The sequence below is a fragment of the Scomber japonicus genome, chromosome 5 (genome assembly GCF_027409825.1).
Source record: "Scomber japonicus isolate fScoJap1 chromosome 5, fScoJap1.pri, whole genome shotgun sequence".
NCBI classification, from domain to species: Eukaryota; Metazoa; Chordata; class Actinopteri; order Scombriformes; family Scombridae; genus Scomber; species Scomber japonicus.
In genome coordinates this window covers 26,879,326-26,985,248 of record NC_070582.1, presented here as the reverse complement: position 1 = coordinate 26,985,248, position 105,923 = coordinate 26,879,326, and the positions used below count along the sequence as shown (strand labels likewise).

General features: G+C 38.5%; 1 protein-coding gene across 1 annotated transcript; it reads left to right on the top strand.

Moving 5' to 3' along the window:
- Positions 1 to 10,699: 10,699 nt before the first annotated feature.
- Positions 10,700 to 81,808, top strand: trhr2 (thyrotropin releasing hormone receptor 2). The gene is made up of 8 exons (XM_053319965.1): positions 10,700 to 11,082; positions 13,494 to 13,626; positions 14,202 to 14,353; positions 15,552 to 15,675; positions 26,565 to 27,151; positions 74,122 to 74,265; positions 74,810 to 74,929; positions 81,532 to 81,808. The coding sequence occupies exons 1-8, from the start codon at positions 10,700 to 10,702 to the stop codon at positions 81,806 to 81,808; spliced, it is 1,920 nt and encodes a 639-aa protein (XP_053175940.1).
- Positions 81,809 to 105,923: the final 24,115 nt, after the last annotated feature.

Below are 105,923 nucleotides of genomic sequence, written 5' to 3'. Positions count from 1 at the left end.
TAACCTTTTCTGCTCCACCATAAATTCTGCTTGACTCCACATCTACCTGAAACATCACTTAAGACATCAATGAAGAGTCATGTGTCCTGAAGCTCCTGTCTCTCATGTGGAAACAGTACCTTGAGTTTTGCAAGTATACCATTTTATTCAGATGGAGGGTTTTCACTTCAGTTCTGCTGCTGAGGTCATTCTTTCTTTTTCCTCAGTGTCTGCAAGTTCCTGTTTGGTGACTGCCTGTTCTACCATATTGCCTGCTTGTTCATTTCTGCAGCAGCTTAGTATTTCATGGCCTCCAGCCTGCATCCCATTTAACCATTTATCCTGTTCCATAGGTTTCTTCTTCTTTTCTTGTCAACTTTTGTTTGTTTATCTAAATTGGAAGTCTCAAGATTGATTTCCTTATGTTGCACTGCTTATAAATCCCTTTGAGGGACATTTGTTATCCATAAATAACATTGACTTGACCAGCCTCCAGCTTGTCTTCAACCTGAGTACTGTCTCATCATCCTTCCCAGCTGTTTTCAGCCGCTTATCCATTCTTCTGTTCCTCTTCAGGACTGTTTCTGCCCATAAAACTACTTTGTTGTCCTCCCGACTGTTTTTGCCCACTTGACAAGCCTTCTGATTGTCATTGCAACTGTCAATGCTCATCTCCTCTGTTCTCTGACAGCTCTCTTCAGCAAGCCTCATATTATACTCCTGCAGTGCTCAGGCTCTTAAAGAACTTATCTTCTGCCACTGATTTGTGCTTTTGAATCCACACCACACCTTCCTGGGACATCATCAGTTAGACATATAAAAAAATAATTTCATAAAACATATTAACTGTGAAGTCTAATGCAATCCAACAGCTCTGCCATAAGTACTACTTTTCTATATATTTTAAGTTTTTAACAGTTTCAAAAAGATGATGTAATTGAAGTGAACTGAACTGGAGTGCAGTATATTGAAAAGTGTTTCTAGTATTTTGCCCTCCTCGTGCATCTTGCACAAATGAAAGGGAACTTGTGTTGTATGTATGTTGTATATTTAGAGCTGAAACTGAACATAAATGTTGATATATGCGGTGCAATATACTTTTAAATAACCTTAACATATAAAGTAGGCATAGTAATTTATTTTAAAGCAAGGTAAAGCAAGATAATTAGCTTTTCTTTTTCTTTTTTATACAAGATGTTGGATTATGTGACGTGTTATATCTGTCAGTATTCAGTATCCAGACCTCTTCAATTTTTATACATTATAGATTAGGCCAACACCATCATACAAACAGAAAATACAGGAACCATGTACACAACATTTAACATTAATTATTCAATATTATTAAAAATTAAGGTTCCATTCCATGTAGATTTAAGAGAGCCAGGTTCCTGCTATTGCTAAAGTGTAAGGGGAGGTCACACTAAATACTTGCCACTTTAGCCAATAGAAGCTGTTTTCTTTTCTATTTCCCCTCCTGTTTTTTTAATACTGCACACACATTTCCTGTATTTTCTGGTTGTATTCTATTAAATAGACTGAGAAATAATTATATGTGGTCATTAAAGCATTGCTAAAACAACAAGTCTAATGGTGGCCTAACTCCTAACAACTGAAATCGAAGCTAAGCCTATTATGCCTTTATGCTATACAGGATGTCTTATCAGAAATTAGTAGACTGTATGTGAAATTTTAGCAAAAAGAACAGTCTAATATACCTCACCTTTCTTCAGCTTCATTGAACTTTCTTCAATTCAAGTTCCTCTCCTCTCAGTTGTTTCAGACAGATTGTCCATCTTGAGGAGAAATCAATATATATAGCAAAGAGTTATTATTTGCATTTCTAACTCAGTTACATGCATATGGCACAAAAGTTAGATAATTATAGTCATGGCTGGATCTATTATATTGGCAATCTGGCCATGTGCTCAGGGGCCAGTAAGCAGAAAGGGGCCCTCAATGATGGGAGAGCTCTACAGAAATATGACATAAGTCCTGACCCTAACAAAATATGGAGTCACAAGGTTTGCACCTTACAGCAGCGTTTCCGATCAGAATAAAATAAAAGTACCCCTGGCCCTGGGAGTAGTAATGCAGCCTTGATAGTAAAGTTGCTTCCTTCTGCTTCAACACTGAACTATGGCAGCTTTTAGCCGCTAGATGGCAGCATTACACTGCTACAGACGTGTCAAGAGATTTAAGCGCATTGCTCCCCTGTATAAATGAAGTAATCTATACAAAAATATATCTAATTTAAATGTAGTGTTGATTGTCATGTGAAATTACATTGGACCAGGTTTACACAAAATCTACTCCTGTGATAAATCACATAGCGGAAGTATTATGATGGCAGTGAATGAACATGGATGTTTAATAGTGATGTTTGAGTGATAGTTTGCAATTTGAACAAAATTACACATACCTTCACAGATTCATGTCTCACTTTCATTTACTCATATTTATATCTTTAAAAAAATCCAGTCTGTTATATTGTTTTATCTTTGGAGAATGAAGGTTTATTCTGCAGGTAAGCCTGTGTTACTGACAGGAAAATGACTGGAGAAAAGTGGTAACTGAAGACTTTAAAGGTTGTTCAGAGGAGGATATGTAAACTGCAGTGCCAGTCAGTGTGTAATAGCAGTGGAACATCAAGAACAATGTTGGAGCCCAGCTTTACTGATGTGTAGGACGCAGTTTGGATAATGCTGGTTGTGTTCATTACTAGTGTGTGACGAGACACTGTAAAGGATTTAAGGCTGTATTTAATTATTAACACATAACATCATGTGTAACTAAACAGTCAATGAAACTTTATCTCGTCACCTGAACCACGGATTCCTCTTGTAGTGCAGCTGGCCAGTATGTGTGTGTGTGTGTGTGTGTGTGTGTGTGTGTGTGTGTGTGTGTGTGTTGAACATATGAATCCTAATGTGAACGAGGAACCGTAGCGCACTAGAGGCTGCAACTGTCAGAAGGACCAAACATCAGGCTGGATTTATTGAGGATGAGCAATTTCCTGTGTCAAGTTTCAAAATAAAATCATCATGTAAAATTGAATTACTAAAATCTGAATTGCACCTCGATGTTTTTAACTGGAGATGATGCAATTTGCAATTTGTTAGATAATGTCAAATCACCTGTAGTAGGCTAATCATTTTATATTTATTATCACACATTATTTTCATTTACCAGACTATAGATAGATTTTGCTGCCAACTCTGTTAACAAAATGATGACCGAGTGATCAATATGAGCTAGCATCCAAACACACACACACACACACACACACACACACACACACACACACACACACACACACACACACACACTGAATAATATATAAACGGAAGGAAAAACAATTAATGTATTATTTGTTTTGTCAAAGAACATGAAAATCAGCACAAGTCAGCATCACTACAGTGCAGCTCAGTAGATAACTTATTTTATGATTTCATATTATATTATTACACATCCCCTTGAGCTGTACAATATAAAATACAAGCCACCACACAACTATAAGAACACAATGTACTTTTATTTTGAAGGCACGGGCGCTGATTCCCACTTCAAGTCTGTGTAAAAGTGACGGAGCTTAGAAAGAAGTAGCAGGGCACTGTGTTGTACATTAGGTAGACAACTGTTAAAGCATGGCTATGCTGCAGACCGAGCTCTGATCTGCGACACACACACGCACACACACACATACAGAGGAAACTAATCAAGAATTGTATTTTGTGAAGAGAGACACAGACTTGTGAAGAAGATTCTGGAGGAAGGTGATGATGCAAAGCTGCACAAGGTAAATCATTTTCTTCTATTTTTTTTAAACCTCAGATTATTTAAAAGATAATTAAGTTTAGAATGAGTTATGCCAGTCTCTTTTACCTGTTGCTACCTTTATTCTGCCATGTTAAACTAATGCTATCCATCATTTACTGTGAAACAAAGGGAAGACAGAAAGAAAAAGAACAAATGAATGAAATGAATTACTGTGTACTTTGTCTGTACACACACACACACACACACACACACACACACACACACACACACACACCTTTTCTTTTTTTATTTAAAAAAAAAAAATGGTAGTAGGAAACTCCACGTAGCTCCATGCAGTTTTATTCTCAAAGTTTTGGTGACACTTATTTCACCACAACTACATCAGGTCAGCAGTTGGGGTTTCCATACCTTCCTCAGTGGCAGCTTGATGCCAGCTGCTGAGACACAGAATTTCCCCTGCGTGTCTAGTGACCTCAAGCCTGTTTCTTTTCAACTGTTTAATTAGATTCCAGATATCTGTTATCATTGTAACCTTGGGAGGAAAGACTGGACCTAAATTCTCAGGCAGGAAACTGTGGAGCCTATAAATGACAGGTGTGCTTATTTTTAATGTTAAGGGGCAGTGAATTAAAGAAATGCAAGGGGAGGGAGGAAGCGAGACCATCAGCTGCATGATCACCTTCAACATAGACAGCAAAGGAGAGGGGTCACGGATTGGGTGTCAGTTAGGTTTAGTGGTTCATCACTCAGCCAAAATGAACCCAAATTTAATTCTGTGGGCTTTAAGAACTATAGGATTTACAAAAATGTACTCAGAAGTGACTTCTGACAAGTGTTCCCTCTATGCTGAGGAATTTGCTGACCCTAAAGTATTGATTAAAGGTAAAGTGTCAAGCTGTGGTCAGCTCCAGGTGTAGTCTTACACAACAACAAGTGGGTTCAGATATCCCTGTTGCATTAGAACCAGCTCAGTCCACAGTTCAATGGCAGCACATCAAAACAGGAAAAAAACTGTAATTTGTAAAGCAATCGTTCAGCATTATGAGAAACATCCTCATTAGCTTGAAAGTATGAAAATGACAGTGACAGTTGTGGAAACCTTGCGGTGATGACAAGACTTTGAGATAGTCACTGTGCAACATAAGGTCACGTCAAACCACAAATTGTATTTTATTTGTGGCATTTTTGCGTTTGTTGGACAGTGGACAACAAAGAGAAAGACAGGAGACAAGGGGGAACACAGATGGGTTTGACATGCAGGAAAGGTCCCTAGCTGAAATCAGGTCAGGGACATTATAGCTATGTGGCATGTGCAGTAATGATTTGGCTTCCAGGGTGCTCTACAAATCAGTTTTACTCACTGGTTTTTGTATGTGTGAAAAAAGTATTAGAGCATTAGAGGTGTGGGTAGGAGGATTTTGTTAACCTAGGACAGAACAAGACAAGCTGCTTTCCCCTTGTTTCCCATCTTTATCCTTAATTAAATTGTCTCCTGGCTGTATTTTCATATTTAATGGACAAAATGAGAATGGTATCAATCTTCTTGTCTAACTCTGGGCAAGAAAGTAAATGAGCCCATTTTCCAAATGTAGAACGATCCCTTTAAGACAAAACTTTAAAAAATGTTTGTTGTGTGTTTGTTTCTCATGTTGAAAAGGCAGCTGTGTATGTAATCCACTGTAAAACATGAGTGCCTAAGACTGAACAGGCGTACTGCTGCACCTCACTCAGTCTAGTATGATAGATAGTCAGAAATGTGCAGAAGATCAGCTCCACTGACTTGTGGATGTATGTGTAATGGAATGGAGAGTGGATGCAGTCTGACTGATGGCAGAATGGTGGAACTAAATTACTTTTCATTTCATGTCCACCTCAATTTATTAGAGGCAGCCCCCAGGAGAGGAGGCCCAATATGTGTGTGTGTGTGCCCAGGCTGGGAAATGAGTGAAAAGAGCAACAGATGCCTCGTAAAGTTTCACAGTGTTGCACACTGGTTAATTAGCTTTCAGCACGATGTGAAACCTCAAAACAATCCCCAGAATTCTGGTTCACACTGTGTCCTCTAACAACCTCTGAAACTTTTCAGCAGAAACAGTTTAGTCAGGAATCCTGTATGATTGTAACTTTACCAGAAGCGCACTGGGAGGCATCATACTGCAAATGCATTATGAGATCAAGAATAATTGAAGTTTGTGTGTTTTGTCTTTCATGGAATATTATGTTGAAATGAACTTAATACACCCACAGAGTGTGTTTATGCCTTGAGTGTAGCATTAGGGGCTATTTGTTACGCTCATTTGAATATTGCCTATTAATGCCTAACCACACTGGGTGTCATTAAAGCTTCATTGGGCACACTTTTTTTTGTCTTTCTGAGGTCTGCCTACCTTCAGATGAACATTAGAATACTTCTTGAGGTTTTTTATGTCCAACATGTCAGTTCAGAGCAAGAAATCATACATTTCATTACCGTTTTATTACATTTTATGGGTGGATATTTATTATTTTTAAAGGATCAGTCTTTTTTCAGAGTTTTTCATGACCCCCACTCACCATTCTTAGCACCACCAACAGCTCAGAAATGTACCCTTGATCATGTCTTTGTTCAACAACAAAGGATACAACATAGTTTCATTACTTTCATCCTTGTACCTTACTCCGTCTTTCTGAAGATGAAAACAAAAGATGTGAGGGAATAATCAAGGAAGCATGTTTTTAAATATAATATTTTTAAATTAAATGAGATGTCTGCTAAAATGCACTTACATAAAATGACATGTCCAAATAAAGCCGGATCCCTGACTTTTCATCGAGGGGCATCAATAGGTCAAAAAATAGTATTGTCTAATATTTTAGTTTGAAATGCCTGCAAATCTAATGATATTCTCATTAACCTCAGCTGTACTGTGTGTTTAGTGCTAATTAGCAAATGTTACCAAGCGAACATGCTAAACTAAGATAATGATCATGATAGTGTTTATCATGATCATTATCTTAGTTTAGCATGTTCGCTTAACAGCAGCTTGTTAGCATTGTCATTTTTTAACATATCTACATATCTACACTTTTCCAGGTCTTAATCTGGGGCTCTCCAGTTAAAAACTTCTTATCAGTCTTATACTGCCCCTTTATGTATTCCCCCAGTTGTGCCTCTGTCTGAAACAGGCTTTTTTTTTTTTTTTTTTACAAACCATGATGCTGCATCACACATGTCCTCCCTTCAGTGCAGCCTATGAAGCAGCTACACTTCGGGTTGAGTGGGCTTGTATCCCTGTAGAAACCCCTGTTCTGCCTAAGCATAAGAAATGAGACCAACACTGCTTAAAAGGCGGTAACCCCAGTTTTGCCTTTCCATAACAGACAAAAAACTGAGAATGAGATGATAAAATGATGATAAAAACTTGTTTAGTTGTTTCTTTGGCTCTAATTTGTGCCAATAGGGAATTTAAATATTGTTTGTTTTTTATTGTCATAGAGGCTTTGTAGAGTTCATACAGTGCAATATGTAACACTAATAAACATGACATGTTTCTGAATTCACATGTCAAAAGTAACATATTGGTTCTCTAGTCTTTCATAAATCTATTTGAAGGCAAGCAATGCCACATTTATAGTAATAACTTATTTTCAATTCAAAATGTAAAATGATTGTCTACGTTAAACAAGGAACTATCAGATTGTATTAAAGCCCATCAAACTGAACCGTACTGTATCGTATCGAAATCCTACTGAATCGAATTGAACCAAATCGTTCCATTTTAAAATGTATCGTTCTTGTATTGTATCGTACCCCATGTATCGAGATACATATCGAATCATCATATATTGTAAAAATGCACACCCCTAATAAATAGTCATCACTTACAGAGAAAGCACACAGCTCTCTCACACAATCTTGAAAGACAGAGCTTTCAAGTGTGTGTCAGCAAATGGCTCAGATGCCTTACTAAGAGATTTCAACACAAGAGGCAAGTCCCAGCCTGGTGCCTGCAAGGTATGGCTTGGAAACAAGCTACAGGTACCCTTCAGAAACTAAAACACTAAAAGATGCCCACTCAATAGTTGAAAGGCTGAAATGTCTGAGCCATGAACCTTCATTGTACTGGCTGCTTCTCTTTAGTCCAACTGAGACTGCATGAAGTGAAAGACAAGTGAAAGAACAGGCTACTGGGTCAACTTGCCCAAACACCAGTCTGAAAAGATTCTTCACCTTAAGGAGAGTAGCTCAAGTGGGCGATACTCTAGCATTTCTCAATGTCTTGTCGACTGTCTCATCTCCACAGAGACCAGACCTACAAGCAGCAGTTGGTTTTGGGTGCCAAATCTGCCTGACCATCTGCAACAGAAGGTCTGCTCTTGGCAGTTGCCCAGCTGAGTCAGTTCTGGAAACCATGGCCTTCCTGGCCAACATGGAACAACCAGCAGAACTCTGTAATGACCCTGACCCTTCAGAAGACTTGGGAAGTCAGTGGGAGAAGGGGAAAGCATATAACAAGCCTGTCAGCCATTCTTGTGACAGCAGAGCACCTAGGCATATTCTGCCCCCCTGACCCATGAGGGAGTACCATTCCAGGTAATGGGTCATTTCCCTGGATACAAAAAGATCAACCTGTGCCACACCCAGATTTGGGCCACTACATGCAGGTGTAACCTTCACTCTCCCAGGAGCCTCTTTCCAATTACCCTGTTTGCTACATCCTGAATGTGGACTGTTGAGGCCACACCCGTGTCAGTAGCTCCCTTGCGACAGCATAGTGACTTTGTTCCATCCTGGTGATTGGTTGAGTTTGCTGCATAGGAAAATGAATGTTCCTCGGTTTGAGCACATTTATATGTTATGATGACCAGTGTCCTGCACTCCCAGGTGGCTCCCCAGCCTGTTAGCAATGCATCTGTTGAGAATATTGACCCTCTGTGAGACAGGTTCCCCAGCGGAGTTCTCTGAGAAATAAGCTCCTGTCCCTCCAGGAGAGCAGGGCCCACAAGCAAAACTGTGTTGCAAGCAGTATATTCTTCCATTTCTTTTTTGGATGGAGATGAAAGGAGTTGAACCATCATTGTACAGAATACACCCTCAGCAGGCTCAAGGGAATCACCACCGATGCTGCTGCCATCGAGCAGCAGTTTCTGAGCCCTGTGAGCAGTCACAAGCTTCCCTAGTTGAAAGTGACTAGCTTTCCCCAAACTGTCTACACTCTGGGGAGTCAGACAAGTGTTCATTGTCACAGAATCGAAGGAGAGACCAAGAAAGTTTATCTGTTTCCAAGGCCACAGATTACTCCTCTTATAGTTCACTGTGAATCTCAGGGACTGAACATGAGCCAGCAACATGTCTGTGTCCCAGATTGTTTGATTACTTTAGAAAGCGGCCACAGATCCACCAGTTGTCCAGATATAGCAGGATTTTGACCACCTGAGTAATGATCGTCGCTGCATGTGACAGACTGAATGGTAGAACCTGAAACTTGAAAACTTGGCCTTAGAAAGCAAATCAGAGAAACGATCTGTGTTCTGGACCAATTGTGACATGAAAATATGCATCCTTTAAATCGAGGGATGTAAATCACTCTCCTGCACTGATGGACTACATTAATATTTTTGTATTATTTTTGTTATCATTTGAATGGGATATCTTTTTCGGAACTGTGAAATAGGTGGAGTAAAATCCAGTCTGCTGTGCGCTGGGAGGTACCTTTGAACTGGCTCGTTTTTGCAGTACACCCTGCACTACAGGCTCTAGCAGTGGGACCATAGTTGTTTTGTCCCCAAAGAAGGATGGGGGGTTAAGGGAGTCCATTTCTTATGTCACCTTATGGCACAAAAGTCTATGCCAGCCATACTTGCCAATGACATCAGAGAACTGAAGACATAGCCTCCCCCACACCCTTATGTGTCAGTTGTGAGTGAGCTAGCAAAGCAGAATAAACAAGAGCCTTGGAATCCTGGTCCTCTACACTCATTGTTTCCAGCAGAATAGCCAAGGTACTAGAATGTGGCCAAAAACTCTCTTCACAGTTTAAAAGTGATAAGTCTTTCAGATGAATAATGAAAATTGTTTTATGTTTCTTTTTTTAATCAGAACTTAAAGAAAATTACCCTCACAAATTCACATTGCGGTGAAAGAAATTGAAGTATTGTGTTGATGCACTTAAAAGTTCCCAATCAGCTGTAATCATCAGTCATTAATGGATTAGGCTGGGCTCATGTATCCTTGCTCAAGTCTCGTCAGGAATGAGTTCTAGCTCAATGTCAATATTGAACGAGCGATTTCTCATCATCTAAAAAAAATACTCCATCCAGAGAACAATAAGCGGGTCTTTTCCTCCAAGATTTCTGCAAAGCACTTCATTTTCAAACAGCATCTAATTAACAATCTAATTGTTCTTTGACCCACCCACCCCACCCGCATCCTTCCATCCCTTTGTTTTGACCACCTCACACTTTATCTGATTGCATGAGCACTTTTGCTTCCAAGTAGTATTCATTTGAAGGCTACACAATGACACAAAACCAAACCAAAGGGTCTATTCCCCGCTTGTCCAATTAATTAAATTCATTTTCTATCTCTAGGTGACTCATTAAGGGACTGAGTGGTGTTTGGAAGTCCTGGAAGAATTACCTTTGACGTCTTATTCTTTGTCACTCTTCCACATTAGTTTAAAGGAAGACAGTGAGGTGGACAGAGAGGGTGAAGGACGGAAGGAAATATCAAAGACAAGACAACTGAGACAGTGCTTCTTTCTTTTTCCTCAATTCTTAAAGACTCAAAAACAAATTTACATCTGATTCATTGTCTTAACACAATCAAACCCAAATTATGTTAAAGCTTCACAAGTTTCATTTATCAAGCATATCAGCTGTACACAGTACACTTAGCTTTAATCAATGAATGTAGCCTTTGATTAACAAAAAAGCAAAAAAGGGCCAGCTGCTAGCAGACATGGCCGACAACGTGAGCTCCAGAATTGATACCCCAACCAACATCTCCCTGACCCCCACCGTCGCTGTCTCCGAGTCCCTGGAGTACAAGACGGTGTCTGTGTTCCTGGTCCTGCTTGTGTGCGGCGTGGGCATCGTGGGTAACATCATGGTGGTCCTCGTGGTGCTCACCGCACGCCACATGAGGACACCCACCAACTGTTACCTGGTGAGCCTGGCCATAGCTGACCTGACTGTGCTGGTGGCGGCAGGGCTGCCCAACGTTTCGGACAGTCTAACAGGAACCTGGGTGTTTGGGCACGCCGGCTGTCTGGGAATCACCTACCTGCAGTACCTGGGCATCAACGTGTCATCCTGCTCCATCACTGCCTTCACTGTGGAGAGGTGAGGGTGGTCTACATGTGAACAAGGACACAATATGAAAGACAGTCAGTGGTAGCCGGGACCCTTAAGTTGGCCGGGACTCTACTTAAATAAAGGATCTAGATACTGACAGTTGGTGTGTGAAATAACCTGTATTTTTAAATGCACATAACAATGACAGTCTTGAAGTATTGCAGAGCTGCAAATATTCTTGCTCAACTGTCTTGCACATTAAATCCTAGAAAATATGATGTTTCGATCATGATTTAATCTTACAGAAGACCAGGAGGGGACATGGAAAAAAAAAAGTGCCCTTGATTTATTAATTTGTGTGCACTGATTATTTAATTAGTGTTCTTGATTTATCTACTTTGCCTATTCCCCCCTTTTTAAAGGGCAACAAACACATGGAAATTTGAAGAAAGTGACATTTCCCCTGTAGTATGAGTTACTTCATGTGCCGATATGTGGAAAATGAGTGGGTAAAACAACCAGATATGTTTAAGGGGTCTTACATATAACACAGTATTGAGCCTACATGTCAAAACCTGAAGTATATTGACATATCTTAATCCATAGTGAAGGTGTACATAGGACGAAAGAATGGCATGAGGGTGACTTAATTGAATCAAGAGCACAAATTAGTGGTTTTTCTCTCCATGGCTCCTCCTGGGCTCTGTATAATCTTGCTGTATTCTGCATGAAAAAATTAATAATTGAACCACCTGGCTTTGATGGAGAAACAAATACAGCAATGGTCTTAACAAAACAATTACTAATGCATCTATAAATTAATGTTAAATGGCCATACCAACATTTTGGATGCTTTGGCATTAATCCCAGTCTCAGAATAATGAAAGGTAAATAACTCTGTCCCCAACCATAATGGCGGCCTGTGCTTTTGCTGAAGCATAGCGCCCACTCTCAAATCCTCCCCCATGCCCCCTTGCATTATTATGCTATTATATTATCATTATATCAGTGGTATAAAATTATCTTTAAATGACAATAATATTGTTTATCTCAATAATTTCTGAGACAATATATTGTCCAACAAAAGTAGTTATCGTGATAGACCTAGTTCCAAACCTTATTGGTAAGTATATTTATGATCCCATACAGTAGATGCCTACACTCTGCACGGAAGCCTGCAAAAACAAAGCTTGAATCTACTATTTGCACAGACTGTGCACCAGCTCAGCAGACTTATGTTCCAGTGAAGATGTGAAGAAAGCACACATATATTGAGGATAGACAGTACTCTGGTAGATGCAATGCACAACCCACAAAAAAAAAATCATTTTTACCTAAGGTTGGAGTATGAAACATTCTGTGTCCAAATTTAAATTGGGATAGGCTGTAACAATCATTGTTTCAAAAGTATTTCAGTTGCTGTATTTCAACAGTTAGAACCTGTTAGGACCCACGAGTTACAAACAAAGAATATTTTCCTCACTGCTTTTCTGTATTAGATTCATATTCAGAAACTTTATTGTCTGTTGTGACAGAAAATGGTCTTAGACTTGGCTCACCATTCAAAACTCAAACATAGAATACATCCTCCCCAAAGCAGAATAAAAACATAGAGCGTAAATAATTTAAGCAGAATATAATACATGATATGGGTGCGGACAAGGTGGCTATGTAATAGTACACTGTTGTTTCATTTTTTGTTTAAAATGCTTATGGCAGTCAGAATGAAGGCGTTATGTGGGGTGTTTTTGGCCAAGGGGGCTTTATAGCAGCTGCCTATTGGTAGTAACTGGAAGGCATGGCTACACTAGTACCCCCAGTGGCCCTTCGGCACTGAAGCTCATACCCCCCAAACAACCTTTAGAATGAGTTAAGCCGTGTGTCATATTTCTGTAGACCCTGAAAAAAAAAGAAAAAAGAAAAAAAAAGCACACACATTTTTTTCCTCTCCCATCATTGAGGCCGCCTTTCTGCTCAAGGGCCCCTAGACACTTGCCCGTATGGTAGATCCAGCCATGCTGGAAGGACAGTGTCACGGTTACAGTGTTGTGTGGTAATGCAGCAGAAAATGAGATTGGCTAGATAAGTCTGTAATAGATTAGAACAAAACAAACAATCTCAGTGAGTTTTAAGAATCTACAACCTTCCATGCTGTTGTAGAATAAACAGAAACTGATGGACCTTGGAAAATGGTTGACAGTTATGTAAAGTGTGCAAAAACCCTCATATGGTCCTTCACATTCAAGAATATAATCTGCTTTTTTTTTAAACTTCTGGAAGGATATATATATTCAGCTATAGAGGAGGGCTGAAGTGTGAAAATCTGACACCTGAGCTGCCGTTACTCACGATCACAACATGGGAAACACATTGTATAAAGATCTCAGAGGTACCTACTTACCAACAGATTGGTGGGACAAAAAAAAAAAAAGAAAAAATTGTTTTCTCACTATGTGCAGGTACATAGCAATCTGCCATCCAATGAAGGCTCAGACGGTGTGTACAGTTTCACGGGCGAAGCGGATCATTGCCGGAGTTTGGATCTTCACCTGCGTCTACTGCATGCTGTGGTTTTTCCTGGTGGACATTCAGGTCAAGAAACACATTTTATATTCTGCATTTTCTTATTAACTGCCTGAGGGAAACAACAGATTCATTACTGACTGACTAATTTTTATGCATCAGTTTTTTTTCAGAGGACAGATGTTAGTGTCTGTGGCCACAATGACCAACTAGAAAACACACACACACACACACACACACACACACACACACACACACACACAGAGAATAGAAGTGAAGAGCACATAATGTTTGGTAAAATATACATTTTCTACAAACTAAATTGCTATGTAAAAACACTTGCAGGCAGTCCTTGAAAATGCAGACAACAGTAGCCTTTGCATAGTGTTTCAGTAAGTATATGAATCATGAAAAGGGAAATACGAAAACAACTGTGATTTGAAAGATAAATGCTGGTTCAACAGCAGGGAAATGTGAAAAGCTTTTGAAGAGTTCGGTGCCATTTCTAAGAGCAGTTTTATTATGTGTGTGCAGATGTAAGCGATTGCATCTATGACAGTATTACATGCATCTCAAAGTGAGACTCTCTGAGCCACCCCAATGTTTTCTTGCAGTGTCTATATCTATATCTGTGTGACATGCAGGTGAGCCAGGACGGACATGTGCAGTGCGGGTACAAGGTGAAGCGGGAGCTCTACCTGCCCATCTACCTCATTGACTTTGCCATTTTTTACGTCATCCCGTTGCTCCTGGCCATCGTGTTGTATGGATTGATAGCACGCGTCCTCTACCTCAGGTAAAATCATGAACAAGGATGGTATCAGTGAAACCCACTGTTACCATGAGATAAAAACTAAATGGGTGACCTAGTACTTTTTGGTCGTAAATATCAGTTTACTTGTCATCACTCTCATGGAACTTTGTCAATAAACCTCAGTTGAGATCATCCTGAAATGTTGTGGTCAGCTTTAGTCAGAAAACATAACGTCTGCATTACAGTGGGGAATGTTTCACACACATGGGCATTAACCTGGCAGGAAGAATCAAATTAATGGCCAAATTCACAGTTTTTCAAGTCCATCTTAAAATAACACATTGACACATTTTGAATACTGTAAAAATTCCTCCTGTTCATATTTCCCTATAAATATCAATGTCTAATGTCTTTCAATGTAAGTGATGGGAGACAAAAATCCAGACAAAATGCACAGTCCTTGTTTTGTGCAAAAGGTTTACTCGAAGCTAATGTGAGCTGTCTGACTTAGTCAAGTCAGCCATTTTTGATGCTTTTTAATGGACATCAGTGAGAGAATATCCTTGGGTCATTGTTTCTTTGACACTGGCGGTATAGTATAAGTGTAGAACATAAATGCTGTATAAATTACAGCAACCTTAAGGAACAAAATATAACACAAAAATGTAACTCTCTAGTGGAAGGTTTTTACTGTTTAACTGCTTAACTGCAGTTATGTGATGGAGAAAAACTGTGAATGATCTCACTTAAACAACTGACATCATTTTGATTGTTTTGGGGGTTAAAGCTGTATTGTCGTCATTATGTAATGCAGTTGTGTGTATGGACTCCTCTGTAGTGAATGTTCCAACATATCAAATAGAGAAGAAAAAAGGTTCCCATTCTAGGGACCCCTCGCATTATAAAAAATGCTTGATTAGCTGCAACTCTCATTTTGTTATGCTAAAAAAAAAATGGTAAAAGAAATTTCTGATTGCGTCACATCTCTATTTATGGCCCTCCTATTATTAAAAATAGGTGCTTGGGCAGAAATCCAAGTAACAGATTCATGTTTTTTGACTAGAGAAGTGGTTTTAACATGCTGTTTCTGTCCTGATAAGAAAATCCTGATAGTTTTAATGAGTATTTTTGCAGGATTTTCTAAGTACTATATAAACCCAACCTCTTCCTAACATGTTGACCAAACAATTCATCCAACATCTGGGATAAGTGCTCTAACACGCTGCTGCTGTCTCTCCAGCCCTCTGCCCAACCATCCTGAAACCAGTGCCACCACGCTGCGTCGAAGCTGCCGGGAAACCTCTGAAGCGGGTAAGGGTGGTCGCCAGAGCCGTCTAAAGAGCGCGCTCTCCTCAAGGAAACAGGTCTGTACCTCATCCTGCATTTACCCCCTTCTCATTAACCCTTTCTGCTCTCTCCTCTCTTGTTGTTATATCGTATCTTATCGGTCAAGTAATTGCTGTGCGATAGCTGTAGTCACATTTGACCCCGGTCTCTTCGTTGGCTGTGTGTGTGTGATCTGCTGAGAATATAGAGGCCATGATTCCCTCTTAACAGCATGGTGATGATGTCTCTGCTATCCATTGCCTCAGAAAAGTGCCCTCATGTCAGCTCTCTGTCCTGGCTGTTATGAGGCCCTGAAGGCAATCTGAGTGGTAATGGCTTCTTTTCCTCTGGCTGAGCAGTCAAAGAGCCTTCTTTCCGAGAAAGCCAGTTTGCAGGGTATTGCTCTGCAGCGCTGCTTTGTCTCTATGCTATTGGATGTGGAATACTTTCTCTCAGGCTTTTCAGCCTTGAAAGCCTCAACGACAGGGTTACGACCAAGCCTGTTTTATTCCAGAGGGGAGTGGTTTTATGTCCACATTTAGTCCTGACATCTGAAAGGACATAGTAGAGATTATTGCTTCTCAGAGGTTTCTGTACATGTTTCCATAAAAGTGTTCACATATCTGTGTTATAAAGGAAGGAATCTCTGTCTGTGTGAATGTCTGTATGTCCTTCATCTCTTGAACAGTTCATCTGATCGACCTACACTTGGCGGGTGCATTACTGGGGAGCAAATAGAGCGTAGTGTCGAATTTGGTACAATTTGAACACGCAATATGAATAAACTTTGAATAAATCAGTGAGCCACTGCACTCTGTACGGAGACAGGGTGGAACTTCAGGGCACTCTGACCCCATGTTTAGACAGAAAGCATAGCGTTAGCAGCACGTTTAGCAGATCAGCAGCAAGTGACTTCACAGGAGGCGTTCAGGTACATTCAGGTCAACAGGTTGTTAAGCGCATAAAACAAAGGAAATACTTCCATGGGCAATTCAAAACCAGTTTGTCTCATGTGCTGTGAAGTACATCTTTAGAGAAAACATAACCACTCAAATCCGCACTGAAGGAACAGAATAGGAATGATCTAGACCCCAATATTATCAGTCCACTTTATTTCACGATGCACATCATTTTATTTTTGCAGCCCTTATTTAACTTTAAATGAGAAAAGAACATGTATTTACTATTAGAATACTTAGCGTATTATTCATAACATCTGTGTGTGACTGAATGTTAGTTTCTTTCATGCTGTTGGTGTATATACTCATTCACACCTCACATCAACTGTATTCACTGAAGTAGCAGTCATAGGCCAAGCTGGCCTGTTCAGAAAAGGCACCTGTTGATCGGGCTCTGTTCTAGTATGGTATAAATGAAGAAAGAGAAAGATGAGCCTGTCATTTTAATGTATTTCATTTCACCTGAGGATGGTATAAAGAGCCACCCAGCCATGAATAATGACAGCTGTTGTGGCTGTTTGAGAACCTCGTCGGTGCAACACAGTCAGTGAAATTGCATTTCTTCTTTCCTGTTTGTTTCATTGACAGATTGAAGTCCGGTGGATTAGGCAGTGTATTGATATGAAAGTGGCTGGTTAAGGGCATCCTCATCTATTTATAGCTAAATGAGGCTAGTGCACGTGCCCGGTTCTACAATGACTGAGATTAGTCTAGTCTTAGTCTTGTTCACACTGTACATAAAGGATTTATAAAAAGTGTGATATACAGTATAATTGGAGATATCAGTCTGTCACTGATGAAAATAGCTTGGTGTTCCCATCAGGAACCCATCAGATACAATTACATTAAAATCAATTAATTTGTGTCCAGATTTCATGATGGATGTGATATTATTTTCATCGTCTTTCTGCTTGAAAATCAGATTTTTCACTAGTTAGTATGATTTTCATTGTTTCAAAGTACAAAATGACCATGGCTAACTTAGAGAATACCAATGATATCAATGGTTTGGCTTTTTTGTACACAAAAGCCAACCATTACTTACACCAGACAGTGAAATTTCAACCTTGCATCACTATAAGAACAGAAATATCACTGTGTTCCTGTCCTGCAGAAATATGTGATATTCATAAGGAACATTAGAAAGGTCACATTAACAGTCAAAAAAGGCCAAATTACACTTTGAAGGGCAAAAACAAATGCATAACAGTCACACACTTCACCTCTAGCAATGGCTTCTGATACAAAGTCTTGCTCCAGCCTTTCTGCCTGCTGAGTGACTGAGGTGTCCACATGGATGCTAGACTAATAATGTTTCAGAGCTGAACCATTACATTAACCCAAACTGATGTGGCAGCTAAACTGATGAGAGTCATGAAGAACCCTGAAGGCCTTGCGTTTTTCCATTCATGACCTTCAAGTGGCAACCACCGCAACCTTGAAGCCAATTTGTTACTTCTTATTGATAGATAAGACAGCGGCACATGGTCAGCCTAAATCCTTGCCTTAAACCTGTGGCTGCATCTATGTTTATTTTTTCTGAATGAACTGATGAACTAGCCTGGGTAAACCCATGCTCTCTTTACAGCGACATTCCAGTTCGCTCAGAAAGTTAGCATGGCCACCAAGACAAAATTTTTGCCTGAGATAGGGAACCAATCACAGAACGGGGAGGCGGGCTCAAGATGATGACGACCGTAGAGCAACTCTGTTTACATCCAGCATGGAGGCCACAGAGGTGCAGCAACCGTTCAAAGCAGCAGTAGATTGTGTGCCAAATGAATCGGAAGGCAAGTTCACTTTGAAAAAAGAACTAAAACTTGCGCTACATGATTTTCCCTTCATAAACAGGAAGTGTTCACGCTGCTCCCTACAGGCTCTGAATACATCATTGTGTATCGTTGATATGATTGGCTGTAAGTTTGTCCAGTAGCGTACAGAAGCATTTGATCGACATTCATTGATCCCGCCTCAAATACGAGGAAATGAACGGCTCCTCGCCAGACCTTACCTCACTTGTGGTAGGGTCTAGCGTTAGCTAGACTACTGATGAACCAGAAAGGATAAAATGTGTAATTTGATGTGTTCTTTGCTCACAAGACTACCCATATTTACCCAGTGTCTATATCCATTACCAGAGTTCAATCTCATTGTGGAACAGTTTCCAATAATAGAGGTTAGACACAGAGGGGAAGTTTGTTCTGACCCCACTGGTGGTTCCTCCGCTTTGATGTTGAACGGCAATGTGCTCCTTGGCATCAACTTTTTGATATCCAATCACATACTTTTGATTTCCTCTCCAAGCTGGAAGCGTTCATTGACATGCCGCCATGTAACCAATTTTAGCAGTGGGACCAATTTTAGCAGTGGGACCATGCAACCATGACCTTCAGTGAGGAAAAATGTGTGTAGGTGAGCAGCAGAACATGTGAGCAGTAATCTTCTGTGAATCACCTCTGGCCTCAAAACACATGATGACAATGTTTACGCATGTTTAAAGAAAAGAAAATAATAACATAAGAGAACAAATAAAAATAAAACAACAAATAAAAAGCTAGGTCTTGTGAGAGAGAGTGTGGGAGCCACCTATATAGACCCAGCTCATATCTTTACACAGTTGACTTGTATGGGTACAAGATTAAGATGACAAACATAGTTGTGTCATCCTAAAGTGCGTGTGAAAGGGCATTGGCCAAAACATTGTCACAACCAGTTTTGGTCATTGGTTACATAAGGTTTAGGAACAGAGGAGGTTTGTGGACTGTACAAACTATCACCGGCTATGGAGTCGAGAAAAAGTAAGCCTTGAAATGCTGGAGGGCATAGACCATTGTTAGAATGTCCTTTTCAATTCTGCTTATGCTGGGTTGCAGAGAACTTCTTAGAGAAGTATTAAGTTGGATGATCAATGCTGAAGGAATCTTTCTGTAGCCCCAGCTCTAGTACCACTTGTGTCAACCTCAAACTTGAGTAGTACTGCAAAGTATGGAGCCAACAGCACCAGAGAACTATTAAGAAGGGTTTTTACAGTCTGAAAAGTCTGCTTACACTTTACTTCCCAAACCAAACTCTTACAGGAGGTAAGTCTGTCAAAAGGGACACAATGGAAGCAAAGTTAAGGCAAAACTGTTGGTAGTAACCAGCTAAGCTAAGAAAACAACACAGTTCTTGCTTAGTAGTAGAAACAGGGCACTTAAAGATAGCAGTTACCTTAGTATCTACAGGACACAGCTGACCCTGATCAATGTGCTTGCATAGATGGATTATGGTAGCTTTCACAAACTCACATTTTGTGAGGCTCAAGGTGAACGAGGCCTTTTGCAAACACTGACACACAGTAGATTGAGGTTCCACATGAGATCAGCCAAGTAGACAATCACATAATCATGCCTCACAATTTGCTACTCCAGACAACACCCTCAGCATTAGATGTTAGTAGCAACAACGACCATGTACTGCAGGTAATTGTCTGGTGTGATAAATGCAGAAATCTCAGAAGTACAGAATGTCAAGGGCACCTGCCAGTAATAGCTTTGAGCAAGCCTTACTTTGTGACCCTATCTATGTAATATTACATACGGGGAAGAGGAAATCAATCTGGCTTGGTAACACTGTTTACTTTCCTGAGATCAGTACAAAAGTGTGGGGTCCCATCAGACTTTGCCACTAACAAACAGGGAGAGCTCAAGGAGTTTGAACTAGGGACAGCAAGGCCATGCTTCAGTAAATACTCAACCTCTTTTTGCATTTGAACTCTTTTTGTGGGGTTCACATGGTAAGCATGCTGCTAATAGCAGGACAATCACAAACAATGTCATGTTGCAAGACAGCAGTTTAGGTACATCTGAAAATAATGCATGATGATTTTCAATTAACCTGATGAATTGTGCAATCGAGCACACAGAACAGAGTATTTTGCATCGTTTTCCCAGGGAGAGTAAGAAGGCAACACTGAGGCTAAAGCTACAGGCAACACCTTGACTGAAATTGACACATCTGTTTCACTAGATAACTGGCACATGACACAAGTTTTATGTCTCCTATCTGGGGTGCGAATAACATAATCTGTTTCACTCATGGGCTAGAACCAGTGATACAAAGGAAAGACGGCACAGAGTCTCCGGATTAAAAACTTTGTTCGACTCTCGTTTGATTCTTATCAAAGTGACCTTTCATTTTAGATTGGGAGATTGTCATTGCCTCTTTAGTTACCTCAGAGGCATGGTGAAGATGCTCTCTTAAAGAACTGATGTGGTCCAGCATGTTTTGGCAACGGCTTTATCAACGGCTCATGCAACAATTTCAATGGGCCTTGAACTGCGTGGCCAAACACCAGTTCTGCAGGACTGAGAGCAGAAGAGATTCCTTAATAGTTTCAACACATGTAAACAACATGGTTTTATGAATTTGGTGGAAGTGCTGTGGTGCCCCTGGCTGTCTGGATGATAGGTACTAGCTATTTGATGCTTCACAGCCAACACTTGTAACACCACTTGGACATAAATTAGTACCATGGTTTGTTTGGATAACCTTTGGCAAGCCAAAAGTGGTATAGAATTTCACAAATTCCTTTATTGCCACTTTAGCTATGAAGGAATAAAGTGGAGCCACCACAGGGTATCAAGTTGCAGCACAAATTAAAGTCACAAAGTTGATAATCACATCACAGGAATCACTTAGTTTCGTTTCCCAACCAACTGACATGTATGTTAAGAGTAGCACTATTTTGAAACTGAATCACTTTTCAGACCAGGCCAGAGGAAATGCTTAAAGATTTGATAATTGGGTATTGGTTATCTCTGGGTGATGGAATGTTTTCATGAGCTAAGGTCAGTATCTGCGTACAGTAATCAAAAGAGACAATACTCTGGTAGCTAGTATTTCACCCAATGTCATCATCAGCTGAAGGAGCCCACTTTCACATGAGGAAAGGGTTAGGGTTAGGGTTAGGGTTTTTTCTCACTCCTGGATAATAACAATAGTAAAGTTTTGTTATGCCATCAGGTTTAATTAATTAAATTCCCTCCTGAGAAATCATGTTTTTCTCTCAGTTTGGCATGGCAGATGGCTTTAAATACTAAGATACCCATGAGTCTCAGCCACTATGGAGAAGATGCTAGTCAGATACCCAATACAGAACTGTAGCAAATTCAAAAGGACTTTGTCACGACAGCTATTAATAAAACCTCCCACTGTAATTGCAAAATTTACCCTTTTCATGGCATTTTGACTTGTCAGAATCAGAAAAGCACAGGTGGAATTTGTAACAATAATGACATTTTGTTTAGGTGAGCCAGCTGTAGTGCTCTGGTGTTTTGTATGCTCACTCACTGACATGATTCATGAGGACAATTAGCAATGGCAATAGCAATAGCAATTACTATTTACACCTTGCTTTTACTTTATTTACTTAAAATGTGTGAAAATGGTCTATAAATCCAAAATTTAAAGAATCTTTAATAAAAAAAAAGTGTATTACAACTTGGGTTTTATATTTTGAAGCTCTGGCCAGTTCTATCAGTTATGATAACACTTTACTCACCAACTACTGAAAGCTAATATGCTAACCAGTGGAGAACGTGACATTTCAAGTGCCTTCGCATTTTCTCTGTACTGGGTCAGCTTTTGTTATGATTTCATCCAATAAAGTTGAAATGTGTTTTCAAAAGGCTCTCTGAAATTGTGAGCGTTCTCATTATTAGTTAAAAAACCTGCTAAGTCTAATTAACCAAAATAATTAAAACCACCTGTGTGGGTTTAACATGGGTATGACCTTTTTCATTCTCATTATATTGAACTCCATTTTTGTTTCTATTTATGTCTGACACTTTCTCAGCAGTCACCAATCATTTACCTTTATAATTCCATGTGTTAATTGTTTTTATTTTTACTGGGTGACTTTGCTCTCTCTGTACAGGATTTAAAATTTCATACACACTCCCTGAACACTGGTAGCTATTCTCAAGCATCTGTAATCATTATAGCTAATATAAAGTGAGCATTTCTTTCATAAAAGCATTCACAAGCATTCATTTGGTGTTTTTTTTATTGTGAAACATCTAAATGGATCCATTATATATTATATATAATATATTATATATTATATATGAATATTTATCACTGAGGTTAGTGATACTTTGTTAGATACAGTTTTAAATATTGCAGGAATAATACAAGAAACAAGTTAAGAAATACATTTCTGTGTTAAAGTACTGTTTTTGCTACTGTTAAAGTACTGTTTTTGCTACTACTAATGGCATAGTTTTTGCTACTATGCCATTTCAAGTGGAACACTATCAGGACCCAAATTGTAAAGAACATAACTTTATGAGATGGAACCAAACAGTAAAGATATGGGCTGGAAAACCAAAACAATGACCAGAAAAGCATTAAAACTCTCTGTAGAGTTGAGGGAAATATTCTATTTCTTCATTTTTCATGTACAGTTATTGCTTTGTGCCATTTTAGACTCTTGATTGTTTTAATAACCATATTTTTAGTTACCTATATTTTGTACTGATGAATTAACTGGGAGGTTCAATTTCCATTAAAGCTTCAACTGCCTGTCACTTATCATTGTCTATGCTGAAGACAGGAATTTTACTTCTGGATGGCTGAATACTCCTTCCATGTTTCAACTCTAAAGAGATTGTTCAGTGAGCACTGCAGTTTATAGGGGCCATAGATTCCTCAATAACCCTTTAGTTTCTTAGGTCTTGAATGATTTACCTTACATGCAGATCTCCAAACTTTATCATTGGTTGACTCTCCGTCACATCTCTCCATGAACAGAGGCCTCGGTGAGACTGAACTCTCATGCGAGACCAGAGAGACGATCCTAATCTCATGTGTTCAAGAGGCTCCATATAAGAGCAGAAGATTTGCATAATTTGATTTGGGATTTACATTGAAGTGTACTTAATACTGCAGATGATTTTACCCACTCAGTTCTTCAATAGGCACTTCATGCTCTTTCATTCATCGTTTGATAGACCAACTCAATCTGATAGGAGTTTGATAAACTTGTGCATGCCAAAGAATGGCACTTTTATGCTTGGAGATTAATACAGTGTGGTGTGAGATTACTGTGTAGTTTTAATCTCTGAGAGTTTCTTCATGTCTGTGATCTCCTCAAGTGCATGTTGAGAAAGAGAGATGGGGAAGCCTGGCCATTGTTGCCCAGGGCTGGTCGATAGCATCAGAAGCTAAATGTGAATTCTTTGGCTCAGTGGGCAGAACTGTGCATCCAAGACTGGACCCAGTCTGGGAGGATGCAAAAAAATGTTTCTAATGCCAGAGTCAAGTATCCTGCCGTCACACAATTACAGTCATAATATGCATATTCAAAATGTCACCCGATGCTTTTCTGTCTCATTATCACGGCACGGAGATAATTAGAAAGCTCTCCTCTCAGCCTCCTTCGTGTTCAATTAAACGCTGCGTTGTGCAGATATTCTTGCTCTTTATCTACCTACTGAGGTGGCTGCCATTGGCGCTTATGGCATGGACACAGACCCTTATCTCAAAAAGCATTTTGCTGAGAGGGGGCATGTGCATGATACTTGCTATCAACCTGCCACACTTTGTTTTCTTCCTTTTTTCTTTTTTTTTTTTGCTGTGGTTTGGAAAACATGGACAGCCACGCTTCACCAGAATTATAACAGCACAGAGAAGGCTGGGTGTGAGAGCTTTCCTTAGATGGAGGGGTTAGGCTAGGAGGGGATGAGGGTGAGGGTGAAGGTGTGCAGCATTATTGTTGGCTGATAAGACTAATCACTGGAGTCTTACAGGCTGTCTTGGCTCTATTCACCACCTCTGTCTAGCAGGGGTTCAGAAATGTCTGAGCCGTTACCATGGTCACCAGCTGGTGGTGGGGCAGGGTGGGGAGGAGGGTCAAGGCATGCTGAGGGATGTTGTACACACAAAGGAGCACAAACACACACACAAACACAACTACTAAGACACAACAGCACTTTGTCATTTGAGGTTGAATGTCCTTGCTGTCCATTTAGTTTTTCGACTTTTCTGCCTGAGCTTATTCTCTCTAGTAAATAAGGTGTAATTGCCAAAAAGGACGTCATAAATAACCACATTAGTTTGTGGGGTTTGGTATAACAAGATCAAGGGTCTAGAGCCATGCTAATTGTGATGCTATAGTACAGCAGTGCTAAGATGATCACAATGACAATTAGTGACGTGCTCATATTTGAGAGGGTATAATCAAGAGGATTAGTGCGAGGGACACCCCCCCACCTCCTCCCCATAATTAATTTCTGTTCCAACCTCCTCTTTTTCATGTTTAGCCTTTTTGAAAAAGGGCATTTAAAAAAACATTGTGGCTGCTTTCTCTTCTTTTTCATTTTGTTTTTTCTTTCTTTTGGCAGCCCTACTGGGCTTTTTTTTGTTTACCTCTGGCGCTGTCCATTTTCTGCTAATTGATCATTTTTCAATTAAACCTAAAAACGTACAGCGTAACCACAGTGCCTTGTGGCCTACTAACCAATCATCACTTGTCCAGCTGTCAAATTGACACATTGTAACCTTGTAACTCCATAGTTCCTTTTGGACACTAGGTTTCCAACAGCGACCATAATCATTGACATCAAGAGAGCGGGTCAAGCCTATTTTTATGGAGCCTGACAAACAACAACAACAACAACAGAAACTTTTTTTCCCCCCTCCCATCATTTATGGCCTCTTTCTAATCAATGGCCCCAGGGCACTTGCTCATATTTCCTGTATGGTAGAGGCAGCCATGGGTATAATGTTTACTATGCTCAACATCTTATTTTAGCTTGTTTCTAATTAGCAATCAACACAAAGTACAGCCGAGGCTAATGGGAGTTATGGGATTAGTTTTGCAAGTATTTGGTTATAAAGCAAAGTACTGGACAATTTTTTAAAAATTACCTAATAGTGGCACTGGAGGAAATACTAATGGTTTACCAAAGTTAAAGAGACATTAATAGGTTCCAAATTCCCTGTCAATCTATCTAACAGTTGTTTAGACTGTTTCAATGATGTCAACCTTCTGGTAGTTCTAGAGGAGAGGTCAGAGGATTGCCAAAGTCACTGAGCTTCATTGTCTGGGAAGTTTTGTGTCAAACTCATTGAGTAGATATCATATTTCACTGAATAATTAACACCTTTGTCCTGCTGGTGGTACTAAAGGAAAAGTCAAGGCAACACAAAAGTCAGTAAGATTCATCCTTTTGGGACCATACATGTCTAAATAAAATGTGATGGCAATCCATCACATATTTGATCATGGATGTTAAAAAGGTTTAGGTCGATGTATGCAGCTTTGTCCTTCTCTTTTGGGAGGTTTATACCTCGGACAACCTATGTTTGGATAGTCCTCATGCTAAATGTTTTTTATTGTTATGTTAGAGGAGTACACTCTTTCTCTTTTTTATGAGTGTCAACTCATTAAAAAGTCAACCACAAAAAGTGCTTTGAGCCAAAGGTTACTTTCATTAGATAGATAGCTAGAGCTGAACAAATCTACTAGCGACAGTTGCTGGTTATAAATTATTTTTGTGTGTGTCTTCTTCTTAAATCAAACTACTACACACATGCAACTAAACCGTCTCTCTCACACATGCACATATAAACTTTATTTGGTAACAGTTTATGCATCATCTGACATGTTGATGGTGACTTATATAATCATGAAGCAATCAGAGCTAATCAGAGAAATTAGAGCGATGCATCAGCCCATATTGCACTGGGCCTTGGAGCCTTGGCACAAACGTTTAGCTGCTTGGTGATTGTTGTGGCTGAATAGTAATTTGATTTTCAAAACTATTTCTGAACCTCTGGGTCTAATAAATCTGTTTTCACCAATTAATGTGTTATAAACCACCGTGTCACTCATTGCTTAATATTGTGGCTTCGGTAAATCACATTATCTACATACAGTGGCTTCAATGGTGTTTTAATGTACAGTGTTTGCTATTTCTCTACAGGTGACCAAGATGCTTGCAGTAGTGGTGATCCTCTTCGCTCTGCTGTGGATGCCCTACCGGACTCTAGTTTTGATCAACTCTTTTGTGTCCACACCCTATCTGGATGCCTGGTTCCTGTTGTTTTGTCGGACATGTATCTATGCCAACAGTGCTATCAACCCTGTGATATACAATGCCATGTCTCAGAAGTTCCGCTCTGCATTTCGCGGGCTGTACCGTTGCCAGCAGCCAAACGGACATCAGAGGACGCTGTCAGTGATTCAGACCGGCTTCGGCACCATCCGAGACTCACAAACCTCTCAGGCCAACAGCAATGGAACCAATGAAAAGGCCAGAGGAGCCATCATGAGTCCTGCCACTGGTACGACCGTGAAGCAGAACGGAAGCAGTCATCAGGAGACACCAGCAGTCAATGGCATGGAGGCAGACCATCCCAATGACACCAGAGATGGTACCACTTACAGTTTTGGTGTTGTTCCAGTTGAGACGTCTCCACCTGGTGATGGAAAGGTGGATTGGCCATCATCAAATGAAAACACGCTTAATGTTGCAGACACACACCCAGCAGATGATCAGCAGGAAATCATGTAAATATTTCCATATTACCACAATGTAGGATTTCCATGAACTCGTAAGACAAGTTGTGGGTTACTAAAGCACAGAATCTGCTTTAGGTAATGACAAAAGAGACAAGACGTTGGTATATGAGACCGGACATAAGGAGATGGAAGATGATAAGAAAATGGCACAATTCATACTGTGGTCTGGAAACATTATTTCTTCGGCCAAAAACTCTTGCCAAAACATTAGCTCATAAGCTACTTACCGCTGTGTGGCTGTATCCGTTTTTACCCAACAGACTGAAAGGTGTAATGAAGTTCAATTATGATTGAAGGAAAAGTAAGTAATCATGCCCTTTATGGTTGGTGAACAACTTTATATGATGGGTTAGGGTTAGGGTTAGGGTTAGCCTGTTTTCTTAATTTAATATCTCCAATGACTCCCACAGAAAAAAAAACATGTGACATACACATTAAAACATAATGATCTTTTAAACATTACTATCACAGAATAGCACTATTTTTGTGAATGTGTCAACGTTTGTGAATTTTGAATTCAAAATTTGAATTTTAAATGAGATCTGTTGTGTACCATGTAATTCAGTACAGAGGTGTGGTCATTGAAAAAGGTTGGATAACATCAGTAAATTAAACCTTGAAACAGACATTATTTTTATTTTTATCTAGTACAGAGGAAAGCACAGACTCAAACTTGAGCGAACAAAACAAAGCCTAACCCTAACCCAGTACAATTCAATTCAGTTTTAAAGGATTTTGTAGGTCACCAAGCTGTGTTAATGAACAGGCTCAATTGATCCACTGTATAACCTGTATATTTTTCTGGTTTATTAAGTTTCCCACACATAGTGTGATCTAACAAAAAGAAAAAATATAATATATTTTATAATAATAACGTTGATGCAGCACTTAGAATTAATATGTTAAAGGCAGAATGTGCAGGGTTTTCCTGAAAAACAATATATAGACTCACAAAAATATTCCCTCTAAGCATTACTTACGGCCCAATAGAAGTGTGTGGGAGTGTATGCATCTGCATGACCCTGCCCTCTGCTGGTATTTACTTATTTTTATGTGTTTGTGGATGTTAGTGGGTGTGTGTAGCCCCTAGCCAATAACAGTGTGCAAGAAGTATGAAGTGAGGATTCTATAAAGAGCCAAAGTCCCTCCCCTAATTTCAGGAAAAATATGTATAGTAGTCAACCATCCTATTTGAATTTTGCAACTCCTGGTCCAGATCGTAAGCAAGCTTCCAAGGGGAGGCTACGAAAACGGCACAATGCTAATGTTCTGCTTATTTAACAATTTGATAAATGGTACATAGTGTCTCCCTTCTGCCAGAATTTTTTGTACTCGTCTTGAGTAAAGTATAAGCTAAAATCCATTTTCATTCATTCATTTGAATAAAGGCACAGACAGAGAGCAGAGGTGAGCCAGGGAGGAGGGGCCAACTAAATGTTGTGTTTACAAACTGCCACCAACAAATTCTGCACATTCTGCCTTTAAATATGATGCTACACTGGACATAAGTACTTTTGCTGCTAACCTGGGACTACTCATTTTTGTAATCCTGTCAATAGTCGCTCATTATCTTTTGATTATAAGATATGCTTTTTGGCTGAACTAAATACCTTGTTACGTTAGTGAGACAAATCTAAAGCTAAAACTTTTATTTATTTATTTATTATTTATTTATTTTAAACAGAAGACAGTGACAGATAAATCAGTAAAACAAGCATTAATTGGAATGGGATCAGTTGAATAAAATGTGTTGATAAAAGTATATAAAATTAGTAAGGTATAAACACAGAAACAATGATGATGATCATCACCAGAACCGTTATCAGTGTTATCGTTACCATTATTAATATAAAAACAGTAGCAATGAGAGTTATCATTAAACACTACACACTGATCATTTTCTGTATTTTTGTACATAGTCTCATGAACAGTTCAGTGCTTGTCTGCTCATTTAACTTGACAACCTCCTGCTGGCTGAAAAACACAAAGAGGGTGTTCGATGTTGATACACAGCTAACCAGCCTTAATCGGTGTGAAAAACATGCTGAAACTGATTATAAGTGTCTTGCTGATTGTTTCCTTCTTTATATGGATACATTAGGGATCTGTAATCTAGAGATTCATATCTTTAGACCACAGAACGATTTGGAAATGTCAGTTGTCTCCTAGAATTTGATTGCTGTCAGAATTATATGGCAGTATTTAGAACATGTGGCCAACACTGATCAGATTTGTTTCCATACTATGAGTGATCCATCAGTTTACAAACAAACCAAAGACATGAATGTGCAATTAAAAACTGTCTGGTCATTTTGTCCATTATTATGTTCAATATAATTCCTCCTCACCCTATTCAACCTCACTGATGAAAACAACATGAGGAGTGTTCAGAAAAATACTGTATAGCACAAGTTAGAATGAGTAATTCAGACATTGTAAATTAATACACACTCCTTGGCTAGCTGCTGGAGCGCTCAGCCTTTTGGTAAAGATACGAAAGACATTATTTGAATGCCTGTTTAACATGTCTGTCATGCTAAGCTAGCCATAACTGACACTGATAGTAGTTAGCTTGCTTTTCAAATGTATAGTTCTAGCTTAATAAAAAGGGATAAAGCCTATAAAAGGGGCAATTTTTGAGTGAAGATCTATTTCCTTTCTGCCTGTGCTAAGCTAGGCCAAACATGCACTGGACACATAAAATTGTTTTTAATTCTCCCACCAACTTAAAATGTCTATCGGTCATATTTTCTAAAATGTTTACTGTTTCTTGAATCGTTTTTGTGTTTCTGCATATGTATTGTTGGTTGTAATACATAGAAGCACAGTTATTCTTTTTTTGTTTGTTTATTTTATCAGTGTTTTGTTGAGGAATACACCAGGTTTTGGTGAACTGGTACAGGAGTGAATAATGTCCATAAAATGTTTAATCTTATAAGCAACTGAGTACCTAACTGTGGAATTGAATCATTTCTGAACACTTAAATATTATCATTGAAAACATTGAAAATATCTGAATTCATGTGGTCATAATTTCCCTCGTAGAAATTTCAAGTTGATCAATTTCAAAAACATGATCTCCTGTGTATAACTGTATTTTAGTGGTTTGCTATTGAAATTCCTTTACAATGATGCAGGATGCAGGATTCAGGATTCAGGATTCAGAGGTGAATAAATTTAATAGTGAGGTATTAAGTTGCATAGTAGATATTTATGGCCATTATTTGCTTCCTTAAACTTGTCCCATAAGTCAGCTTACCCTTTAACTAATGAGAACATTGACACCAGTCGTCACGTGTCCCAGCAGATTCCTAGCTCTATCATATTAGCACCTTAGCATACACCTAGAACATTGTGCGCTGTGTTGACTGATATTAGCTGATATTATCCTAACTGTAAGAATGTGAGTGTGAGTAACTTTTCCCATGACACTCAAGCAGTGTAAAATGAATTTCTTTCTTGGCAGCATTACAGTTAACATGCAACTAAAAACATTTGAAAAGTCAAACTTTACAAATGAAACTCTTGAAGAGCACACTGCATGTAATTATGGCCCACACTGTCTTGTACTTGTTCCTTTCTCTTTCATTGTAGTTACTGTAAATGATGGTGTACAGTGCTGTGAGTGACATGTGGATTATTGTTTTTATTCTACTTTTTTTCTGGGATTTTTCTGAAATGCACTGCATGCCTGCACTGATCCTGCAGGATCTTGTTGGCTTTTTTAATGTAATTATTACACTATATTGATTTGTGTTTTTATGCTTGCAAACGTTTGCTTTATTACTGTCTAAAAGGCCTATAATTTCTTCTTCTATTTAAGGAATATTTTTTTAGCTTTTTCATAATGTGCTATATAGATACGTACATGCATCTACTAGTGCTGTTGAATGAAAATAGCCGGAAAAATGTACAAACGTATTAAAACTTAAAGCTGCTTTGAATGATTTTTGGGCCACTTTGTAAACACATCACAGTTTTTCATTTTCTGGTGTGTTCTTTTTTCTGCTTTATTATGGTGAAGTAAACCATTTAATGATGAAATACCCGTTTCAAGTTAAAAACACCTTTTTTTGTAAGCTGAATGTGTATATTGGCTGGCAGTTTAATTGATGTAATTTTAAAATCCTTATTTCAGTGTGTTGATATATGTGTGTGTATGTATGGGTATGTGCAGGCAGTGCTTGCAGGGAGTTAGTCATCAGAGGGGACAATACAGGAAATGCTATTCAAGGGCAGCCAAGCAAAAATCCCTTTATGGTTTATAAAGTCCCTGATGGCTACCAGTGGGACAACAGTGGAATTAACTCATTTAATTCTTCTAAAATCTTAGCACAGAATGCCATGACTCACCCACTTATTGCAAATTCACTTGGAAACAAGTATTACTTTTGGATGATTACACTGTGTGGATTGGCTGATAGTAGGATAACAGAACTCCCTTGGACATGCTAGTGTGTGTGTATGTGTGAGTGTGTCTATGTGTGTAATTGTCATTATTTAGCCCTGAAGAGCTGCTGGTTTGTTGTATTCTCAATGTGTTGTTATCACAGATTTCCAAGTGTATTGATTTGTGTGGCTTCAGATGTAAATTACTGTAACATGATGTTTGATTGTTGTTCTGGTCTGTGGTGTCATAATATGCATGCTCAGTACTGTGGCTTTATTTTAGTATTTGAACAAAAGTCAATAAAAAACATTTGCAAAACATGTCTCTGTCACAACTCTTTTCTAAGGACAGCAAACATTGAGACGTCACGTCACGGTCAAAACATATCAGAATGAATGCTGTGTTGATTTGTGGGACGTTACGTGGCCATCAGCTGCCTTTTGCTCACAAGAATACACGTAGTTCATCACAAGAGTTTAGAGCTGAGAGTTTGTAAAACAACATTAACAAGAAATAAAGTTCCTCATGAAGTGTACTGACATGTTCTTTTATGTTCTATGCTCATGTTGGTTAGGAGTTCAGTGATCATCTGAACTCTGTTCATGGGCACCAGAAGTAGGGGTTTCAGCGGGCCACTGACAACCCTCTAGGACAGAAATGTCCAAACTATTCCATAAAGGGCAAGGGTGTGTCTGCAGGTTTTTGTTCCAACCAAAGATTCAAACAATCAACTGTCTGAAGACTGAGATCAGTTGGTTAAATGAGTCAGGCCTGGTGTGCTCCTGCTTGGTTGGAATGAAAACCTGCAACCACACGAACCCTTTATGGAATAGTTTGGAGATGCCTGCTCTAGGACAATCTGCTCTCAACTAATTAATAAATAAAAGTAAAAGGTTCTGTATGAAACATACAAAACTAAACAGCAATAGATGAGTTGCACAGTGAAAATTTGATACATTTGAAGGTTTTCTGAAGTCAGGTCCAGGTGGACCTTTATAAAAAGGATGACACCCTATGATGTCTACTCATGATAGCTTTTAAACTAAAACTGATTTAGACCTAATATCCAATCCAAACATTATTCATATGGTGACAAATCACAACAAAAGTTATCTCAAGACACTTTTCACACATAGCAGGTCTAGACTGTACTCTTTAATTTAAAGAGACCCAATATTCCCTCATGAGCAGCACTTGGTGACAGTGGCAAGGAAAAACTCCCTTTTAACAGGAAGAAACATCAAGCAGAGTATTTATTACAAAGAGTGATTGACAGCATATCTGTTTTCCTAAAAAAATTCCACTAAAAAGTGATTTGACTCAAGTTTTGTGATTTACAATTCACATGCATGTTGCTGTTTTTGGTGTCCAACTGGAACCACTTTTGGTCTGGGACAACTGAACAACGTTTGCAGGGTCTGAATTCTGGAACCTGCAGTATTAAACTACACTTGTAAACTTGTAAAGTACACTTGTAACCACAGGATTTACCAAATCCACCAAGACAGATTACAACTTCAAGGAATCTTACCAACATACTGTACATGCTAATCTACCTTCAATGTGTATGTTTTTTGCATTGATTGGGAAACTAGTGGAGGGATCATGCCCTTTCATTTGAATATTGGTTAGAGCTCCTGTGTTGAATGGATGGTGATATGGAGGTGATATGAACTTCTGGTAAGTGGTAACATAGACAAACCCCCGCCATAAAGACGAAGCAACAAAAAGGTTATTTGAAAGCCCAAATCAGGAGATGGGTACAAGAATGTTTTCAAGTTCAAATCAATCATTACGAAATGGAAAGAATATGGCACAGCTGTAAATCTGTCTAGAGCTGGCTGTCCTTAAAAACAGAGTAAGCATCTAAGGTGAGGGAGGACACCTTTGAAGAAGTTTAAAGCTTCAGAGGCTGAGACTGGAGAAACTGTCCATACGACAACAGCTACAGTTTTCCAGAAGGCATTTTGAAGTCAGCTGGAAGAAGATTCTATAAACTTCAACCACAGCATCCCAAGCATGAAGCATGATGACAGCATCATGCTATGGGGGAGAAGAAAGCCCTGTAGGGTTGTCAGAGTCAAACCTGTTGCCAGATCACACTAATTGGATCAGCATCTGATTTCTCCCAGGCAGTCCCGTTTTGTTTGTTTGTTTGTTTGTTTATTTGTTTGTTTGTTTGTTTGAAATTAGGGCTTAAAAGCATTCTCTATCCATTTTATTTCAACAGTAATTCAGATGAATGATTAATTAATATAAATATTTTGAAGGGGTGTTGCACCTGCTGTATCATTCTAATGCATTTCCATTTTTCTTTATGATGTGATTTTCTTGCTAAAACAATTCTAATATTCCCAACAACTGCTGCTGAAGAGCACAGCATGAAAAACACAAACCTACACCCCCAACTCTAAATATCTGCAGCTTAATGAAATTCCTGCAGTTTGGCAAAAACACACTTGCAGATATTGCAACCCACTGAGGTTATATTAGTTATACAGTTAAACAAAAAAGTCTTGTTAGTTTCATAAAGGTGGGCACAGCACTCAGGCTTGGCCCCCTAAGGCCCCCCATTAGGACTGGTAGAGGACAAAATGAATGCAGCAAATCACAGGAAAATCCCAGAGGACAACCTAATGCAGTCTGCAAGAAACATGCAATATGGAGAAGATTTGTTTTGCAGCCAGACAATAGACCTCATGCAGCAACATTCTCATAAATATTTCTTAAGAGAAGAAATAAGAGAAGTCAACTCCAGATGCACCAAATGTTCTTAACCATAATCTGCTCTCACTCAGGTGTGCTGAAAGATGAATCCCACTTATTAAATTGGAGGCGTGTGGCCGGTTGTTTGTTATTAACATGGGTAACGCCCCCTAAACACTAAATCAGATGCCACCAAAAAAAGGCAGCAAGAAGATGAACGTTAGCAGTAACGTTAGCAGTAACGTTAGCAGTTGACGTTAGCAGTTGACGTACTTAAACTTAAACTTATTATAGTCTTGATTGACCAACTGTATTTTTTAGCCCTCAATTTTAATAATCAAATTATTATAATTACTCTGAAACCTAATCTAACTTTGATTACATGATATTCATGTGTTTTTTTATTTTCCTCAAATTAAAAACCTATGTTTCTTTGCATTGGATAAACAATTTGTGAACTGTGAAAACATTTTTTCTTATCTTAGTACGGGTGCACTTGACTACTCGTGAAATCTTCTCTTACCTAAGAGAGGAGCAACAGTAAGAAAACACTGGAGAATCCCAGAAATCAATGGGTACTAACAAAAGAAGAACAAATTGTCAATTCGAATGAAAATAAGAGGGAATTTCTTTGTATGTGACTTCTTGCATGAAGACCAGTGATTCCAAGCATACAGCCAAATGCTGAATGGCTTCAAAACAACAATGGCTTCAGAGTCTAAATGTCAATCCAACTGAGACTCTGTGGATCAGGGCGGTTTTGCAAAGAAGAGTAGGGACAAGATGATAGAGATGTATCTGAAGGATGCTTCTAAATAGTCAATACTTATGCAAAGATCTACTTTGTATTTTATATTTGTAATTAAATGAGTTCACTTCACTGACATGAAAGGGTATTTTACAGTTGATCAGTGTAAAAAAAACAACATAAAAACTTTGAATACATATACAATTTCATTGGTAATGTACATCATATTCCATGATGGCAACAGTGGAAAGTAGAGGGAGGGACAGGTTGCTATAGTTTCCATGACAGGTGATGGACAGTTCACCTGTTTCTTTCATCACGTCTGTCAGACCTCTGCACACCATAAACTGTAGGCCTATGTCCATTCTGTTAAGATAAGATAAGATAATCCTTTATTAGTCCAACAGTGGGAATATTTACAGTATTACAGCAAAAAAATGGATAGTAAACAGAGAAAGAGCATCAATAAAAAATAAAGAACAATACATAATAAGTAAGTACACAAGCAATATGAACAATAGGAAATAAAAAAAATTGTACTAGTATGTTGAGAGGAATATGATATATGTTCCCGCTGTGACTGCTCCTCCTTCTTTGTTATTACAGTTTGTATCTTTCCTCCAATGCATGTCATCATTTACCCCAGTAAATAATGATAATTGTTACTACTGTACCCAGAATGTGCTTCTCAGAGGGTCCACTCTGCTGGGTGATGTACATATTTGTCACCAAATGGTCCACAGGAGGACTGTCCAATCCAGGTTTGCAGTTGTCTGTTTTTTCTTCAGTCCTAAAATGAGTCAGCACAGATGAGTTGAACGCATCTCTGAACACACAGCATCTATTTAATATGACCACACATTAAGAGCAAACATTGTTATTGCTCTAATGGTTGCACCACAAAGAAGAGAAAAGAAAAATTAACAAGTGTGTGATGAATGTAAAATTATTCCACGTGTTAATTATTAAAGCTACACTGGCTCATTAAAATATGTTTTAAGTCAATTCTGAGCAAACTTTTTGTTTTGTCTTGTCTAACATTTACAGGGGGAAAGGTGGGATTTACAATTTAGATTTACTTGTTTGTATAAACGATGAGGACAAATTAGCATATGAAAATGTAGCCAGGTGAAGAGGGCGCTCATGTGCTTGTGCTATGGTTTCAATGCACGCTTTGTACTTGTGACAGTGCAATGCAATGTTCTATACAGGTTTGGAGCTGACATTCATATGTACATGTATATTTGAAGTGCTTTGCAGCAGAAGCCTGGTGGAGCAGTAGTGAGTCTTAACCTCATTAGGGATATAGTAAAGTGCAAACCCTCTTCTGCTCTAATTAGCCAGCCAGCCAGATTCCTCTTTTCTTTTGGAAATATGACCTTACTGAATATCTCATTTACAGGCCAGTTAGGTTAAAAGGACCTGAGTGAGATTCAGGCCAGCTGTACCACAGAAAACAGATGTTGAAACTCACCAATAAAGTCACACACTATGTCCAAATTGACCCTTACCCACTCAGTTTGTATGAATGGGGAAGATATTAATAAACAGCTAAACCGCAGGATATAAAGTATTTGCCACTCTCCACTGCAAGCTGGAAACATCCGTTACCATAGATACAGATAGACGTCTTACTGTTCAGTCAGTTTACTGTAATTTATGTTATGCTTAACTTTAAGTGTATAACATCCCCAAAACAGTCAGCATACTGTATAAGCTGGATGGTACCCCTCACTAACTGATTCATTATATCACTATAAGCAACAATGAATGACTAATAGAGGGTTAATGAAGTAGAAGAACTCAACTTTTTTATATCTCAGCTCAGTTTACATCTCTCATTGATGCACACTATCATGTCTTTTATATAATTATGTTTTAATGAAAAGCATATATAAGTGTGTATTGTTGACAGCTGTCCTTCATGGAGCAAACATCTGGCATCACAGACAGCACATCATATCACAACTTTTAACTTTATATCTTCTTTTAAGCCGCTTGCGGAGTTATAGAGCACTACTAGTTTTTTTGTTTGTTTCACACTCACACATGAGGATGCACATACACACGAGTATTGTGATACACAGCACAGTTCTGCCAATGCTTTCACACTGTTCTACTGCTCTACATGTGGCAGTGATGCAGAAATGCAGCAATGTGCTGACAAAGGCAGAGAAGGAGACTAGAAGGCAATAAATATGAATATAAACAATGGAGGACTTGATACTCATAAACAGCTATGTGAACAAATAAATTGCATGAGTCACGAAATAATTGACAGCCAGCAGTTTTAATTAATTATACTAGTCCAGTTCCCATGCTTTATTGCATAGAAAAATTAACAGCCTACACACACACACATACACACACACACACACACACACACACACACACACACACACACACACACACACACACACACACACACACACACACACACACACACACACACACACACACACACACGTTTATGTATTTATTTATATATTTATTGTGTGTTTTATTGTTTTGACCCTCTGTTTTTCCTGCTCAGTCTGTGAGTCTAAACTTTGTGTGTGTGCTTCTTGTCTCCTTTGTTTTCATTAAATATGTTGTGTTACTTGGTAAAAGCTTTTTCATTGGTTTCAACATTTTCTTGACTTATTTTGTAACCATCTTTTTTTCTGCGCAATAAAAAAGTGAGATGTGAATGAGTTTATAAACCAACAACATGAAAGACACTAACATTATATTATACACAGATGAGATGAAATTTTTTATAAAAAAAAACATTTGAGTGACTATGTTTGCTCCAAAGATGTGTGCTTTGTCTGTAAAGGCACTTCACAATCACCACAGCCCGTTGAAGCATTTCCTTTGTTTTGCTCGTGTAACTAAGTCATTGTGTATTGGGCTCTGAACTACGGTGGCCGGGAGGTGCAAACCAAGATTACAACATGTGAAACACTTTTACAAAGCTTGAGACAAATTTACATTTTGGAAAACATTTTTACATATCATAAAACAAAATTACATTACCATAACACATTTACAAGTCCCGAAACAAATTTACATTTCAGAAAACAAATTAACAAGACACAAAACACTTTTACAAACGGCAAAACACTTTTACAAATATCAACCATCAACCAGAAAGGGAATGTACCAACTCCGGGGGTTGAACCAGAAGTGATAACGGGGAGCAGCCAATACGAGCTGTTGTTGTCGGTAGAGTTCATGGTGAGCCAAGATGGACAGCCATCGAGTGATGTTTTGCCCATTTTGTGGACAACGTATGAGCCGCTTAATACGGTTTTGTTTTTTGTGTGGTCGGTCTTTAGAGTTTTGAAATGACATGGACCAGACGGACAGACCAGATGTGCTGCAGCAGTGCAAAGAATATTTTAATGAGGGACATTTGTTCTCTCTCTCTCTCTCTCTCTCTCTCTCTCTCTCTCTCTCTCTCTCTCTCTCTCTCTCTCTCTCTCTCTCACACCCAACTGGTCGAGGCAGATGGCCACTCACTTAGAGCTCAGTCCTGCTTGAGGTTTCTTCCTGTTAAAGGAGATTTTCCTGCCACTGTCGCTAAGTGCTGCTCATGTGAGAATGTTGGGTCTCTTTCATTTAACCTTGTAGTAGTACCTTTGTAGTCACTTGCTGCTAATCTGCTAAACGTGCTGCTAACACTACATTGTCTGTCTGGACGTGGAGTCAGAGTGTCCATTCTTGATTAAAAGCTGTGTTTTCGCTGTCTACTTTTTTCTCTTTAGAGCACTTTCCTCTGACTCATGTCATGCCTCGTCTCTGGTCTCTCCCTGACATGCTGGAGTCAGTCGGCAGAGCCTTGAAGCTCTACCCTGTCCCTGTATAGAGTATAGCAATTCACTGATCCGCTGTCCAAATTACACCAAATTTGACACTACATTTCCTTGGGTTACCAGCCATACACCTACCAAGTATGGAGTTGATTGAATGAAAGGTTCAATAGATAAATGAAGGGCATACATACATACATACAGAGATTCCTTACGTTGCTATAGAGACCTGTGCTGCGCCAGTTCTGAACAGGCCAATTTCTACAGATGTAAAAATAGAAATGATGTGTTGATTTTGTCCTCCATCACTTGCATTGTAAGTGCATTATAAAGGCATTTTCTTATTTTTATTTTATTTTAAAATTCTCTTTATTTAAATTTTCCAATGATTACACAAAAACAAAAACACAATACATTGTGTGGACAGTATACACACACACACACACACACACACACACACACACACACACACACACACACACACACATCACAACGGGAGCAGCCCAATTCTGTGAGATGAACTTTGAGCCCCCATAAGGCTGTGCAACCAGATCTGGGGCTCGAAACCCAGCCCACCGGAACCCGGCACAACACAGAGAGTGCAGAACTGGCTTTGTCACAGTCAAAACATGTTTACACAAAATAAGGATAAAGGCATTTTCTAATGGTCAGTATGAACAGGAGGAATGATTACAGCAAAACTTTTCAGTGCTCAACTGGGGTCCTAACTGATATTTTAAGACAAACTTGTGAATCTGTCCTTTAAAACAAAGTTTACTGTGCTCAAAGAGCAGAACAGAGTTTATAATAGGGAGATCTGTCCAAACAGACCAACCAGCTAAGACAGAACGACACATTGGGAACTGGTAGTCATGACAGGTCTTGTTATCTGTTGTGTTAAAGGGAAGGAGAGAGGGTCATCAAAGTCATCAAGATTCATCATTTGGGTGATGGGGGGACGTGGATCTTTAAAAAAATAAAAAAATAAAAACAAAATGTAAAATATAACTTTCTGTGATAATTTTTCTTAAATGAAATATAAGGGTGTAAAAATAATCCCTTGCAATCATCCTTTGGGGATCATTGCCTTTAATAAAGGACCCTGGTTTGGCTTTGATGCATCAAACATATCAATCGAGCTCCATCATCACTCCACGAAGAACTCAGTGTTACAAATGATTTTCTTGGTTTCATTTTCTTTGACAAATATCTCTCCTTCTCCCTCAGTGACCTCATCTGACTTTGTAGTGATGGCTGTTTCATTCGAGGAGTTTCACTCCCCTGGACAGAGATAGGCCATGCGAAGCAGCATTTCATCACCGCAGAAAAGCACAGAGAGAAACACAGTTATAAATAAAATGCTGCGGGGTGACGGGCTAGATTGTGATAAGGAATAGATGAATTCTGTGTTTGTGTGTCGAGTGTGTGTGTGTGTGTGTGTGTGTGTGTGTGTGTGTGTGTGTGAGTGTTTGTGGTCGTTAGTTCTACTCTAAGGAACTCATCTGTCGCTATCTGCCCATCTCCTTGTCACAGCCCAAAATCTCGCCTCTCCAGACTGCAATCAACACTGTGACTGAGAGCGGGAAAAACACACACACACACACACACACACACACACACACACACACACACACACACACACACACACAGTTTGACTATTGGATATTTGTATTCACTAAATCATCCCCAGGGAAAATTAAATGACTTCAGGTGCACATTCATGCATTTGCAAGCTCATATGTGTATGCTCGTGCATGTGTGTGTGTGGCTGTAACACAAAAGGTTTCATGATAATTATGATGACAATAGTCAGTTTATAATTTATTCCTATGTCCAGAAACATATACAGAAATACAAACAGAAATGTCGAGCTCCAACATTATGCAGCTGCTGATTGAAGCTGTGACTAGAAGCTGTTTATCAGAGCTCTACTGCAGTTGTAACTGTGTCTACTGCTGCTACTCTTCACAGCTCCTCATGTATTCACATTAGCTGAAAGCATCATAGAGCCAGATACTCACATATCAGATATGACAGAGATGTTGCTAATTTACACCACACACATTTAACCCTGTAATGCCAAGTAAATCATATGATACATGAGTTTTATAGAGCTCTGCATCATCAGTGTGATCATTTTTTCCCCCTGAAAAACCTGATGTACACCATCAGATACATGTAGTGCACAGATAAACCATCAGGGGACAGAACACATGCACCAGAGCAGAATCACGGGTTCATATACCCGTGGGTACCTGACGGGTGACCCACAAATTTTGATGAAATGGGTGAAAAATACCCCACTGTCTAATTTGTGAGTACAGGTCAGGTCAGACACATGCTGTTTTTTGCAAATGGAAAAACATATATTTTTAGTTACACATCCACAACAATATGCCTGCAATTCAAGTCGATAAAAGTTTTAAAATCATGTAGTTTATTTGTGCATGGGTCCGCCCAGAACTCTCTACTTTCATTTAATAAATCACACCCGCTTACACAGCAGGTCAGTCAGAAGCACTCTGGTCATTATTATCTGGATATTATTATTGCAACAAATGGAATGGGCCGAAAGAAAGACATGGCTCATGATGGGATTCTGAACCAGAAAGGTGGAGGCTGGGGTGGTGGAGGCAAGTTTTACCAGCAGCAGTGTGAACAATGGTGAAAGGATATTAGTGTAGGTGGGAGTCATATTTAAATGGACCGCCTCGAGGTGTGAGTGGCTGTGATTGGTGTGTGACTGATAAGGTGTGCTGATTCAATCAGTGCCTATCAGCTGGGGCTTATGACTTCCATGTCCTGCATGAACTAACGCGTTGCTTCACTTATTGAAATAGATCCTGAGGAGTTGAGAAAAAGAATAGTGGAGATTTTAAAGTTATCAACAATACCTCATCTAAAATCTAAAATCAAATCCAATGTCTGGACTCTGAGACAATTAACCTTAGCTGAAATTGGACTCACAGTGTTAATGCTGTTTGATTACCCTGTGTGACATGTGAGATAAAAAGCATTTTTTTTGTATCTGACTGATTTTAAATAGAGTGGGGGTCGGGTTTCAGTTCTATGTAAAGCGGGACGGGTCGGGTAGAGAATTTAATTAGTGATGCTGTTGGATAACTGGTTGAGTGAGGTTTTAAACACAACCGATATGGGTGAGTGTGGGTTTACAAAATGGGACATTTGCAGGACTCTGCACCAGGGGACCTTTTAACTAAGGCATCCAAGATGGACTTTGTCAATCATTAACCCACAATTTTGAGGCATGGATATATTTGAATTTTGAATTTTGAAAAAGTGAAGATAAGAAAAACATGCTATGAAAAAAAAATTGCAAAAATTCTGGATGGGTTAGGGTTAAGTGAAAATGTTTTTGTCAAAAGGTCCAATAATAACTCCAGTTTCAGTGTTACACCCAATAAAAATGATGTGCCACAGCCAAAGCTATCACAGTGAGCCTGTCACAGAACACAACACTGAGACATTAGTTAAAAAACTTGTGATACTTACAATATTTTGACATTAGATGGAGGTTAATGGTACAGATTTGCACCCACTCATGCTGTGGTCATAGCCAGCAGCTGTAACTAATACATCATATTATATTCATAATGCATCCCACACTGTCTGCTGCAGCTGTAGCTTGGCCCTCCTCTATGGGTCAGAGTGAAAGCAAAGAATTATTGCAAAGGATTGCAAAACTTACAGTTGTTCATGTATTGAAAAAATTACAAATTAAATGTGTACCGAATAATAGAAGAAAAAAAGTGTTTGGGGCATTATTCATGTGGTATTTCATAAATCTATTACAGTCTTTTATCTATTACAGTTTTTATTAATATTTTACATAGATGTAGCATACTGAAGACATAATCATCTTTGTGCCTTCCATAAGCCAAAAACAAAAACAGTAGCAGCGTAGATTTGTTTTGGGCTGTGGATTGTTGTGTGATAGATAATTCTATATTTACATCTCTGATCATAATTAAATAAATGAAGAAAAGACAAAAACTAATAAAACTGTAAAAAGGCTCAAATAATTTTAGTCATGAAAAACCATTGACTCTCAGGAACCACATTCGATACCTGTGCTTTGATTTATTATTAATGGCAGTGTCTTTTTATTATAATAAAAATATTAATTTGGAGCAAAAGTGACAATATATAATTTATAAATCTCAGAGAGAAACACATTTGGGCTTAATGACTGGTTGCCCTGACAACAGTTACAGATTAATTTTAAACCAGCAGCTTCAGATTACATGTCTAAACAACACTGTTATCTGAATAACCCAGTTCTACATCTATAAAGAACAGGGCTTCTTAGATCAATTGTTTTATACATAATTGTTCATATTCTATCATCTTGAATTTCCACAGCTCAGTTTACTCCATGGCTTCTTTTAACATACAAATATTGCTCTTTTCACTTCAAGAAAATATCTTGCCAAAACCTTATCTGTGAAGCAACATGCCATCGTCATTGACTTTCTACAACATCCCCTTTTAGCCAGCCTGCTCTCTTCCACATTCAACCACTTCAATAAACTGAGCTACACATCTTCTGACCAACAACATGTGACTCTGATTACACATCATCACTATTTCCCATGCTGATGTGTATTTGCGTATCATCGTGGGTAAGTAACCAACCACAAAAAGTCGATGAGACACAAGTCATGTGGAACACCAGAGCTGAGAGCTTGGTATTAAAGATAAGACATGCACTGTGGGGAGGAATGATTAACACTTAGTATTTTCTTAGATGGCTCTCCGACATTATAGGTGGTGGCATTACTCATGCATAATTTATATGTATTATATATGGTACAAGCGTATGCATATTGCATGTGGATTTGTGTGATAATCCAGTTTCCTCTCTCTAGGAAGAGCGGAAGTGAGATTTTCACTTACTTTTTCTCAGAACACTTAGTTATATATACTATATTTGTATGTGTGTAATGTATAAAGTCTTATCTTGACTTTCAAATCCCTGCTTATTTACTGGAGTTTGGCTTCAGTATTTGAGCAGATAAGTCTGTCTCTCCTTTTATGTTGTTTCTTACAGACAGTCAAACCTGTCTGGAATCCTGTCAAAATGTATTTGTCTTGTAGTCAAAATACACAACATGTGAAAATGAACATAGTCACAACACACTATTGTCTTTTTGGTTGAAGGAGGGAGAATGAAACATGTTTTGATATAGGAGAACTGAAATGACTGTGCTACTGTACATGCATGAGAACATTTTGTTAATTGAATGTTGATATTGAATGTATGAATGAATGTTGTATTCACTGGTAGAAACTAGAGTGTTTTGAAAATTTTTCATGTTTCTGTTTCAGTATATTTCTCAGTAAAGGTTAGGCAAATTTTTCAGTATTAAACAAAGACGACTGTCTTTGTTTAATACTGAAAAATAGTCTGCAGTGACTTGAAGCAACACATGCATTAACAATGAACTGAAATCATGATCTTTCACTTTCAATTAACTATGTCTTTTTGAGCATATTAGAACCAGTCCTGACATCATCACGAAGCATAAAGCTCATTTGTTTTCTCAGGAGGTGAAAGCATGAAAGCAGCATCTTAGCCCAGCTGGAGAAAAAAATGCAACATCCGGTGATACTCAAAGTGCACTTTAAAACTCCTTGACGGGGATGAATCACAGTCGTAAACAAACGTGGCATCTGTTGAGGACTGTACTGCTGTACTTACTACATGAATTAAAGAAAAAGAAAACATAAAATGTGATGTGCAACCTTTAAATCATGCACAGAGAATTCCTGCCTGAATGAAGAGGCGACAAAGTTCAGCTGGAGCTTCTCAAACTGCTCAGTGTGGTTGTTTGGAGCAGAAGTGAACTCAAATGAAAGAGGTCACCTTTCTCTTTGTTGTTTTGTGCTGTAGTAACCCAAGCTGAGCCTGCACACACTCCAGAATGCAATCACATGTGAAATGGATTGTATTTTCTATCTTTGATCTGTGTATTTGCACGGAGTGTGTTTGGGGCATAACTAAAGTGCATTTCCACAGTTAAAGGAATTTCCCTTAGTTAAATTACTGCATTCACAGCATCCTGCAATGTCACGAATGCAGGTGTGTTGCCTTGGTAACAAAACACCTTGAATACTTGTTGCTACTAGTGTTGAAATTTTACTCTACTAAAATCAAATATTATTATTATATCTATTGAAACAAAAACTTATAATTTATTTAAATTCTGGGTTGGGAAGATTACTTTGGAAATGTAGTAGGTTACAGATTACTATTTAAAATATAATAAGTAATTTAACTATTTCAATTACTTAATCAAAGTAATGTAATATATTACATTTGATTACTATTACTTTTACTATTTTTCATGGATACTGACATGACGTATAAGGGAGATAATTTCTTATAAAGAAGATTTATCTCTCATTTGAAAACGGATTCATTAGTTTATTTAGATTTTGAAATATAAAATAAAGATATTTGATGAAAAAGGTCTGGCATGAGCTTAATTGGTACTGTGACACCATTTAAACCCATGTGTGTTCCAAATAAGCCCGAGTCATGATTTATTTACAAAATATTAAAAAAATATTGATTTCAAAGAATTAAAAACAACAATATATGTATTTAGTAACATGTTAAATATTAAAAAAGTAGGAAAAAAACCCTCCTGACAAAATCTGAAACGTCTGACTTCAGATGTAACCTCCTTTGTGATCATCAACATTTACAGTTACATCACAGTTACATTTATTTTGTAATTAAATTACATAACACCATTACATGTGAAGTAGTTACTCTCCAACACTGATTATATTTGAGCATTGTTGTTTTTAGCTAATTTAACATATCAGACATATGAAAACTGCTTTCTAGGATCCAATATTTGCTTTTGCCGCTTGTTTTGGTCAGTTCTTCCCTACACAGGTCAGCCTTTTTCTTTTTAAACTGACAAATTAGAGAGTTTGACCCGAGGCAAAATAACTTCTTAAGAATGAATGAAGAATGAATCTGGCCCCCGGCACATTTCATTTCAACTAAACTCAATGTGCTTTGTGTTAAAATGTGAAAACACCCAACCACCTGAAAACATGATCCCTAACCTGAATCTTATTGTTCAGTTGTGTAAACCAGGAATCAATAATCAATAATGATAATACAAAATCTTATGTGAAAAGAGTTCACCTCTGGACCAGGGATGAATGTAGTACAGACAGCCCAGACACAGGACTTGCACCCCAACCCCCCTAACTGAGTTCTTCAGCTCCTACAACACCAATTGTAAAATCATTTTTCATTTTCAGTCACCACTATGTTTCTAAGCTGTCTAAAGCAGTGTCATAAACAAGACAGAGCAACTTAGAGCTACTACTGAATCTGCAGGTGAATTTAGTGCTTCTCTGTTGAAGTTGAACTCATATCAAATGAGGAGTGGATGTAATTCCTGTATAACAAACTAGATTCAGTAATCACATCATGTTCCAATGTTAGTGTGCTGCTTGCTACAAGGGAGGTACTGTGTTTTTCCATCTATGTTCCCCCCGAGCATTCTGTTCATCACTTGAATTGTACTGAAACAACATGTGCAGTTAACTGAGCTCTGATCTAAAGTAATAAGGTATGTCACTGCAGTTAAATAAATCAGTAACATTTACAGAATGTGAAGCTTTCAGTTCATTCATGGGATTCAGTGGATCTGGTGAGGCCTTAAAACTACAGTGCCACATGATCAATTATTTGATTATCTATTATATATATAAATATATTTGAAACTTCCCTTCCTCTAACACCCATGTGTCTGCAGCCTTCACTGTCACATTAAAGATATATTTCAGCCACGATCCAAATATCACTTACTGTTTATGATTACTTTGTTTTATTTGTTTATAGTTTACTGTATTAACCACATGCTCATGTTTACTGTGGGTCAGTGGAGGCAGATTGGCCTTCTGATGAGAGAGCAGAGTGAGGCAGAGGAGGGAGAGACTCACAAATGGAAGATATCAGGAAATGAGAGAAAGAGAAAAAGTGATGTAGAGAAGAACTGGCTGTGAGGGAGACTGAGAGATACATGGCTGTGTTTCTATGACAGCTTCAGCTGGACCCTGTGGTATTTTTTTCTCTATTTATATACATTCTAATACAATACACAGCATACTTATTGGCTATTTGCTGTTGCCCTTTACCTACAGAAGTAGTACTTATACTCATTCTCTACACCACCCTGCCAAAACTGCTTGCTACCATGTTGACACCCCATGCAAAGTTTTGTTGATCTGCTGCTGCTCTGCACTGATGGATCCATCTCTGTGTGGACATCATGCTTCTCTGTGCAGTGCAATTACCTGACAAAACCCACGGCTCCACAGTGTGTAACTTCCATAAGACATTCTCCATCAAGGAGTATTTCACACTGTGGCGCCCACCTGTCACTCAACCCCTGCTGTGAAGGTCTCCGGAGTCAAAGCCAGCAGGTGGAAGGTTTCATCTCACTTTTGTGAATATATTTTCACTCTCCTGTCGCCTTCACAAAGAGGAAAGAGTCTCACACTGGTTATACTTGCCAATTCCTGAGACCACTTCTATACAGACTTTGAAAATGATCACCTTGCACAATAGCTGCATATATGGCTGGGTTTTTAACAGGTGGGTTTTATAAGATGAGCAGCTATTAATGTATATTTGCAAATCTGTCCAAGGTGAAAGTTAGATACAAATTTTGATATAGGATAAATGTACCGTTCATTTAGGATTGGGACTTGATTATGTTAGACTTCGTTAGATTTCCTTTCCTACTGAGCCCATACACTGCTCCCTTCTCTTCCCATCCCTTCCCTTCCCTTCCCTTCCCCCAGGAGGCAATATCAAGACCATGATGGTAATGAGCTGTTTCTCTGACAATGTTTATCTGACAGTGATGTAACCGGAGGACTGCTGGCAAAAAAACCTGCCACGAACCTGGAGGGCTAACAAGGAACTGGAAGTGCTCCATGAACTGAACAAAAGGAAGGAAAAGGATGAACCCAAAGTTGGACTTTAACATGGCAGAACGCTGTTCATTTCCTGTTTCTAACCTACATAGCTTTTAAAAGCCATGACCACAAAAGTGGCTATTATTGTAAGCATGATGACATGATTGTGGATTTGTTTTTGGTGTTTTTTTTTGTCCGGGTTGTCTTTCAGAGGCTGGGCGTGGCTTTCATGATTGAGTGGAGCTGCTGCCTGTTGCACACCTACTTCACATCTACCTAATCAGCCACAACATAAGAACACTGGTCTTTTCTGCATTCATTGCCAGATTGTTTCTGCTCTTCCATGTGATAAACTGTTGGCTAAAAATATTTCTAGTGAAACATCTAGTGATCATTTAACTCTAGGGTGAGTCTTTTGTATCATTTATTCACCAGTCCCTTCTCTTTGTCTTCATTGGATCGTGTGCAACCTTCAGCTCTGCCACCATTGCCACTTCACCAGCCAGCCTCTCCGCGTCAGCCTAAAGCTTCAGCCTCAGCCTAAAGCTTCAGCCTCAGCCAGCCTTCATCTATTGGACTGAACCCTTTTCTAAGTTATTTCCTTTATTTCAACCACCCACTGTCTCAATGTCTGCTCTTGGGCCTTGGATAAAACTGTATAGTCCTTATTTTAACACACACCTTACTGAAAAAAAACCCTTAACCATAGTATAAAACATACTGATATTCCACAGTGATTTTGGAAGGAACACACAAATGATTAATGTTGCCCAAGTAAAGGAGTTCAAGTATCTGATGATGCATGGTACAACTGTCAGACACATGTGCATGTGTCCAGAATCCTGGAAACCAAAAATAACTCCTTCCAATTGGCAAAACTAATGTGATGTGCATTTAAATGTCTTCTAGATGAAAACTGTGTCCCAAAAGGAGAACTCAGAACTCACCATATATCAAATCATTTCTGTAACTCTGCCAACTAAAGCCACATAAATTGCTCACTTTCAATATGAGATGATCTAGGCAGGTGGGAACAGGGGGCCCAGTTTTATAATGAGGATCAAAATTGCACTGCAGTCTGTTCTGCAAACACAACCTCAGCTGGACCATTCCAATCACATCGGGTGGAAAAAGCAGAACAACAAAAATGTTTCATGTAGCACTGTTAATGTAGATAGTTTAACATTTTGGTCCACAGATCAAATTCTTTATGTTTTGATGTTTGCTTATTATTTTCATCATAAAGCCATTCATCTCAGTACCAAGCACAACACCTAACTTCAACTTACCCCACCTACATGCAGGAGTTCTTTGAAACACACTCACAATGGTTGAATTCTCAGCAGGGTCTCAGCCTTTGTGAATGTTGGGTGCTATTAAGGTGGAGCAACTGATCACAGTGGGGGCATTTTTCATTGGTCTTAAAATACCCTTTCACCAGGATCAAACCCAAAGAAAGAGACAAATCACTGCTCTCTCACCTTCTTTTTCTGTTCCTATCAGAAAACCGTGATGGTGGTGATTGTTGGCAGTCCTCCTCAGTAAAATCCTTGCTTTCTGGACTTACACAAATCTCCAGACAAAGCCAGCCCAGCGATCCCCTCCTGTAGATTACCAAGCAAGCAACTGGCCAACTACTGAGTAGATGAGAGGCGCCCAATCTTAACATCAGGACAGTGGCAATCTTAACATCAGGAGAGCAGCTGTAGCAGGGGAAGCTGAAAAAAAGGGGGGAAATGAGAAGTATCCCTAGTTTCTGCTCTCTCTGTGCTATCACTGGTTTGCAGACAGGGTTTAGGGGATAAAGCCATAGAGCAGCAGAGATAAATACTGACACTATTAATATGTAGCACTGAAGTTAGATGGCTTTCCTGCTGCTCACATGATTATTTTGGTTAAAGTAATGAACCAGAAAGCCATCATGATATTTCAGAATAAAACGTTAGCAAATGATTTCACAGAAGACCTTATATGAGTCATACTGTGGTCATATAATTGAAGTGGAATAACTGTCTTTAGGAGGATTTTATCCCTAAAGTGAGAACTGAAGATGAACAGCTAAAAATCACAAAGAAATGCACACATCCAGATGGTCAGTGCATATGTTCTGCATGCTCTACAGTTTCACAATAAAAGCATCTAAATGGTAAACCTCTGGAAGACTTTCACTGTAAAACAACAACAGTGAGTGTTCATTTTCTAACAGTGTTTTATTGCAGCGGATGTTATTACAGCTCCTATAGGTAAAAAATAGAAAATCATAGATTTAATATGAGTGTAAACAGATATCAATCCATTATTCAGATATGCACAGATATGCACAAATAAAGCGCTCTAAACAGATAGGAAAAATATATGAATTTCTGTCCCAAGTCCACACACACACACACACACACACACACACCCACCCACACACACCCACACACACCAACCCACCCACCCACACACACACACACACACAGATATCATACACATGTTAATAAGTCATATAAATAGGTGCTCCTTATGGTTCATAATCATCAGATACAGACTTCAGTGTGAAAATAATGCAAGTGGTTACATAATTTAAACATGAATTGCTAGAAGCAAGAGCAGCATGATGCAGAATGAACACATAGAGGTGAAGGTAGGTATAAAGGTTTAAATTTAATACTTAGACATTAATTGAGGTTCAGTCACAGATATTACCTTTTTGTTACATCATTTAGTTAATACTATGGCTGAGCAAAGCATGTCTTCAGTTAATAGAATGCAATGCAAATACAGATTTGTTGAGCATGGCACTAAACAGAGTGCAATACTAGGCCAATACTGTAAGTAACACTTCAACTGTAATAATTTTTCTATGTGTTGATGTAGCAGTTGGAGACCAGAATCTCGCTCGACTACTGCTCTCTCTCTCTCTCTCTCTCTCTCTCTCTCTCTCTCTCTCTCTCTCTCTCTCTCTCTCTCTCTCTCTCTCTCTCTCTCTCTCTCTCTCTCTCTCTCTCTCTCTCTCTCTCTCTCTCTCTCTCTCTCTCTCTCTCTCTCTCTCTCTCTCTCTCTCATATGCTCTCAGTTTGCTCATTTTTCTCGTATTTTTAAAATGAGTCAAGAAGCCAACAACACTTTACTTTTAATGTTATCAAATGCAGAGAAATGTCTATCCTGCCTTCTAGTAGCATCTTTATATTCCCTCGTGCTACATGTGATGTAAACACACGCTCTTGCTGGAAATAGCTAATCTTTTTGCTGATGATCTTGTTTGCTTATGTCGGTCACATAGAAAACATTGGAGGCTCAGGAGATTGTTTCATAACCAGTTAACATTCTTTTTGTAACTTAGTGAAGGCCAAAGAGTAGAGAAACAGATTGGCCAGGTAGTTGTCATATAGTCATTAATCATCTTGTTGGACCCATGTGTACTCTCATAACTAATAACTGTTACTATTTGTCTTCCTGTACTGCATGATGTCATTTAGTGAAAGCAACTCCATGCTGGATACACCTGTATGCGCTGTCCTGTGATCCCTGGCATGCTTGTTTGTGCGTGTGTGTCTGTGTGTGTCTGTGTGTGTGTGTGTGTGTGTGTGTGTGAGAGAGAGAGAGACTGTGAATCCAACAGAACAGGTGGTTAGAGGGAAATGTGAGAGAAAATTGCAGCAAGCTAGACAAAGTGTGTGGGAGAAATGTCTGAACAGCAGGTAGAAAGATAGCTGGAGAGTGGCTGGGAAAGACAAAGTGAGAGTGACTGACAGTGATATAAATGCCACAATTAGTTTGGCATTTACAGTCTCCACAGGGCTTAAGTCACACAGCTACTTAATTCTTCCATGACTCCAGACTAATTGCAGTTAGGAAGGAGCTTGTCTGTGTCAAACGTGAATGCTTGTTTGTGTGGTTTTCTTGATATTATTACACTGTTACTCCTCTGTACCTCTCTCTATGTGGCATTAACACACAGCGTGTTTCTCAGTTTGTACTACAAATGATTTAGCTGGTTTACACTTACAGCTGACTTTAAAACGTGTCTGAAGCTCACCCTGAAATTTCTCTAGTCTACACCATAGCGAAAATGCAGTTCCATGACAAAATAGTACCTACCTTTAAGGGAGGATGAATACACACTGTGTTCTTGACATACATTTATTAATTATCTACAATAAGACCTAGGACTTCAATAGCCTTTTGTGGTGAGCATGTACATGGGAAAACCTCCATATGATATATCCTGTTCTGATCACTCTGATAGACATAGCTTGTGACATACACTGATCTTTTTTAGAAGGTGGAGCACTAGTTTTGTCATCCTTGGCATATAGTAAAACCAAAGACAACCGTAATTTTTTATTATAACAGCATTACAATATCCACCTTTCAAATCTTTCAAATCAACAATCACAACAAGTCTTACAGGTTGGTCGGTTCATCACTTTGGTCCAGTATTGATTAGTGTTGAATTGAAAAACCAAATTCAGGTAAGGACGTGTTCTGAGAAACCTAAACAATCCTTAATGATCCTCTCCAGACTAAATATAAATACTTGTAGGAACAATAATTGGGTTGATATGATTTCTCCACAAAAAAAAAGTATGATCATCATGTCAAAATCCTTAGAATAGATGGATAGAATCTATGAATATGTATGTTTCAGTATTTTAATGGCTGGACACAAGATGTCTCCTACTTCACCATTAAGTCCATTCTCAGTGTTTGATTTTGGAGGCTTCAGGTTTCCACATCACACTTGTGTAAATTACATACTGGACCATGACTGGCTCCAAACTAGTTGTGATGTCACAAATCACCATTGTAGGCACACATGTTAACCTGAGATTAAAGGTGAGCTCAGAGACACTTTCCCCCTTCAGCAGATGCATGTGATTTTGTGCTTAAAATAAATTCCTAGAGCAATACTGTCGCCACATGAATCTTGATTTTGTGGGCCAATGATTGGTTTGGTGTGTCAGTTACTGATTAAAGTCTACACTACAACAGAAGTGATGTCTGTAGTCATGGTAACAGACTCTCAAGGATGTAAACAGTACAGGTCACCTGACTGGTTGAACAAATGAATCTTCCAGTACTGATATTGTATCTTTTCCCAACCATGTTAGTCCTCCCATCCTTTAGGGTGTCATATCCTTACCTGGAGAAATCAAAGTTGGCTGCTGAGAGCTCAGACTGCAAACTACCTCCACTAAATCTTACACACTAGTCCTTTAAATATTCAACACCATATGCCAAGAAACAACAGTTCCATAACTGAGGTGATCTCCCCATATTTGGTTTAACCTGTGGCCACTCCCTTTGATATATAGTGATAATTGTAAGAAACCTCACATTGAACTGATTGAATTACAGTAATAACAAAACAAAAAAACATAACCATGAGTATGCAGTAGCAATGGCCCAGATAAAGATGTAACACCAGCTAAACAGGCAACAGACAAGGATGGTAAATGACTGCATATCTCTTTAAACAAGAAATCCCAGACGCTGCTTGGGAAATACTCCTCACGGTGCAAAAATACTCAACTGAGCAATAACATCTGTCAGTTTCACATTTTTCTTGACTTTGGCATTCAAGTCCCACAGGCTTATGAATGAACTTGTCAATCATACGTGAAAGGCAACGTCAGGGGAAGAGCAATAGTCCACTTTTGATACATGTTATTAAAAACAGCATAGCTCTGTCTTGGGCTTCAGGGTCCCCAGAGCAAGAGAGGGATAAAAGACTTTTTTTTTTCTTTGATGTGTTGTTGAGGTGAGATGATGCAGCAAAGGACCTCCGGCAGGGATTCAAACCTGGGTCAGCTGCGTACGTGGCATGCGCTCTAACCACTCAACCACCTGCGTGCCCGAAATTGGTCCAGTTCTGAGCGAGAGCTTCAGTCAGCAACTGCAAAATCAGCCTGCACCATGAATGTTCATCCACTAAAAGTGCTTGTTTTAGCCACTGACATTCAGATTGTTAATATATGTGTCTGACAACATTATGGAAAAGACCATATATAGCCGAATATTTAGCTTACATTACATATGTGCATTTATGGTACATTATTGTCCCTTTAGATTACATTGCAGCCCATATTGTTGCTGCTGGCTGAAGCACTCTCACTCAGTTTCAAAAATTGTTGTCCCCATTTGTAACTTAGAAACAAAAAAGATGGGAAAATAAAAAAGAAGAAATTTCCCTTTAAGGCTGTAACGTGGACTTGGTACAGACAAGGGCTCATAATATGCATGAAAAAACCTTGTTGAGGATGATGATGGCCAAAGTGGAGCCAGAGGGGTCGAAGCACAATGCACCCACACCAAAGCTCTCCGGCGTACTTGAGCCTCTCGTGTTTTCATCTCATCTCAACACTTATGTGACATCTCTAGCATGTGTATTGACATGGAAATTGCAGTAAAACCACTGCTGTCCCCTCCTGTACTCAGTGCAGAGGACATGGTTAGATAGATAAAGCTGTTGGCCTTGGTAATAAAAATAAACAGTGAGGCAGGGGAACAAAAAGATGCTTGAGGTCTCTTCTGCCTTACTGTCCAACACTGAAGTGCAGTATGCTGAGATCATGGCTCTCAACACACTGACTGCAGTACACATACACACAATGCCTCTCTGATCAGACATGAGACTCACATTTGATAGAGAACAAACAGCATCTCAAATGCATATCAAAGCCTGGTTTCATGAATCTGCAAACTTGTTACTACCAAGAACATGTTGATAGTCAATTACCTCATCACCATCCACCATCAGTCAGATGGATGCTACATCTTGAATGATTGTTTGATTGCTGATAGCAGTCACACTTTGTTCTTCTCAGTCTTTATGTTTCCATTACTTCTTCTTCCGTACATTTGCTGGATGTTTTCCACTACAGCTAGACAAATGTCAAGCTTTGCAGCTCATTCAGCAGATTGCTTTTCTTTTTTCAATTATCTTTATATTCATTGTTGAACTTTTGTCACTTTGAGACTCAACTATCCTACAGACCGCATTCATCTTTAAAAAGTCCACAAAATTTAGAATTTTCAATGTTGCATATTGTATTGTGATACATTTTATATGTTTAGAGCAATGTAAGTCCTGAGTGAGGGCTTTTATAACAGTTTTCACATCTCACAACTGTGTCGTGATCAGACCAGAGAATTTGTTCTCTGAGTTTCAGTGATCCTCTGCTGGCTCTGTGGTAATGGTTATTAGCTTTCACTGTTATGAGGTTCTGGGTGTGATACCTGCTCAGGGCAGTGTTCTTCATGATATTGCTCTTATGAACAAAGTTGCTATATAAGTTTTTGCATACCATCATTCATTGCAACTGAGGTGCAAACAAGCAAGAGTTTGCTATCTATTATAAAATTACTTGTACATAACTTTTATTTGTGATGTAATTCATTCTTGATGTCGCTTTCTTTTTTTATATCTTTATGGTTTTCTGGAACTGAAGATTTCTGTTTATTTTGTTTGTCTCTTATTTTCATTTATAGAAGAAGTGATGGGGGACATAATCTGTGGAAAAATATATTTAAAAGTTGATCTGCAGCTTCAGTCGTCCAAATGAGTCAAATCAAGTACAAGTCAACATTATACTCTTTTAGTGCCAAAGTCCCTTTTTTGTTACTATTCTTCCATTTCAGCTCAACAGGGAAACACAAAGAGGGAATATGATGCTAAAAAGACTGTAAATGTGTCAGATATACACTTTATATGACTAACTCAGATTGATGAAGCTGAATATAAGCTTCACATTTTTAAATGACTGTATGGACACACTGTGGATTTTGTCCTCCATCACTTTCATTGAAAGCACATTTGAAGGAGATCTTTTAGTCAGTATGAACAGGAGGAATGATTACAGAGAGGAAAACCTCTTTCACTGTTCATATGGACACCTGACTGCTGCTTTAACACACTCAAAACATTGTGAACCTGTCCTGAAACCTGCCCTGCACACTTTAACACTGTGTTTTAACTTTAACTTTTACTATCAACTCTTAACCTGACACAAGGTGTTAATTGGTCAAATCCGTCCCCCACCATGGAACCACAGAGCCTGTGCTCTTTGAACCTCCAATTGTTCTGCATTAGTAAATAATAAAGGAGTTTTCTGGGTATTAATGTTATATTATGTTGCAGATATTAATCTTTATCTTGTTTGGTGATATTTAAAAGTCATTACCTGCTGTATCCCAGCTAAGCCAAAGCTTTTTGCTAGCTTATTGCTGACAACATTTAAAAATGTGCTGCATTCACTTAGACTCAAATCTTCAGATTTCACTATCATGTGAATGTTTTGAACTCTTGATTTGTTTTTTTATCAGTATATTTTTAAAGCAAGAAAAAACTGTCTTAGTACAGACATAGCACCAGGAGTTTTTCTGTGGGTATTAGTCTATGTTTCTTCAAAACTACCGTACAGGTACAACAGTGATGTGTCTCCCTGCTGACTCCTGTGGAAAATAATGTGCTGTGAAAAGATATGATTGTGGCTCATGCTAACCATTTTCACTTTGTCTTCTGATAGTCTGATATTAAAAAGTGAACCAGTTGTGAATGTAGTCTGATGCATACAGTGGAGGCTGCTCAATTATATGTGGTGGCTGTTACAATGAAACAGTCATTGTACTTGTACTTGAAAAATAAGGCATGACTTTCAGCCTTTTAAAAAAAAGTCAAGTATGCTTTAAAATGAATAGATCGTGCTCTTCAGCTCCATGAAAGGAAACATCAAGAGGCTCTTACAGCTGTGTATGCATGCTTTCTGGAGACGTGATTAAGGAAAAGCTTTTGTAGAGATTCTCCTTGAAAATGCTTTCATAAGCTAAAATAGATTGTTCTCGGGAAAGGGGACCAGATGTTTGAACATTGCTCAGAGGAGCAATGACAGTGTTATTGTTGACAGAACAGATTTATATTTCCTTATATTCCCATTACTTTGCACACAGTTACTAGGTCATGTTTTTAGGATATACACTCAGCAAGCACTTTTTAGGAACACTTGTGCAATCTCTAAAAATTCTACACATTTTAGTTTTTGTTGACATCATCAGAAAAGTGTATATGTACATTGTATATATACAGTTGGGAGCATATATATATATATATATTTAAGCTCTTTATGAACTCCTATTGCTATACTCAGGACTCCATAAAATTAACATTTCCACATGCCTCTAATAAGAGCTGATGGCAAGTGGAGGAATGAAAAATTGATTGTTTCAGGCTGTCAGATGAAACAGTTCATTTGATTTACGCCACCCCTGAGGTGGATTAAGCCCACCCGGGAGAGTAGCCCGTCAGCATGGGGCTGATTTACAAGGAAGACAAAAACAACTGCTTTTGTCCTCAACCTTTGATTTGTGTGTGTCAATAAGCCTACTGGAAATTTTCATTCAGATCTATTTGGGGCACAGTATGACTTACTGACTACAGCATTGTCCCATAAAATGATCATTTCATACATCAACTGCTGACTGAGAGCATTCAATATTTCCAGTCTCCCACATGGCCTTGCCCCCTTGCTTTTATTTTTGACATTGTCTAAGCAGGTCGAACAAGGCTTACTTTTGAGATTTGTACATTTGGGGAGAAATGAAGATCTCTCCAGAGTAAGAGCCCTTTTTTAATACCAGATGGACTAAATTGATTTCCATCTGGTGCAAATAGGTTTGGCGGGTAAATGGTTTTACTTGTGCATTTTGCAAGTGGGTGGAAGAGAGAGGAGGTAGTCCTGCTAAGGGTGTAAGTGTTTTATTTTCAGCACAAATCAATAAAACCTGGTTTAGATCAAGCACTGAAGATGAGGGCAGAGTTTTACATTGTCAAATATCTTGGCAGCACTGGAACACTTTTTTTGTATTCCTGCAGTGGTTCAAAAGGGCTTTATATTTCTGCATATTCCATTTTTTGTTTTTTAATATGGATCATGATAATGTTCCAAATGAATGTCTCAACAAGCTGAATGAGAAAAAACACTGATTCAAAGCTCATCTAGTGCAGCGATGATTAAAGACACTGCAGAATTATTTCTACTTACAAGCTGTTTTACTTCAATAATCCTTTAGGAATGTTCCAATACACAAGACAGTGTAAAATAACAGTATTTGCCATGGGGTCAAATGCCTATGAGACCAGCTAGGACCTAAAAGTTGATTTGGGTTTGTTTTCTGCCAATAGTCAATTTTGTTTTCTTTTAATAATGGCTGCAATTGTTCCCTGACCAACTGTATACTAAGTTTTTGTGACTAAACTTTCCTTAACCATTCATAGAGTACTCCACCGATTTATACATTATATAATGTTATACTTATATAACATTCAGCGTGGAGTACATTATTCATTAAACATAGAATATGTAGAGCATTAGTGTTTTGGGTCTAGGCTCTGACATCATTGCTCCACACATGGAAACACTGAGCTGCTAACTTCCCCTCTAGGGGATACACTCAGAGCCTACAGGTGGATGTTGGGTGGAGGTGGGGCTTTTGAAATACCATATGGCAGCAGGCATGTAGCAAGGTGTGAGCAGAGGACTGACACTAAAGTACACTGCTATGATTATAAGGGTATGTATTGTATGGTGAGTGGAGCAGCAACTTGAATCGGGCTGACGCATTCATTTTTGGACTCATGACAGGTAATATAGACACCATGTTTTAACAAGAATAAAATATCTCTCTATCTTTTCCTTCTTTTTGGCTGTCTGACAGTCACAAAAAGTCAGACAGTGTTAAAAGTATGAAATGCTAAATGACTATGAAAGAAAAACATTCCCTTTCCGTATTTTACTAAAAGACTAAAAAGGACTTCAACCTGATCTGAACATTTGGTTGTGGTGTTTTTTTCTATCTTGACAATGAGCTGAAGTCAGATCATTGCTTGTGTTTGTGAATGGCTATCCATTCTGTAGCCTTGGTTGCTAACCAGTCAGAACAGAGTCGGCTCATCCGGAGGGGGACCGTAAAGAGACAGGAGCTCAAATGGCCTGTTTCATAAAGAGCCAGTCTTTTCACTAGGATTGATGCAAAGCTACTCTAGTGGAGCTGGAAATTAGTATAAGAAATCCCCACTAAAGGTTTGTTTACATTTGTTTGTATAATGTGGCAGTCAAACTGTGTTGTATACTGGTTTATCATTGGCAGAATTTTCATCTCTGACTCTAAATCCTGAACTATGCTTGTCAACAGATCTCCAACTTTTTGTTCAAAAAAATGACAGGTTGGGTCTTTAATTCAGGCTGTTATAACTTTGCTTTGTACCTGAGTTCTCTTGTCATCCATCATTTCTATATTTTTGTGGCTGATTTGTTTTCTATAATTGCTCTTTGAATGCTCCTTACAAATAAAATAGGTTTTGTATTCTTTAAAAGCACATTGTGTTATCATAGTCAGTATGTCTGCTGTCAGAAACAGACAGAAATGTTAAGAGCAGTAGCCTTTCAGCGGATGTAGGTGCTCAGGGCATCAAACATCTGTCTTCTTGCTCCTCTGTCATTAATAATTAACACTAACTAAATCCTGCTGATAGCCAAGTGTCTTCTTCCAAAGAGGGACAGACTGCTTCAACAAACACTTCTTCTCTGAGCTGGGTGGGAATAAATGAGATAAACAGAGACCAAATGAGATGGCAGAGGGAAATGAAAAAAGAAAAGAAGCGAAATCATAGAAAGTTTAAACTTTATCTTCCAGCTTTTTCCAAAGTACTGCAGTGATTATTTATGTTCAGGGGATTTAGATTCTATCACAATTTGTACCCATTAATCTCATAATTGCCAAAATCAGCAGAACCTGTTTCTACAGCTCCATCCATGCCTGTGTCTAAACTGGAACTGTTGAGAAGTAAATGCATCATGTAACATTGTAGAGTAGAATTACAATCATGTAAGCAAGAAAAAACAGATATCAATGTCTCAAAATAAAATGCAGAACAACTATAATAATGGCACCTGACACTGATAAGACCCACAGTGAGGTTAAACATTCTACTATGAGCTGAGACAGGCTTATTTCAGTTAATCAAGACTGGTGGTGAGTCTGTGTCCATTAGGAAAAAAAGGAGGTTCTGTTTGCTTATGGCTTCAAAGACAGATTTATGGATTATGTGTGAGTTTTCAGCAAGTTATTGACAAAATAAATACTATGTGCCCTCCTTTTTAAAAATTAAAATATATATAGAAATATATATCCACATATTAAACCATATGATTGACACCATTTTGACATATGACAATCTGTAACTTGACATAGCTTCAGCTAACAAGCCTGCTGCTGCTTTCTGCTTGCTCAGCAGGACACAAAGCTGCTGTGACTTTTACTATGTCATGACTTATTCATCACTTAATGGTTTACTCTGTGTGAAAGCATGTGTAAATATATATGAATATGGTAGGCTCATATGTCACACAATATTTACGAGTCTTGGTAGACAGCTATAGGGTTCAGCACAAGAGGATTATATGTATGTGATGTTGTTCGGAGCAATTACAATGAAACTGCCAGCTCTGTGTGTTTTGCAGGATAATCCTCAGAATTGAAATCTGGTAAAAGACTATGAAAGACCATGAAAGACCATGCCACACAGTGTTTTTATGGTTTTTGGACAATAACAGACGTCTACGGCACCGAGACATAAGATCTGGATACACACAGTTGTCGTAAGAAGGATAAGATCATTGTTGGTTTGGCTCTACACATACCACATGTTAATTTAAAAAAAAACAGAAAATCTGTCAAAAACAAAAATTACATCATATCCATTAAATCCATTCATTTGAGCTTAATTACATTGAATGATGTGGATATATATCGGAGATTTCAGTCCCAGTGTTCCAGTCATAATTACAGTTTAGCGGTTGACATTAATGCTAGACTGATGTCACTAGTTTTGCACACATGTGGTACATGTATTTTGGTAAAAGTATTGGACAATGTTGAAACTAGAGCAAAAGTCACAGGATGACCAAGGTTATTGCAATTCATCCTGTGTGGAAAGTGAATGGCTACCAAATTTCATGCCAATCCATACATTATCTGTTTAGGCATTTCACTTTGAACCAAAAATGTCAACCTGCCAGTGATACTGGATGAGAGGTCAGGCTATCAACAATGTCATTGCTGTATATCATTATGGGTCCATGAATCTCTGAGGGAAAATGTCATGGTAACTCCTCTAATACTTATTAAGACTAACATTGCCATCCCAAGCATTGTGACGCATCATGGCTAAAAAACTAACAAAAACAAACAGAAATAGAACAGTGGGTACGCACTTTGTTCGCTAGATGAGGATGTTGTCTCATTTTGTCTAAAATTTCATAAATTCCAAGAAACTATAAGATCTATTGATTTGAAGCATTACCAATTCAGCTACACATTCCTGCTGCACTGTTACTAGTCTGTCTCCTCACATCTTTAAGCAACCACAACTGTAATTGCACCTCTCTACTTTGTGTCAAGGCTGGTCTTATTGTGACCATCATCTATAAAGATGTTTTTATAGATGATGGTCACAATAAGACCAGCCTTGCCTCAGCTTACCCACTTCACCACTCAACCTTTGTCATACTTTTTATTGACTCATTTGTTAAAGCAATGAAGCAATGGCAGTTTGAGCTCTGTGTACTCCAAACTACGTAATGCCAAACACATAAGCCAACAACGAATGTGCACATAATATATCTAGCCTAGTGGTCAATCACATGCAATGACTGGTTTATTATATAGGCACTGATGGTCTCTACTGGCACTACAGAATATTAGTGGTTACTGCTACTTTAAAGCCTCCACTAAGACTAAAAAGAGGAAGAACATCGCATGTCAACACTGAGTCACAAGAAGCTTCACCTGACACTTACCCACTGTTTAGTCACAATGTGTACCTTATGGAGGGCTTCAAAATGTATCATTGACCTTGATAGGCTGAGACATTTCCTGAAAACATTGAATTTGGAAGTATTTTTTAGATCTTACAGTAAAACAAACACAACTCTAGACATCTCTTTGATATTATTAGCAATACCACAAACCCTCTTCCACGTATCCCTCAACCCTCAGTTGATAAATGTGAAGTGTTTTACCCTTTTCCTTAAATAAGGTTCAGGCTGTTAGAAACTCAAGTACTCCACCCACTCTGACTCACTCGTGTTTGCAATAACAAAACCCTGCACTGTGGTAGCATTTGAATCAGTCATTACTAAACATCTTACCAATATCATCACTAAAATACATTTTTCCTCCCGTTCACTGGACATTCTTCCAACTCATTTTTTAAAAGAGAAATTTCAGCCCATCTATTCTAGCCATGATCAATTCTTCACTTACTTTTGGTCAAGCGTCTGAATATTTTAAAGGCTAAATTTTAACCACTTTTCACAAAGCCATCTATAGATCCATCCATTTTAAATCATCTCCTCCCAACATCTAAACGTTTCTTCTCAGCTAAGGTCTTAGAATAAGGAGTAGCAGATCAGTTCATTGATGATATGAACAGTAGCGACCTCCTTGATACATTTTAGGGAGGTTTTAGAGCAGGTCTTAGCACTGAGACAACACTCCTTAGAGTTCTTAATGGTATTCTCTTTACAACTGACAATGGCCAAACATCTGTTTTATTCCATTTTGATCTTGCAATAACTTTTGAAAAATTCCTGGTGAGATTGACTGAAGGACTCAAGCATTGGGTAGTCATATTAGGTACAGTTTTAGAGTGGTTTTTATTCCTAGTCTTCTGAAATACTTTCTGTGTTGCCATAGCTTCAAGTAAATCCTTCACTACCCAGCTCACATGTGGAGTTCCTCAGGATTCAGTCCTTTGTCTGCCATCATTCTCCATTTTTATGTTACCTTCTTGGACAAATCTTGTAAGAAAGCACCAGAACTAGAGCAAACTATAGTACCAGTTAAAAGTTTGGACACATTCACTTTAATGAGAAAGTGTGTCCAAACTTTTAAATGGTACTGTATGATCTTGCTTCACTGACATTAAAAACATAAAAAAAAAAAAACTATTGTCCTACTTGTCCTATAGGTCAAGGCATAAAATCACATGACACTGAGCCTTTGGAGTCAGGGCCCCTTGAAACTGTAAAAACCTGCTGGAGGAGATCAGGTAAGCCAGCTCTACTCCTTTCTTTAAATCTCTCTTAAAAACTGCTTTGAAATGTGCTATATTAAGTGTGATAGGTAGGCTGTCAGTCTAGTAATGGCACCATCTCAGTTTTCCCTTTCCTTCTGCCTCCCTATTATTAGACACTATTACAGTGTCATTAAAAGCTGATATACAGAGGCAGCACTCAAGACCTCACTCTTGATGCATATTGTCTAGTGTGGCGAGGGAACAGGCTAATCTCCTGGAAGATATATTTTAAAGCTGACTTTGTTTTAACCTTTATGAACACTTTTAAAGACTTATTGATTAGTTTTACCTGTTTACTACTGGCCCTGTAGGCAGGACAATTTGTTTTGAAGGTACTAGTGGCTTGTGGTGGTATGATGTGGTGACTGCCTGCACTGCCAGCATGGTCACTATTGGTGTGTGTGTGTGTGTGTGTGGCAGTGTCTGGGTATGCCGATAGCCCTAAACATGATTTTTTAAATAGTGTTCAATAAATGATCCACCCGGAGTCAAAACTTTCACGTCTGTGTATTATTTTGTCATCACTATCAGTAGGGAACCCATGTCAAGCTTTAATTAGTTTTCCTGGGGATTCTAAACCCAGATGATGTTGTCCAACCTTGAGGCCTCATTACTTTGCCTCAGTTATAGAAGTTATTCGTATTATTTCCTTCCAATCTTGCATTACTTATTTCTGTTTTCACTTTATCATTTAAAATTCCTCAGAACCACACCTCTTAGTTTCTATCCATTAATGTATTCATCTGTCAGTATGAAAGAGAAGAGGTGGCCCCCTCCTGCTTCACACCATCCAATCAAGCAAACTCAGTCTTTGTACCCACATGGGAGGCATTTACTAATCAGGGTGCTGTTTATTAAAGCATTAGCTGCACCTTTTAATGTGATGCTTCTTTTTCATGATACTGGCCCTGAAATCCAGTCAAAATCTGAGTGATGATGGTCTAAAATCATAGAAATAAGAGTTAAATGCAGTATACTGTAGAATGACATTATCTAACTCAGCATCTCAATCTAGATTTTGCAAACACAATAGCCCGTGTTTCTAATAAAGGAAGATTTAATAAGAACCTCTAGATTCTGATAGTGCCTTCTGACATCTAAAAGGAACCATTTGATTTTAATCTTATGAAAGTTATTGTGACTGACCACAGAGGTACTGTGTGACTATGCTGATACAGACTGCGGTGTAATTATTGGTGTGAGTCACTCTGGTTTGCAAACCCGGTCCATTTATTTTAGGCACTGATGATGATATGCCACAATGTAAATAATATATATAATTAAAGGGGTAGACTCTTTTGTGTGTCATTTTAATCTTTCAAAAATGAATCACAATTGACAGCAGACTGTGTAAGTGCCATCAAATGCTGTTTCATTAATTTCCTACCCACATATTTAGTCCAATTCATGTTCTCAAAGAAAAATTCTTACCTAACCTCACCTCAGCTCAGACTATGCACAATTGCATAAATGATCCAATCGAGACTCTTCAGACAACGACTTACTATTTTAAAACAGCAGGAGCTTCGACAGCTTTGAATGTTTGATGTTCTCTTTGTTAAACGTCCTCTTGTGTGTTCCTCTGTGATTGTTTTATTGATGTCGGTATTTTTTTTTGAGTCAAGTCTGCTGGATTTTATTACAGGGACAAATATGTCTGAACATTTCATTTTTAACTCGTGGCAGGACTTTGGGCCACTTTAGTCCAGACTGAATTCCTTAACAGCTATTCATGAGTCATTTTTGGTTCAGACTTTGGTTCAGCAGCAACACTGTAACAGTGCAAAAGGCAGTTTGTTTTCCTTGATCTTGAATATGGTAGGATTGTCATTGTAATCATGTTAGAATGCAAACATTTATTTAGCTCAAATCACTGCTCCAGTTCTTAAGTGGTGCCAAATAACAAAGTACATTTACTCAAGCACTATATTGAATTACAATTTTGAGGTACTTGTACTTTAGTATTTCAATGTGAGGTTACTTTATACTTGCACACCATACATTTCAAAGGAAAATATTGTACTTTCTACTCAACTACCTTTATTTGACAACTTTAGTTACTTTTCACCCTTGACACAATGGATAATATAAAAAGCTTTTAGAAATACAACACATTGTTAAAGATGACCAAGTGGTTTCCAACCTTTATGTCTTTTGACGTCTTACAAAAAGCAGTGTGTAGTCAGGTTCACATTTCAGATGTCTATGAGTTGTTAACAGCTCCACCAAATAGTGATTTTTCCCTCTAAACTTCTCACATGGTTTCATTTGAAGTGTTCAAATGATCCAATATTTCAGCAAAAATAAAAGTTTAGAGAAAAAGTCCAAAAACTGACACATTTGTGTATCAGAACTTTGTTTTTTCTTCTTTCCCCTCCCTTCATCTCATCACCCTTCACATTTATCTATTTTGAGATGTAGAATAGTAAAATAGACTTTAAATCCAAAGATCTCTTAAGTTCTCACATGAACACCTCTGATATAGTGTGTGTGAAAGGCAGGAGGTGCAATATTCACCAGCTTCCTTCAGTTTGTATTTACAGGTGATGATTTATATTTTTAAACAATCTTTCCAATTTTACAATTAAAACAAAAAGAAGTAAAATGTGTCACTTGACCTTGAATATTAGTACAAAATAAAATATTCAAGGTCCACTTTTTTGCTGTTTATGGAACTTTTGATTACATCTTATACTGTAGTTTCCCTCAGTAGATAGACTTTTCTTGGATGGCATAATGATGGCTTAGTTTGTCATCACACCACCAAAGTTTAGAAGTAAGGTCACTTGATTGCAGATGAAATGACATTGAAATCTACAGAGAAAACGTGCACATAAAAAGTTGATTTTGTTGAATACATTAATGCTGTGTTTTACTTAACATTTACAGCCTTGGTTTAATGAAAGTAAATGGAGCATTTAATGGGGTTTTCTCTATTGGTAATGAAACTGCCACTTCTTAAATAGCAGACATCCATTATTAAAGCTGGACAATAAACAACTTTAAGTGGCCTTTATTTTCTCTGACTACTTTTCTCCTCTATCTCCTCTGAGTTATAATCCTTCAGTTGCCAGTTCTGGTAGGTTTGGTGACACCTTTTGTTACTGGTGGTAATGTTAATAATTATAAACTGCAATCACATTTGATCATTCATTTTTTTGAAGGATATTTGAGGATTCTCTCAAGTTGAAACATTCTCAACTCACACTTCCATTGACTTACGCATATGCATATTGTACCCACAACTCACCTCACTCTCTGTCTGAACATACAATAAGTACTACATCAGCATCTAAGAAGTCCCAAATGATATTTCCATATACATTTACATGCAGTTTATCAGGCTAAGTGTGACCATCTGGTATGCCTATGATAGAACGCCATGTTATTGATGCATGCAAGATTTGAATTGCTGTATCAAAACGAGGTCCCCACCTACATAGACTGTTTACAGAATGGTATTTTATCAGATTCATGCTGGAGGCACCATAATTAAACCAGAAAGCTTTAAATATATATGAGGTCTGACTAATACCTGGAAAATAATTAGTCATGTCTGTAGACTCCTGTGTAATGAAACCTAGTGTGCTATATCAGCAAGCAGGCTGACTCATGGTAATGACCAAGAAACAGAGATGATTTCTAGTCCCTGTTGAGTCAGAAAACTTGAGCTAATACTTTTTTTTTTTTTTGCAACTAAGAGATCCTCTGATAAAAGTAACTTTTTCATATGGATGGAGGTAAAACGCTTCTTGTATTAATATTGTAGACTACTGGTTTTTACTCCAGTGGCAAGAAACAGTGGAGAATGGTCTGGATTTTAGTGTGTGTCATGCCCTCTACTTCTGCCTCCTAGTTTGCAGTCTCTCTCTCTTTTTCTCTTCCCCCTTTCCTTGTGTGTCTGTGCTTGATTGCAGGAGTGGAGACAGGTGTTCAGAAGTCAGGCCACCAGCTGCCATCTATCGTGATTAGTCCCGCATATACACCTGGTTCAGCCTACACCTCATTACTAGATTGCTGAGTCTGTTAACCCAGTCTCTGGCTCTCCTAGATGGTTTTGCCTGAAATTTGTATTTTATTAATAATGTTTCTGTATGACTGCAGTTTGCCTCCGCCTGACTCCGACCCCTCTCTCCAACCTTCTTGTCTCATCTGTCTTCCCTGTCTGCTCTGTACAGCTCCTTGCTCTCCTGATGTCCCTCTGCCTGGTTCCCTTCAGCTTTCCTCTGTCCTGCGCTACACTGTAAAAAAAATAAAAAAAAATAAAAAGTGGTAATTTTCTGACAGCAGGTCTAGGTGCAGTGCAAAAGAAAAAGGCTACAAGACAACAACACAATCTTAAACAACAACCAAACATGTATCCTTTACGGTAATGCAACATTTAAATTCTTGTGAAAGGTGCTGGTCTGAATGCAGCCTCTGTAAACAATGTAAACGAGAAAGTTAAAATAAGTAAAATATAACTCTTATACCATATCACAATATTCAAATTTCAAGACGATATACAGTCTTACTAGCCTGGGTATACCCGTGCTCTCATTGAAAGAGAGATGTGTGTTACATTCTTCCTAGTTTCTCCATTCCAAGTCTGCAAGGCTTGCAATCAATGATAGAACCTTGGAATTGATGGACTGCTGTTTTTTTTATTATTTCTTCTCCACTTTGCCCTTGCCTGTATTCATCTTGAATCAGCACCTATTAAAATTCCATGATGATTTAGCCATGAATTGACCTTATAGTTGAATCTTAAATTCATTTTTCACCAACAATTAAAGTTCAAGATATGTCAGAAATATGTGCATTCTTTGTTTTTAAGATGGAGTGACAGATGAATTACACGGTTAGTCTTACCTCTGCAAGAACGCTGCAGTAGTATGTTACAAGCATTAGTACTAGGGCATCTCCAAAATATGGAACACTGCCATTCACAATGTTCTGGTCCACTGAAATCATGAAGTGTCCAGCTGTCCCTGTCCTTAGAGTTCCCTAAGGTACACAAAGGAAAAAAATGCCACAAATATTTTAAGTAGAAGAAAGACTGACTGTTTCTCCCACTACTTAGCTTATATGTTTGCACAATGACAAGAAAACATTCTTATCCTAGGCTTTACCTTAACTTTGTGTATTTAATTGTACTTAATATTAGGCTTGCAGTAGACATCCATGTTAACAGTGCTAACATTACTTGCCCACCGCTCCCACACTGTTGTCTTTGGAGTTTTTTTTTTTTTAAAAAGGAAAAAAAGCGTAGTTAATTTTCATGTATCAGTGCTCACGTTCAAATTAAAAAAAGCTCATTTGTAAAATACTAAGCGCATTATCAATATTTAAACAACGGACACTACAACCATAAACATACTCCCCCTACCCCCTTTATCAAGCTGGTCATGACTGAAAAACTATAAATAGGCTAAATAAATAAATACAATTTTTAAAAATCATAGGACACACAATGATACAGGGTGTGCTTGGGAGTTATTCAACTTCAGATCGCAGACATGTTTCATCAACCATCAGGAACATCTTGCTCTGGTCTTCATTGATACTTCAAAAGCAGCATCAGACATCCAGTAAGATCAGCATCTAGATGCTTCGCCGTGGTGATTTCCATTCCTACTAGGATGTCCTCTATTTAAGAAATGACAAGATATCTTAGCAAGACAGACAAGAGTGACAACCATACATAGATTCACTTGGGCCACATATTTATATCAGAACATCTGTCATTCCAATTAATCAGGAAGGATCACATCCCTGTAATAATGATGTTTTAGAAAAGTTGTCATATCAAGTTCAAGTTCAAAGTTATTTAGTGTCAATCCTGCTACATGTACAGGACATGTAGACGATTGAAATTATGTTTCTCTCAGATGATGAGGTAGACAACAATAAAATAAATAATAACAAAATTGAGATGCAGTCCTTAAAAGTGCAGAAACAATAATAAATAAATAATTACTTCTAAAAAACAAGAGAATTTGTTGGGGGTCAAATCTTCATGGGGGCAGAGTGCAGAGGGGGGAGGGAGGGGAGAGAGAGTTCATCTTCCTCACAGCCTGGTGGATGGGGGTCACGTGCAATGATGAGTTCCTTCCAGGCCTGGCGCGTGTTGTTGTAGATGTCCAGAAGGGAGGGGAGTGAGGCACCAATGATCTACCCCCGCTGCATTCACTATGCACTGGAGGGCTCTCTTGTTGGAGGATGTGCAGCTTCCAAACCACACAGTGATGCAGCTGGTCAGGATGCTCTCAATGGTGCCACGGTAGAAAGGCTCTATGTAAAAACCCTTATCTCAGCTCAGTGCTTGAGCTTCAGGAACCCTAATCTGCTGTCAATTTCTGGAGATCCAGCTAGCTAATGTTCCAATTCCCAGTACTTCAGCTAAAAGCTAAGGGGAAAAAAGAGACAAAAGTTTGCATTTATTTAAATCTATATTTTAATTATATCTTTTACATACATTTGATAATATATTAATACTTAAGGTTATATTCTATTAATCATAATTAGCACTACAACCAATAATCAGTGGAGTGTTGCAATTTGTGTTGCAGTGGAATGATTTCTCTAATGTTAACCCTTCACTCAAAGGTCATGGTTTGAGCTCTGCAAACACCAAGTGGGATGGAGGTTGAACACAACAAAGGCTGTGATTCTGGGACCGCTGACAGTAGAATCTTCATTTGAGATTGGTTTTTTTTTCCAACAATGTACGCCACAGAATCAGCCCCAGGTTCCAACTCTTGCCCCAGCCCTCGTCCCAGTCTGCTAGCTACCTCCCAACAATAAAACTATCTTTCAAGACTAATCACTGCCTCCTCCTGCCTCAGATTTGTACACTCGGTTTCACTAGTCTAGCCCCTTAACAGTGTGTGTGAGTATGTGAGTGTGTGCATCCCACTGTCTCAGAATTCAGTAAAAAGACAGTTTATTTTCCCCACAACTCCAAATCAGTTTAGTTCAATCCAATTTCCATTTGTCTTTCCAGGTGAATGCATTCACAGGGAATCTATTAGTAAAGATTTATTGTGCAAGGAACAGCAAATTCTGCCACTGACAATTCAAACTGGTATATCAAAGAAGTAATACATGACTAAATGCTTAATACATTCATGGCTATAGCAAAATAAATGCCCACCATATGTTGCATCACAAATTAGGTTTGCTGAAAAATGGATTAACATTTTTAAAAAATCATTGTATATGATTGACAATGTAAATGGTATAGCACATTTTATTGTACACGAGAACCTTTCAAGTAGCTCTGATTATCCATTTACTTCATGATAGATGCTTTTTTTTTTTTTTACAATCAAAATTTTGCTAATACAAAATGTTGACCTGCAATAGTTATCTTCTTGTTTTGTGCACTGTGGATTTCAAGGGAATATAAAACATATAATTTTAATATCAACATGGCATTTACCCACTTTCTTCTTACACTTATCCACCCTTCTTAAAGAAAAAATATAGATCAAAGCATTACTAATAATGCATGAATTATTTACAGCATAGCACTACAAAGAAAACAAACCAAATTATAGCATACACATTGCTTCAGCTGTGAGCTTTGTCAGCTGAGAATTTAAAGGTTGCGTTCTTTAAAAGTTGTGTAAAATATTCATACTGACATATTTATGGGTTTAGCCCCTTGGTGATAAGTGGTGTTGAGTAAGATGTGGCTCATATGGACATATCAGCTACTATACATGGCATATGGATATCCATGGTAACACAATTAATTATCATGAAGGCAGTTGCTTTCTAGAAGTTAGCACCAGCTCCTGAGCTGAAATAGAGAAATAAAAAGATGCATTTAACAGAGAACAACGTGGAGGAGGAGGTTGAGTTCAACACCAACCTGATGGAGCACAAAACTCCCACATTAGGGTGTAATAGTGCAATAAAAATGAATGTTAAAACCTCTTAGTAAGTGTTGTGGTAAGATACAAAGTGATGCATGAATAACTGCAGCTGGTCAGGGTTCATTTTCATTGTCACTGTATTAACATTTTGTCACACTAGTCAAGTTCTCTGACAGATGCTTAAAATAAATCCGCAAGAGCGTTGAACTCTTTCACCACAGCTGTAAATGCAGCAGACTGCCTGTTTCTAAGAGACAAGATAGAAAAACAGGATTTTCTAAGTGAAGTGAACACCTGGCTGTCATAGTGACAGTGTGACAGAGAATGGAGCGGTGCCGCCCCCCTCCCAGGCCTTGAGCAGATAACGTGGGCCAGTGTTGCGTGTAACTACTGCTATGCACCCTCCCTGCATGAATTATACATGGGTGTCATTGTATCTGCAGAAAGACAGCCCTGCCTGTGCCCCGCTGAGGCTGGATACCTGCTGCCAGAGGAAAGCAAAGGTGGAGGTGGATGGAAGATGAATGATGCACCAAAGTGGAGAAAGCAAAAAGGATAGAAGATGCTATCTATCAATCTGCCTGCAAAGATGTGGCACTAAAGGTGGGCAGCCGTGGAAACTGGAGGAGAGGAGGGCAGAGTACACACTGAGCTACAGAAAATACAAATAAAAGCATGACTCAGTGAAGGATGACTTTAGTTGCAGATTTCAGAGGGTTTGTCAACATCTGGAGAAGTAAATAATGCATATCTGACTAGTTAGAAAACAAATATGCTTACATGCAAGTTTGTTTTAAACTTTCAGTTGCTTCCTGTGAAAAGTTTGTCAGTATATTGTAGTATGCTTTTTTAAATGAGTAGTCCAGCAATTTAGTATTGTGCTTTTCATAAAAATGTAGGACTTGCAAGAGACAGATTTTTTTAAAGAATTGTTAAAATTGAAGTATTAGAGGCTGATACAGTATATCCTAGAGCCTGACTGATACTGTATACCGGCTGACTGATATTATCGGCCGATATTGGCCTATCACAGATATATCGGTATTTGTGTTTATTCCATCCGATATGTGCTGATCTTTTTTTTTTAAGATATAGGCAGCACTCCATGTATATGTAATCATTTTTCCTAATTCAAGTTTAATATATACATGTTAAACTCCTGGTGAAGTTTACTGTTTCAGAGTACTGATGTCATTTTTTAAAGTTTATTCTTAAACTGTAAAACATCCCAACCTCCATTACATATCTTTGTCTTTGTTTCCTAACCACATTTGGGGGAGAAAAGTGTGTTTATGTGTATATTCTGAATATATAAGATTATTGGTTGATATATCGATATCAGAGTTTTTTTATTCCCTAATATTGGTATCAGCATTGGCCCCAAAAATCCAGTATTGGTCGGGCCTTAATCCAGATTTACAACCTATTCATACTGGCATAGGATGTAAATGAGCTGGAGGGAGCAGGATATGACTTCATGAGTAACAGTGGCAAGATGAGCAAATTGAGAGCCAGTTTGAAGCCAATTTGCATGTTTATTTTGTAAGTTAAATGCAAAGATAAGGTGTAAGCCAACTCTAACATGGTAGTGCAAATTGAGGTGAATATGAGTCCATAAAGGTGGAAAATGATTGACTGCAATTTATAAAAGTACTTACCTGTGTACACAAGGATAAAGGAGCAATCTATGTACTTATAATTTGCATGTCTTTATGCTCAGCTGCACTTCATTTTCATTTGATATATGTAGTCTTGGAGGCAAACAACATACAAAATTGGGACTGAAGACCGAGCTTCCTGCCCAACACTGCATCACTTTTCCCTTCATTAGCTTTTCATCAAATCACTACAGAGCTCTCATTTGCCTCAAATTAAGTTTTTCAACTTTTGACCCCTTTCCCCTTTTGCATTTCTGATCAGACTTTTCCTACCTTCCCACAATACTTCTAAAAACAACTCTATGACATTGCAGCTTGCTTAGAAAATTAATTGCTTTGTGCAAATTTGCTTTGCTTTGTGCCACACCATGTGACCATATTTGATTTTTTAGGACAATATTCCATGCAGATACAGATAGACTGGCTAGATATTGCAACCATTGATAGAGAATAGAAAATAGTGGTGCTTTTTTTATTAAAGAGATCAGGAAAAGGAAACAGCATATGAAAAGTTATACAGAAGGAAAGTAAAGGCAAAAGTGTCCCCAGTGATAGTACAAGAACTCTTAGCTATGACGTATGAGTTGGAAATGTTTTCAGGAAAAAGCAGACTTGGATTCAGAAATGTTTCAGTTTTAGGAACAGCTATACTGTAGTGAGAGCTTTAAATGTAATATTTAAACTATATTTTAATGGTAGTCTAGCAAAAACAAATCATTTCAGTACTGCAGGCTTTACTGAAAACCTGCATGTAGTTGTGTATCTTGCAATGTATTACATGTAGCTGTTCATTGTCAAGGAATACTGTTACTATCTATTGTGTAATAAAGTGTATTATGCCTGCCTACTGTATATGTCGTGTTGTTGACACTGTACTGAGTGTTCTTGTCCATGCCGTACCGAACAGTTTAAAGTAAGTCAAGAGAAGTGAAATGATGCAATAACACAGTGTGGGGCTGATGAGAAATCCACCAGCTATACGTAGGAATCTAGCTTCAGTATTATAGTGATTAGGAGTAATTCTTTTACTCCACAGGACTCGCACTGTGACAACAAATTCCATGGTACCGCTTTCTGTATTGATTTTTTTTTTTTTTTAATGTGTGCTCATAGAAATCTTACGATATTCTGATTACATCAAGGGTCATGTAACCATGCTTCCCTCCTTACAGCCCTCCTTTACAAATGGAGAAGTCTCATGCTCACATCTGGTGAGGTTTGTGGGGTGTAAGAGGGATTATTGGATGTGTTTTGTAGGGGAGGGTGATTCATCTCTACCACATTTCAATGCCATGCATCATATGTTGTATGCCATATGGCTTAAATTACACATGTTGATAAAAACTATTCACTTTTATTTAATATTGATTTTGAAATTCTGCAATTAAATGTAACAAGGAACAGTACCAGTAATAATTAATCTGCTGTAATCTTTATTTTCCTTCCTCAATAACTTATTATCACATGAAATAGTAAGCAGTGGAGAACAAAAAGTCGAAATGAGCCCTGCAAATCGTCTTTACATCAAAGGACCTCTATAACTACTGGTGTGACCAGGCCTTACAGTACCTCTTATCTTTCAACAGTATCAAAAGGTGTGCCACAGGGCTCTGTGTTAGGATCTATTATTCTCCATCAATGCCAATACCCTATCTGAAAACGTATAAACTGCTATGTACCATTTTTATGCTGATGTTCCAATGCAGATTTATGCTCATCAGCTTCAAACTGCGGTTGGACGTTAGGCTGACACGACTCACACCTCACAGACAAGAGTTGCTGGCTGCTTTCCACCGCATCTGGGAGAACAGGATGCACTGGCTCCCCTCCTCTTCCACCCCATCCAAGACGTGTGCATGGATGAGCAGCTCATCCATTTAAAGTCCACTGTGCATTCCGGCAATACCTGCCTATCATACCGGTGAGGTATGGACTAAAAATATGAGTGACCTGTGATGAAAAGACATCCTACGCAGGAAGGATGCAGCTTTACACTGGCAAACCCACAGAGGTGAACCAGGGACAGTGCGTTGTCCTGGAGATGACAGATGGGCTCCAGGGCAACACAGTGACCTGTAATAACTTTTTCAATCTTTTTTCCTCGCAAGAAGCTTGCTCCACATCTGCTCCACATCTGCTCAGGATGAGAAGGAGAGCAACCCTGTGCTCCTCAGTACAAAGCACCGGGAGCCAGTGGTTACCGAAAAAAAGAAGTCTCTGATCATTGCAGATTACAACTGCTGCTAAGAAGGTGTCAACAACCTGGATAACATATGTGCCAATATGCATCAATTACTCACACACCTGTTTATTCTAACTGAATTTATGTGCATATCTGAGATATATTTAGTGCTTATGTTATTCCATATTTCTTGTATTTATGTCCCACTGTAGTTTTATGCTCATCAGCTCCACTCCATCACCCATGCGTCACAAGCTAGCTGACTGTTTTCCGCCCCATCTGGGAGAAGTGGACGCGTTGGCTCCCCCTGCTGCTCTTCAACCCCGACCAAGGTGTCCCCAAAACATGCAATATCAGAAAAAGCAGGAAACTCATAAAACCATGTAAGATAAAAGTCAAACCATACAACATTACATATATAAAATATATAAATATATGTTAAAACCAAAACTCAAAGAATGTGAAAAACATACAAATGCTTGGGTCAAGTGAATAAGAACTAGCTTTAAGAGAAAAAAGTCATCTTTTGACAAAAATATCTTACAACATGAAAAATATCTTGTAATGAAACTCATTTCATGTTCATCTGAGAAGTATGACCCCTAAGAGATCAGAACATCAATCATTGATCAACAATCTGGTGTTAATGAAGTTGTCGCTGCTGTGCCATGTGCGTAAATGTGCACATCACTCTCAATTAAAGACACACTCATTGTTATAAACACTGGTGACAGCTGCAGACATCGCTCTGCTCACTGTGAAAATAACTTCAATGGTGTTATAATACCTGAATGACCTGTATGCATCTTGTTATGCGTAGCATCAGATTTCCCTCAAGATAAACAACAAAACAAGGATCAAATCTCCTGGTTAAATGAATGAAGATTAAATGCAGTAAAAAAAACAACAACAAACCAACAACTTCTGTACGAATAAATCACTGAAATAAATGGATGATAAGAGCCTTCTGAACCTACAGTACTAGTAGGTTAGTAGGCCCCTACTAGCACATATCTATGGGACTGATGTGAGCTGAAGACACTCATTTAATAGACTGATGATCAGGCTACTGATGGCAAACCATACATTTTTAGCCCCACTCAATAACAAAAGCAAACAATACCAAAAGTGTTCCATCTGATGCTTTTGGATTGTGGGCTATAATGTAACGGTTAGGTGACATAATTGCCACCTTAAAATGATCGTTAGGGTTTCTTACTTTACCCAATCAGTAATTTGTCATTATGTAATCACTACACCACCCCTATTTTACTAGATGGAGGTTCAAATATTATCTTGCTGGGTTCAAAAGTTCAACACATTAGTCCTCAGGGCAGTAGTGTACTAAAATTCCTCTGCCTGAGTGTGACAGGGCTGCAGGCTCAGAGAGACACAAAGAGGCTTAGAGTTTGCCAGGTAGGCAGCAGCCAGATAACACACCCAGCTGGCACGCACAAGTGGAGTGCACACAGAGACGCACACATTAACTGCCACTCTAGGCAAGGGCTGCCTTTTTAGCTCATACAGATTGGTGTCTAATTGCCTTGTAATCACATTACTTATTCCCTCACACATTTTTTGGAGAAGGTTATCGGAGTTGTGCATAATATTCTGCCTTTGAGCTCTTTATGTCATGTGATTGAGTGATAAATCTTCCCGGGTACATCAAAATGTGGATGAGGGTGATGGCTGCTGCCTTCACAGCTCTGAAGGGTATAATATGAAGGTTGTCATGCTCAACTTCATGGGAAATGATGCATGAAAGAGATACAGTGAATTCCACCGGTCGGCAGGACGAGTGCGTGCAACGTTGTGTTTGTGTGGCAGTAAATTGTCAGATTGTCAAATGACAGATATCTGGGTGAATAATAATCAACCACTGCAGACGCATAGTTCAACTTATAGTGTGATGGTTCACTACTTTGAGTTCATACATGCTGATGAGTGATTTGGGGTTGTGTCAGTTGGGGACAGCAAAGAAAAAAATATAAGTTAATAAGGAAAAGTTAGGAGCAGATATGCAGGACATGTCAACATGTGCCTTTTGCACAGTGGAGGGGTTAGCTTGGGACAAGAAGTATGCTTGTTGTGTCACTGCACTCTTTCAGTCCTTAATGGAGTGAGAGAGAGGGAGAGAATCCTTCGGTTTCAAATCGTAGACCTGTTTTGGCTCTTATGCTGGTTTTCAGCTAATCAATATTTCTGATTGCAATAGTCTTGGGCAATTCTCCTCCAGGGTCATTACTGTGGAACTTTTTCATACACTTCCTGCCTGATTGACTTCTAGCACAAAAGGGGGCCTTCAACTAAAACACAATGGCAGATGACGCAAAACACCTCCCACTGGGGCACACTGGTGGCTCAGAAGCTCACAACATAGAATACAAAGGCTTACAACATACAGACTGTCCTCCCCAGGAACAAAGTGTTGGTTTTATTAAACACTTACAGCTGTACTAATAAATATGTATTTTCTGATTTTGATTAATGATGGCGCTAATGACTATATAATTAGTGTTCACTGTTTTGTTTCAGTCTCTGTGGCAGATAAGAATAGATTTTTTTTTTAAAGAAAATTCCATTCCTTTCACAGTTGTGCGAGTGTATTCCTTTTATTTCTTTTTCATAATTTAATTATTATTTCAGCTTTGTTGCTATGGTAATCAGTGTGAAGAATGTGCAGCCAGAGTACAAATAGTACAAATAGGTATTGCAGGTCCTTGTCTGTTTGGGTTAATTGGGTGTTGATCTATCGGTGTTGCCTCAGGGCTCCAGTAGGAAGAATAGCGTTCGTCTCCCTCATTCAATACAGATGACTGAAGGCGTTCCATCCCTCTCCCCTCACTATTTCCCCTGTTTAAAGTTTAAGGACACAACTGGATTTGGAGGCATCATTGGGATGTTTGGCTTAGGGACCATCAATAACCTGTAAAAGAAATCCTCTGGTCGATCATCCCTCCAAACTAGCAAGGCATCAAAAGGTATCCAGAGTAGAAGTGGTCTTCAGGATTATATCCTGAAGAGAGCAAAGTGACCACTAGACAGCAATGAAAGCCAATTAAGTCAGATAAACCTTAATTTTACTGTTTGTGTTCTCTCCTCTCATAAAATGTAATCTGAACTGGAAAAACTGCAGCTGGAAAAGAAAGAAGCACTGTATGAACTGTAGAATAGCTAAATAAAGTATACAGTGCACTTCAAATCTCAGGACTAGGAAAAGAGCATGTGCCTGCTAAAAAAAATGCGGTCAGTTAGTCTCACATAGTCATAAAGTACCTTGAAGTGAATTGGACGACCTAGTGGATGAATGTATGTTAGACATCTTTAGCATTCAGGGAATCATAGACAAAATAACAAATGACTGAAGAACTGAGTGCATGTGAAATCTTAAATCAATCTGAGGAACATGAATGGTTTCAGAAGGAGGTAGAAGCATTAAGACTGTCATTACAAGAAAAAGAGAGTGTAATGCATGACGTAATAATGAAAAACAGCAACCATACTCCAGTAAAGAACATTGCTCCAAACCCCCCAAATGGCTCTATATGGGGGGACGGTTTTAAGATATCAGTGCCAAATAGGGGAGCCCAGACAAAAAGACAGACTCACTTTTTGTAGTCTAGCAGGCTAACTGAAAATGGTCTCAGACTACCCAGAGTCAGAGATCACTGATGCTGCTATGTGCTTCATCACACCAGGCTTTCAGTTAAGGAGTTACCTTTGGAAATAAAATCTCACATTGCCTGCCCTTTGGAGAATTTCAGGTCTCATTAATAGGAAAGAAGCACCACATCTCACTAGGTCCAGAGTACTAAAGTGAAGCCCCCAAATGTTTTAATGATGGCAATGGACCTGAGAGAGAACATTTTGTTCACTATCATGAAGCTGAATCAGAAAAAGACCCAGAACTGGCTTGCAGAAGAGAGACAAGACAAAAAGAAACATTCTGCTCCATCATCATGAGTAATTAATGTAAATACTGTGCAGTCCATTGAAACTCTAGTGGAGACGAAAGGCAACGGCAAGCAAATCACAACCGTTCTACTTCCTGATCTCCCAGAAATCTAAGAAATGCATTCTGACATGCTGCTGCTTAAACACCTGAGGGCTGAGGTATCTCAAATCAGAGAAACCACTCAAAAGTCAGCACAGAATCTCCCAGCAAGCAGACAACTAGAAAAATTGTCTGCCCCCTTTCTCAACTCAAGTGTTTGCAATCTCACAGCCCTCCTTCTTTAAGGGTGAACAAAATGCATCCACTTTTACTACCAGCAATGGGACAGAGGTACAAACCGGGGCTTGTACCTGAACATTTGCAATATAATCCAGCACCATGCACAGCCAGGTGAGGCATATTGTTACTACTGCTATCGGTGCAGAAGTAGTACAGGTGCAGGTTGTAATGTTCAGACCGACAAAACCAGCTAGGAGAGCCTTTTAAACTAAGGGTGATTCCTCCCACTGGACACGAGGCAACCAGCAACACAGATAGGTCTCAAAGTTGTGCAGAAGAGAAAGAAAGTAAGGAACTAAAATATTCTATTCTGTAAAACAACATTGTTCTGCTCAAAAGTATGCCAAGAGACCCACTGCCCTGCAATACACACAAAAAACCATCTACGATGACCTGAGATTTGGGGAGCCTCAGCCCTCAGGTCTTTGAACAGCATCATGTCAGAACGCATTTCTTTGATTTCTGAGAGATCAGGAAGTAGAGTGGCTGTGATTTGCTCAGTGGTGCCTTTTTCTTTTCCACTAGAGCTTCAATAGAATGGTCACTATTTACATGAATTTCTTATCTAATGTATCTCACCTAATAGCTGAAGCAGAACCAGTTCGAATCCCAATTGATCCTTTGCAAATTGTTAAAACTTATTTCTGGCTTTGCTTTAAACATTCCCTGAAGATGTAATTGAAACTGTTCACCCCAAACAGTAGCCAATGTTGAAACTCTAACACTAGGTCCGCCCGACCAATGGTGAAACTCCATGATCTGTACATATAGAGCCACAGAGGCATGTATCACCTGGCCAGAGGCTCCTTACATCTCCAAAAATATTGAAGCAGACATACAAACAGGCATTATTTGGAAAAACTGAACACATACAGTATTGGGAATCCATATGGTTACTCTCCACCCTAAATTCATTATGAAACTTAGTAAAGTGCAGCAGGTGTAGTGCACTTCATGCTTCATAGAGAAAAGTTGATGTTGTGATGGCTCTCTCTACACTTATCTCGTGTACACAAATTAATCAAAATGTGGGAATGAATTGTATGTCATTATTACATTTCAAGTGCTCAATGTAGTAAAATGTGGCCTTGATATTTTCCCATGTCACCTTAGGAGCTCTGCATTAATATGATAAAACACAGGTAATTAGTTTGTTTTTTAACCTACGTCCTGCACTTATTTTTATACTGCTTATTTTGGTAAAATGTCAGCGTAGGCACAGATATTGAATACATTAAGATTAAAGAGAAATATGATTTCAACAAGCACAGGCTTACCTAAAGGAACTCTTCATCTGTTTCCAGCACTCTAATTGTATTGTGTGACATTTTTACATTATTACAAAAAGTGTTTGGTTTAAAGTCTTTGACAAAATGCAAAACTTTACCCATTATTAATATATTGAATGTGTTTTCTGAGTTCTGTCTTTTGTTTCTTCCACCTTTGACATTAATTTGATAAAACACACAGACTTTTTTCTTTTTACTTAGATCTTATTTTTATAATATTTCTTATTTCGGTAAAAGGGTTTGGTTCTTTTCCCCTGAAAGTTATAAAAATAGTGTTAAAAAAGAAAAGTATACAAACTTTCAGTATCTGCTTAATCATTCTGAAAGAATATATGGCATCGCCTACATTACTACAAATATACAGAATGGACAGATGTCATTTTCTAGCTGTTTGTAGTTTGGTCATTTTGAAATGATGTTACAAATAATGCAGACAATGCTCAACCATTGTGTTATCTCTCTGTACATCTGTACATCTCTCTATGTACGTTTGAGAGTGTCTCTCTCTCTCACACACACACGCACGTATGACCAATTTCAGTTTAAGACCTGTGTGTTAGTGTATGTGTGAGGGTGTCTATCTTTGAGAGGACTAATTTGAGTTTTAGAGGCGGCTGTGGCTCAGGAGGTGGAGCAGGTCATCCACTAATCAGAAGATCAGAAGATTTCCAGTTCCTCCAGTGTGCATGTCGGAGTTTCCTTGGGTAAGATACTGAACCCCAAATTGCTCCTGATGGCTGTACCATTGGTATGTAAATGTGAATGGGTCAATTTGGCTTAAGTGATCGGAAGTCCATTTTCATTGTAGACCTGTGTGTGAGGGAGTTCTACAGTATGTTTGTGAGGACCACATCCAGTCTGATTGAGATATGCACCATGCATATGTAGTAATTGTAAAATGAACAACTGATACAAGTCTAAAAGGACACACTATGTATTGTCAGTGAAACCTGCAATAGTTTTAGTTACACTTGGAGATGGACAAGTCAATACTGATTGAATAATAATGAAAATATAATTGGCTTCTCTCTATTGTATTCTTCTGTATTGTATGTATTCTTTTCCCACTAGTCCTCTCACCTTACAGTATTTCTGTGCTGCCCTTTACACTTGGCATTGGCATAAACTGTCACTCAGTTTGGTGTTTGTTGTGTTATGTAATTTGTGTTTTCTTTGACAGCATTGATTCAAACCTATTGTAATGTAAGGTAAAAGTCTTTACTGGTATGTTGAGCAAAAAGCAAGCTCACATATACTGTGTGTCCTTCTAGTAGTGTGTAATGTTACAGTACATCAGAGGCATGCATACCAGAGTTAATTAATACTGTGAGAGAACTGACAAGTGTGATAAATGTTCACATGGAACATCACATATGTATAAAAACCTGGTCTCTTTTTTTTCCTTTGATAGGAAATTCAATTCCAGCATCACCCAACTGGATTTTGATCACAGGACAGAAAACAGACCAATCACAGGACAGATCACTAACATCACTGACAACATTAACATCATTAACATCACCGACATCACTGACATCACTGACATCACCGACATCACTAACATCCATGACATCACTGAAATCACTGATATCACCGACATCACTAACATCCATGACATCACTGAAATCATTGATATCACTGAATTCACTGTCGAATATCAGATCAATCACAGTTTGTTATTCCTGTGATTGGTCTGATCTGTCATCTGTGACAGGTCAGACCAATCACAGGACAGATCCGATCAATCACAGGACAGATAACAGCTCAAACTATGTCTGTAATTAGCTTCACATCACAGATTGCTTTGGTGAATATCCAGATAGTGTTTGTGAGCTAATGACAACATTAGCCACTCAAGCATACATACAAAACTAATACAATAACCACAATTAATATATACAAAGGTTTCCAATTAACTACATATTGTGTTTATTGGTGTGTTGAGGTGATTTACCCAAGAAACATACAAGTATAGATTACTTACTATTTTTAAATGTCTGGTTCATGCGAACAGACAGTAACATTAAAGCCCTATTTGGGTTGAATGAACATTACTGAGGGAGGTGAGTAAGGAAATATTCTCTGTGCTCCTCTGTAATTTAATGTGTGGTTTCAGATGAGATTATAACCATCTGGAAAGGACAGGATACAGTCTGTGACAGATATGGACACTCAGCAGCACAAAGCCAAAAGAGGAAAAACAAAAGTCTCCCAAGGGGGAGTTAAAGGTGAGGCAAAGATACTGCATGAGGTAAATTTGATTCAAAAATCGTCCTCCTTCTCGGACTCTGAACACAAAGACATGGAACACATATTGTGGCTCTCAGTCTTTCACTATTCTCCATGTCCATAATTGACTTACAAATGAGAAAAAAATGCCATGGATCTTTCCTGAGAGTGATCACATTTTGAAGGTTTACATTTAAACATAGTGTTTTTCCAAATTCTATTGCTCAAATAAGAATAGCTGACAATACACCAGCCTGTTTAATGAGCGTTTATGGAGTCTTGCTTTCCTGATGATTTTATTTTTCTCAGTTGTGATATTGACTACGAAACAGGCCAATGTTGGTGTAAGCATTTCCATCTATCTATTCAGCAAAGAATTGTAGCAGAAGGCTGATTAAAACTCAGAGATCCACTTTAAATACAAGGACATTGCTCCAAAGGGGATTTACATTGCAGGAGGACCGCTGTGTGTGTATGATTATCTCTCTGTTAGCAGACAAAGCTAGAACATTGGATCCCTTGATCCTACCCGTAGTGGAGATGTGGTTTCAGTGTTCTGTTATTAGTCCAGGGTTTTTCAGGTTCTCAAACACAGGGTGAGTTTCTCATCTGTGCCTTCACATTGTCTGTTTACATCACAAACAATTTGGTACAGTCTCAAGAGCAAACTTTCAAATGTCAGCTGTCAGCTCAGTCAAGTTATTCTATTTGAGTCACAGATAGTCAGTCTTCTCCTTCACTCCCTTTGTGCCCTCCATTCTGCATTAAAAACATACAATGAGCCTCATGCAGCAAGTTCTTTTAGATTTCTTATATTTTCTCTTAATTTTCTGTTTAGAGAGTTAAGTGACCCCCAGATGCACCAAACATTCTTAACCACCCAAATGGGCTCTCTGAAGCATATTAGCTTCATGGAACCTTCAGAATGCTGCTTTATGAGCCACTGTTTATAGTATAAGTAAGGGATTACTTAATAGTATTGAAACATATCCATAGAAAGGATTTTTTAAAGTTTAGAATGACTTTACCTTGTATGTCAGAACAGACTACGCCTTGTGAGTTTCTGATTCTATCTCACCTGTAGATCCACTGGATGGAGGCATACATTCTGTAATCCCTCACATAGGTACGTTTTGTGACTGCATATTTCATATAACATATAACAAATTTCACATATTTTCCAGTTGATTCTGTGGAGGTGAAACGGTCTCCAGAGCAACAATGTTGATAGACACTGTAAATCCATGTGTAGTAGTTGGGATAACTCTCATCCATGAACTTGTCTAGATTTTCCAAGTCAGGCAGCAACAGGTCAGACTGCAGAAAAGGTCTGTCTTTTGACTCACAATCATTCTCATAATAATCCACAGGATGATCCATCATTACACTTTTTTAGTTTCCTTATAATGTCACCATGGTTAAAGTCAGCCTCAAACAAATCGGCACGCGTGGATGAATATGTGAGTGGTTCGGTTAGGCTGGTTGTGAATATACTGTAGATCTTTATAGAGTTAGAGGCAGCTAGTACAGTATCTGCATTTACTTTCATTCAGACACAGAAACAAACTTTTGAAGAAATTCATGTAAATATGTCATATTTGGAAAGATATAGGTGTCTCAGCATCTTGCTCCATTGTCCATAACTCTGTGCAATATAAGTTTTTTTAGAATCACCAGAATCTCTCTAACAGAGCAGAAGAGAACAACATCAGCAGGACACATAGAACCACCGCAGCCATATTTATGTGAAATACATCAGGTTGAATTAAACTTTTAATTAGGTGTGTCAGGTTAATTTGTTATTTTATTGACACAAATAGATAAAACATTTTGGTCTAAACTATATTCAAAAGGTTGTATATACAATAAACCAATCAATATTAAAAGACAATACAACATAAAATCCCATCAGTCTACAGCTCAACATCACATACACAGGTTTCAACATCCTGATTAACTTCACAGCTGCTTCTAATATGTTTTCAATCACTAATTACTCTTCAACTGAAAGAAAAAATGTCTTTCCTACGCAGCTCACAGCTGCAGTAAACAGCACTCCAGTGATACTCAACAAGGATTTAATAAAAACAAGCAACGAAGGTCTCAGATCTCAGACTGGCCTCGATTATCATCGCTCTCTACTTTGTATGCTTGAATAAGTTTAACAATTTCCATTCCTCTGTTAAATCCTCTCTCCTCCCTTTTTGTTTTTTAGAAAAAGAAAAAAGAAAAACATGACTCAGCATCACATTGTGGACAAGAAGACTATTATTGGTTTCATGTATTTAGAAACAAAGACTAAATCCATCAAATACACTCTAAAAAAAGTTTGTCGTCAGTCAAACTGGCCTGATGGAAAGTAATTGTCAGTCCATGTCTGAGAGTGTGTCTTGCTCAGCCACACACCATCACAGTTTATCTTCTCCCTCTCTTCCTCCTGCTCGCCTTCATTTTCAGTCCTCCTCTCTCCATGTCCCCTTCATCCTCCATCAGGACTGATGGGGAAGTAAAGATGGAGAACAAAATAGCTCGGATTGGAAGAACAATGTAACAACGGCACACTGTGACAGCAGACATGGTGAGTGTGAAACTTTACCCAGAATTCAAATCAAATTTAATTTGATGGAATATCAAAAACAAAAAATCTGGGAGCTCATATACTCCGTCATCAATGATTGTTCAAAATGGTTCTGAACTCTCTTTTTGAAGGCAGTGGTACAGAACTGCACACACTGCCTCTATTTACCAACCCAGCTGGTCTATGATGTTTTTTATAGCAAAGGACACCAAAGGGACAAGATCTTTGAAAAGATCAAACGTAGGGGAGTCCACCTTTCTCTGGATGAATGCTCTGCTCTGTGCTGAATTAGGTTATTTAGCTCACTTTTTTTACTAGCATCAATGTTGCTGTCAATAGTCAAAGCAGCAATAACAGATGTTTTAGGCCCAAGGTTTATACACATGGGGCCTGATTTACTAAGATCCCAAGTAAAGGGTACTTCATTGTGTGTGTGGTGCAACAGATTGCATGTTTGGTTAGCGTGATCTACTAAGAATAACTGCATAAATGACAACAGGTGCACACAGCAGTATTTAAAGGAGGGTTTTGTGTCTTAATAGAGAGTTTGGATGAGCAGAAAGCCTGCAAGTGCAAAATGAAATGTAATCCCATGGAATTAGAGGTTCTAGTGGAAGAGGTTAACAAACATATTGAGTTACAGCAATAAAATATTATCAGGAAAACGCTATATGGGAGAGTATTTGTGACAAAGTCAATGCTGAAAAATATTCCACTCCAGACATATTAACACAGGTGGAAAAACCCGTTCTGTGTGTATTCTGACATTGTGCTTCTGTCTCCTCCTCACCACCAGGCACGTGCACACATAGGGCCCTAGGGGTGCTTGAGCCCCTGCCCTTTTTGCCTCGTATTAAAAAGTGCCCTCTGTGTGTGTGTGTGTTTATTTGTTTGTTTTAAATAACACACAAACACAAACAACATTTAAATTCCTGTTAGGGATGTAAAAAAAACGGTACCCATTTCTTGTAATACGGGGTTGTTGTGTGTGTTGAGCCTGCTGCTCCTCTGTCCGTTGCGGCTCCGCTCGGTCACAGAGCCGCCAGAGAGAGAGAGAGAGAGAGAGAGAGAGAGAGAGAGAAACTGAGGAGACGTGACAGTGGAGCAACTTGAACCTGTGAGTTATGGTCTAACTAGTCTCCGTCCACCTATCCAACGTGCTTAAATATGGGTAATATTTCAGAAAAACGCTCTCATTTAGTCAATGTGTCGGAGCACGGCGCATCATTCACACAGAGCAGATCGTGCGGGACAGAAAATCGTGTGCAAAATACAAAATAAAACACTGGGTTAATTTTCAAAATAAAATGCAGCGTGTTTACGGCAGATCATATTTCCCTCACTACAGGTCTGAAGTACAGGTCCGAGGTTTAGATATAAAGTTTATTGTGACTTTGCTACTACTGTGTGGGCTAACAAAATAATAATAATAATAATAATAATAATAATAATAACAATAATATAGTAATTTCAGCATTCTGGGGATATAAGCTGTATTATTACTCATGTTGACAATCATTTGTTGACACAAAATAAATGGCAATTTCATATCACTTTCACCTACAGGACACACAGCTAAGTAGTTAGCTTTCTATTAGCACTTTATTTTTTAATTTTACATTAATTTCCATATTGTGTAAAGGACCGGGAAAAAAATTCGGCACGCACATGCTGCCCTTTTCTGACTTTGAGCCCCTGCCTCTCTATAATCATGTGCACGTCCCTGCTCACCACAGTTACAGCTGGCTAACATCTGCCCTTCAAAGGTATTTTTTATGGACACAGTTACCATCACCAAAATTACCTTCAGGTTATGTAAATCACAATGTGTGTGCTAAATAACTTATTTGCATTTTTTCCTCCCTGTATTTTGCACACTGGGATTAAAACGTCCCATATTACATATTTATTATGGCAAATGTACTAAATGGGCAACATGCATTATCTTGTACATCTGAAACAGTGCACCCTGTTAGTAGATCAGCTTGAACTTTTTTTCTGTGGTTGACATTAAGTTTACACACGTTTTTACACACTCAAACCTTTAGTGAATCAGGTTCATGGATGCTGCATTGCAGGCTGTAAGATGCGTCTCAACCACTGCCATCCTGGTCCAGTCTTCTGATTCCATTAGACAATATCAGACTGTATTTGGATGTTCTAAAGAAAAGGAATCATATAATGGGTGAGTACTGTAGGTATTATACAACACTCTACTGTTACCAACATGTTGGATTTAATGTACTGCGACTGTAAGCAGTGTTAAGTAGCTATGCATTTTGCAGTAAGACTATTATTAGGTTATTATCATTCTGTTTATTGACAGCACGCCTGGATACAGTCACACACGCATACAGCAGCCAATCAGTGTCCAAGCACCTACCTTCTGATCTCCCTCAGTGGATAAGTGGCTAATGGCTTTCAAGATGGAAGTGCTGTAAGAACTACTGATACTGGGTGAGTTCACATTCTTTTAGTGCTGTTACATGTTGTAGTAATGTTCCTGTAATAATTATTTGTCAAAGAAAACACATTATATACAGCAATGTTAATAATTTAATAAAGATCCAGATCTTCTAATAGGACATTTATTCAAAATGATTTGATTTGTTTGATTTTTAACAGAATATTGGTTAAAGTCTAGTCACCACAATCTTGCTGAATTGGGTTTTTCCACCCCCCTCAACCAGCTGGCTCTTATTTTTTATTGAACTCTCTGGACTTGTCTTGGATCTCTAAATCTTTTGATTTTCAATAACATTTTAAATTTTCAAACTGTGGCTACACTCTAGGCCTTGTCTGTAGTCTGGATTTTATTTTTATTCTCAGAATATCATCTTTGGAAGTTATAAACATGTTTGTATCTGAACAGCAATTAATTGCTTTTAACTGTGAATTACAGGCATGCTAGTTCTGTCTTATCCTGCTCTGAGTACACTCAAGTCATCAATGAGAAAAGTGCCTCTATATTAAGTACACTTCCCATATTTTCTGATTAGTTATTTGCTTTTAATTCTCTGGGTTCCTCCACTGTAGATCTTGTAGCGCCTTTGAAGACTATATCTAACTCAAAGACTAGAATACAGTCCTGGTTAAATGACAGAACTCAAAGCTGTAAACAGAAATGCAGAAAGTAGAAATCTGGTCTGTTTGGGTCTCTGTGGCTGTGAAAGAGTTATTACTCCTTTATGATAGGGTGGTGAAAGAAGATGAACAAGAACATGCAATTTTTTTCTGAATGTATTTCTGCCCATCACAAGAAACCCAGGTCAGGAGGAGTCAATAAAACCAAAAGAATGGTCCTCAGTCCTACCTTTTTAGATGTTAACCACCTGCACGGGGATACATTGAGTTATTTTCCCTCTGTTACTCTGCCTGAACTTCTAGAAATCATGACTCATATGAGAGTATCCTCCAGCCATTGGGATGTAATTCCATGTGTGTTTATTTGAAGTAATGAATGTATTGATCCAATCTGCTTTTCTATTGTGCAGCTCACTGTCTACTGATTGATTCCCAGAGTACTTTAGAACTGCTTGTGTCCAACCAGTCCTGGAAAAGAACATAATTATCATCTGATTTCTAAACTGACTTTTATTTCTAAGATCTTTGAAAAAAAAGTTTCAAAGTGACTTCTTACTGCTGAGGAAAACAAGAGGATCTTTGAAGAGTTTCACTCAGGTTTCTGTCTGGATCACAGCACTGAGACAGCTCTTCTCAAAGCCACTAACAACCTTTTAATGAATGCTGACACAGGCAATTCTTAAGCAGCCTTAGACACAATTGATCATGGCATTCTTTGAAAAGGACTGAGGTGCTGGGTGGACATATCTGGTACTGTGTTCTCATCATATTTGTCAAATACAAAGTTTTGTGTCTCTTTTAATAACTTCCTGTGTGCCTCAAAATATAAGACCAGCTTTGTTCTCCCTATATATGCTACCCTTGGGTGATGTCATCCATGGACATATTTCTTTTCATAGTTATGCGGATGACTCACGGTTATTAAACCCGTTGACCTCAGTATACCGAGTTCTCTACAGGATTGCTTGATATAAAAAAATTGGATGCTGATACATTTTCTTCAGCACAGTTCTAATGAAACAGAAATCCTTGCTATTGGGTCCAGCATATAACAAGACACAAACACAACCAACAATTACTGCCATTTACTAGTTACCTGTCACAACATATCAAGCCTGAAGAGAAAAGAAAAAAATCTTGATGTCCTTCTGGAGAGCAATTTATGTTTTGAGCAATATATCACAAAGCTATAATTACAGCAAAAAATAGATCTATCATAAAGTTTAGAGATGCAGAAATTGTTGTATGTGCTTTTATTTTATATTGCAACATTTTCTCCTGTCCTAATAAAAACCTTTGAAATGACTACAGAGCTGTGAGGCACGATCACATCACACCTGTTTTAGCCTCTTTTCATTGGCTCCATGTTTGTTTTAGGATTGATTTTAAGGCCACACCTTAAATGCTTTTCATGACCTGCCTCCAGATTATAGTTTAGATCTTTTAATCCCTTATGCATCTTTGTGTATTTTGAGATCCTTGGGCAGAGGTCCTCTGTCTCTTCCAGAGTCCAGGCTGAAAACTAAAGGGGACAAGAACCTTTGACATCGGGGCCACGAGGCTCTGAAACGACCTGCCTGAGGGCGTCTGAGTCAGTGTCTTCTCTCAAGTCTCTTTCTAAAACATACTTTTATCAGAAAGCATTTCTGAGCTATGTTATGCCCCAGTCTTGGGGTGCCTAGGACATAACATGAGAAGGCCCCATCTTCCTCAAAATCCCAAGTAGCCACAAACAAAGATTTGTTTGAATATAAGGAAAATTATTTATTTACAAAAATATATAAATGAACATATACATATAGATAAAGTATATAATGCTGAGTTGTTAGGCTTCAGGGTGGACTAAGGCCAAAATAACAAACCAAACGATCCTGTCTAGGACTTACCTCCCTAACTAATTAAACAGGAGAACTGGCAGTCCACCCTTACTACTCAAAAGAAACTATATCTCATCTGAAATAATAATTGGACAAAGCAGAAGTGTGGCCGGTTGGGAGAGAAGGAGGATGAGGAACACCTGCTGCCACCAGACAACCGCCATCTTGGCTCGTTATATACCAAGTGGTTTCCCGGTTGCAGTCAATCACGGGCAAGGGCATGGAACCTTTCCACCAATCGTCTCATGACTATGGCACACCACTATTTGCATGTGAAAGTGAAAACAAAAAGACACAGGGCACACACTCACACACACACACATAGAAATGATTGCAGTCATAACGGCTAATTATTTAATTTAGCATTTTACTCCCTTTGTGTTTCATAATGTGTTTATTGTGTTTAACTGTAAAGCATTGTGCAGCTGTGTTTTGAAACGTGCTATATGAATACAGTTTATTATTATTAGTAGTAGTAGTATAAACACTGCTTTCATTTTTACTGCATTTATATGAGATTATGTACAGCTCACAACTCACCTTTATTCTCCTGCTGCTTTAGTTTTTTATAATATAAGCAGAAAGTGTAACTGTTGCACTAGCTGATGATACAACTAGATAGACAGCACAGATTTATGTAAATAGAGGGGGAAATGTCAGTAGAGTATCTATGAAAATATGAATATCATTTAAACAGAATTGTGACGCATGTTGACATTTTACAATTATTAATAGTTATAACTATTAAAAAATGTACTGAGTCTCTATCCTGTATTCAAATCCTCATAGTAGACATATAACAACACCATACAATAGCAGATTATACTTCTAACATTATTACCAAACAAAAATGTATTGTAGTAATATTATCCTACTGTTACTGTTACTGGACTTGCTGATCAACAGCTGACCACATAGCAAGGAAGAAGCTGATGGAAGATGGCAGATGAGTGTAGTGGCACTAGCTTTGTTGTTCCAAAAGCCATTGCAACTACTACTGATTACACATTGTTAGTGTATATGAGAGGAGAATTTGTTGTTATCTAACAGATATGGAAGCTGGATGTGTTAGCAGCTCATCTAGTGGTGAAGGAATGAGAGACAGAGATATCAATGTATGCTGACTAGTTGCACTCATGTATAGAATGTGCATGATTGAGTATCGGAGTAAATAATGACTGCTGAATTATGAATGATGAAACAAGCGTGCCTCTTAATTGTATCAATAACCTTTGATTAGGATCAGTGTGGATATCAGCTAATGCATAAATGGTAAACAATGCAACACTCAAATGGCTGTCAGGAAAAGATACAACACAGTGTGTCAATGAAAAGCAAATATCAATGAAAAAACAATTCAAGGCAGACAGTTGAGAGATGATGCTCTGATAAAGGTTTGTTTGACTGACAGCTTGGACAATACATGATGATGGAATTCATAGCATCATAGACCATGAATATCTGTAGGCTAATGATGTGGGCTAATGATCCCCTGACTTATCATCTACAGACGCACCATCATTGGATATGATTGGAGTGAAAACTCTTGATAACTGCTGGATAGTTTTCAGTCAAATAATCAGATTTGGTGCAGACATTAACCCTGTAAAGCCCGAACCATCAAATAATTGCCAGAAACTTCTAATTCTTTGAAACTAGAGTATTTATTGGACCTTCGACAAATAATTAAAAAAATTATGAAATGACACTTCATCATATCATTCATTGGAAATTGTTTTTTTTCAACAAATAAAAACAATGAATACAACGTTTTTAAGCCCTTCAAGGTCCTGCATAGAGTTCAGATCACCCACAACATGAAATGCACTAAAATGACAATGGACAGATTTACAGATAAATAACCTTCTATACCTGCTGTATTTCATACACACATTTTCAACAGGAATTTAAATACGCTACTATATTTTTTTTCTCCCTAACATCAGTATTAGCACCATCTCAAAAGATCCAGTGTTAGTTAGGCCCTTCTGTAGAGGCAGACTCATTATGAAGTACAGTAGAATTGTGATAGAAGATGAATTGGATTGCAGTCATGTAAACATTTATTTGTTTCATTCTTTCTTTCTAATGCTATTCTTCTATTTTACTGTTCTAATCCACACCATCTGCCTCTGGCTGCAGATTTGGGGCACCGTGTGTTAACATTGTGCACCAGACAGTAACAAAACACACCTGTCCAATCTGTCAGCCTTAATACTAAAGTGGTGATAACACCCTACACTAAATCCACCTCTGTCAGTGTTGAGGTGCTGTACTGTAATTGAAGGACATGTCTGTACAGAAAGTTATTGTCCATCAAACTTTAGATAGATAGTGTGTAACTGATTTTATCTGTTCACTGACATCTGTAACGTTTTTCTGCTTCCGCTACAGCATTTATATTTAGTTGTTATATTATTTTATGTTCTTATTATGTTTGTTTCCCTTTTAATTCCTCACCTCACATTTCTGCTTTTACCCATTTTTATTTTATAGTGATTTTATTTTATTATTTATTTATTTACTATATTTTATTAATCTTGTATTTCCTTTTATCTTATTTGGATATTCAGATTTTTTTTTACTATGTAAAGAACTGTAATTTGTTACATTACTGTATGAAACGTTCTATACAAATAAAGTCTGATTGATTGATTGATTGTAACTGTTGCCTGTAGACACAGTGGCTGCCGTTAAGCCATCTTGTATTGATTATTCTTTTTTTTCTCCATTGCTGTTCATGTGCTATCTTTGAACCACTAAGCTTCACTAAATCATTATTTTTGCCTCACTTAAATGTGTGTTGTTCTAATGTACTGTGCATGTGTCATAGACTAGATGTTATCAGTGTATTTGTACTTTTCCACCTTCTTAATATTCACTGTCATTATATTTTAGAGCGATGTTTACATTTGCCTTGTATCACTCAGCGGGGGCACATATGAATTTCTATTAAAAACCTTTTCCCTCTTTGATCTCTCAGGCTTGAGTGCTTCTTTTGTCAGACCTATATATATATATATTTTTTTTTAGCAATAATGAATTTAATATTGCTTTTTCACATAAACACAACCACAATCAGATAGTATTATTCAGAAAACAAACTGTGCTGCTTTGGGGATACAGCTACCCTTGAGAGATATTATTTCTCTTCAAAACATGCAGCTTTTTATTATCCTTTCAGACATTTAATGTTGAGTGAAGTTTGTGTTGAAGTACATATATTGAGTTCTTTCAATACTGGCATGACAGCAGCTGCAGCACAAATGATGGAGAACTGGAGAAAACATGATGGTACTGTACGTCTCTGATGGCTGTGAATTGTTCAGAGACTGAAAGTTGGGAGTGTGCAGATGGGAAAAAAATGGTAGCAAATGACACGGTTAAGAGCTGTTGTGAGACTCAGTTCTGCCTCTCTACAGACTTCATTCCACCAGAGTGAACATAACATACACTCAAATTGGAGTTCAAACCCGATCCTCCTCTTTCATGTTTCTCTTGCCTATACCCTCCTCCCACATACACAATCACACATACTGTCACACAATCAAACTGAGAGGTAATTTGAGAGCCAGACAGGAGTGTTGTGCAAAAATGGCATGGATTTCTGTTGCATAAAATACTGCAGCATTTCCCTTCTTTCCCTTCAGAGTGTGAGGAGGGAAAATAAGGCAAGAGAGCAGACCTCCAGTTGATCTGAGTGCATCCATGTGCAAAGAAATGTCCATATATCATCATCATTAGTTATGTAAAAAGATGAGAGTAAGAAACATTCAGAGGAACATGGACTTGACTTAAATTAAATGCATTAAATCAAAACAAAATGTGTACAAAATCGGTCTTATAAAACCAGGTTTACGTAATGTACATTAGGCGTGTTTGCATGCGGGCATATGTTTTAGGACACAGCTGAGGCATTTTAATCAGCCACAGCGCCTGAGGGGAGTAGGAGGCAAACCTGTGAGGAAGAGCAAGACTTGGATACCGATCATTATGTTTGGCAAATCTCCAATGTGTTATTTCTAATGACAGAGACAGAGTCAGGGATTGCTGCCCTGACATGGATGTGTTGGCTTCACATGAATTCTCCAATTAAAAACTTCAGTGGTAACATGTCAGCACTCTTCTAACAATTCCACAATTAAGACTTTTACTTACAGGATTGATGGATACGTGTTTGTCCTTATAAAATAAAAAAGTGTGTCCCCAAATATGTAGTAGGCAGAGCACTGAGGTTGCTCTGCATTAGCTGATGGCATCAGCTGCTTAATTCTTGCATGTAATCACTGCCTCATTCATCAGCTGTGTGGCAACCAGCTGACCTGTGACATTCAATCATATTCATGTATTTGTATTTCATGTTTTGTTACTATAACTCTGCTGATATGCTCCTGATAATACCATCTTCTGATGTGCTTTAGTATTGTTTATACAACTAAGATTAAATGTTCATGAATGTTATTAAAGGGCTGATTCACAATTTTTCAAGTGTGTCCATATGAACAGTGAAAGAGGTTAATCATTCTTCCTGTCCATACTGACTATCAAAAGATCTCCTTCAAATGTGCTTTCAATGGAAATGATGGAGGACAAAATCCACAGTGTGTCATTTAAAAGTAGATGTGAAGCTTATATTCAGCTTCATCAATGTGAGTTAGTCATATCAAGTGATATCTGACACATTTACAGTCTTTTTAGCATCAAATTTCCATCTGGTGTTTCCCTGTTAAGCTGTGGTGGAAGTATAGTAACAAAAGACTTTGGCACTAAAAAGACTGTAACGTTGAAACAAAGAAGACTTGATTTGACTCATTTAGATGACTGAAGCTTCATATTAGCTTCAGATCAACAATACATTTTTACACAGAAGGAGGACTGTGGATTTTGTCCTCCATCACTTACATTGTAATGGTCTGTATGAACAGGAGGAATGATTACAGCAATAAAAACAGGTTTCAACATTCATTTGGCTTCCTGACTCTCATTATATGACTGACTTGAAAAATTGTGAACCCACTCTGTAAGGAGTGCGATTGTCTCTCAAAGAGCAGAGCATTTTCCATCAAATATAACTATTCACATAAATAACCCTTTGCTAAAAAATGGCCAATTCTTTGAATGAACCCAATTTTGTACAACAGAAGCACTGGCCACTAGTCTATTGAGAAACCACTCTGCTTTATCTTTTTTTCCCCTTTTCTAATCCAAGGTAAATAATAATGTTGAGAATTCTGTTTTGTTGAAAGTCTGTCAGATTAAATGTTTTATCAAGCTGCCAGAGAGGTGTGTCCCATTGGGTCAGCTTGTTGCCCACAGGCCAACAAATGTGGCACTGCAGTTGATTAAAAAAAGAGCAATATTTGACACATGCAAGACAGAAAATAGTGAAGATGAATGGAATCCAAGAGGATAAGTGTGCCGAGTAATGCTAGAGAATGCCCTTATTTTAGACTCTGCAATCAGTTGTCTGCTGTGCAACATGCAATGTCAGCCGTGATTATTACAGATTGGAGGTTGGAGGTTGCTGAATCAACGAATATTAAGTGTGAATTATCTAATCTAATACAACATCTTCATAAAGTACAAACTCTTAAATGACCTTTAAAAAATCAACACCTCATGGTTACCGTAGAGTTGAATTTGGTAAACTGATAAGCACCAGGACTATACTTAGGATTAATAAAAAGGAAAATATTTTTCTGTTTTGTTCCTCTGACCCTTTGACTCCACTGTATTCCCCACTTGGATGGAGAGTGGGTGTGTTTTCTGTCTGCAGATGGCCCCTTACTATGCAGCTGGTGCAGCAGTCCTCTATTTCCACGCCTGAGCGGTTCACCTTTTAGTGCCCCCACAGAAGGCAACTAGTCACTACCGTTGACAAGAAATGAAACATCTATACAGTAATCCCTTATGGTTTGGCATGGCTGCTGCAGCACACAAGTATCTTGTACACAATACAGCAGAACATGAGTGTGTGTATCCATAGCGTGATATGTCGTATGGACATGCTAGTTTGTTTAGAAATGGCTCCAAATACAAATACAAATTAATAAAGCAGTTAGTTGTATGGTATATGCCACTGCACATGCTTAAGATCACAGTTCTGTTAATGAAGCAACATGGCACCAAGTGCAGTGGTGTGGCTCATTGACGTGTTTAGTAGTTTTTGGACAAAAACAGAAGAATAAGCTATATCAGGTTTTGGATGCACACACAGTACTTGTAAGTAAGATGAGTTCATTGTTGGTTTGTCTCTGCATGTGACAACATATGCTTAAATGTTTAATCATCAGTTCATTTCCCATTAACTGGCTTATTATTTTTGCCATATGTTACACTGTTCTTTAACAAGCGTAAAGAATAATGTCTGGAAAATGCCTGGAGCTGGATAACTGCTTCAAAGTACAGTGTGTGTGTGTGTGTGTGTGTGTATGTGTGTGTGTCTGTGTGTGTGTGTGTGTGTGTGTGTGTGTGTGTGTGTGTGTGTGTGTGTGTGTGTGTGTGTGTGTGTGTGAGAGATTCATGCCACAGCTGCCGTCTAACTCGGCGTACATTCTTGTTAGTCCTGATTGCAGGGAGTAACATTCGACCTGCAGCCTTAACTTTGACAACACACTCCACACAATCAGACGGCCGCGGTGTCACACTCTGATGTTGAATCCTGGGGATGGTCCAGAGGAAGGGGGTGTGGGGGTGGAAGGGCACAGTTAAGTTGAGCACAGATTCTCCCTTAATTGTTAGAAAGAACAGATGTGTTTTTACACTGTCATAAAATGAGACAGAAGCCCCCTACTACATGAAACATTACCTAACCAGCCCAAAGCTTAAAGGATGAATCCTTGTTTTTCTAGTTTTGACAATCATTCAATAATAAATAAATTAATGAATAAGATTGTTCAACAAGTATTACCTACATTCCATGTGTGCTCACTTTCAGTTGACATCCAAGCAAAGTGGTTAACCCTTCTGTTGTGCTCCGGTCAATTTTGACCTGGGAGGACAATAACTCAAAAATGAAGAATAGTGTCATTCAACCCTTTCATGCATAAATTATGAAGAATGGGTCAATCCTTGTGTTGTTCTGTGAACCCTGACAAAAAAAGAAAAGAAAAGAAAAGAAAAGGCGCACCCTTTTTTTCCCTCTCCCATCATAGGCACTTGCACAGATTGCCTGTTGTTGTAATGTGACTTTGTTCTAAGATGTCAGCAGTTACACTGCTATCATAGCTGACAGCCATCGCTACAAGAACAACATCTGTGTTGCAATAAACCGTAGTATTATTTCAGCCATCTCAAGGCTAATATGTAAATATATCTGTATCTTATGACTACACTCAACCTTTCAGCTTGGCAGATCAGAGTCAGTTAAGAGTGCCTCTGCCAGTAACCCTGCTGAGCTCCATTATTTTACACATGCAAACATTTGCTCAGCTGCAGTGAGCCATGGAACAAATTTAAATATCTCCTCTTGTCTTACATGTCGGCACAGTGTGTAGAATAGCAGGGTTTGTCTCCATGAACAACATTTGTTCCTTTTGGAAGAATAGCTCATAATATGTGATTCATTTAGATCTTTTTTCACGTCCTCATCTTGTCTCTCCCTCTTAATTTATCTCCATTCTCCTTCCTGATGGTGTCTGACATTTTTATTAGACACACTGGGTCGGAGGAGTCGGCTTGTCATTTTCTATAAAATGATTACTGAATCACCCCCCCACCCCCCCACCTCCAGTGTAGGACAGGCAGCTGTTGAGTCTTTCTGTTTACACAGTTTTCTACCACTAGGAGCAATTTTGTCAAATCTTAAATATCTTTCCGGTACAAAAAGATTTTTTTCAAACAGGAAATGGATTTTTACATTGACTTAATGTTTTGTTTTTGCTTGTTAGACTTTAACATCGGCTTGACAGACAGGGATTCAGACATGGAGAACTGGACTTGAGAGACGACACACACACCCACATCTCATGTCTGCTTAATGAGTAATTACATGCCATCGCACCAGTGCCTTTCACACTTAATGAGTAAGAATGCAACCGGAATTCCGAATGAACTTGTAACTCTAATAAACCCCCCAACCAAAAAAAAAAGAATGACCGAAATAGCTCAGAATAATGAGATGGACATGTGTAGGCATATGTGTGTGATGCAGATAAAGAGACACAGAAACTATGTGTGTGTGTGTGTGTGTGTGTGTGTGTGTGTGTGTGTGTGTGTGTGTGTGTGTGTGTGTGTGTGTGAGAGAGAGAGAGAGTGTTTGGAGTGTTTGGAGATGACAGAAGGCCGTTACGGTATCTCACAGCTCCCCTTTCTAAGATCTAAGACATATATATTATGGTGCATATTTCTCTGTGACAGCTCAGTTTAATGAACCACATTGAGGCAGCAACTGTGATCACTGAATTATTGAATCTCATAATAACTCCTATGCCAAATCTCCCTTGACAATGTGCATATTGTCTTTATGGCAGTAATAATGTTTTGTGTACTCAACTGAGAAAATGAAGCTATCCATCCAAAGAGTTGGAAGTTGATTTTGTTGCGTGTGTGTGTGTGTGTGTGTGTGTGCGCATATATATACAGGAGGATGACACAATGATGGAGACACCTGCTGCACCAACATATAAAGAATAAAAAGGAGCACTCAGTCTCCTTCTGAGCAACACCTCTACTTCTGCTCTGCAAGTTTATTGAGAGATGAAGTATAGTTTTTGATATTTCCTGTGCCTCACATTACTCTTTAATGGTGTTTACATCTACTGACTGGGACCAAGTATGTGTGTGTATGTGGGGATCATCATGGGGCTGATATAGCCTCATATGTTATAATTGGCCTCTACAGCTGTAAAGGGTCCCAGTTGGCTACACACCCATCTGGATGAAGAAAAAGAGCAATATCAGCCGAGATTACTTTCAACATATTTTTTGCTTTCGGCGTCATGTTGTGCATCTGTGTGCTCTGTTTATGGCAGGCTTTTGTTCTTAAAGTAATACCGCTGTTTACCGCATTGCATTCTCAACTTAGTTTGGTGTGCCTTGTGAAGGGTTTTATATCTTACTTTTTGACCGGTGAAGCATTATTAACTTATAAAATGGTAAAATGGTCATTGAAACAGCCATTAAAAGCACATTGGTTAAGGTTAGTGAAGGATGCTGGTTCCAGTTAAATATTAAACAGTGTTTCAAGTCATTGGGATTGTGACAAAGTGGGTGAGAACACGCAATTGGTCCCTATTTATACTATATCACTTATTTATTGAACTATGATTGTTAATTGTTTGATTATCCATAAGTTAATCAGGGAAGCAGTAACTTGGGGATACATACTACCCCGGATTTGTTTGGGGTTTGTATTATATTAGGTTACAATTCACATTCCAGCAAACTCTTTGGTTAAAGTAAAATTAATTTAGTGGTTGTTTATTGGTTTAGTTCTGAGTTCCAGAAGTGAAGCATTTATACTTGTTGTGGCTTGTGCTGAGGATAATGTTGTGGATGATGTGTGTTGACTGATACGAGAAGCCTTCTCTAATGCCAGTTGGTTAAAGGGAAAGGACCCTCCTACAATATAGTTCTGTGACTGTCTAATAGATTGGATGGCCTATGTAAAGGAAGAGATGGATGGTTTAAACTTTAGAGGTTTAGGAGCAGCAGAAATCAGAGGTGCACATGATCATGCCTTAGTTTGTTTATCCTGAGTTAAGCGAGTTCAATTTGATTGCTTATATTCCTTTCACTTTTTTCTGACACTTTGTTGTTGTTGTTGTTGTTGTTACACTGACTGAATAAATCAGTTTTTACTCATTCAACAAGTGTCTGATTCTGCCTCCTACACCTTCCTAGCCACTCTGGTCAGACTACATAACAGAGATTTTATTCTATATTAAACCCAGACCATGATCTATTCTGTAACCTTAACCAACTGCTGCCATAAAACCACTTTAAGATGCTGTAGTTATTACTCACACTATATTTCTATGTTGAGTGTTAACATTTTGCTACTTGCCAGATACATTAATTAACAACATTATGTTGACAGAGAAAGTCATCCAGCAACATTAAATTATCTTTTAAAAACATATTTGCACTTGCAAATGAGTTTTATGTATAAAAACAATTTCTAGGAAGCAGGGTTGTTGATATTGGGAAATGCAGTGTCTGGGTTTATGTAAGTATATTATCATTTGTGTAACTTGGTCATTAAAAGCACTGAAAAGTAATTAATTTAATGAAGATTTATATTTTCTTTCTATTTTAGATAGATTTAATTAAAAAGACAAACAGTTCCTACAATGACAAAGGGTGAGACGTTTTCTGCTGTTTAGTTCATATTTGTGTCTGTGCTGTTTGTCTGTGTAACAGTGAAATCCAAATGTGATGAGTCATTGTATTGTTTTGTTAGATATTATCACCCACACAATCCCAATGAAGTAAAATGTTAAACTTTGAGTGTTAAACTCTTATCAAACAATACCCAAGGATGTTTTTATTCTAATTAGACTCTATTGACTTTGAGTGTTGAAAAAAATGTAAGATCTGAAACTATTGTTTTCTCAGGGACTTTAGCTCAGTGGGTAGAGCACCATCCCCATGTGTTGAGGCTACAGTCTTCGCTGCAGGCGACCCCAGTTCAAATCCTGCGCCGAGCGGTCCTATCCCGCATGTCATTCCCCCCTCTCTGCCTCCTATTTCCTGTCTCTCTCTCTACTATCTACATTAAAGGCAAAAAAGCCCCCAAATATACTTTAAATCTAAACACTGAGGTTGAGTCTGTTCTTAACCCCCTTGTTGTCCTCCCGGGTCAAATTGACCCCATCTCTTCAGTCAGTTTCATAACAACAACTACACCACAAAACCAGCAATTTTATCCCTTTAAAATGTAATCTACAACACAGTAAAGTCTGCAAAAATCCTTAGATGCTTCCATTTGGGGGAATTTCTTATCTTTACACTTTTCAGCTGTGTTATTCATGAAAGTTCATTCAAGTGAGTCAGAAACAGTCCACTGCTGAATCTGTGTTAAAACCATGTTTGAGATACTTTTAGAGAGACTTTAGGTTTACATTAGTAAAGCACATGCAGGAAAGATAGATGAGCTTCTGCACTATTTATTATCAAAGAGGTCTACTCCTTTAATTTCAAGTTTTAAAAGTTCCCCTTTAATGAGAAATATAGGACCCATAATGGATTTTATTAATCTAATTTAACTTGCAAGGGCACTTTGTTACAGGTCTGAGAAAGATTTCTGGGTGCTTATTCACATATGAGAACATGTTACATTACCTTCAGTCTCATATAAAGGGACACATCTCAAATTTGATTATCCAAATGTTTGAGCAGTGAACAAATAAGAAGTAAAAACACAAATAGAGAATTAGGGCATCCTTGTCTTTTGCCTCCTCTGATGTAGAGATTTTGTATAATACATAGGCTATAGAAACCAAAAGCATGTGAAGCTTCATACAAAGTAGGAGATGATGATTTACAGAGCAACAAAAGAATAAGACAGCCATCAAGAAACAAACCTGAGTGTGTATAAATATAGTACAGATGTTTCTGCCTTGCACTGTGGCTGAGACATAACGGAAATCAATTACTTTCATAAATACCTCATTCCTACTGGTTGAAATAACAAAAGATGTTACAAAAGATTGCACATTACTGGTTGTTGCTCCAAATAATTGAGCAGTTTTTGTGGTCAATAGTTCTGGGTTAGGCACCAAGTACTTGTTAAAAATGTGTGTGTCAGTTTCCACATGTTTCTGTTGCAATCAGCTGATCTCTTTGAAATGATATCAGTGTTGTAAGTTTTGTCCCATTTCTATCATTGTTAAAGGTTACTACATTCTTAAACATATGTGTCACATGTGGCTTTACATTCATTTTGCATTAAGACAAGATGCTGAGAGAGATGAAAAGTAATACAAATGTGAACCATCCCAAAAGTGAGCCACATTTTTCCATTTGAGGTTTACCACACCTGGCAAGACAGAAAGACTTTAACCCTCCTGTCCTCCTCCCGGGTCAAATTGACCCCATCTCTTTTGACTGTTCCTTCTTTCCTTCCTTCCTCCCTCTTTCTTTAATTTGTCCTTCGTTCTTCCCCTCCTTCGATACTTCTTTCCTCACTTCTTTCCATCCTTCCTTGCTTCTTTCCTTCCTTCCTTCCTCCTTCCTTCCTTCCTCCTTCCTTCCTTCCTTCCTTCCTTCCTCCCTCCTTACTCCTTTCCATCCTTCCTTCCTTCTCTCCTTCCTTCCTTCCTCCCTTCCTTCCTTACTCCCTACCTTCCTTCCTCCTTTCCTCCCTCCCTCACTCCTTACTCCTTTCCTTCCTCCCTCCTTTCCTTCCTTCCTTCCGTCCTTCCTTCCTTCCTTCCTTATATCCTAATATTTTTTTAAAAGGATATTAATGCAGTCAAACACCTTGTTTCAGACAGTACTTGTAACAATTTTTAGACTGTATTGACCAGAAAATGGAGGTACAAATCACATAGAGTTTCTAATATCTGTATTTGTGTGTTTCCTTACCCTGTGTTGTAACCTGTGTGCATACTGAGCAACTCTGCATGAGCTTTAATGAGAAGACTGATTCTGTTTAAGCCATGTGGAAAACGAACACAAACAGAGTGATTATGGTCTTTCTCACAGCCACGGGGAGGAAGGTGGCGGTTAGTGTGTGCATGTATGCGTATGTGTCTATACACAACGGTGGGCGTAGACAACCAGTCATTAAAAGTGGGCTATAAAACCATGTCTGGGTTCTTGTTTGTCCAGACTTTGTTAAGCCAAGACATCATTACAGTTTGCAGGCGTTATCTTGTTTCTAGCTGACACTGGAACGAGTGAAGAGCAGCCAGATAATAGATAGTGACTGAGCATATGGGGTTGTGTGCTATAGGGGGAAAACTGTGTATTAATTAATGTCACATCTCTACATGCAAAATCTTAGTTTGTCATTTTTTATGATAAAGGTCAAAATAAGAAGAATGCCAGAGTTTAAATTTTTTGCACATGTTTATTACCAATTTTTGGAAAGCAAATCTAGAGTAACAGGTGTACAAAAAGAAGGTAAAACCCGCTTTCACCTCATCTTATATTGTTAGAGCTCATCAGTCTGTCATGTTTCATTCACATCCAATATTTTAAGATCTGCTGTATGATCTACACCAGAATGCATTCTATTTGCATTTCATCAGTATATTATTACAGAGGTTATTTTTCTAAACAAATATCTATCTTAAGTTGCAAGCCAGCTCTAACACTGCCCATGCATTTCACTTCTTTCAGTCTTTGCTTATATTACTTCAGCGCTGGTGGATTTTGTGTGAGCCAGTTATTGATTTATTAAGATAAGACTTTATTGATCTCTTGAGGGAAAATACAGTAATGCAGGAAACAAGGTAACAGATCAGAACTATGAGATATGAACACATCACAATAAAAAGTCAAGAAAATTTGGAAAAAATTGAATTGATTAATCGGGTAGATGTAGCTACAGGTGAAGTAGTTACCTATATATAGATATAGTACCATTCAAAAGTCTGGACCCCCTCCCTCCCACAGATAGGATGGAGAAGTGTGTGGGGTGAAATGGAGTTGGTGGGTCCTCACAGCTGTTTTATTCTGTTGTCACAGTTCTTGGTTTACAGTCTGATAGCAGTGGGAACATATGTCTTGCTCTTGTCTCTTGGTGGAATTAGTCTCTGACTGAATGAGCTGCTCGTTGCCACAGTTAGAATGGGTGAAAAAAGTTGTCAAGGATGGTACTGATCTGATCCCTCATCTTCCTCTCGACCACTGCCTCCAGACCGCCCAGTTCAAGCCCAACCACAGATCTGGCCTTTCTTACCATCATATAAAGTTTTCTGACATCAACAGCCTTGATGCGTCCTCCCCAGCCCATCTGCAAAAACATCCTCAGTAGCTACAATAGTTGTTTAGAGGAGTGCAGCCTTCTGAGGAAGAACAGTCTGTTCTGTCCTTTATTTGAAGAGAGCATAATTTGTACTGTCAAATGTATTGTTGATTTGCACCCCAAGGTATCTATGAGTCTACAATCTGTACTTCCTCTCCCAGGATGGTGACAGGGGTTGGAAATTCCTGATTCTATTAAGTCCACCACCAACTCCTTGGTCTTACTGATATTACAGGCAGGAGGTGGCAGGTTAATGAGTTGAAGAGGAAGTCCGAGGTGTGTGTGACTATGGTTCCTTTTGGGTGCACCAGTGCTGTTCATCACCACCCCCAAGGTGCAGCCAACCAGGCCCTCATCTAGAAGGCAGGAATAGAGGGTGTTGAAAGATCTGCGAATTTTCCAACTGCTTTGTCTTTCAGAGAAGGTGAATGGCTGATTTCTGCTTGTGTGGCTCCCACCATGACGCATTGGAGGTGGAGGTGCAACGGTGTTGGGGGGGGGGGTTTGCTGGTGACACTGTTGGTGGTTTATTCACAGTTAAAAAGACAATTGTGGATCATATTATACTTGGGTTTCCATAAAACAAAATTCTTTATCTGCACACATACTTAGATGACTCATTTATTTCCTTTGAGAACCCCCACCCACCCACCTTGAATCTGGTCCTCGCTCTTATACAGAATAATAACCAACGTGAAAACTTGGGCTTGATGAAATTACAGTATCATCAGCCTCTGGTGTACGGTACACACGCTACACGCCTTCACCTTGTGCACATAGGAGACATGTAGTGTGGGTGTAGATGGATTTGACATTTGATGAACTTCTGTTGGCATGTGGAGGAGCGTACCTCTCTGCCTCCACGGGGGGTGAAAGGAAACGGGTGAGCTGTGCTGCTGATGATTATACATAACTCCAGTTCAAAGACTACAAAATACAACATCAGAAGACAGGGTGAGAAAATCAATGTCATAGGCTGAAATAGGAACTTGTTAATGTTTTCCATGGCAACAGCATGAAGGTGGGGTGGAGTGGGGCAAGGTGATGGTATGGTGTTATGTATATATATATATATAGAGAGAGAGAGAGTTAGAGGCAGAGTGTATGTGTAGAGATTCAGGATATGAGGTGTGAGAATGCAGGAGATCAATGACAGTTTAGGAGCAGAGTATGATAAGAGAGAAGAGGTGATGAGCAAGCTAGGGTTGTGGAAAATAACAGGAGACAATGGTGTGTGTTTTGGTGTGTGTTCTGTAGCTCTGCCTATCTGTGTATATAACGTTCACTTGGATGTGTGAAAGTCAGTCTGTCCATCTTTGGCACAATTCAAAGATATAATATTCACAACAGTCGGCAGGATGGAAAGAGTTAAAAAAAAAAAAAAAAAAAAGTGATGCAAAAATGAACTGTGAACTGTATGTGTTTCACTTAACGACACAGTTACAAACTGAGCGTGCGGCCATCTGCCTTGACTGGTTGGGTTGAGAGAGAAAGAAGGAGAGGGAGAGGAGAGAGAGCGAGTGAGCAAGAGACAGAGACACAGAAAAGCAAAAAATAACAGTAACAGTGATAGTAATAATAATATAAGTATGATTAATAATAGCAGCAGGCATGGTTGTCAAGCATGACCACAGGGATCACTGCAGCCACAGCTGGTGGAAGACAACATCCAACTAGGGGATCCACCTGTGAGATGAAAAAGCACAAACTATACGGGGAAGAAGCCAAATTACTAACATGCATTAATGGTAAATGATGTGTGTAGATGGAGAGGGTGGGGGGAGAAAGCTTAGTGCATCATGGGAAGTCCCCTGGGAGTGTAGGCCTATAGCAGCATAACCACAGGCTGGTCCAAGTCAAGCCAAACCTAGTCAAGTCAAGTCAAACCTATAATAAGCTTTTTAAAAAAAGGAAAGTTTTAAGCCTATACTTTTAAACGTAGAGAGGGTGTCTGCCCCCCAGACCCAAACTGGAAGATGGCTCCACAGGAGAGGAGCCTGATAACTGAAGGTTCTACATCCCATTCTACTTTTCGAGACTTTAGGAACCACAAGTAGGCCTGTATGCTGGACATGGATTTATTTTAGGATTCCTCCTGTGTCATCGTTTGGGGTGGGGAG

Coding starts and splice junctions, on each gene's coding strand:
- trhr2 (XM_053319965.1), top strand. CDS start 10,700: ATGGCCGACAACGTGAGCTCCAGAATTGATACCCCAACCAACATCTCC. Junction 14,354..15,551: donor GCACGCGTCCTCTACCTCAG/GTAAAATCATGA, acceptor CTGTCTCTCCAG/CCCTCTGCCCAACCATCCTG. Junction 74,266..74,809: donor TCTTCCACCCCATCCAAGAC/GTGTGCATGGAT, acceptor GTCCCACTGTAG/TTTTATGCTCATCAGCTCCA.